General features: G+C 39.1%; 1 protein-coding gene and 1 long non-coding RNA gene across 6 annotated transcripts; one reads left to right on the top strand and one right to left on the bottom strand.

Moving 5' to 3' along the window:
* Positions 1-96: 96 nt before the first annotated feature.
* On the bottom strand, positions 97-2176 carry LOC140496695 (uncharacterized). The gene is made up of 2 exons (XR_011964371.1): positions 2028-2176; positions 97-573 (listed from the first exon to the last, which is right to left on the bottom strand). It is a non-coding gene; the product is annotated as an uncharacterized lncRNA (long non-coding RNA).
* Positions 2177-17780: 15604 nt separating this feature from the next.
* On the top strand, positions 17781-115600 carry MELK (maternal embryonic leucine zipper kinase). Of its 5 annotated transcripts, XM_072596785.1 has the most exons (17): positions 17791-18027; positions 22281-22366; positions 25987-26072; positions 34601-34717; positions 41072-41215; positions 43418-43486; positions 51767-51859; positions 53510-53608; positions 86327-86395; positions 88749-88847; positions 90709-90795; positions 96546-96677; positions 102450-102687; positions 109126-109219; positions 110651-110819; positions 113294-113397; positions 115077-115600. In XM_072596785.1, exons 2-17 carry the CDS (start codon positions 22303-22305, stop codon positions 115252-115254), a joined length of 1842 nt encoding a protein of 613 aa, XP_072452886.1. In that variant the 5' UTR covers positions 17791-18027; positions 22281-22302; the 3' UTR covers positions 115255-115600. The 5 variants fall into 5 exon arrangements, with proteins under 5 accessions (XP_072452889.1, XP_072452886.1, XP_072452887.1 ...); XM_072596786.1 differs by lacking the exon at positions 88749-88847 and having other exon boundaries at positions 17875-18027; XM_072596787.1 differs by lacking the exon at positions 41072-41215 and having other exon boundaries at positions 17884-18027.
* Positions 115601-137638: the final 22038 nt, after the last annotated feature.

Below are 137638 nucleotides of genomic sequence, written 5' to 3'. Positions count from 1 at the left end.
CACAGGTCTGACATGTTTGTAAGATTCTGAGCTGCTGGCTGAGTACCTCTGTGAGACTTTTTCATGAAAAATTGTTTTAATTCATGACATGGAACCTATTTTTTCAAGACCTTTTATTCTTTCCAGCATAGTTAAGGCATGGACAACAGGATTGCTTTTTCTTTGATCTGAAGCTACACAACTTTACTGTTATATTGTAGTCATTATAGTTCTGGATATAGCAGCCTATTGGTCTTTTAAGATGTGGAAAGATTGAGTGTGGGTTGGAGAATAGTCCATCAAAATAAGATGGCACACGTGGAAGTACCGTCAGCAAAAAAACAAAAAACCTTGCCTTTGCCCATCATATTTTGGTTCAGGTTGCCTCCCTGTTGGATTTTGAAATGGGCACCTTTGGCTCCAACTTTGCTTTTCACTTTTGACCTTCTTGTTCAATGCTGTTTACCTCAACATAACCATCTTCCAGTCTTTCGATCCGTAGACGATCTTGCATTTGAACTTCGGCATGAGATGCCCTGCTCCAATCTCTTAATTCCACAGGTCAAGTTGGTGACTTCAACCTTCTGCTTTCCCCTGGATGAATGAATGAATGAATGAATGAATGAATGAGCGAATGAGAGTTTCTTAAATGCTGACTATGCACTGTGCTAAGCACTAAAGATAGAAATAGAAAAATAAAACAATCCCTTTCCTCAAGGAGTTTACATTCTAAATAAAGGAAAGCAACACTTATAGTGAGTTTCAACTTCCAGTCATATGGAAAGACCCCATGGTACTTAGGGTCCAACAGCAACACGGAAGATAATGTGCCTTCCTTAGTGTCATTTCCATTAATAAAACCCTATCCGCTTTTGATAGCTATTTGACAATGAACGTTCTCTAATCTTAAACTTCTCCCTATCTACTTGTTCCTCTCCTGTTGCGTTCAGATGTAACCAAGTCACCTTCTTTCTTTTAAAAAACCTTCTCTGTGCCCTAACAACCTCTCAAAGAATTGGCCCATTATCTTTCCTCTCTCAGCAAAACTACTCGAAAAAGCTATCTACAACCATTGTTTTCGCTTCCTCTCCTCTCGTTCCTCAACCTTTCTTGTAGTTCTGGCTGCATCACTCCACAGAAATTGCTTTTTCCAAAGTGACTAAATAATCTCTGATTCCCAAATGTGACCTGTCTTTTCTCAGTTCTTAACCTATTTGTTGCACTTGCACTGTCCTCACCTGTCTAATCTTCTCTGAGGTTTTGTGACCCTAGTTTCCCTTTATTCTCTTATGTTTGCTAAGTTCGTCTTATCTATTTGCTGTTTGCATCATCCACATCACACCCTTTAATTGTGAGTTCTCTCTAAGACTTGGGCTGTTCTCTACCTACTTAATCAGTTTTCATGGGTTTAATTATCACCTCTATGACAATGATTCACTTGTCTATCTGTCCAGCCTCAGTCTCTCTCCTGCATTTCAGTCTCACATCACCAGTTGTCTATAAGACATTTAAAATGGGCAAATCTCAAATTCATCATGTACAAAACAGAACATTATCTTTAATCCCAAATCTACTCTTTCAGATTTCCCTGTTTCCACCATTCTTCCAGTCTCCCACATTTGTAACCTTACTGTTATCTTGCGTTGCTCTCTCTCAGCCACCCCACATATCCAGTCAGATGCCAGATTTTGCCATTTCTTCCATCACAAATCTCATATTTGAACCCTTCTCTCCATTCCCACAGCTAGTTCAGACCCTCACCACCTCTAACCTGGATTATTACAACAACCTACAACAATTAGAACCATTCTAAATTTGTCTCTCCTCCTCAAGTCTCTCCCCATTCCAGGTTCATCTTACACAATGTTGCCAGTTATTTTCCTTCCACAGAGATTCCACTGTGTCCCTCCCCTACTCAATCAACTCTAGTGACTTCCTTTTGTCTCCAACTATAAACTCCTCAGTTTCATTTTTAAAGTCTCATACACCCTTATTCCAGCCTATCTCTCTTGCCTCATAGTGCATTACTCCCCCTCCCCAAAGCTGACCTCTTGGTTCCTTACAAGGGAAACACCATCTTCTGACTCTGTGCCGTTTCACCGGCCATTCCTCCATGCCTGAAATGGACTTCCTCCTCACTTCCACCTCATAGAATCCAACTCTCCCTTTAAGATATTATCTGCATGCTTCCCCCAACTTGCTAGTGCCCTGCTTTGTGTATACTTGTATTCATTAACTTGGCATTTGTGCTGTGTATCTTTTTATCTGGACTTATAGTCTCCTGCATTAATATGTAAGTTCCTTGAAAGTACGAATTGTTTTATACTTTGTGTTTGTACTTTGTATGTGTCCAGTGCCTGGCCCATAGTATGTATTTAATAAATGTTTGTTGATTGATTGACTGGAGGCTTCCAGTGTTTGTATATCCACAGTTGACTACAACAAAGAACTCGATTTTTAAGCCTGCAGTAAAAGTGTCTTCATACAGGCAGCTAGGTGACACATTGGATAGAGTGCCAGGTCTGGAGTCAGGAGTACAGACGTCTTCCTGAGTTCAAATCTGGTCTCAGATACTTGCAAGTTCTGTGACACTGGGCAAGTCACTTAACTTTTTTGGTCTTAGTTTCCTCATCTGTAAAATGAGTTGGAGAAGGAAATGGCAAGCCATTCTGGTATGTTTGCCAAGAAAACTCCAGAGAGGGTCATGAAGAGTCAGACATGACTGACTCATGGAAAATAAATACTGAACAACACAATGGTCCCTTAGTCCATGCAAACCTCTTTCTCTATTACTTTAGGAAACTTTAAAATATAAGTTGTTAATTTTAAAATCACATATAACTCTCCCCCCATCAAAATTCAAGTCTTATCAGTAGGACAGTAGTCCCCTGACCAATGTTTTAGTTCTGTATATTTCTCATGCACCAGTCCCACTTCCAAGGCATGTAATAATAATACAGACTTTCAACACAAGCGTTCATCATCAATTATGGATTTTTATAGAGAGCAAAAATCAGAATAAATAACTTAAATAAAGAGCAAGAAAAATAACATGCTCACAAAGAGACATGTTTGGGAAGTGTGAAAACTTTTCAGAGCAGTCCTAGTTCTTCAAATGGTGGTGAAAACTGGCAGCCTTAATCTGAGTTTTTTGTTCTGTATATCAGAACAAATATACCTTCCTAGGCTATCCATGAAGGCAAGCTCCCTGCCTGGGAGTTGTGTTGTCTGTACTCCTATCACAGATTGCATGTCCCTTTTTCAAAACTTCCAGTCTGACCCCAGCTCAAAGATTACACTAGTCCAAAGTCTCAGAGCTAAAAGGATGTGCTTGTCCCTCTGAAATACAAATCTTACACAAGACTTAATTAGCCCTCAAAAGGTATAGCAAATAAGCTCCATTTTTGTTTGCTGATAATCTAATTCACTAGCCTCATAACTAGGGAAATCCAGCTGAGCCACAGAAGTAAAGAGAGCAAGTGAAGGTTGTTGTGAGTAATTGCACTGCCAGGCTGGTATACAAAGGTGGTATTTGGCTGGGGTATATAGAGAAAAAGAAGGGTATTTACTCTTGCTGATGAACGTAAGACTGGTTGTAACTGTTGCTTTGGAACAAAATTGGTAGCACATAGTAGACAATAAATGTTGATTGATTCATTCACTGAAATGGGCTGGCCTCTGGGAATACAAAGGAAAAAAATGAAATAGTTCTTGTCCTCATGGAGTTTTCATTCTGATGGGAATTGGGGGAGATACAACACCTGTATAGGAAGATAAACACAAAATAATTGGGGGGGAGCAGCACTAACACCTGGGAAAATTAGGAATGACTTGGTGTAGGAGTTGGTCTCTGAGCTGAGCCTGGAAAAGTGGAGAATTCTAAGACATCTAAGAAAGCAAGGTAAGTTTTCTGGGCAAGTGGGACAGTGGTATATGTAAAAGGAAAGGAAGTAGGAGATGAAATGTCATGTTTAAGAAATAGCAAGTAATATTCTAAAATAATAGGATAGGTAAAATGGGGGGGTGGGGTATAAAAAGACAATAACATTGCATGGTAAGAAATACTTGTATTAGGAAAAAGGAGGGGAGAAGAATGGTGGAAGGTATTGGGATATACATTAATTAGAGAAGGAAGAAGGTATATTATCATCAGCATATATTTTAGAACACATGGAAAGAGAAAATAAATGTGGATTTCAAGAATGGATAAAAAAGTCTAGCATAGATTATTTCAGTTATCTAGACATCAGCAGGAGTTCTTTCTGCTCCACCCTTTTCCCCCTAAAATAAAATAAAAAAACTCAGAATATTACTAATCTCTTGATTTACCTTAATGGTAATCTCATCCTTTAAAAGTTGGAGAAACCAATTGTGCACTTTGTTATCACCAAAAGGAGAAGCGAATTACTGAAGCAGAAACAATTAGAATTTTGAGGAGAATTGACTGTCACCTTAGAGAGAAATGACTACATCATCTTTGAATTTATGAGGAAGTAGAGACACAATATAACATTTGCCAAATATTTTGGGGAAATAGATTTCAAAGGATTTTGAAAAAAGGATGGTAAGAACTTTGATCAGTACAATGACCAACCATGACTTCAGAGGACCAGCTATAAAGAAGGATTCGCACCTCCTGACAGAAAGGTGATGAGCTAAATAAACAGAATAAAACACAATTTTGAACATGGACAATGTGAAAATTTGTTTTGCAATATAATCAAAAATGTATTTATTACAAGAAAAGAAACAGAAAGTAAAGAAGGGAGTTTGGCTGGAATGTGACATGTCTCAAGAGGAATAATACAGTTGGAAGTCATTTGGAACTGGAACATAAAAGACTTCCAAAAGAATTCCAAAGGATTTCAAATTTATCCTAGAAGTAGTAGGAACTCGTAGAACTTCTTGAACAGGGGTGGCTCTATTCCAACCAAAATGGACTATTTGGTGTTTCTTGAACATGACATTCCATCTCTTACCTTCCTGTCTTTATACACACACTGTCCTTTGTCGTAGGAATGTCCTTCTTCATCCTGTTCTAGAATTCCTGAAATCCTCAGAATTTACCTCTGATGCCACCTCTAACAAGAGGCCATTTCTTATCCCTTCAGTTATGAGTACTATCCCCCTGTAACTTTGTTTTTAGTTTGTATATTGCTTATATTTTCTCATCTGTGGGTAACAGGCAAGCTTTCATAATCAGGAGGTTTTTCATAATTTTCATAATTAGGAAGATTTCTAATAGAATACAAGTGTCCCATCCCAAAAGTTTTAAACTACTAAAGTTTAAATGTGTTAGGTTTAAACTTTAGTAGCTTAAAACTGCACTCAAATTTTTGGGAAACCCTGTATAAACTCTTTGAAGTTGTCTAGTTTTTGTCCTTTTATCCCAGTTGGCTGCTACTTAATAGGATCTTAATAGGTACTGAAAACCTTAATCGGCGCTTAAAAGGATCCTAGGATCATCTATTTAGAGGCAGAAGGGTTCTTAGAGATTGTAGAGTACAATACCCTCATTTTACAGAGGAAGAAACTGAGGCTAGAGAGGTTAAATAATTTGGACATGAGGTCACATGCAAGGACTTGAAAGTTGAACAACTGTTGAACTTAAAACTCCAGCTAGATCAGGAAGTGGTCTTTTGTGGTTTGACTTGTGAACCTGATCAGCAATTTAAACTTTGTTTCTATGAGAAAACGTATTAATCACAAGTTTTAAACTATTGATATACAAATGGACTTTTGGCACCACTTGCTCATAAGTGAGGGACTTCCGTTGATGGCTTTGTCTATTTTTTTTGTCAGGTGCTCACATTTGAAATAAGGGGATAGTCTCCTTTCAGTGTCTTATAACTGACTCTTTAGTGCCATCTTCAGTTTTTTTTTAAAAATTGTTTGTATTTACCTGCCCTTCATTTATATGTGCTCTGACATAAGTCAATACACGCCAAAATTGTCCTTATTTGATGTTCTGAATGAGAAGTTCATAGTATATACGATAAGTTAAAGCTAAAGTCTAAACTTTGATATACATTAACATTCTAGACCACATGAAATTTGAAAAAGATCTACCCAAGATTATTTTATTTTCTTGCCATAGTTGTCATTGCTTAATTAGTACTTTAAGACAAGCTTGCTTCCATATTGGAATAAGACACATGTCCTCAATGAAAGTGATGCTTTTATGAGCAATGGAAATAAGATATGTCATGATCATGGCAGAAGAGGAGCAAGCACATAGATGCTGTCCCCACCCTTATTGGAGGCAGTTAGTCTAAGACTCTATGAAATAAAGGTCAGAAATGCTTCTGACTTTAGTAATCGGATTTTAGGGCACCTTGTTCACCCTGACTTCACTAACCATTGTTAAAGCACCTACTATATGCAAGACTTATATGAGAGTCAGTGTGGCATCAGGGATAAAGAACCACCCTCAGATAGAGAGCAGTCTCAGAATCAGTAAGGATTCAAAGTATTTCCGCTCATGCATCCCGGCAATATGACCTGTCAGTGCCACCCAGGTAAATCTCTAAGGCTATAAATTTCAGATAAATTGCCAATCTGCATCAGGGAAGAGAATATCCAATTATGGTGTTCCCTTGTGTGTGCTGATCCTTCGTTGCTGAAGAAGACCATGTCATCAGAGGAATAATGACATGACTTGCACTTGACTTTGTTTTGAGTGAGGGAGATCTGTACAGGTCACCAGCCTCACTTCTCCTCCAGAGCCATCTGAATTCAGTGACCAGATATTCATCAGGATGACTGGAGATGACCCAGGATGAGGCAAATGGGGTTAAGTGACTTGCCCAAAGTGTTCCCTAAAGAAACCACTGATCTTGACTCTCCCCTATCAAAAAAATTTCTCTAGTCACCATGTTAGGTCCTGGAAAGAGAAAGACAAAAATGAAATAGTCCCTTCAAAGAACTAGAGATTAGTTCAAAGTGGAGGAATTCTGAGATTTCATAACCAAAACACTTAGAGTGAACATTCATCATCTCAGAACCTTGCCTCAGTTGGCTTCGTGTGTGAATCTACACGACTTCTTCTCGGTCAGAGCATTTGGGATCAAGAGAAGAGATATGTTTCTTATTCTGTATTTCCCCAAGAATAAGGACTGCTAGCCTCTGTCAATCTGTGGGTAATTGGAAATAATGAAGGAAGTGGTCTCAGCTAGTCAGTTCTAGAAATTATTACAAGTTCTAAACAACTGATTTACAAATAAATTCATATGCCAGCAATGTTATACTTAAAATTCTGCAAGCTATGCTTCAACAATATGTGAACCAGAAGGACTGGCTGGTTTTTAAAGAGGCAGTGGAACTACAGACCAAATTGCCAACATTCACTGAATTATGGAGAAAGCAAGGGAATTCCAGAAAAAAAACCCCAAAACATCTCCTTCTGCTTCATTGACTACACTAAAATCTTTGACTGTATGTATCACAACAAAACGCAGCAATTCTTCAAAGAAATGGGACTACTAGATTATTTTATTTGTCTCCTGAGGAACCTGTATGTAGGCCAAGAAGCAACAGTTAGAATCAAACATGAAAGAACTGATTGGTTTTACGATTGGAAAAGGAGTAGAACAAGGCTATATATTGTCACCTTATTTATCTTACCTGCAGGGTATATCATGTGAAATACCAGGCTAGATGAACCAAAAACTGGAATTAAGGTTACTAGGAGAAATATTACTAATTTTCGATATACAAACAATACCACTCTGATAGCAGAAAGTGAAGAATTCAAGAGCCTCTTGATGATTATGAAATTGAAATAGCAATACTGTATGATGATCAACTGTAAATGGCTTAGCTATTCTCAGTAAGACAGTGATCCAAGACAATCCCAAGGGCTCATGATGAAAAATCTGTAAGTATCCTTCCTTCCTTCCTTCCTTCCTTCCTTCCTTCCTTCCTTCCTTCCTTCCTTCCTTCCTTCCTTCCTCCCTCCTTCCCTTTCTTTCTTTCCTTCCTTCCTTCTTTCATCTCCTCATACAAAATGATTAATATGGAAATATTTTACATGATTGCACATGTATAACCTATATGGGATTGTTTACCATCTCAGGGAGAGGAAAGGGAGGAGGGAATAGAATTTGGAACACAAAACTTAAAAAGAAAAAAAGAATAATATATATGTATTTTAAGTACTAAACATTTCTGGTTTAGAGTGGTACTAATTTAATGCTACCAGTATTACAAGTGTGTGTTTGCTAATCTGAGATACAACCTTAGTCAGACCTTGGTACTAGCTGGAATTTGGATTCTAGCCATAACATATGGCCTATGTTCACCTAAACTTGCAAAAGAACAATCTCTGATTTTGTACTGGGGACAGTGCCCTGCCCTTTGTATTCACACACTCTGCCAATGGGAAAGTAGCATTACACACAAGGTTATTCCCCATTTGGGAGTATGGTTCACTTGGGGTTGCCAACACAAGCTAGTATTCCGTTTCTTCTACTCTACTGTCCAGCATTTTCTAAGTGCCTGTGAAAATCATGTGGAATTATGTTATGCACAAGCTGCCAGCCACAGAATAAAGGTTCTTTTGTTTAGTCATGCATAACACTGATTTAGAGAGAGAAGCCAGGAGGATGGTAGGAGAGATTTCCTTTCTACTGTACAAGCAAGAAATGTTTGTCGTCCACAGTGCAAAGAGGAGAATTAAATCTTAGTATCTTAGAATCTGAGCTTGAAGGAAACTTAGAGGTTATCAGGTTCAATCTCTTTGTTTTACATATGAGGAAATTCAGGTGCTATATTTCTCAAGGTCATACAAGGAGTACTTGCTACAAATGGCAAAGGTGGGGTTTGAGCTCAGGGCCCTGGACTCCAGATCCTTGCTCTTTCCACTTTACGTACCATCCTCTATTGACACAACTTAAAGCACAAACTATTTTAGAAGTCTGATAAAGTCTTTGGACCCCTTCTCAAATTAGTATTTTTAAATGTATGAAATAAAATACATAAGACTAAAAACAAGTTAATAGACCAGAGGTTAAGAATCCCTAATTAAGGTAGGAGTATGCTTGGTCTAAGTTTATTGTAGTATTGTTATATTTTCCAGTCTTATGTTCAAACCGCTTAGCAGAAACAGTTGGTCAACCAATAGTATCTGTTTGTTTTCTGAGTGTCCCTCCCCCCATCCAGGACAGTGATAATAATAATAATAGCTAACATTTATATGTAAGTCCGTATATGTATTTTACACAGCCAGGCACTGTGCTAAGCACTTTATCTCATTAGATTGTCATACCAACCCTGTGAGATAAATGCTTTCTCCATTTTACAGATAAAGAAACTGAGACAGAGGCTAAGTGACTTGCCCAAGGTCACACAGCTAGTTCAGATTTGAACTCTAGTCTTTCTAACCCTATCCCTGACCTTGATCCTTGGTACTTGATTATAAAGCTTTTGGATGTTTCTAATTCAGAGAACACAAATTATGGTAAACTCTCCTTTATACTGTTCAGAATCATCTGCCCTGACGAAGTGGATCTGGGATGAACATTACCTCTGCATATAAGGAGCTGGAAATCATAATCTTAGTGCTAAGATTAAGAGAGAAAAAATATTGAAAGGAATAATGTTACTTGAAGCATAAATGATCAAAGAATCACAAAATTTTAGAGATGGAAGGAATTTTAGCAGCCATCTGGTATAAACCCCAAAGGAATCCTGACTTATCAGTTAAGAGACTTGTAATTATAATGACCAGGTTTGACCTTTGCTAAGAGACGAGAAAAAGCAGCTCCTTCCTTTCATTGGAGATGTAGGGTACTATGATCATTGCATATGCTACTAGACTTGGTCAATGGATCAGTTAATTTTGTTGAACAATTTCTTCTTTTTAAAATTTTTGTTGTAAAGAAAAACATGCTGGGTAGAGGACAGTGAATATTTGGACATTAATGTGATATAAAAACAAAAGACATCAAAAAGTTACTGAACTCCATCTCTCAGGTCAGGACATTTTCTCTGGCTGTCCTCCTTATCTGGAATGCTCTCCCTTCTCAACTCTGCTTATTGACTTTCCCGGCTTCCTTTAAGTTGCAGCTAAAATCCTGTATTTTCCAGGAAGACTTTCCCAAACGCTCTTAATTCTAATGCCTTCTCCCATTTAATTATTTCCTATTTATCCTGTATATAGCTCGCTTTGTATACACTTATACATTTTCTCCCCTATTAGATTGTAAATTCCTTGAGGGCAGAGACTGTCTTTTGCCCCTTTTTGTATCCCTAGCACCTAGCTAGCACCTTGTAGGTACTTAATAAATGCTTATTACTTGATTGATTAAATGGCACATAGTCACTGATTTAATAATATTATTAATAAACATAGACACCTAGATATCAAAGAAAAAAGAAAAGGACCTATATACAAAAATATTTACAGCAATTCTTTATGTAGCGGCAATTGGAAACTAAGGAGTTTCCCATCACCTGGTGAGCTGGAGACAAATTAAGGTATATTAATGCAACATAATACTATTGTGCCTTAAGCAATGATGGGACTAATGGTTTCCGTGAAACCTGGGAAGACTTGCATGAGTTGATGCAGGGTGAAATACGCAGAACCAGGAGAGCAATTTGTAGTGTAATATTATAAAGACAAACACTTTTGAAAGACTTCAGAGCATTGCTCAATGCAATAACCACCCAAGATTCCAGGGGACCAAGGATCAAACATGCTACCCCAGTCCTGACAGAATGGTTGTCGTCTCAAGATGCATGCAGAATGAGACATACAACTTTGGATGTGGTGGATGTGGAAATTTAGTTGTTTTATTATGAATATATTGGTTAATAAGGATCTTTTTTTAAAAAATGATTAATTTATTTGTTTTCATTTTTCTACAGTCACTTCCATAGTGACTATAGATTTTCTCCTCCTCTCTCCCTGAGATGGTGTGCAACGTTAAATGGGTTCTACACATGCGTTCTTATTAAATACATTTTCACCTTAGTCATGTTGCATAGAAGAATTAAAATGCAGGGGAGAAACCATGAAAAAAAAACAAAACAAAACATAACACAAGAGAAAATAGTCTGTTTCATTCTGTGATCCAATTCCATAGTTCTTTCTCTGGATGTGGAAGGCATTTTGCCTCAGGAGTCCACTGGGAATGGTTTAGGTCCTTGCATTGCTGTGAAGGTCTAAGTCTACCAAAAAAAATTCCTTACACACTGTGGGTGAAGGTTTTGTTTTTGTTTCCTTAAATGATGGGAATGAGGGAGGAGAGAGAGAAATGCTTATTAAGTGAAAACAAATAATAAAATTAAAAAATTAAAACAGAAAGCATCAATGAAACTAAAGTAAACCAAATAAAAGTCTTGATAAACTCTCTACTACCATTTCCTTGATCTTCTAGGTGAGTAGCCCTGTAAAAAGAATGGAAATATGCTTAGTCTGGCATTTTCTCTCTGTTCCTGATAAAGAAGTGCTGGCTGTTTATAATCATTGTTTCATTATGTAGATATGCATTAATAATCTCTTTAATGATCGATTCACGATTTTCCAAGTGTATCCCAAACCCCATTCTAGACAGGTTTTCCAAGCCGCAGTGGGTATCCTGAAGGACAACACTGTGGTATTGAGGGAAGGGGGAGATATGTGTTATGATTGGTTGAGAAACCTATAAGTCCTTGAAATAGTGTGGGGAGACTCTGGAGGCTGGGGCGGGGAAGAAGACAGAGAGAGAGAGAGAGAGAGAGAGAGAGAGAGAGAGAGAGAGAGAGAGAGAGAGAGTTGTAGTATGAGATAGATAAGGTGTGATTTTTGGATGGCAGATAGAAAATCTTCCTGGATCACAGACATGTGGGAAAGCTGGCAGCCACCATGTCTTTTGATTCCCAGTGCCTACACTACCTTCTATCCCATGACTAAGAACAGACTTCTCCAGTCATTCTGTAGTTGACTGAATTGATTTTTATGTTGTTCCCATGATAAGAGGTTATCTACTCTAGTATATTCTTTCATATATTCTAATTTGTATAACTTTCCCTATTTCTGTTGACTGTTCCTTTAGATAAATGGATTGGTGTGTGCTAAGCCTTGGTGGGAGGGAGATGCTTGTGGGTCTGCCTGCCACAAGTCTTTCCCCCTCCAATGCATGCTCCACTCTGCCACAAAAGTGGTTTTCCTAAAGTGCAAGTCTGATCATCTAACTTCCTCCCTTTCCCACTCAATAAACTCCAGTGCCTCCCTGTCACCTCAAAATTCTGTTTGTCATTCAAAGCCACGCATAACCCAGCCACCTTCTACCTTTCCAGTCTTCTTACCCTTACTCCCCACCACATGTTCTAGCCTCTTGGTTGTTTCATGAACAAAAACGCTGCATCTCTCAGCTTTGGGCATTTTCTCTGGCTGTCTCTAATGCCTGGAAGACTCTCCCTCCTCATCTCTGCCCCCTGGCTTTTCTAACTTCCTCCAAAATTTCATCTTCTATAGGAAACCTCAAACCCATCTCTGATTTTAGTGCTTTCCTTTTGTTCATTATTTCCTAATTATCCTGTACGTAGCCTGTTTGTACATATTTGTTTGCTTGTTGTTACCTCCATGGGATTGTGAGCTTCTTGAGGGTAGGGACTGTCTTCTCCCTCTTTTTGTATCCCCAATACCTAGCAGGCTGCCTGACATTGTAGGGTGCTTAATAAATGCTTATTGGCTAATTGGTTATTATCCTCTTTGGAGTGACCAGGGAAAGGTGTTTGTTTTTTCCTAATGCCTAAAAAGGCATTAAACTCCTTGACTTCAAATATTTATTGTATGATAAACAGATATAACTCTAGCCAAATACCCTTCTTGGAGACAGAGTGGAAGAGTGGTAGCCCAGTCACAGCTGGACTTGATCTTGCTGGCTTCCCCTTCTCTGCTAGTCTACTGGTGGTACAGCCATGGCTCTCCTTTTCTCAGCTTAGATATCTATCTGATATCTTGCTACATTCAGGCCATCTGTTCTGTGTATTAGATGGCTCTCCATCTATGTTACACTATCACAAATTCTAGGAGGGAGTGATCATTTCCCTCCAGGATTTTCATAATTTCTCATCAATAGCTAGACACAAAGGGAAATACTGTCTAAAAACCCTGGAAAGGTATGTTGGAGCCAGGTTGTGAAGAATTTTAAATGTTAAACAGAGGAGTTAGTTTTTTATTCTAGAAGTAATAGGGACCCATTGGAACTTTTTGAGCATGGATGTGACATGCTCCGACCTGTGATTTAGGAATATCACTTTGGCAACTGTGTGGAAGAGGTATTGGTGAGTGAGAGACAAGTTAAGGAGACCAATTAGGAGGCTATTATAATAGACAAAGCAAGAAGTGATGAGAGTCTGATCTGGGGTGGAGGCCATAAGTAGTGGAGATAAGGAGAGAGATACAAAGATTTTGTAGAATAGATTATCAAGACTTGTAACTGATAGCAGATGAGGAAGAGTGAAGAGTTGCGTTTGACACTAAGGTTTTAAACCTGAGTATCTGGGAAAATGGCAGTGCCCTTGTTCTGGGTTGGGCCTGATTCAGGCCTAGTAAGGTAGGTTTAATATTAGGATAGAATGAAACTCCTGTGGGTCTTTCAACACAACAAAAGGAGATTTACTTAACAGGAAAAGGATATTCAATAAGGATAGGCATTGAGGACACCTCAAATCATTTAGCAGAGCAAAGCTTCCTTGCCTAAATCACCTATGGTTTTCTACCAAACAATTATCAGAGAGCTCCTAGAGCTCCTTGTGGCTGTTCTGTACTCAGGTGACCAAGATGTGATATTAACAGTCTTAACCTTTGGTCTCCTGAATCAATCAAGTCTTAAAGTGGGTCTCAATACCTTTTAAAAACCAGCCGGACTTGTTTGGGAGTGGAGCAGGCATTAGGATTAAGATATTGTAGCCCTCTCTAGTGAAGAGGAATGCATTTGGAGTTCTATTTTGGACATGTTGAGCTTGAGATGCCAACAGGCCATATATAGTGGGAAATAGCTAATAGGGAGTAAGTGATGCAAGGTTGGAGGTCAGGAGAGAGAGCAGAACTTGATATGTTGATCTCAATTCGTCATAGTGATTGTATTTAAATCCATGGGAACTGATGAAAAGAAATGTGTGTGTGTATACACTCATATGCACATATATACATGTATATATTTTTCTATATACAGAGACATATGTGCATGTATATGTATATACACACATATTTTTTTTTCTTTTTAGAGCAAGAGAGTATAGAAAGATATATAGTTATTTCTTTCACATCAAGACTTTTCCCATCGAGGTTTTGATATCTCTTGGGTCAGCATAAGAAATATATAGTATTATATAATATCAGCCCAGATTTTACAATAAGGTACTGTAAACACTCCATAAAGGAAAAAGAAAAAAATTCAGACTTCTTCTCTGGTATGAAAGAGGGGCCCCAAAATTTTACACAGATTTTTCAGATTGGAGAGGCGCTGGGTCCCTAAACCTCATAACGTGGAAGGAATAACTGTACATAGAGCATTTCTTAAGCACTTTTATGTGTCAGGCACTGAACTAAACAGTGGGAATATAAATTCAAGCAAAAAGAATGACAATCCACAAAGATAGAAACAGTTCCAGAAGGACAATGAAGGCAGGATGACCTGGGCCTTCTACAAAATGAAGTCTCCAGGATGAAGTCACCAGTGCAAGAAGGGAAGCCCACCTGGTGAAGATCTATTCCAGAGTGGGCAGGCAGCAGAGGTGGTAGGCTGTTTCATGTTGAGGAGACCTCAGGCTCTAAGGGATCTACTTGTATAAAGACAACTAAATATAGAATTGGTCCAGATCTTGTTGATTCCCTCAAATTATTATAGTGAAATATTCATTGAATTTAATTCAAGAAATATTTTAATATAATATACAATTATATATTTTATATAAACATAAATATTTTAAGATTGATATATAATAGAATAATAAAACAAATATTTACATGTATTTTTATGTATTATATATAATTTACATTATATGCAATTATATTATAGCCACTATCTCCTATCTCTGCAAGGAGACATTGAGGAACATGTAAGGTAAGACTTGTTTATATATCAGTTAGTTTTGAGAGCCCTTTCTTCTTTTTTTTTTTATTCTTTCTATGTGATGGCTCTCTAGAAGGTAGTGGAAAATTCATGTGCTCTTCAAAGATTATCAATAAAATTTGTTAAAAAGAGGGAAACATTTCATCTGTGTTGTTGTTCAGTCATTCAGTCCTGAACTTCTGTTTGTGACTCAGGGCAGCTAGGTGGTGCAGTGGATAGAGCACCAGTGCAGGAGTCAGGAGGACCTGAGTTCAAATCTCACCTCAGACACTTGATACTCACTAGCTGTGTGACCTTGGGCAAGTCACTTAACCCCAATTGCCTCATCCTGGGTCATCTCCAGTCATCCTGATGAATATCTGGTCACTGCATTCAGATGGCTCTGGAGGAGAAGTGAGGCTGGTGACCTGCACAGTCTTCCCTCACTCAAAACAAAGTCGAGAGCAAGTCATGTCATTATTTCTCTGATGGCATTTCTCTCATGTCATTATTTCTCTTCAGCAACGAAGGACGAACACCCTCTATGTGATTCCACTGACTTTTTTCTCCAGTGTGTCCCTTTTTTAGAGTTGAGAACCCCAGGAAAATAGAGATTGAGTGACTTACCACTTAGGTCACACAGCTAGTAAGTGTCTGAGGTCAAATTTGAACTTAGATCTTCCTGACTCAGGCACTATGATCTATCCTCTGCACCCTTCTTTGTGCTAAAAGTTTTAAAGAGAACTAAAATATACAGTTGCTATATGGGTAGAAGATTTTTCTTTTCCCCTGCAAATTTATTAATTTATTTGTTTTCAGTTTTCAACAGTTACTTCCATTAAGTACCAAATTTATTCCCCCTCTCTCCCCTTCCCTCCCCAAGATGGCATGCAATCTTATATATGGGCTCTACACACACATTCCTATTAAACACATTTTCACATTAGTCATGTTTCACAGAAGAAATAAAATGAATGAGAGAAACCATGAGAAAAACAAAACAAAAGAAGACATAAAAGAGAAACTAGTCTGAGAAGAATTTATCTTTAATCCTTTTAACAAATTTATCACATAAATATGCACATTGTCAATGATCAATGGGCTAAAAATCTCTTTTCCATGTTCAGCTCATGTCTATCATTACAAATAACCAAGAATCTGCCTAGAAATATTATTGAAAGTATTGTGGTTTTTACCAAATATTTTTCCTAGGCTAGTGTCCCTGGATAAGTACAATGAAAAACTTATAAATATTAACTTTCATATTAATGTGATTATTAATTATTTAATTATATATACACATATATAGGCATATGTACGTACATGTGTATATGTATATACGTATATTACATATGCATACGTTTGTTTTAATCAGGCAAGATCCGCCTTCTCATCTACCCCTCCCACCCCTCCCACCCCCACTTGAGAACATGAACAAAACAAAACCCATTGCAAACATATGTACTCAGTCAAAACAAATTTATACATTGATGATGTCCAAAAAATATTTTGTCTTATTCTGCACTTTGAATCCCTCACCTCCCTATCCAGAGATAGATATATTTCATCATTAGTCCTTTGGAATCACGGTTGGTCATGAGGCTAATAAGAGTTTAGCACAAACTATTCCAAAAACTTGTTCAGGCATTCCCCAATTTATGGACCCTCTTTCAGATTCCTCTCCTAGCCCTTTATCCACTGTGCCATCTAGCTGCATCAAAATTAGATAACGCTCTAAGGTTTGCCAAGCGCTCTACAAATTATGCCATTTTGTTTCCATCTAGCTGATTTTTCAAATGCACCCCTGCTTAGAGTCAGGGAGAAATGTTTTGAGCTTGACTGTGGTTTTCTGGGGTGTTGTCCTAGAGGGAAGGTGGCTTTCTTCTCACCCTGGGGTTGAGGCTGTGGTCATCTCTGAGCCTGATATGGCTGGCTGCAGGGGTAGAAGGAGTGACTTTCTACACTATGGAAGGTTGTTTTTTGTTGTTGTTTGTTGGTTTTTCTTGACTGAGCACTGCAGCAGAAGGATGAAAGAGCAGTTGAATAGAGTCATACAAGAAAGGCTGTGGAGGGGACTTTCAGTTACTGAGTTCCAGGGCTACCTTCCCTTCCTCAGCCCCCCCAGAGTTCTAGCCTAGCCTTGGAGCTAGTCCTTGGACAAGCTCACCTAGCTCTATCTTTTGGATTTGTGGGGAGCTGGGAAGTCAGATGGAAGCTGCTCCATGGTTGTATTCAAGTGCTTGGAAGTGAAAGAGGGAACATGGCCATGAAGTCACCGGGAAACCTTGTGGGGCTGAGGTGTCCTGGAATGTAAGGTGATGAGTCCTTGGTCCCTTCTCCCCTTTCTCTCCTTCTCTTTAGAAAAGACCCGAGTCTGAATTTCCTCAGAGTCCAGGAAGGCTGATTCTCTTAAACTGGACAGGTATGGAGAAGTTCTTGACCACCCACATTCAAAGGCTGTCACTGCAGTCCTGTTGGTAAGGGAGTTAACTCCTAGGGGAGGGAGAGAGGGAGAACCCTGCAGACAGAGAGGATGACTTGTGCAAAGACCAGGTGGAAGGAACTGACCAGGACATCTTCAGCAGGATTTCAAGCTTCATCAGCCGCAGATTGAGGGGCTGATGGGCGGAGGGAACGCCTCCGGCTCCCGGCTCCCACCAGCTTGGGTCCAGTCTCAGGAAAAGCCCCGCCCCTCTGTCACGCCCCTTTCCGCAAACTCCGCCACTGACCACGCCCCTTGACGCGGCCCCGCCCCTTGGCCACGCCTCCTTTCCTCGACCCCCGCCCCACCCCTCCTCTTCCGGTCTTCGAGGTTTGATTCTATTGGTGGACGGAAGCGAGGCGGGGAGCCGGCAGGTTTGAACGCTGCCCCGGGGAGGCGCCGGCTGCGTGGGCCCCGCTCTCCGCTTCGCTTCCTTAAGGCCGCTTCAACGGCTTGACCGCTTCGTCTCGCCCTGCGCGCTGCCCGCTCCACGCTCTCTCCTCGTTCTTCTCTTCCACGCGGGTGAGCGGCCGCCCCGGCCCGGCGGGGATGGGGTCGGGAGGCTGGGCGCGGAGCCTCCGCGGGGACGCCCTGCTGTGGCTGCGGGGCCTCGGGCGGAGCGGGGCCTCGGGCGGAGCGGGGCCGCGGGCGGCCCGGCCGGCTCCCCCTGGGCCTCCCCCCCGCCTCTCGGGGCTCGGGTGGAAGGGGATCCTCGGGTGGGGAAATACAGCCGTAACCTCTTCGCCAGTTCCCCGAGTGAAAACTAGCGTGTTCTTCCGCTTGGACTGGAGGGGCGACGAGGCATTACTCTGAGGAGGGGGGAAGGGCTACGAAGGGGGGCACGAGCCCCGGGCCCCCAGGAGGCCTGGTCGGACTGCCCACGGGGCCCGCGGCGTGGGCGCGCTGCGAGGCTGGCGAAACGCTTTGTTGTCCGATCTGATAATAATAACCAACTTCAGAGAGTCCTTTAATGGCTGCAGAGCGCGCTAACATCGATTATCGGGTTTAATAATAATAAGCTTGGCAGAGCGCTTATTATAATAATAATATATATAATATCTGATTTAATAATAAATAATAATAATTCAATAATAGCTTATTATAATAACACTAGCAATAGCTGCATCCTGATTTAATAACATAATATATCTGATTTAATAATAAATAATAATAATTCAATAATAGCTTATTATAATAATACTAGCAATAGCTGCATCCTGATTTAGCAATAATAGCTAGCAAGGACAGAGCTCCTTAATTTTTTGTTTTAGGTTGTTGGAGTTAAGAGCCACACAGCTGTTAAGTGTCTGAGGTTAAATTTGAACTCAGGTCCTCCTGACTCCAGGGCTGGGGCCAGGAAGCTACCCCCAGTTCCTTCAGCTCTTTTACATGTTTAATTTAATAATAATACCTGGCATTTATGTTTTATGGCCTATCTGTTGATTTAAGTGCTTTCCAGACATCCCATTTTATCCTCACCGCTGGGCAGGTAGAGCGTGTGACATTCATCATCCCCACTTTACGTGTGATGAAATGGAGGCTTAGAGACACTCGGTGACTTGTGTCAGATGGAAGTGAGGCAGAATTTGAACTCATGCTCTGAACTGTTTAGCTAGTAGTAATAATAATTAATAGCAATATTTAACCTTGACGTGTAGTACTTGCTGTTAAGCACTTTACAATTCTTATTTCATCAGATTCTCACAGTCAGCCTCTGGAGGTAGACGCTGTTGGTATCCCCGTTTTAGGAGTCCTACCGAGGTTAAGTGACTTGCCCAGGGTCACGCAGCAAGGAAGTGTTTGAGGCTGAATTTTCACTCAAGTTTTCCTCATTCCAGGCCTAACCAAGAAGAAGGGCAAGAAGAATCCTCTCAGAGCCACCTCTAATATGAGAGCTGAAAGGGAAATAGCTCCTGTAAGAAAGGAGACTGGGTTCTAGACTCCCTTTCACTCCTCAGATTCAGGTATCCTTAGAAGTTGTCCGGTAGATAGTCAGCCTCACTTTGAACACATTCAGGGAAACACTTGTGAATAAGGGAATTTAACCAGGCGATCTCCTAAGACAGAAGTGTTTGTTGGGAAAGTCTTGTACAAATCTGTCTCATTTGTACTCACCACGCCTACTTCTGCCCACTGAAGCAAGTAGGAACAGATTTTTTTCTTTCCATGTGAGGATTTTACAGTTATTTGAAGTCAGTGATTGTGTTTCTCGTTAGTCTTATCCCAGCTGAATAGCCCTTGTTCCTCATGTTATCTGCGTTTTATGCCCCTCAGCCTTATTGTCATGGTCCTCTGGATCTGCTTTTAGCTTCTTACAATGTGACTGGAACACAACACTTGAGGTCTGACATGGTGTAGTGGAGTCCTTAACCTCTCTTGTACTGCATTTAAAGGAATTCTAAGATTGCATTGGCTTTTCTTGGTAGGCATATCACCTTGTTTCAGTATTTTTTTGAGCTTGTACTCCACTAAAATATTTCACATAAATTCCTTTTAAGCCAGGTATCCCCCATTCTGAAAATCTTTATAGGACTTTTTATTTGTCCCTATCAGATTTCAGTTTGTTAGTTTTGGCCTTGTTCCAGTCTATGGTGATCATTTAAAATACTGTCTCTGCCACTAAGTGAATTAGCTCTCTGCTGAAGAATTACCATCCCCTCGGCTGATAACCATTTCCTCGTCCAAGCCATGGATATCTCTTGTACACTGGTGGCTTTATCACTGGAGATTTTCTTTTACACTCTTTGAGTAGTACTCTTTTGATAGAGTAGCCAGTTGCAAATATGATTGAAGAGCTGTCATCCAGCTCAGACTTTTTTTCAGGTTTTACAGAAAGATGCCATAAGAGATTTGTTAAATATTTTGTACCTGCAGCCTGTAGCAATACAATTTTAAATTTTGTTTCTGCAGCAGCCTTGTCCCTCTGCGACGTTGTTATCTGTAAAATGGGAATAAATGGAAAACACTTTCGAGGTTCATCTACTCCAACTTTTCATTTTACAAGTGAGGAAACTGAGTCCCAGAGACATGAAGGTGACACTGGCAATAAGTGGCAATGCCAGGGTTTGACCCCAAGCCTTTTCATTGTAATCTCTGGAGGTGGGAGTCTGCATTAGCGCATTCTGATTGTATGACTTACAGCTGGGAGGCAGAGTTGGCTAGAACACTGCGCTTGGAATCAGGAAGACTCATCCTCATGGATTCAAATGTGGCCTCAGACACTTGCTAGCTGTATGATCCTGGCAAGTCACTTAACCTTGTTTGTCTCTGTTCCTCATCTGTAAAATGAGCTGGAGAAGGAAGTGGCAAACCACTCCAGTTAAAGAAGCCTCTTTGCCAAGAAAACTCCAAATGTGGGCAAGAAGAGTTTGAAACAACTCAGTAATGACGGTTTTTTGATTAACTCCCTGTTCTTCTGTCTGTAGCAGCTTAGGCGGGCACTTGGGCAGCTTTTAATGAATCAGATGGAGGCATTCGTCTTTTTCTAAACAAAGGGAGCCCAAGAAGCGCAGGGAAAAAAAGTTGGTGTCTTTGATTTCCTTAGACTTTTGAGCTCAGGCTGTATCCAGGGCCATGTGAATCATGGAGGAAATGAAGAGTGAGATGTTCAGTCTTGTACGTAGGCTTATTTCTGTAGGCAAGGGACCATTTTAGAGCATCGCATCTACTCCCTAGCTTCTTCTCCCTCTCCTGCCCCTCACTCACCCACCTTCTCGTCTGCTTTGTTAATTCTAGCTCTCAAAGCAGCTTCATGTCTTTATCTCCAATCTCATGACCTGCTTCAAGCCTTCTGTTTTGTATGAACTTATTGTGCTCCTTTGCTTTCTCCTTGTATCATTCTTCCCTTTTGCTGCCAAGAAAGGCTCATGCACGCGTGCGCACGTGCGGCATATTGGAAACAATTTTTTAATAAGATTTTGAAGCTAGAAAGTTAACTTGGTGATCGTGAGAAAACGGAGACCCAGAGAGGCTAAGTAAATTATTTGGCCATGCACATATGACTAATAAGTTGACAGAGCCAGGATTAGAATCTACTTTAAACTATTACAAAATACTTCCAGGAATCCAGGAATGCAATTTGGAGTTCTGCCAAGCATCTTGTGTTATGTTGGCTTATTGTGCATGGTAGCTATTTGTCTAGAGGCAGTGTTAGCGAGATTTATCTTGTTAAAGAAGCAGGTTGCTATAAATAACTTTTGTTTCTCTCTGATTTCTTAGAGGGGAAATGTGGTTAAATTTTATAGATGATCAAACAGTTGCATCTTAACCCAGAATCTTAACTTAGGTTTCATTTCAGCTGTCCCTTTGTCCATTGTGAGCTAAGCGAACAAGAAACAAAACCACTCTTTCACCTCCTTTTATTTTCTCAACTCACCTGTTGGTGGAGAGGCTGAGTAGAAATGATCAAAAAGCAGGTTCAGTAGGAAGAAGAGAAGCTCTGGGCCAGAATGTTCTAGTTTCATGATCACCTCCACAACTGGCCATTTACTTGTATGTGTTTGGACTAACCAGGTATATGTATTGTTGGTGCTAGTAAGATGACTGATTTCATCATAGGTAACTGTAATCAGTTCATCTTCAGATGTTTGTTGAATATCTGATATGTGTAAAGGATTGTTGGAGGCATTGAGAAAACAGGATATTTTTGATCTCTAAGAACCTTCAGTTAAAAGTTCCTATCAAACATTTAGATATCCTTAATTTTTAATACTAGGCTGTAATGTTTTTGTGTTATTTCTATCCAACAGATTGTGTGCTTGTTTTATATTTTTTAGTGTCTTGAAATAAGTTTTCACCATGGCTGTGGGAGACTATGATGAACTTCTCAAATATTATGAATTATATGAAACTATTGGGACAGGTAAGCCTTGCTCTTTTTTTTTTTTTTTTGTGACAAGAAGACTTTTATGACTTTGAGTTTTCAGCTCATGAGTTCTTGCTGACTCCTAACCTATGTCACACTGTCAAATAAGCTGTCTTGTTTAGCAGTCAGCGCTATTACATGTGCCTCATGAGGTCGGGAGAAGGAGACACCAGGATAAATGCTGCCAGATGGAGTTCTGATTTTTTGAAGACTTTAATCAATCACAAATTTTCAACTATGTGGCCATACCTGTGCATATGGGTATACACCTGTTAATTGGAATGGCCAATCCCTAATGAAGTGGAGATAGTCATTTGATAGCCATATTTTAGTCTTAGTTTTGATGGAACACTTCAAAAATTTAATTTGGTTCATATGTATTTTAATTTCTAGACAGCAAGAGTTAGGTATGTTTGTACGTTTGCCCAATCATCATATTAACTTAAGCTTGTTCACTGTCCAGCATGGTCATAGTGAATCCTGGAGTACCTGAACCGTGACACTTTGATAGATGCTCTGATTATTTCTCAGACAAGCCCCATGTTGTACAGTATTTTCTTTAATTGACCTTTAATTCTTCATATTTTGCCTTTTTTTTATGCTGTTGCTCTTGGTGGCATCTATGCATCCTTGTCACCTTTTATACTGTTTTGTAACTTAAATCCTTCTGTTTGGGCACAGTGAGTTTCTATTCAGTAGAGTTAATTTAATTTTATTTAATTTAGTTCTGTTCCATATTATCCATCTTATAAATATGAGTAACCACTTTTTGATACTATAAATATTGTCACATTCACTTCACTGCTTATATATGACACATTTTAATTTTAATCCATAATTTCTCATATTTCTCAATTTCCATACTTTAAGTGGAATAGCAATCTTAATTCCAGTTTAATGAATATAATGAATTGGTAGAGCTAAATTTTGTGTTGGGGTGGGGGCAGTGTCTGTTTTTACATTATTTTGGGGTATCTTCACTGAACAAGTTTTTTTAGCAAGTTTAAGTCTATAACTTATTTCCCAAATGGAAATTATTTGTAGAAAGATAGGACTATTTTCAGTAAGGTGAATATTCACATATTACTTTATTTTTTTTTATTTTTTTATTTTTTTTAGGCTGATTTCAAAATATTTAATATCCAAAGAAATTGCTTAGATTCCATAGTATGTGACTTAGAATGAATCCTTGGAAATAGCAGTGGATTGCCCATTTATACTTGAACAGTATCCTATCTTTACCTCCAGAAAAAAAAAATCAATCAGATAAAATTAAACAAGGAAGGATGAACATACCTTTGCATGAAAATTGTTTGTTTGCTACAAAACTGCTCTGGACTAAACCCACCTAGGTAGAGTAGTGGATTGAGTGCCCAAATTAGAGTTGAGAAGATTCAAGTTTCAATCTTTTTTTTTTTTTTTTTACATTATTATTATTATTTTTTTTTTATTAATTTTTTTATTTTTTTAATGTTTAACAATCACTGCCATACAATTGCGATTTTATCCCTCCCCACCCACCCCCCACTACCTCCCTCCCTCCCCACGACTGCATACAATTCTGTATAGATTCTACATATACTTTCCTATTGAGTATATTTTCACTATAGTCATGCTATGTAGTCAGACTAAGATAAATGAAAGAATCCGTATAACAAATCAGAACATGATACACAAACAGATACACATACACAAACATGATCTGCTACATTATGTGAGTGACTTCCATATTTCTCTCTCTGAGTGTGGAAGGCTTTTTGCCTTGAGGTCCACCATTGGGATTTTTTTTTTTTTCAGAAGTTCTTGTGTTATTACAAAAATCTAAGTCTACCAGAAAAAACTCTCACACACTGTGGTTGTTGCTGTGCATAAAGTTCTCCTGGTTCTGCTCCTTTCACTCAGCATCAGGTCATATAAGTCCTTCCAGGCCTCTCTGAAGTCTTCTTGTTCATCATTTCTTATGGCACAATAGTACTCCATTACATTCATATACCATAATTTATTCAGCCATTCCCCAATTGATGGACATCCCCTTGACTTCCAGTTTTTGGCAACTACATAGAGTGCTGCTATAAATATTTTTGTACATGTGGGACCCTTTCCCATTTTTATGATCTCTTGGGGATATAGTCCTAGTAGCGATATTGCTGGGTCAAAGGGTATGCACATTTTTGTAGCCCTTTGGGCATAGTTCCAAATTGCTCTCCAGAATGGTTGGATGCGCTCACAGCTCCACCAACAATGAATTAGTGTTCCAACTCTCCCACATCCTCTCCAGCATTTATCATTTTCTTGTTCTGTCATCACATATTACTTTAATGACATCTCTGGTAGCAATAGTAGTCAGCTGCAAGTGTTTGAATATGTCCTTCAAAATCTTGTAGTTGATAAGGAATTGCATGCTGTGAGATTCCAGTAGATAGAAGGAAAGTGCTACATAGATATTAACTGTTTTGACTTGGCTTGAGTCTTTGTTAGAAAAATTGCTGATGAGGATGTATACACACACACAGACACACACACACACAGACACACACACACACAAAATCTTTTTCCTCTAGGTTCCTATTTTAGGTAAAATCCCAGTGAGAGTAAACAGCCACTATTTCATTACTAAATGGTTGGACTAATATCAGTAATTTTTAACTAGTGAAATAATGTAGGACCAAGGTATGCTGCTTGGTATAGTGTGGCGTAATAGGAAACCTCATTTAACCAGTTTTGGTATATTCGGAACTTGAACTCTGCTTTAGCGATAGCGTTTGTAGGACTATTTATAAATAGTAAGGAAATAGGAAAATTCATGGTTCTCCTCCTCTTCCTGATTTAGATAATTGTCTTATTTGTTAAACTGTCCTGCGCAAGATATTGATAAGACTTTTGGTGTGTTTTGAAAGATTGTTGCTCATATTTACAGCTTTATTAAAAGGTGAATTGATGTTGAAAGTATTATTAATCTTTTGTCATTGGCAGGTTATTCAGAAACTCCTCCCTCTTTTAATAAAATTTTATTGATTTCTTTTGTGTTTATATAATTTTTATTTTCAATTGTATCTTTTCACTATCTTTTGTAATAAAGAATGAAACAGAGAGAAAAAAGCAGTTCAGAAAAACTAACTAATGTATTAATGAAGTCTGAAAGCACGTGCAGTCTTTTCCATATTCTTCTAAAATAGGGAATGAGATCCATATTCATATCTCTTACCTGGGACCAAGCTTGGTCATTATAAATACACAATGTTTAGTTTTGTTTATTTCTGCAGTTGGTTTAACAAAACATATGTATGTTTATATACACACAAGTTTCCTTTTCTATATGTAAAAAACATACTCCTATAGTGTTAACTATAGAACAGTTTTCTCTAAAGTGAATTCTATATACTACCTTGAAAAACACAGTCCACGTATTTTTTTTTAAATGAAGAATGTTTTCAGATAGTACCCAGTATGCAACCAAATATGAAAAAAATCAGGATATAGTGGAGGAAAGGCAGAAAAACCCAAATCATTGGAAAATGACTTGGCTTGTTGCTTAAGCCTTTAATTCTGGAAATTATATTTACCTAGTCTCTGTCTGAATATGTTTATTTTGAAATGTTGCTCTTTCTTAAACTCAGGTGGCTTTGCAAAGGTTAAACTTGCCCGCCATATTCTCACTGGAGAAAAGGTAGCAATAAAAATCATGGACAAGAATACTCTAGGGGTAAGTGTTTTTGTTTTTGTTTTCAAATTTAATATTAAATCAACCTCATAAATCAAAATCTGATTTCTAGAGCTCATTGTGTAGGGATTTATGATATTCATTATTACTTTAGAGGAGGCAAGGGTCACTTTTGTCCATTAATTTGACAACAGGTTAAATAAGGATGCCTGTATGAGCTAAATATAATCTGTTTGTTCAGCCACTTAACCAAGTCTAGTTTCTAGATTTTCTGAGCATGTATTTGACAGTTTCTTTGACTGCCTTAATTGTTGCCAAATTATTTACGTGTTTCATAGGACAGGTTCATGAATTCTTTAGAATTTAGTTTTTTGTGGGAAATAAAACATTTCATTTTGGCCTGGTAAAATGAGAGTAAAAGCATTGTTGCAACCCACCACTGCAATCAGTCAATCCAGAAACATTTATTAAGTGCCTATGAATGGGTATTGGGCAAGATTTTAAGGATACAGATACAAAGAAGGAAACAGTGAACCAGTCCCCACTCTTGAATAGCTTGTATTCTAATGAGGAAGATTAAAAATACATATGTGACTACATGTAGAAAAAATACAAATATTACAAAGTATTTTTGTAAGCTGGTTTGGGAGGGAGGGTACTAGCAGTTGAGGCAATCAGGAAAGGCCATGTGAAAGGCAGCACTTACGTTGCACTTGAGTTGTGGCTTGAAGGAAGACAGGGATTTTTTGAGGAAGAGGTGAGGAGAGAATTCATCATGTAGGTGTGGGGAACAGTCAGTGGAAGAGCATGGGGGTGGGAGATGGGAGTAATGTGTTTGATGAGCAGAGGCTTTTAGTTTGGCTGGATTGCATAGTGTCAGAGGAGGAGAAATACATATTGAAGCTGTAATGTGTTAGGGCCAGGGTGTGAAGGGCTGTATAAGCTCAACAAAAAAATTTACATTTTTATCCTAGAGGCAATAGGGAGCTGTGGGAATTTTTTGAGGAGGTAATTGATGCAGTTAGATCTGCATTTAAGGAAGATCATTGTGGCATCAGCGTGTGGGATGGCCTGGAGTGAAAAGAGGCAGGAAGATGAATTAGGAGGATGTTGCAGTGATTAGGTGAGAGGCTTTGAGGACCTGAACTAAGGTGGCAGCTTTGGGAGTAGAAAAAAGTCAGATTGAGAGATGTTGTGGAGATAGAAACAGCAAGTGCACTTGTATGTATAATAGTGTTTTCCAGGCTTGAAGGAGACTGTTAAAAGAAGGTCTTGACACCAAAAAGAATACTTCTTTAAACCACAGGTTTTTTTCACTCTGAATCTTGCAAGGGTATAAAAGTGCTACAACACTATTATTGCAGTGTAGACAGCAGGGTGATGTTGATGTGGTGGGTTTTTTTAAGCAAAAAAAAAAAGATATGATTTTTTATTCAGCTGCAACAAAAAGTAATCAATCTAGAATGCTGAGGGTCTATGGCATACAACTTTGGCAGAGAGCAAATGATGATAAGAATGCTATATCAGATGGTAGAAGTAAGAATTCTGAATAAGGTGGGAGAGCTGGGACAGTCTTCCATAGGGTGATATCTACTGAGAATTTCAGCCAATTGTGATCAGGGATCTGGCATTCCATAGCCCTCCTCTTGTGGCTAGTTGGACCTCTGTCTCATCTCTCTTCGCTTGCCTTTCAGCTTGTCCATTTGCTTCTTCTGAACTTGGCTCTTGGTGGAGTGGCAAGGACAAGATGGTGCTGAGACCATGATATATCGATGTGTTTTCCCATTTCATCTAAAATGGAACATTTTACTCTCTTAATGTGTATTTTGTGAAATTACAATTTAATGGAAATAGATTTAATCAGCTGCCAAGATGAACCATAGGTGTCTGAGCTTTAGAACAGAAGTCCAGAGTTTGGCTTTATGATTTTTTTTTCTTTTATTTAGCTTTTAACATTCATTTTCACAAAATTTTGGGTTACAAATTTTCTCCCCTTTTCTCCCCTCCCCCCCCCAAACACCAAGCATTCTAATTGCCCCTATGACCAATCTGCTCTCTCTTCTATCATCCCTCTCTGCCCTTGTCTCTGTCTTCTCTTTTGTCCTGTAGGGCCAGATAGCTTTCTATACCCCTTTACCTGTATTTCTTATTTCCTAGTGGTAAGAACATTACAGTTGATCCTAACACTTTGAGTTCCAACTTCTTTAGCTCCCTCCCTCTCCACCCCTTCCCTTTGGAAGGCAAGCAATTCAATATAGGCCAAATCTGTGTAGTTTTGCAAATGACTTCCATAATAGTTGTGTTGTATAGGACTAACTATATTTCCCTCCATCCTATCCTGTCCCCCATTACTTCTATTCTCTTTTGATCCTATCCCTCCCCATGAGTGTTGACCTCAAATTGCACTCTCCTCCCCATGCCCTCCCTTCTATCATCCCCCCCCACTCTGCTTATCCCCTTATCCTCCACTTTCCTATATTGTAAGATAGGTTTTCATACCAAAATGAGTAGGCATTTTATTCTTTCCTTTAGTGGAATGTGGTGAGAGTAGACTTCATGTTTTTCTCTCACCTCCCCTCTTTATCCCTCCACTAATGAGTCTTTTGCTTGCCTCTTTTATGAGAGATAATTTGCCCCATTCAATTCTCCCTTTCTCCTCCCAATATCTTTCTCTCTCACTGCTTGATTTCATTTTTTTTTAAGATATGATCCCATCCTCTTCAATTCACTCTGTGCACTCTGTCTCTATGTATGTGTGCGTGTATGCATGTGTGTGTGTGTACTCCCACCCAGTACCCAGATACTGAAATGTTTCAAGAGTTACAAATATTGTCTTTCCATGTAGGAATGTAAACAGTTCAACTTTAGTAAGTCCCTTATGACTTCTCTTTGCTGTTCACCTTTTCATGGTTCTCTTCATTCTTGTGTTTGGAAGTCAAATTTTCTTTTCAGCTCTGGTCTTTTCATCAAGAATGCTTGAAAATCCTCTATTTCATTGAAAGACCAATTTTTCCCCTGAAGTATTATACTCAGTTTTGCTGGGTAGGTGATTCTTGGTTTTAGTCCTAGTTCCTTTGACTTCTGGAATATCCTATTCCATGCCCTTCGATCCCTTAATGTAGAAGCTGCTAGATCTTGTGTTATCCTGATTGTATTTCCACAATACTTGAATTGTTTCTTTCTAGCTGCTTGCAATATTTTCTCTTTCACCTGGGAGTTCTGGAATTTGGCCACAATGTTCCTAGGAGTTTCTCTTTTTGGATCTCTTTCAGGCGGTGTTCTGTGGATTCCTTGAATATTTATTTTGCCCTCTGGTTCTAGAATCTCAGGGCAGTTTTCCTTGATAATTTCATGGAAGATGATGTCTAGGCTCTTCTTTTGATCATGGCTTTCAGGTAGTCCCATAATTTTTAAATTGTCTCTCCTGGATCTATTTTCCAGGTCAGTTGTTTTTCCAATGAGATATTTCACATTATCTTCCATTTTTCCATTCCTCTGGCTTTGTTCTGTGATTTCTTGCTTTCTCATAAAGTCCTTAGCCTCCATCTGTGCCATTCTAATTTTGAAAGAACTATTTTCTTCAGTGAGCTTTTGAATCTCCTTTTCCATTTGGCTAATTCTGCTTTTGAAAGCATTCTTCTCCTCATTGGCTTTTTGAACCTCTTTTGCCAATTGAGTTAGGCTAGTTTTCAAGGTGTTATTTTCTTCAACATTTTTTTGGGTCTCCTTTAGCAGGGAGCTGATTTGCTGTTCATGCTTTGACTTCATGTCTCTCATTTCTCTTCCCAGCTTTTCCTCCACCTCTCTAACTTGATTTTCAAAATTCTTTTTGAGCTCTTCCATGGCCTGAGCCCATTGAGTGGGCTGGGACACAGAAGCCTTGATTTCTGTGTCTTTGCCTGATGGTAAGCATTGTTCTTCCTCATCAGAAAGGAAGGGAGGAAATGCCTGTTCACCAAGAAAGTAACCTTCTATAGTCTTATTTCTTTTCCCTTTTCTGGGCATTTTCCCAGCCAGTGACTTGACCTCTGAATATTTTGCTCACACCCACCTCACCTCCTGATCCTCCCAGCCAGAGTTTGGGGTCTGAGATTCAAATGCTGCTTCCAGCCTCAGGGCTTTGGGCGGGGGCAGGGCTGCTATTCAGTGTGAGATTAAATTCAGATGCTCAGGTGAGAGCAGGGCTGCCTCTCAGGCTCAGTTCCCTCAGGGAGTTTATGCACAGACCTTCAACAATGGATCCAGGCTCCTGCCTGCTTGGGGAGCCCTGGTCTGCCGCTGCCCCTCAGCTTCTGTCTCCCGAGGGGGCCCGAGCCATGGGGGCACCCCACTCCCTCCTCGACCCGCCAAGGGGACTCTCTCACCGACCCCCGTCACCTGTGGGTGGAGGTACTTGTGCGGCCGCTGGAGATCCCGTCCCTGAAGCCCGCTCGGATCTGTTCCTCTCGGTGCCGCGGCCACGGCAGGGCTGTACTCAGCTCCCAGTCCCGGCGCCCAGTCCGCAGCACGAAGGACCTTTTACGAGAGGTTTGCAGGTCTCTCCAGAACAGAAATCTCCCTCGCTCCAATGTTCTGTGGCCTCTGGGTGCAGAATTCGCCGTGAGTTACTTCTTTGTAGTTGTTCTATGGGTTGTGGGTTCGGAGCTATGTGTATGTGCGTCTTTCTAATACGCCATCTTGGCTCCGCCCCCCTGGCTTTATGATTTTGCCATGAACTTGGACAGGATCCCATTTACACATTGGCCATAGTGCATTCTGGGTCATTTTATAATACTTAATGCATATAACTATAGAACATTATTTCAGGACAGTGTTTCAGATCAATTCTTTCATGATAGAGCACAGGACTCTATTCTTTGGCTGAAGCTCCTTGAGATGTACTTAGTTTAATAAGGTTGTATTTTGGAACAAGTTATGATTTCTCCCCTAAATTGTTATTCTGGATTACAAGAAGCTACAGAGAGAATTAGTTAAATATAAGGTACATTGGGGCAGTGGGGATGCTTTTGTAAGTCAGCTAATTCTTTCAGATACAGTTTTATAGAACACCACTCCAAGCATAATGACCTTGCTTTGAAATCAGTATCTCTTGCTTCACTGCTCTTCTAAATTGATGTTCTAGTTCCATTTAGTCTTTCTTTGCTACTATACTACTATAGTTCTATTTGCTAACATGTTTTAATTCCTTATAATTTTAAGAAGTCTCCCAGATCGTCCTATATTTTCTACAGGTTCATTCAGTGCCCTTGAATTAGTTCTCTAACAACTGGCCTTCTTTCTAGGAAATATTTCCATATTACACTGAGTGCACATTGAGTTGGTTAGAGAGAAATTCCAGCTGGTAGCCCCATTTTCCGAAGGCCTGTTACACACTTTGCTAGCGTAAGAGAGTTTGGAAGCTGAATTGGAGTAGAGAATGATGGTTGGAAATACTGAGAATATCCAGCTGGAGTAGTATTCTTGGGCTTAGTTGATATGGATAGAAGTTCTTTTCCTTTTTAAAATAAAAAACAAAGGCTTTTTTTGGTAGGATGGAAGAAAGGGGTATTAGTAGGATGGATCTTATAAATGCTTTCTTTAAGGGAGAATCCCTTCCCAGTGGTCCCTGTGAGTAGTGAAAGATCATGAGATTCAAGGAGCCTTGTTTGTGTCCTGATTCCTTAGGCTCCAACTTCCTGTCTAATATTGGTCTTTAAATCTTTGCATCTTGGCTTCCATATTTGTAAAATGAAGGGTTTAGATTAGATAATCTCTAAGGCCCCTTTCCGCTCTGTGACGTTTAAGTTTATCTGTACTGACGACATGGGCCTGCCTCAGCGTGATGGAAACAACAGCTATTGCTTCTACTGCCCCCTGTCAGCTAAGAAGTATTTATAAAGGATTTGCTCTGTGCCAGGCATTGTGCTAAGCACTGAGAATACAAAGAAAGCCAGTCTCTGCTGTTGAGGGGTTCACAATCTAATAGGGGAACCAAGTGTACAGACATATACAAACATGCTGTATGCACACAGGATAGATAGGAAACAATCAACAGGGAGAAGCCACAAGAACTAAGAGGGACAGGGGAAGGAAGGGAATAAGCATTTATATAACAACTACCCTGTGCCAGGCACTGTGCGAAGTGCTTTTTACAAATTTCTCATTTGATGCTCATGACAGCCCTGCAAGAGAGAGATGGCTGTTATTATCTCTATACAGTTGAGGGGACGAACAAATAGAGCTTAAGTGTCTTGCCCAGGACCACACAGCTAGTTAAATGTCTGAGGCTCAATTTGAACTCAGGTCTTCCTTACTCCAGTCCCAGCCCGCTATCTACTGTGCCACCCACCTGGGATTTTATCTGGGATTTGAAGGAAGCCAGGGAAGTCAGGAGGCAGAGATGAGGAAGGATAGCATTCTAGGCTGGAAGGATATAGAGCAAATCCCTGGAGCTGAGATGGAGTGTCTTGTTTGAGGACCAGCAAGGAAGATAGTGTCACTAGACTGACGAGTATGTGGTGGAGTGGCTGGTGTAAGAAGACTGGAATACTGAAGAGGGTGGACGGGAGGTGGACCTGGGTTCTGAAAAACTTTGAATTGAAAAAATAAGGTTTTGTATGTGATCTTGTAGGTGATAGGGAGACACTGGAGTTTATTGAGTAGAGGGTATCATGGTCAGACTTGTGCTTTGGAAAATTCATTTTGGTGGCTAAATGGAGCATAGGCTAGAGTAAGGGAGAGATTGGTGATTGGTGATTGGTGACCCAGCAGGCTGTTGTAGTAACTTTTATATGAGGAGTTGGGGACTGCATGAGGATGACGGCATTATCAGAAGAGTGGAGGGGTCATATTGGAGAGAAGTTACAAAGGTGAAATCAGCAGGCTTTGGCGACAGACTGAATGTGGGGAAAGAGAGACAGAGGAGTTGAGGATCATACCCAGGCTGTAAACCTGGGGGACTAGGAGAATGGCAGTATAGAGAAACTTGGAAGGGGAGAGGATGCAAGGGAATATGAGTTCAGTATAATGAGTTTAAGGTGTCTACAGGACATCCAGTTAGAGATATCTAATAGGTACTGAGAAATTAGAGACTGGAAATCAGCGGGGAGGTTAAATCTGGATAAGTAGATTTGAGAATTATCGGCATAAAGATAATTAAATCCATGTGACGGAATATAGAGGGAGAAAAGAGAGAGTCTAGTTTAGAGCCCTATGGTCTAACCCATAGTGAGCAGGCTTGACTTGCATGAAGCTCCAGCAAAGGAGAGTGAGAAGGAACAGTCATATAGGTCAGAGGAGAACCAGAAGAGTGTAGTTTCCTAAAAAACTAAAGAGAAGAGACGATCAAGGAGAAAAGGGTGGTCTACAGTGTCAGAGGCTGCAGAGAGCTCACTTCTGAAGGAGTTTGACCTCAAAGGGCAGAAGACATTTGAGATGATAGCAGGGATGGAAGGATCAAGACAAGGCTTATACTCTTGGTTCTGAGGGGGTCTAGACATCTCTTTGACTCTTTCCAAAATGGGAGTTTTTATTGGGGGAGGTTTGGAAGACTCTTTTTGGAACCCTGTTAGAGAATTTCTTATTCCAGTGGTTGGAGACAAGATTGTCTTGTGAATTTAGCTGTTAATGTTGGGCTTTTACTCTCTCTAGTTATATTTTATGTGCATAGAGTATTTGAATACATCTATCTATCTGTGTTTATAAGCTCTGTTTTCATTAAGTTTTAATAATGGAAAGTTTGATTTCACTTAGAAGCTTGACAATTGTTCAGCCATTTCTATTCAAATTGTTGGATTTAAAAATGTGAAAACTATGATGTCTTATACTTCAGTTGAAATCTTTTTTTGCTTGCTTTAAGTCTAAGTATGAATACTTTGCTTAAGAATTTTCATCTGTAGGGGAAACACAAATGGGCTTTCCGCACAAGTCCTGAAGGATACATGACCTTTCATCCATCTGACTCCCAGTTTCTTAGTCTGAAATGGAATAAGAACATGTAAATAGGTTTCCTACAGACAAGAACTGTGTTTGAAGAAGATACTTATAAAGCAAAAATAATAAATTTGTTAGGGATTGTGTAGGACTGTGTTATGTACTTTGTGTACATAATGCTGTTGTTTATGACCTACACAAGGAGGGGAGGAGCAGATAGAATCCCTTTTCTTCTTCACCTTCACCAATCAAATAAGCTCTTTACTGATTTTCTTTTGAAGTTTTATATAAACCTACATATTCTTTAGACTAGAGGTGCCAACTTCACAAGCCTGCAAAACTCCAGAGTGCCGAGAATCAGGTTAAAGTGAAATTGGGAAATGTTGAACAATGTAATTAAAAATGCACTGCAACATAGATGATATTAATTTGTGGTTGTCTTGGTCACTATGCAGCCTGAAGGGATCTCTTTCTGTTTGAGTCTGGCACTACTGCTCTTACCTGTAGATTAGAAAATAAGACTCTTTAGAAACATTTACTATTCAAAGATGGCTAAATATTCTCTGTCCCTCCTAGAAAGCCTGGAAACTACCATCATTATGATACAGATGTTTTATAACATGCTTCACGTTGCTCTAGCATTGTAATTTTTGTTGCAGAATGATTTGCCTCGTGTGAAAACAGAGATTGATGCTATGAAGAACCTAAGTCATCAACATATTTGTCGTCTTTACCATGTCCTTGAGACTGACAACAAAATATTTATGGTTATGGAGGTTAGTATGTTCTCAAAACTTAAACATATTTCCTAAGTACATACATCTCATTTGCAAAATTTAAAATACTACATGTTGAAAGTGAATATTCATTATGAAATATACATCATGTGTGGAGTTTCAGCGATGTGTCTCTGTTATCAAGGTATTGAAGTCCTATTGTGGTCCTGTGCTTAGAGCTGTCCCAAGACTGTCCCCCTGTCCCTGTATGGTATGGGTTTGTGTTCCTTAACTTGGAACATAATGACAAAGAATAAAGGCCTTGAAGACAATATGAAAACAAATGAAAACACAGATACCCACATGGACATGAGGGATACAAGTTGGAGTTGAGTGGGGGTGTGTAGGATAGAGGACAGAGAGGTTAGCTGGGGAAGTTCTCTGTTTATACTTCATATTGCTAGAGGAAGATATCTTCTTGATGAATTTGGAAGCCTTAAGGGATAATGGGTAGCTTCAGAAGATCCTTGAATAATGAAATAGGTAAGCAGATTGCTGGGCTGGGGTATTACAACCATGTAACATGGCCCAGTGCACATTACCTGACTAATTGAAGAGGATTTGAAGCAGGTGGGTCTGAGATGGGCCTCCAGAAACCAAATGGGACTGTTGGAGATAATCCTGGTGTGCCTTGTTCTGGAAACTTGTTCCTGTTTCCTGTTGTTTGTCCTTCATTCTCGAAGAGGACCATGACATCAGGAAGGAGATGCCATGACTTGCAGATGAATTGGATTTAAGTGAGAGAGGGCTGTGCAAAGTCACCAGCCTCACCTTCTCCCCTGGAGCCATCTGGGTCCAGTAGCCAGATATAGATCAGGATGACTGGAGATGGCCCTGCTGTGGGGACTTGAAATCCAGGACAAGACAATTGAGCTTATTTATAGAGTGATGCTAAGACATTTGCAGGATGTTAAGGAGGATGGTGATGTATAACAATGGATGGGTGAAAAAAATATCTTGACAGCAGCAGTGAGAGTAAATGAGTTGGATAAGATTAAGAGGACTCATGCTACAGGTGGGGAGTTGGACTAGATGACTTTTTGGATTCTTTTCCAGTTCAAAGATTGTGTGAGCCTGTGGAGAAGGGAAGTAAGGTGAGAAAAGGGTTATAATAATCCAGGTGAAAAATAAACAAGGGTCTGGATTAAGACTGTTAATAAAGATAGGAAGGAGTACAAATAGGGATATATTATGAAGGTGCAGCAGTTCTAGCAGTCGATTGAGGATGTGGGCAGCAAGGAATGTGTGTGTTTGTCCTTCGTTGCTGAAGAAGACCATGCCATCAGAGAAGTAATGACATGACTTGCTCTCGACTTTGTTTTGAGTGAGGGAGGGCTGTGCAGGTCACCAGCCTCACTTCTCCTCCAGAGCCATCTGAATCCAGTGGCCAGATATTCATCAGGATGACTGGAGATGACCCAGGATGAGGCAATTGGGGTTAAGTGACTTGCCCAAGGTCACACAGCTAGTGAGTATGAAGTGTCTGAGGTGAGATTTGAACTCAGGTCCTCCTGACTCCTGCAGGGTACTCTATCTGTTGTACCACCTAGCTGCCCCGAGCAGCAAGGAATAATGATGCGTCAAAGATACCTCTTATGATTACTTGATTGCTATTTTGTCAAAATAGAATTGCCCGTTATGAAAGCAGAAGCTGCTTTATATTTTCATGTTTATTTTGATTCAACAGCAGGACAGCCAGTCTGAGATGTCATGGACACAGTGTTACGTAGGAGTGATTTTCACGTTTTCGCATTTTATCCTAGGTTCTCTTTTCTTTGATTGTATTTTTCCCTCATTGTTAATCTTATTTCCTCTCCTGACTTTACTGTCTGATCTCTCTTCTGACCTGTAAGTTTGTGTAGCATTATAGATTGCGAGTGGGTAGAGGCCTTACAGTAATCTAGACTAACTCCCTTATTTTGTAGATATTGGCCCAGAGACGTAAAGGGAAATGACTATAGTCATGGAGAGTGAGGATGTGAATTTAGCTCGTCTGACCCCAAGTCCATCATTCTCTGTACTGCCCTGTATCACTTCACCCCACCCTCCCCCCCCAGCTTCTTGTTCCTAACTGTCCTCTTGGCATCTCAGACTCAACCCGTCCAAAACCAAGCTTATTGTCTTTTCCTTGCAATTTCTTTATCTTCCTAATTTAACTGTGTCACTGGTACCATAATTCATGTACTTGCCTTTTTGCTTTTCCATCATCTGTCATATTTATTTCCTTATCAAGCCTCTGTGTTCCTGGCATTTCTTACTTCTGTGGCCTCCTCTTTTTGCACTGCTGCCACATTCCTGCCTCATTAGCCTTTCCTGTTTTGTCATACTAGTAACCTTTTAACAACAGATTCTCTTATCTCTGTGCTCTGCCACCCCTAACTTTCTTTTCCTACAGATTTATCTCCTGTATATATAGATCTAGTTGGGGCCCTTGTTACCTGTATGACTTCGATTATTAACTTCCCTTTTCAGTCTTTGGTTTCCTCCTTGGTGAACTGAAGGGATTAAATTGGGTAATATCTTAGTTCTAAATTCAAGACCTTTTGGTTAAAAAAAATATTCAGTAGACCTGTTGCTCCACCAAGTAAAGTTGAAGCTCTTTTGATTGACTTCAAAGCCTTCCCTTGTTGGAGCAGGTTGTGTGCTGCTTTGCATGTACTCCATGCTCTAGCTGCCTGCTGGACAGCGTACATGTACAGCATGCTCCAGCCACGCTGACACTGTGAATGCTGAACGCAACAAGGGCTCTGTTCTCTGTTTTGCTTCTATTACTTCCGTCCTCTCTCCTCCCTTTACTACCTGCCATATTCCCATCTGTCCTTTGGGCACAATCACTGTCTCCTCAGTGAAGCCTTCAATGTACCATGGCTCCTTGGGCCTTAGTTTTGCTCAACTTTCCTGTATGTGTTCACTTAACAAATGTTTACTAAGTGTCTGTCAATGCACAAAGCACTTTGCAACCTCTAGGCGTATAAAGGTGAAAAAAATCACAGTGCCAGCACTGGACACTGTTAGTGTAAGTATAACAGTGGTAGAAGATTAGGAGTGAAAGAGATCAAGACAAAATGCTCTATGGAAGTTTGAGGACAGAGAATTCTTCCAGCTGGAGATTGTTTTTGGGGGAGATGAAGGGTCATCAGGGAAAAGGTTCACAGGCTGTTGTGCCTACGCCAAGCCTTGGATGAAGGTAAAGATTCTTAAATGTAGCAAGGAGGAGTTATGAGTTCCAGGCATTGATGTACATTTATACAAGTGGAATACATCATGTGTTTGGAGAAGGACTGGAAATCAGAACGTGAAAAGGGGAACATAGTGAAATTGAGTCTGCCAGGGTTGCTTGGAGCAAATTGTGAGGGCCATAAATGTCAAGCTGAAGAGTTTGTATCTTATTTCAGAGATAGTAGGGAACCAAAAACCGTGGAAGGTTTTTGAGCCGAAGAGGGATATGGTCAAGACCTTCTGTGCTTGATGAGATTATTTTGACAAATCAGAAGGATGCAGGCAAGAAACTAGAGGCACTAGGACTAGTGAGGAACGGTGGTGATAGTTCAAGGCAGAGACAATGAAAATCTAGACTCTGGTGGTGGCAGTGCAAGTGGAGAGGAGACAGATGGGGGAGATAGTGTCTTGGAAGAATTGATAGGATTTGGCAACTGTCAGATCTGGGGATTGAGGGAGAATGCAGAGGTTTTGAGCCAGGGTGTAATATAGTCTCCAGTGTTGTGAGAAGAGTGTTGTAAATTCTAAAGAGCTATATTAATGTAAGTTATTAAATATTAACAAAAATATATAGAGAACTATAATATATAGTTTTTTCTGTATATTTTTGTCCCCCTACTTATAAACTTTGTGAAGGCAGGGACTATGACCTACCTGAACTTTGTATCTCCCCTAGCACACTGCCCTGTACACAGAAGGTACTTGTGGTTTTTGAGTGAGTGAGTGAGTGAATGAATGAATGAGTGAGCGACAAGGTGAGGCCAATAGGAGGTGCAATGGATTAAGCACTGGCCCTGAAGTCAGGAAGACCTGAGTTCAAATCCAGCCTCAGGCACTAAAAATTCTATGTGTTCCCTCATAGAAAAGGGGAATTCTACAGTGGATGACAGTCTGAGTAACAGTGCTATCCCCAGCTTAGGGAAATAGCCATCTGTAGGTGCTAAGGTGGGTAGGAAAAATCATTGGTCTCATTTTAGTCCTAGTAAATGATAGTGTTATAGCATCGTATTGAGTGCAAAGCCCTCTCCTCACAATAACCCTAGGAGGTGAGAGAGATCTGGTTTCCAGATACCCATTTTAGGTGGTTTCCTTTCCCAGCACCCAGGCAGTGTTACAACTTCAGATGGGTAGTAGCAACAGCCAGGGATGTGGGGGATCACATTATTCATTTCAGAAACAAGCCCCTTCTTCTCCCCTTTACACTGTTAAGGGAATAGAGCAGCTTTCTTCCAAACAGATGCTCCTTGAGGGACTAAGGAGTTGAACTGCTAGATTCTGTACCAGGGACAAGACACAGGTGAATTCTGTGCAGTGGAGACCAGGCAGTTTTGTTGGGTGCATGCAGAAGTCCTTCTCATCCAGACTAAGAAAGAAAAAAAGACTTCTAGGTACTGGGTCCTGAAATCCCTACCCCACATCATGATGAGGCAAACAGCCTAGTTAATGTACAGCCATCCTTAGAATCATGAAGATTTGATAGCTTAACAATCCAAAGTTTGGGCAGTATAGATTCTGGGAAAGTTGAGATGTCTTAGGGCCCTGCACCTCCTGTTGGCAGCTTTGTGAGAGAGAAGTCTGGAGTTTGGGGGAGAGAGAGGAAAATCTGGGAGAAGAGAACCTCCTCCCTTCCCCCCAACAGGTTCAGCCACCTGCCAGAACTCCATCTGGGCTCATCATTACCTTTTTCTGGGTGTAGCTGCCTTCTATGAGGTCAAAATGGGGACAGACCTCAGTGTGGCAGGGTTCCCTTTCTGAAGGATTGCAGCTGCCCTCTAGCAGTGTGACTGGACAAGTCATTCAGTCTCTGTTTGTCTCAGTGTCATTAACTATAAAATGGAGGTGATGATAGCACCTAGCTTGCTGAGTGAAGATCAAAGGAGACAATGTTTGTAAAGTGCTTAGCACAGTGCTTGACACATGGTGGGTGCCGTATAAGGGTGGACTCCCTTCCCCCGATAATAGATAGAGAGGACTTTGTGAATACTTATAATGCGCAAAATTTGGGGACTTTACTGTGGGGCCTGCTACCAGCTAACCTTGTCACCTTAGGCATGTTATTTCACCTGTCTTGTTTTTAGTTTCTTCACCTGTAAAATAGTGGAGTTGAATTAGATTATCTTCAGTTTCTCTTAGCACCTGTGTTCTGTTATTCTGGATGATTAGATTCCTAGGGGAGGGACTATTGATTTTGCTTGTATAGCTATATTTATTTAAAATGCTTAATCATGGTTAAACAGTTCAGATCCAAGATCTTGGGTAGGAACATCCCTCAATTCCACTTCTGTAAATTTGAGGTGATAATTTTTTTTTATAAACCAACACAACCAATGAGAATATAAAATCATGTCTTTAAAAGACTGATGTCAAAGCATATCTTTAATTGTTCAGTAGAGAAGGGATGGAGCAGAGCAAGGGTTCTTTTTCTGGGGTCTGTGAACTTATTTTTTAAAAATATTTCAGTTATTATTTCAGCATAGTTGGTTTCCTTTGTAATCTGGTGATTTTATTTTATGCATTTAAGAATATTCTGAGAAGGCTTCGCTAGACTGCCAAAGGGTTCAATGACCTACATGGAGTTAAGAGCCCTGGGCCCAGAGGCACAGAAAGAGACATGCGTTGTCATGCGTCGCCAGGACCTTGATTTGTTTTGCTTGTCTATACAGATTTGTTACCAAGAAGGGCTTCTGTTGTCAAGAGAGGAAGAAGGTGACTTGGTTGGAAATGGCAGATGTGGGGAAAAAAATCAATAAAGTATTTTAAAAGTTGCACAGAGGGATGGGAGTGGAGGCACAGTTTGCTACTACCTACGTAAACTCTCATATACATATACACACATTGTGTGCCTATCTATATATGTTTTCATACACATGTCTGTATGTACAACATACAGACCAGTGTATGTGTATATATACATACATGTACATACAAGTGTAAACTCTGTATGTGGTAGAAAGTTTCTTTAAACTGTCCTCTTCCTTTTTCTTCCTATGTTGAAATGTATTTAATTGTTGATTAAAGACAAAACATTTAAAAATACTCATAAAGGGGGGAAAAGGAGAACGTCTTTAAATTGTTCTGTGTTCTTCAGACAGAAAGCACTGACTATAAATACACATTGTTGTGTGCTTGTTGCAGTATTGCCCTGGAGGAGAGCTGTTTGATTATATAATTGCTAAGGATCGTCTCTCAGAAGAGGAAACACGCGTCTTCTTCCGTCAGATTGTGTCCGCTGTTGCTTATGTGCATAGTCAGGGTTACGCTCATAGGGATCTTAAACCAGTAAGTGGCTGTTTTACAGTTAGTTTGACACTGAGCTTCAAAATTTCATTTGCTTACGATTTTCAAATATTCCCTTGCTCCTTCCAGTCAAGCCATTGTGTTTTCCCAGAGACAATAACTTTATTTTGTTAGTTTATTCCACTCCTCAGCTTCTTGTATTGGCGTTACACTGAAGAATGCAGGACATATTCAGGTTTTTAGTGAGTGCACATGTGTTGGGATTGGAAGTTCAAATCCGTGTGGACGGTCTCGGGCGGGTAAAAGTGGGACTTCTAAATCTTAGAGTCTTACGAGGCCCTCCATGAACAAGAGGAAAGAAGAAAGCGGAGCCTACTGTCCTCTTGGCTCCTCACGTGCTAAGAGCGCTTTCAGGCTTCCTCAATCCTACTTAACCTTCAGCCACACAGTTTGCATCTGAATACCGTGCTGTTAGATAACAATAGTGTGCCCAGATCCGGGACGACCTCGAGGGCAGGGAGACTCCACCCATCACGTATCTCCTGGGGAGAGGCGGAAATACCCGAGCTAGCCGAGCTAGCTCAGTCTGACCTTCTCGAATCCCCGCTGTTCATGGAGGGCCTCGTAAGACTCTAAGATTTAGAAGTCCCACTTGTACCCGCCCGAGACCGTCCACACAGATTTGAACTTCCAATCCCAACACACATGGACAGGTAGAATTCATTTCATTTAACCTTAATTACCTACCATGCAAAGTACTGGGTGTGAGGCCCTGGGTACACAAAGACCAAATGGAAACTAGTCTCTGCCTTCAAGGAGCTCCTGTTCTATAGGGGGGAGGGGGGAATATAGCATGTAAAGAGATTGGGAGATATAAGCAGGAGGAAGGGCACAATTGAGGAGAAGAGGGAAGATTTCACAGAGTAGGTGGCACCTGAGCCTCAGAGCAAGAGGTAAAGAGGGCAGGGGGCAGAGATGAACATTAACAATAGACACCCAAGGAACCTAGTGAAAGATCCAAGAGGGAAGGGAGTAGAACTGTGTAATACATAGGGTGAAACAAGCAGCAGAAAGAAGGCACTTGAATGGGAGGTACAGAGTCTGTTGACAACTTAGTAAGAGAAGTAATCTTGTCCTTAGTTTCAATTCCCTTCATCTCAGCTGCATTCTTTATTGACTAACTTTAGACTTTTTATTTTTGGAGGGGGGAGGCGAGGCAGTTGGAGGGTTAAGTGACTTGCTCAAGGTCAAGGTCACTTGCTTAATTAAGTGTCAAGTGTCAGAGGCTGGATTTGAACTTAGGTCCTTCTGACTTCAGGGCTGGTGCTTTATTCACTGTTCCACCTAGCTGCTCCAAGACTACTTTTTTAAATCCACATTTCACCTAATTCACTTGGTTCCCAAAGACCCCCTTCCAAGGACCTTATTTTCCATTCACTGGAACCCCTGTCTCAGAACTCAGCCCCTGTTTCTGCCTAATCTTATGCAGCTAGATCCATTTCAAGTGAGGTCTGTTGTTACTCAGGATGTGATAAAAACACACATTAGAAACACAATTTAGGTTGGTGAGATAGGAGGCATATCTAGGCCCTCTCCTAAAATAGGAGATCTTAACAAAACCCTTTGGAAGTTTAATGTAGCCCATGGACTCTTTCTCAGAATGTTAAGTGCATAAAATAAAATACATAGGGTTACAAAGGAAACCAATTACATTGAAATTCACAGTTCACAGATCCCCTATGAAGAATTCCTGCTAGGTTGGAGTCTATGTGAGGTAGATTTTAATCTTCAGTGAAGGTGGCAGTGTTCTCATTGACTCAAAAGCAGCACTGTTTGGATTGTAGCAGCACTCATACTCTCTGGGTGAATTTGAGGCTTAGGTACAAGTCCTTAGTGTTTTGGATGTAACTTGATTTCTTTCTCTTTAATTAGCCTATTTCCCTTGGTATGTAGCCTCCCCCACTTGGGGCTAGGATGGAGATAGGGGCAATCCAAGAAGCCCAGTCCTTGACCAGCCCTTGATGTGATTCTTTTATCTGGTACAAATTCTCATGTTCTCTCCCCCACTTTGTTTATAAGTCTCATCTCCTTAGTAATTAATACCAGTAAGGTCACCCCTGCCCCAGAATTAACTTCTGCAGAATTTGTCACTCTTAATCATAACTAATAAAGAGGAAAATTATAGTGTTAATGTACTTTGATTAAGGAAACTTGGTTACTAGAAATCCTTTTTTTTTCCTTCAGGAAAACTTGCTGATTGATGAATACCATAAATTGAAGTTGATTGACTTCGGTCTTTGTGCAAAGCCCAAAGTATGTATGTAAGCACTGCTCTTTTGTTTTTCAATATTAAAATGTTTAATAGATAGCATCCCACATAATCCCTGAATTTTGGAATTAGAGGAGATAAGATTGAAAGAGACTATTAAAAAAATTGTGCTTTTCTTTGTACTTAGGATTGATATGCTACTTTGAATTTACTCCTACCTGGTTTTCAGTGACCACTCTTTGGCCCATTAAGAGGAGTCTAAATTTAGTCATTGTCTCAGTTGGAGAGAGGAACATTTTTAACAGCTCTGATTGTAGTAGAATCAGCTTTCCAAGAAATTAAATGTCCTTGGATGGATCGATGACGTGTTCATGAATGAGGTTCTTCCACAAGTTCAGATGATAGTTTTGCCCTGTTTTCTGATTTTTTAAAATTTTATTTATTTTTAGTTTTCAACATTCATTTCCACAAGATTCTGAGTTCCAGATTTTCTTTCTCTCTTTCCCCTGCCCCCCACCCTGAGATAGCATACGTCCTGATTACGCCTTCCTCCAGTCTGTCCTCCCTTTTATCACCCCCCTTCCCTTTTACTTTCTGAAGGGCGAGGTAGATTTCCATACAGCATTGCCTGTGTATCTTTTTTCCTAGTTGCATGTAAAAACAGTTTTTTAACATTTGTTTTTAAAACTTTGAGATCCAAAATCTCTTCCTTTTGCCCAACCCTCCCACCCCCATTGAGATGGCAAGCAGTTCAATATAGGTTATACATGTGTAGTTAGGCGAGACATCTCCGTAATAGGCATGTTGTGAAAGACTAACTATATTTCCCTCCATCCTAGCCTACCCTCCATTATTCTGTTTTCTCCTTTGACCCTGTTCCTTTCCTAAAGTGTTTGCTTCTGACTGCCCCCTCCCCCAATCTACCCTCCCTTCTGTCATCCCCCGCCCCATTCCCTTCCCCCCTGCTTACCTATAGGGTAAGAAACCCAGTTGAGTTTATGTGTTATTCCTTTCTTGGGTCAAATCCGATGACAAGAAAATTCCTGCCTCTGCCACCACCCCCACTTCCCTGGACCCTATGCTCCTGTTTCATTTAGGCCCCACAAAATTTTCCCACTGACCTTTTTGCCAGTTGTGGATTGAGAAGTTTGGAATCTGCCACAGCTGCCAGTGATTCAGTCCCCTGAGGCCTACTTCAGCCAGTCTGTGCTGGTGTGGCCCATGCTGGACTGTGCTCTGTTCTCTGCCCAGTGTGAAAGACCCTTCCTGTCGACTTTCCAGGTTGTCTTGGGCTGGGGATTTGTTTTGTTTTTGTGGGTTGTGTAGCTCTAGAATTTGTTTAGAGTCATTTTTTACAGGTATTTGGAGGGCTTTGGGGGAGAGTTCAGGGAAGTCCCTGCTTTTACTCTGCCATCTTGGCTCTTGTCTCTCTCCTCCCCACCTCCCCACCTCCCCAGTTTTCTTGTCGTGTGAATTCTAGACTGTGTCTTTCTTGTAATCCTGCACATAAGACCCTTTCATTATAGTCTTCCAGCTAGAGACCTTCTTCTAAATCCTTTAATGTATCATGAATACTAAAGTTTAGGCTCTCTGTTTGTTTGTTATCCTTTTCTCCTGACGTGGGCCCACTAGAACCTGAATGTGGTCTTTTGTACCATTTCCCATGTGTGTATTATTGTGTGTAGTGTGTATATAGGCTTACACACTCCATTTGTTTTTTTTTATTGCTTTTTGGATCACCTATAATTCTGATTGTTTTGATGTTGAGCTGTGCTGTGATTCAGTTATTTATCAGGATAAAATTGGTATTAAAAAGATGAGTTTTTGTTTCAGGGAACAGTTTGGCATTATTGAAAGTAGTACATAATTTCTCCATAGCAAAACTGCTTGTTCTTTTCCTATTTAGATATGTTCATCTAGACACTGACCTTTTTCTTGCCTCTTGTATGTGAGATAATTTACCCCATTCTCTCTCTCTCTTTCTCCTCCCAATATATTCCTCTCTCACCCCTTAATTTCGTTTTTAGATATCATCCCTTCATATTTACCTTACCCTGTGCCGTCTGTCTGTCTTTTCCTCCAGCTACCCTAATACATTGGTATTAAAAAGATGAGTTTTTGTTTCAGGGAGCAGTTTGGCATTTTTGAAAGCCGTACATTATTTCTCCAAAACAAAACTGCTTGTTCGTTTCCTATTTAAATATGGCTCAGCGCACTGTCCAGATGAACATATCTAATGGGTATATCTGAGGTATACTACTAATGAACTTGGTTGATGTACTGCCTATTTGACATAGCGTAATCTGTGCAATTTTCATTCTTTATCTGGGTGATTTTTTTCCATGTGGATTGTTAGGCTATTTCATTTGAATTGTTATGGATCTCACTGAGGAGATGTAGCATTCTACTACTTACTTTATTGATTAGGTTTTATGACTTTTTGTACTGATAACCAAAAGATAGTTGGAAAATTTCTGTGGCTGCATCTATAAAAGAATCTTTGTGATCTATGCCTGGGAGATACTTTGTTGGAGCAGAACCTTCTGCCTTTTTGAGTCAAATGCTTTTTTTATAATCAGTAGCGACATTTGGATCTCATGTTCTGTCTGCATCTCATGTGACTGTGAAAATGAAGCTACTGTAAAAATTGTCTTTAAAATCCTGTCCTTTTGGAGTCTTCCCATGTTTTCATCAAGGATGCCCTTCATGATTACATAGACTAGTTCTCATAAATGTTTATAAAGATGAGAAATATTACTCTGAGAAAGGGTTGGTAGTTGCTGATTTTTCAAAATTTCCTTTTTCATTTTTTTATTGTGAGTTTTGATTTTTCTCCCTCCAGCTTTTCCTCCATCCATTGAGAAGGCAAGCAGTATGATACCCATTATATGTGTGAAGTCATATAAAACGTTTCTCTATTAGCCATGTTGCCAAAAAAAAGGCCAGGAAAATAAAGTAGAAGCTTTAACCAGCACTCAAGAGTCCATAAGTTCTCTGTCTAGAGCTGGATAACGTTTTTGATCGTGAGTCCTTCCCAATTGTTGTGGATCATTATATTGATCATCATATTGATATTTTCTTGGTTGAATGAATGAAAAAACCACTTAAATGCGTATTACATGCTGATAATAGAAATACAAAAGTGAGGTGGTTGTCAGGGAGCTTATGTTTCTAATAAGATTGAATCATGGCCAGAGATGAATGAAGTCAGTGATGTTGAGTGGGGCTATAAAGCAATTGAAAGAGGAGCCTCTTCCACAAGCACTGGTAGTATTGACTAATACTGTTCCCAGGGCAGGAAGTGGGAAGGGATGGTGCCGTGGGCAAGGGAGGGAGGGAAGAAAGTGGTATGCTTGGTTGTCTGCAGCTGCATAGATGTTGGGAGCCCTCCCTAGTTAGTGTGATTTTAGGGCAGGAGCAAGAGGTTTTGCTTGGAGGCAGTGCTGCAGCATCCCTCAGCAGAAAGATGGGCATGGTCAGGTGGCTGGGACCAGCTTACTCTGGTGCCAGGGCATAGCAGTGGGCAGGGTGGATGACAGGGAGAGAATATGATGGGTGACTAGGGCTGTCTAGATGAGCCAGTCATTGCCAATCAGCATGGCCTTCAGGCTGCAGGAGGACAATGGGGCAGAAAGATTAGGAGGCTTTTTCATTTCCCATTTAAAACATAGGATCACATATGTAGAGCTGAAAGAATTTTGGAGGTCATCAATGAGGAACTGAGGTCCAGAGTTAAGTGCCTTGTTCAAAGTCACATAGTAAGTTAGAGAAGCAAGATTCAAACGTAGGTATTGTGACTCCAAATCCAGCACCCTTCTTCCTCTGCCACATGGCCTCCCATAAGTTTTTTTAAAAATTCTTTTGGAATCTTCTTTTTGAGAACCTGAAAAAGTGAAGTCAGGATCTGAGTATCTAAACTTGCAGCAGTTCAAGTATGGCTTTCCTTTGCAGTCAGACTCAGGTGTTCTTCACTTTGTCCTCCTTAAGTGCTGTTGCTACCTTCTCATATAGCGTGCTGGGTTCTGAGTTGTTCAAGTCCAGATAACGTGGCTATGCTGTCATTGACGAGGAAGATCAATTGCCGTAGAAACAATGGCTAGTCTAGTCTGTTTCGCTACTGGTTTTGTCTGTAAATATTTGTAGGACAAATCTAGCTCAGACAGAACACACTGTAGAAGCTTTCTGTAGGATGGTTTTCTCCTGTTAGATCTTATTTATGAAGTAATACCGACCATCTTCTGCCATTTTCTGTTGTTTTACAAATCATCTTGTATTTTAAACAGTATGGCCTTTGACCCTGGTAAAGGGATTAGTGTTTGCTGGCTGAGGGAGTCTTCAGGTTATGGTGCTTGTTTCCAGTTAGTAATAATGGTGATAATCATGGTCAGTCTTTAGTTTTAGTTATTTAGTTACAATTTTCCAGAGGTAACTGCTTGTTTAAATGGATCAATTTAGAACTGTTGTTATAGTAATGTTTTCTTGCCTTTATTTTCCTAATTTGGTTGTGGCAATTTTGACCTTCAATAACTAATCAGTTGATGACGTGATTGCATGCAAATAGCTGAGAACGACCCATTTCCCACTAAGTAGCTAGTTTCCTGTCAGTATTTAGTCCATTTTCTTTTTCATGATGTTTAGCGTTTGTCATGGTGAATGCTTTCCAACTCTCTTCTTAAAGAAAAGATTGATAGTATTTAGGTATGAAGTTTCTGGGTAAGGTGCAAGATTTTATTCTGTTTTCTTTTTTTAGTTCTCAAATTTTTTTCCAACTTCTTTTTTCAGTTTCTTACCCTGTGTCTATCAAATACCAAAACTATGTTTATGTTGAATGGTCTCACAAGATCACAGATCTTGAGATAGGCATCAGAGACCATCCCCTCATTTTACAGATGAGATAACTGAGGCACAGGGAGGGTAAGTGGCCTGCCTAAGGTCACACTGGTAAAAAGCATCTGATGTAAAATTTGAACCTAGGTGCTCTAATTCTAAAGCTGATGCTGCCCCCTGCCCCCAGCTCCCTTTCCACCTCCTTACCTCCTTCCCCCCCACCCCCCCAGGTTCTTTAGTAGAATTTTGCCACTTTATACCTTACAAGACACGCTGACCTGTGGTAGTCTTTTTGCTTTTTGTTAATCACAGATAATGTAAGATAAGAAGACCTCGGGTCCCATAAAACAATGTTTTGTATTGCCTTTGGGCATGTAATGAAGTGAGCTCCTTTATTTTCATTTTCAAAAAGAACCAACCTGTGAGCTTTTCTTACATTTAGCCGCAACTTCATTGTCTGTTTTATTTGAATGAATGAAACATTTATCAAGCACTTCTCTGTGCAGAGCACTGTGTTAAGCACGAGAGACACAAAGAGAATAGTACAACAGTCCCTGTTCTCAAGGAGCTTACATCCTGATGGGGCCATAACACAAATGGAGGCTTTCATTACAAGTCACATGAAAAGGTCACATGGTGATCAATGGGCAGCAGCACAACAGATGGTAGTAACTCTGTTTTCATGTCCCTTTCACTGTTAGAATCATGATTGTCTGATGTTGTGCCATTTGTGAGTGCAAGGGCTTTGGTGATAGCTTTTCTTTCTGGCTCTTCATTAGCTGTAGACCACAGGAACAGTGGCTGGGTTGCTGGCCACTTCCCAGGATGGGGACTGGGCTGCCCCGGGCTGGAGGTCTGGTCATTCCTAAGGCTCTTGGGTTCAGGGTCTTGGGCTACTCCCTGAGAGTCTGAGGGGAGGTGGTGGTAGCTGGACCTGTCTAGCATTTGTAGAATCCTGTCTTCTCAGGATGCCTTGCTGCTTCAGTGAGGCTGGCTTGTCCACACTATGAGTGAGAGTTCAGCAGATATGTCAGTATAAATGTAGGCTGTGGATTTGTTTTATGCTATGGGTTAAGATAATGGGTACATTAGTGTTTCTAAGTATTTCATGAGTTGGTGTGGCCAACTTGCTGATAATGATGATTGAAGCATGTCTTCTTATTTATCTATTTTTAGCACATCTTCTTAAAACATATAGTGTTAAAATGCAATGATCACTGAAAGTGACCTCTTCTAAGTTACTTAAGTCTAGTCTTGCTGTCAGATAAGACTGAAGTTCTTAGTAATCAAAAACATTTAAAGTTTATCTTCTTTCACCTTGTCAGTGACTTATGTGTAGCAAACCTATCAAGTAGCTGAGCTGTGGAAGACTTTGGTGCATTCTGTATATACTCACCTAAGACTATTTGTAGCTCGATGTGTGTTCACTTTAAAAATTGTTATACTTAAGTTTGATTTTAAATAATGAACTACAATTATCCCTTGCATGGTTTAATGCTAATTCTCCAGCATGCCTGGGTTATCTGAATCTTAAGGATGACTAAGTACATCTCTGGGGTCATCATAAACTCCCAGATGTTTGTGTTTCATAGCCTTCCTTCCTTTCTTCCTTGCTAGCAACCCTCCCAGTTTAATTTTTTTTTTTCATTTCATTAAAGGAACCATCCCTTGACTCACTTCATAAAGAGGCCTATTCGTTGAATGGGCAAAAATGAGAACCTGAAAAGACCTTAGCCTAAAAAGGCCAGGATCTCCCATTGCATCCTGGGCTGTCTTCAGTCATCCTGATGAATATATGGCCACTGGACCCAAATGACTGTGGAGGAGGAAATGAGGCTGGTGACCTTGCACAGCCCTCCCTCGCTCAAATCAAAGTCAACTGCAAGTCATGTCACCATCTCCCTGATGTCATGGTCCTCTTCAAAAACGAAGGACAAATACAACAACCCACCTTCTTAATATAGATAACTTGGTTATTGCTACTGTGGAAGTGGCCTGGATGTGAAATGACCAAAGCACTTATTAGCATTATTTTTTTCTTCTTTGTTGATGGTCTTGACTGGTTGTCTTATCACTTCTCACTGCCTATATTTTAGGGGTTGAAGCAAAGTGAATTATCACTGTGACCTGGCAAATGCATATAGGAAATGCACTTGAATGGAAATATTGATCTGAATTTGGTTCAGATTCCCCCCCCTCATCCAAAACACTGAGTTGGAAATAAAGAAGAAATCTTATGAACAAAAAGAGTTCCCTCAATTTAAATAGAAGAGTATTTTGGGTCTTATCAGCACAGGACTATATGAGGTTGCTTTTATTTGGAATGGACAAAAAAGTCTAACATATAAATGAAAGCCAAATGATTTAGAATTGTGGGCAGAAAACTGTTTAGGCCTGGGCACCCTGAGTGGGGGTAAGCATTGCCTCTTGGTGTCATAGGTAGATATCAGAAACAAGGAGAAAAGAGAAGAAGGGGAGGAAAGGAGAATGGGGGAAATGATTAGGGGAAAAGAGAAGCTCACATATTTAGTAGTCTGTCATAACAAATGTTTCATATCCTGTAGACTTATTTTTGTTTTATCTTACTTCCCTCCACCACCCCCATCCCCAAGATCATGTCTTGGTCTCCTACTTCCAGCTCCTTTCCAAGTGTCCCTGTATATGTGTTAGTTCCACAACAGGAGGAATTGTTTAATGAAAGTGTGAAGTTACTTGGTGATAATCTCCACTGTGACTCCTTCTAGGCCTCAGGACTTTTGTGCCTTTGCTCCCTGCCAGCCCTCTTGCTCATTTTGGTAGCACTCCATCAAAATTTTAGACCTGGAATGAACTCAGATATTAGGTAGTGCAATGGTGTCAAACTCAGATATGAACGGGCATCACTGAAGTGTACATAAGGATCCCTGTAGGCCACATACTGACTTAGTTTTAAAATGTAAGACAATCTATGTTTTATCATTATTATTTGTTTTTTTAAATATTTTCCAATTGCATTTTAATCCAGCTCAGGAGGCACTCAGGACTGCTGCTGGTCTTGTGTTTGATACCTCTGATATTGTGCAGCCTTCTCATTTTGCAGATTAAGGAACTGAGGCTGAGAGAGATGCCCTGTCTCAGTATACACAGGTAGTGGCAGAGGAGAGGTCAGATCTTGGGTTTCCTGGTTGCTAGTCTAGTACTAACCTGAAATTGTAGAACTTTTGGAAGCAGTGAGGTTTCTGTTTATTGAAATCCTGGAAAGTTGCTTTAACTCTGTGCCCTTCTCTTTGCATACCAGGAAGAATCACTTTAACTCTGAGTGTGTCAAAGTGGCATAATTTCTGTGATTCTGTATTCTTAGTCATGAGACTGAGAGGAATCTGTCTAGTTAGGATGCACTTGTCATGAAGGAGAAGCCTGACTTTTTTTCTTTCTTTTCATGCCCCCTAGTTTACAGTATGTTCTAATTTCTGCTGTCTGTTGCATCCTTTATATTCAATATTCCATCTTTTCTGCAGGGTAACAAGGATTACCATCTACAGACATGTTGTGGGAGTCCGGCTTATGCAGCCCCTGAACTAATTCAAGGCAAATCCTATATTGGATCAGAGGTATATGTGTGTTCTTGTAGTTTTTGTATTAATGCACTATCCTGTGTTGAGTTAGCTAAGCTTATTGTTACAGCAGGATGCCAAGGGGATACAGACCCTCTGTGAACTACTTAACTTAGAGCAGAGAAAAGGACTGCTCTTTGGCCACAGCCTTGCCATGTATTTTATAAATGGCTGCCATTAAGCTTTTTCAAAGGAAGGTTGGCCAAGAATAAGTAAACAGATCATTAGTACCACAGGAGGTGAAAGTTCAAATTGTGTGTTGTAATGACACTTGGTTATTGTCCTTCCTGTATATGAGGAAACCAGTTTTATTATTTTTTCTTAAACATGGAAGGAAGATGTGGAGAGAAAACTTTGAAAGTTCAGTGACAAAGATGATATTGTAGATGTTTTACAAGTTGGCCTGTTGTAGAGGAGAGGAGCTAATAATAATGTAAGCTCTTCCAGTCAACCGTAAAGGCCAAGGACTGGTTTGTTTTTTGTGTTCTTAGTGTCTAAGGGCACATTGACTTTATAAGTGGATGTTGAGCTGTCATTCACAGATCTGATAGGTAATCAGTTACTTTTTTCTCTAATTTATTTGGATGTGACCTTTTACATCTAGGTCCCATGTCCTTTTGGAGCTTGCCTTGGTATAACGTATGAGGTATTGGTCTAAACATTTCTGCCAGATTGTCGTCCAGGTTTCCTAACAGTTTTTATCAATGGTGAATCCTTATCCCAGTGGTAGTGGTCTTTGTGTTTATCCAACACTACGCTGCTAGGTTTAATTTTATGTGTTTTACTTTTTTGTGTTTCTAGATTATACTTAGAGCTAAATTGTTTTTTAAAGACCCATATGTGAACCTGTATAGACATTCTTTTAAATTATTAGTTTTCAGTTTTCTGTATAGACATTTTTACACTAGATTGATTTAAAGACCATCCTTTGGCTGGGTCAATCAATTTTCCTATGTCTGCAGTTATCTTTCCCTATGATATCTTTGTTCAAAACACTCCTCTTGGAAACCACCCTACTATATATATGTTGTTTCCCTGTATTAGACAGTGATTAGTTTGCTTGCTTGTATTTGTATCCCTATTGTATAGTAAATGTGATTAATAGATTTTTTATATATTCTTTTGCTCTTAGATACTATTTTCTGAATTTAACATTGTTTAAAAATCTGACTCCTTGAGTCTTAAGGCCTCAGTTTCCTCATTTGAAAAATGAGAGATTTGATATAATAGTCTCCTAGTTCCCTTCCAGCTCTAAGTCTAGACTGCCTAATGGCTGCTTTTGCTGAAAAAGAAAATGACTGATAGCTTTATATTATGATTTTCTAAGATAATTGCTAATGATTTGTATAGTATCTCCCCATGTATTAATTTGAAACTGGTCCTTTAATTATTAGGATCATCTCATATTAACAGTGGTACATATATAAACCTTGTTTGATTTTTTAACATGCTTTTGACAGAGTAGAGACTTTATGTTGTCTGAAGCTTAGAAGACATAGGAATTTGCTTGAACTTCATAGTCCTAACTCCTTTATTCTTCCCATTATCCAAATAGTCTAGTGAATAAGAATTTATAGTACGTAAGGAGATTTTTTATTATTAGTCTGAAATTTGTCTTTAATGCAGTTTGGGTGTTTTCTCCCTTAGGCAGATGTTTGGAGCATGGGAATTCTTTTATATGCACTATTATGTGGATTTCTACCATTTGATGATGATAATGTCATGGCTTTATACAAGAAGATCACCGTAAGTATTATATGGTGAAATTTAAATGAATATTTTGCATTTTAGGCAATTGTTTAACATTGAACACAAGTAGAAAATGGTTTATCTGGTAGATTATGAACATTTTGAGGGATCTGTGATCACATCTGTGTGGATACACTTCTGTGGAACAGATGTAATCCATGCATGCCTTCTCATCTTCTATAACTTTTGTCTATGTCCTTCCATTAATTTTCAGTAGACATTCTGCCAGCACGCTAGGGACCTTCCTCAAGCTCTCCTATTGCTGAACATCTGCCAGTGGGCTATACAAACTTTCCATGACTTATCCCTTCCTTTCCATGCATACGGACTTTTTCAGTCATATGTCGCTTTGATAGTAGCCTTTATGCTACTTGTCTTGTGCTTCTCCATTTCCCCTTTTTCATTAGTTTAAAAAATATATTTATATTAATGTCTTATTTTTACATCACTTAGATTTCCCCCATATCCCTCTTCCTTTTTCCTTCTAGAGTACCATTCCTTAGAATGAAGGATTTTTTTTAAAAAAGAGAAAGAAGAGGAAAAAAATTCAACAGTTAATCAGTACAAAAAAATTTGACAATATCTGCAGTGTTCCACACCTGTGGGCCCTCCCTTTTTCCACCTTTGCAGAGGAGTTGGGAGAGATCTCTTCTTATGCCTCTCCTTGGGGTTATGCTTATCTGTTGTGATTTTGCACTATTTGTTTTCTGTTGTTTTGTGACTTCAGTTTATGTTGTAGTTATCGTGGTTATGGTTTTCCTTGCTCTGCTTCACTTTAGATCAGTTCATTTAAGTGTTTCCGGGCTTCTCTGTGTCATGTTCATTGTGTTTTTATAAAACATAAGTAATATTTTCTTCCATGAATGTATCACATTTTATTTAGTTGATGAGCATCTGCTTTGTTTGCAGTTCTTTGTTACCACAAAAAGTGATGTCAATATTTTGGTGTATGCTCCCCATTGCCTTTTGAGTCATTTTTAATTCTTCAGAGATTATGGCATTCTTTTACTTTAGTGAATCCATAAATTCCACAAGTCAAGGATGTTGATATTGACAAGGTGGAGCCATTTAAAAAATAGGACATGTTTCCTAAATGTAATCCATCTTACTCTCTTTTTCCTATTCAATTCTGAGATTAATTCGTTGTCCAAGACACACACACACACACACACACACACACAGACACATGCAAATATACACACACACAAACTAATATGTCAGCTCTATATATTGTTGATCCAAGTGCATTTCTTAGTTTGGACAGTTGACATTCATTACCTATTTTCTTTTTTCTTTTAGTTTTATTTATTTTTAGATTTCAACATTCATTTCCACAAAATTTTGAGTTCCAATTTTTCTCCCCATCTCTCCCCTCCTCTCACCCCATAATACCTTGCGTTCTGATTACCCCTTCCCTCAGTGTACCCTCCCTTCTATTATACCCCACCCTTTTCTTATCCTCCTCTTCTGTCTTTTTTTGTAGGGCAAGATAAATTTCTATACTCCATTACCTGTATTTGTTATTTCCCAGTTCTGTGCAATAGTAATTCTCAACATTTGTTTTTAATACTTTGAACTCCAACTTCTCTCCCTCCCTCCCCACTCTTCCCCACTGAGAAGGCAGGCAATTCAATACAGGCAACATATGTCTTGTTTTGCAAAAGACTTCCATAAAAGTCATGTTGTGTAAGACTAACTATATTGCCCTTCATCCTACCCTGTTCCTATTCTCTCATTTGACCTTATCCCTTCCCAAAAGTGTTTACTTCTAGTTACTCCCTTCTCTCATTTGTCCTCCCTTCTATCATCCCCCTCACTGCACTTGTCCCCTTCTCCCCTACTTTACTGTAGTGTAAGATAGATTTTCATACCAAATTGAGTGAGCTTGTTATTCCCTCCTTAAGCCATATGTGAAGAGAGTAAATTTCACTTTTCCCCTCTCACCTCCTCTTTTCTCCTCTGTTGAACAAGATTTTTCTTATCTCTTTTATGAGTGATAGCCTGCCCCATTCCATTTCTCCCTTTCTCCTCCCAGTATTTTCCTCTCTCACCCCTTAATTTAATTTAATTTTTTTATGGGTATCATCTCTTCTGATTCAACTCAGCCTGGACTCTCTGTCTATATGTGTGTGTGTGTGTGTGTGTGTGTATGTGTGTATGTGTGTGCATATGCAAAATATCCCTCTACCTACCCAAATACTGAGAAAAGTCTCGAGTTACAAATATTATTTTTCCATGTAGGAATGTAAACAGTTCAGCTTTAGAAAGTCCTTTATGACTTCTCTTTCTTGTCCACCTTTTCATTCTTCTCTTGATTCTTGTGTTTGAAAGTCAAATTTTCTATTCATTTCTGTTCTTTTCATCATGAATGCTTGAAAGTCCTCTATATCACTGAATGATCATTTTTTTCTCTTGAAGTATTATACTCAGTTTTGCTGGGTAGGTGATTTTTGGTTTTAGTCCTAGTTCCTTTGACTTTTGGAATATCCTATTCCAAGCCCTTCAGTCCTTTAATGTAGAAGCTGCTAGATCCTGTGTTATTCTGACTGTATTTCCATAATACTCGAATTGTTTCTTTCTAGCTGCTTGCAGTATTTTCTTCTTGACCTGGGAACTCTGAAATTTGGCCACAATATTCCTAGGAGTTTCTCTCTTTGGGTCTCTTTCAGGAGGTGATTGGTGGATTCTTTCAATATTGATTTTGCCCTCTGGTTCTAGAATGTCAGGGCAGTTTTCCTTGATAATTTTATGAAAGATAATGAATAGGCTCTTTTTTTGATCATGGCTTTCAGGTAGTCCCATAATTTTTAAACTGTCTCTCCTGGATCTATTTTCCAGGTCAGTTGTTTTTCCAATGAGATGTTTCACATTATCTTCTATTTTTTCAATCTTTTGGTTTTGTTTTGTAACTTCTTAGTTTATCATCTTAGTCATTAGTTTCCCTGAACTCCACTCTCTTTTTTAAAGAACTATTTTGTTCAGTGAGCTTTTGAACCTCCTTTTCCATTTGGCTAATTCTGTTTTTTAAAAACCTCCTTCTCTGTATTGGCTTTTTGGACCTCTTTTTCCAATTGAGTTAGCCTCTTTTTAAAGGGGTTATTTTCCTCAGCATTTTTTTGGTTCTCCTTTAGCAAGCTGCTGACTCACTTTTCAAGGTCTTCTATGGCCTGAGCCTATTTCATATTCATTTTGGAGGTACTGGAAGCAGAAGCCTTGACTTCCTCTGACAGTATGCCTTGTTCTTCCTCTTCTGAGAAAGTAACCTTCTATGGTCTTATTTTTTTCCCCTTTTTTAGTCATTTTCCCAGCCAGTTACTTGACTTCTGAATCCTTTGTCAAGAGGAAGGTGCTAGTGCTCCTCCCCTCAGTACTGTGCTCAGGGCTGAGGTTCAGATCAGCTGCTCAATTCCCCCAGAGACTTTAAGCTGAGCCATTAGGACAGTGGGCCCAGGCTGCTTCCATGGCCACCATAGCTGCACTCTGCTGCTGTTGCCGCTGCCTCTGCTGCCGCCTGGAGCCAGTGCTGGGAGGAGCAGCTCCCCTCTCACCCAGATGGGAAATCCCTCGCACACTGACCTTTGGAGCTTTCTGTGTCACTTGTGGGTTGAGGGATCTGGAACCCTCCCTGCTGGGAATTTTGCCCTGGAGGTCTGTTCAGGTCCTGTTCCTCTCTGTGCTTCAAGACCAGGGCTGGGCTCTGCTCTGCTCAGTGTCCCTTGGGACCGACCTTTCCTGTCGGCCTTCCAGGTTACCTTACGCTGGAAATCTCTTTCACTCTGTTGTTCTGTGACTTCTGCTCCTCTAGGATTTGTTGAGAGTCATTTTTCACAGGTATTTTGTGGGCTGCGGGGGAAGCGCTAGAGTACATGCATTTTTCTATTCTGCCGTCTTGACTCCACCCCCTGTTTGTTGTTTTCTTGTGTGGATAGTTAGATCCAGCTCTAACTGTCTTAGATAGGAAATGGATCTTGTTTAGGGAGTTCCTGCTTTTAATGCTGTCAGCACAGTTCTGTCTGCAAGCAGGAGCAAAGGAGTGTCTAGAGGATCCTACCATCTAGAGAATCTTGGTTCAGCTCGGACTTTACACTGACCTCCATAATGGTGGCAGATACCATTGTCTAACATGTCTGCTTGCTTTATGGCTATTAACTAGATGATTGCTGAAAACAGTGCTCTCTTTTACAGCTTTAATGGGATCTTACGTGATTCATACATGTGTGTGTATATATAATACTTTAAAAAAAATCAACACGCAATGAATACAGTGGAATCTTGTACATTCTTCACTTTTCAGTCAGATGGGTCACTACAGAGATGTGATATGCTCATCTTTGGTAGTAAGCAACTCGAAACAAAATGGGTGTCCACCAAGTGGTGAATGATTGAGTAAAGCATATGAATATGTGAAATAAGAAGTGGTGACTATAAAGAGTTCAGAGAAACATGGGAAGACTTATATGAACTGATGTAAAATGAAATAAGTGGAACCAGGAAAATCACATACACATTGACCCCAGTAACATAAAGGAAAAGAACAACTAAAAAAAGCCAAATTCTGAGTAATTGATTTGACCAGTTTTGGTCTTGGAGAACAAATGATGTATCATGCCCTTTTTTGTGCTAAAGAGATGAGAGAATACCTATATATGCACAAAATTTTGTTTATATGGTCATATGTCCTTTTAGCTGCTTCCTTTTATCATTATCAACTTGACAGACCAACTAAAGCATTTCTCCACACAAAGAACAGAAAAGGAGGATTCCATATGACATCCTGCATTTCTTATCATGCACAACATGATTTATTTTTTGTGTTTCAAATGTAACGTGGCAGTTCCAATACTTCCCTGCTTGTATACATTCCCCTCTTAAACATCTCTCGGCTTTGCTCTGTGTAATTTTGCTGATTCATTGGCACACTTTTCTGTTTTATAATATCACTCTTAAGCTTCTTCCCAAAGCATCCACCTCCAAGAAAAAAAGCATAAAAACCTTCCATTTGAAAAAGACCTCTACATTAGCCATGTCTGAAAGTGTGTGTCTCATTCTGCGCCTCTAATCTGACTGTTGGAGTCATAATTGGTAATTACATTGATCTGAGTTATTAAGACTTTGCTTGTTTTCCTTTACAATGCTGTAGTCATTGTGTATGTCATTTTTCTGGTTCTGCTCCTTTCATTCTGAATCAGTTCATACAAATACTCCTAGGATTATCATTTCTTACAGAACACTGATATTCCACATGTATATGTATCATAATTTGTTTTTCTGTTTCCCAATGGTGTTTACTTGCTTTATTTCCAGAACTTTGCTACAAAAAATGTGCTGCTCTAAATGTTTTATATGAATATGAAATCTTTTCATTTTTCTTTGATCTCTATGGAGTGGTATTGCTTGGCCAAAGCATAGGCACAGTTTACTGATATTTTGGTTATTGATCCAAATTGCTTTCAAGAGGGATTGAATCAATTCACAGTTCACCAATGGTGCATTAGTGTCTCCTCTGCCTCTCTAACAATTTTCATTTTTTTCCCTCAACTTTACTAATTTGGTGGGTATTTGGGGAACCTCAAATGAAACCTCTCTTACCAACTTAGCTTGCTACTTTCACTTTTTTGAATCTTTTCATCCTGCCTCAAACCTTCCTTGGCTCCCCCTGCCCTCAGCTGAGAACCTTGCCTTATGTTTCACAGTAACAGTTGAGGCCGTTCATTCACCATGAGCTCCCTCTTTTCCCCTTTTCTCCCCTCTTCTTCATCCCCTATCATTCAGGTGCTTTCAGGTGCCTGTCTCACAGGACCTTTTTCCTAATCGAAGCTAACCTTTCTACTTGTTCAAGTGATCCTATTCCATCCCATCTTCTCCAGCAGATTGCTTCCGCTGTCATCCCACTCTCACTTATATTCAGTCTCTTCCTCTGTACTGGCTCATTGCTTATTGCCTACAAACCCACTCATGTCTTCCCCCTCCTGAAAAAATCCTCACTTGAGCTTTTTATCCCCACTCTTGTCCTATATTTCTTCCACCCTTTGTAGCTAACCTCCTTAAAAAGGCCATCTATAATAGGCATCTCCACTTTCTGTCCTTTCACTGTCTTCTTAACCTCTTACAATCTGGCTTCTGACCTTATCATTCCAAAGAAACTGCTCTCTCCAAAGTTACCAGTGATCTCTTAGTTGCTAACTCCATTGTCCTTTTCCCGTTCCTCATTTTCCGTTACCTCTCTGCAGCCTTGGATGCTGTTGACTCCCTCTCTTCCTTGACATTCTCTTCTCTCTAGGTTATTGAGACATTCCTTTCTTTTAGTTCTCTTATCTAACTTCTTCTCTGTCTCCTTTGCTGGATCCTCTTTCAGATTATGCCTTCTAACCATAGGTGTCCTGGGCCCTTTCCTTTCTCCCTTTATACCACTTCACTTGGTGATCATTAGCTCCCATGGATTCAATTACCATCTCTGTGCTAATAATTCTCAAATCTGATTACCTTGTCCCAAACTCTGCTGGCCTCACATTTTGCTTCTCTGACTGCCATTCTGATACTTCAGACTGAATGTCTGGTAGACATCTTACACTGCGCATGTCCAAAACAGATCCAAAACAGAACTCATTATCTTTTCCCCTAAACTTTAACCTGCCTCCCTCAACATACACACACACCCTCACCCTTATCCCTACCTTCTTCCCTTTCCCTGTTATGTTTTAGAAGGCAACACCATCCTCGCATTCTCTCATGCTCACAGCCTAGGAGTCACTCTGAATTCCTCTCTCACTCTCCACTTTATAAGCTTTTGACAAGGCCTTTGGATTTCATTTTCTCTGCATCTCTCTAATATGCCCCCATTTCTCCTCTGAAACTGCCACATATCCTGGTGCAGGCCCTCATCACCTCACACCTGCACTACTGCAGTAGCCTGCTGGTGGATTGGCCTGCGTCAAGTCTCCTCCCCATTTCGTTCCATCCTCCATTCAGCCACCAAAGTGATTTTCCTAAAGCACACGTCCTACCATGTTACTCCTCTATTCAGCAAACTCCAGTGGCTCTCCATTGCCTCCAGGATCAAATATACAAGCTACATTTGACATTCAGAGTCTTTAATAGCTTAGTCACTCCTTCCTTTACAGTCTTCTTACACTTTGCTCCCTGCCATGTCCTCTTTGATCCAGTGACACTGGTCTTCTGTCTTTTCCACAACCAAGACATCTCATCCCTCAGCTCTGGGCAAATTCTCTAGCTGTCCCCCATGCCTAGATGCTCTCTCCTCAACTCCACCTACTGACTTCCGTGACTTCCTTTAATTCCTGACTAAAATCCCATCTTAATTCTACTGCCTTTCCTTTGTTAATTATTTCCTATTTTTCCTGTGTATGACTTGCTATGTATAAATTTGTGTTGTCTCCTCCTTTATGTTGTAAGCACCTTGAGGGCAAGTATGGTCTTTTGCCTTTTTGTATCCCTAGTCCTTAGCACAGGACTTCGCATATAGTAGGTGTTTAATAAATGTTTATCGATTCATTGAATTTTCATTTCTTTTATTGTTAGTGCCTAGAGTGTTTTTTCACATGATTGTTGATAGTTTGCCTTTTTTTGAAAGTTACATGTTCATATCTTTTGACTGTTTTATTGAGAACTGACTCCCTATATATGTTTAACAATTCCATATTTGTGTTGATTATCAGACATATGTCAGAGAAATTTGTTTAAAAGATTTTTTCCAAGTCAACTCTTTCCCTTCTACTGCTATCTGCACTGCTTCTGTTGGCACATTTTTCAAAATGCTGTCATCTCAGATTCCTATCTTGACTCCTGTGGTATAGGAGAGGATAGAGATCTTTTATTGGTTCAAGAACTCTTTCCCTATCCATTGTTGTTCAGGATTCTTCCTTTCCTTCTGTATTTGATGTATGGTAGTACCTTTTATATATATAGGTCATGTTTCCATTTGGAGCTCGTTGTTTGCATGAGCTGTTGGACTCACTGATTTCTTCTAGACTACTTTCCAGTTTTCTAGGAGTTTTTGTTGAATAGTGAATTCTTACCCCAGTGATTATTTTTGTAACTGTTGTTGTCATAATTCCTGTTGATAACTTGGTAGCTCCAGACATTTTGTACATTCTTTCAATGAAATTTCCTTTTCCATTTCTTTCTTCTGAGTTTTGATCAGGCTGATAATTTTGTGTATTTTTTTGATCTACTACTTTACTGACGTTATTAATTGTTTCAGTTAATTTTCAGTTGTCCCTCTAGGGTTTTTTAAATTCTTCATCTGCAATAATAGATACTTTTTTCCCTCTTTACCAATATTTCTCAGTTTCTTTTTCTTTTTTTGGTTGCTATAGTTAACAGTTTTAGAACTGCCAAATAATGAGGACAATAAACATCCTTTTTTTACCCTTGGTTTCATTAGAAAGATCTCTAGTGTTCCCACCTCTTTTTTAAAAAAATATATTATTTATTGTATTAAAAATGGACCACTTAGTTATTTTTAACATGAAGCTGCATTGTATCTTGTCCAAAGACTTTTATACATCTCTTATTTTTTATTATTTGGGGATTAATATGTATTATATTCGTAGTTTTCCCAATATTAACCAACCTTGTAGCCAAGGTACGAATCAAACCTGGTCATAGTATATACTCTTCTTTAATACATACCTTCTTTGCTAACATTTTATTCAGTATTTCTGACATTTATTAAGGATTAATTGCTCTATAGTTTTATTTCTGTACTTTATCTCTTCCTGTTTTAGGTATTAGGACCATATATGTCTCATAGGAGCAATCTGCCAGCTTTGCATTTTGGCTGTGACATTCCTCAGTGTTTTCACTTTGGAGTGTTTTTCAAGAGGTTGTTTATTTCTCTTTTTTCACTTAGGTCTCTGATTCTAAATCTGGTCAGTTTTCTTTTGTTACTTTTTTGTTGTCTAGGTTTTTTGTTTGGTCATGTCTTTGTGAGAGTTAGGTGATTCTTAGATTCTCTTTCCTTGACTTTTTTTGTGTTGTTTTTATAGGGGATACTTCATAAAAGAAAATTTTTCAATCTTTTGATTTTGTTCTGATATTTCTTGTCTCATGGAGTTTTTGCTTTCTGTTTACTCTTTTGTTGTCTAGAGAATCCACTTGTATAAGATTTTCCTACCTTCTGTTCTAAGCCATTTGTTCTTTCAGTTTTTCACCTACAGCTCTCATTTCGTTTGCCATTTTATTTTTTGTATCTTGATGCACGTTATCAAGCAACCATTGTTCTTATGTCCAACCTTTTGTTCCCCCCACTGAGGCCTTTATAGTTGTTGTGAGTTTAATCTTCTCTGAGTTTGTCTCTTAGACTTCTCTTGACTCATTTTTTCATCGTTTGTTGTCTTATTCTATTTATTCAAATTTTCAGCTTCAGTTCTTGGATTGTGATTTTTTTGCTTGGGCCACTTTCCTGGATGCTTTTGGAATGAACTTAACTAATAATCTTTTTTTTCTTTTCTTTTCTTTTTTAGAGAGAAGGTAGTAGCTTTATTTTTTCATTTGAGTTATTTTATTTGTTTTCAGTGTTCGACAATCACTTCCATATGTCTTAGATTTTTTCCAGTCCCTCCCTGAGATGGCATACAATCTTATATATAATCTGTACGTGTTAAATACATGTTGCATAGAAGAATTAAAATGAATGGGGGAAACCATAAAGCAAAACAAAACATAGCATAATACAAAAGTGGAACGTGTTTTACCTCAACAGTCCATGGGAAATTTTTTAAGTCCATGCATTTCAATGAAGTGCTAAGTCTACCAGAAAAAATTCCTTGCACACTATGGTTGTTGCTGTGTACAAAGTTCTCCTGATTTTGCTCTTTTACTCAGCATCAGTTCGTATAAGTCTTTCCAGGCTTCTCTGAAGTCTTCCTGTTCATCTTAACTAATAATCTTGCAAACTTTCTGGAAACTTGTCTTTACCTATAGTGCATCTTGTGAGGTGATATTGCTTATAGTCTTCCACAATCCTTTATAAGAAATTAAAATAATTTTATATTTTAACTGGATGTTTCCCTTGGCTCCTAGATTTTTCTTAATCAGGGGATTCAAAGTGTTTTAAGGGTTAAACTGTTTTTTAAGTTCTTTTGGCTTCTTTATTGTATAAAGTATGGGACAAATCCTCAACTAAAAGGGTGAGGGAGGAGTGTTTTGGGAGGTTTAAGGAGATAGAAGTTTCAAGTAATCTTTATGAGGAGTAAGAGTATTACTTAGGGAGGTACAAAAGGGTTGTCTTGTTTCAATGAGGGTCCCGTGTATGTTTAAAAAACATACATTTGTGGCGAATTTAGTTAGTTCATTTTAGTATGTGCAGAAGTACAGAAGTGGATAGTGTTTTTTTAAAAATCATAAGCAGCAATAAGATGGAGTTGGTGAGGGGGCAGTAAGGGATTTGAAAATTGAGGAAAATGTGGAATTGAATCAGGTGACTCTAGGGTAGATATTGGGAAAGGATGACAGGGAATTAGAAGCAGTGGTTACTGAGGAGTTGAAAACTTTTCATGAAGAGGAAGAATAGGAGAGGTGAGACATAGGTAAAGATAGAATGATAGGTTATTTTAAGAAAGTGGAGTGTCAAGTTTTTAGATCATGAAAGTGATTAAGTCAAAGTGATTGCCATTAAAATTATTATTATTTTTTTAGCTCCTAGGTGTGATTAAAAGCGTACATTTCCTTGGTGATCCCTTTATATCACTTCTTATTCAGATAATGTAACTTTTGTAAAGATTGTTGTATTCCTAGGTGTGATCAGAAACATAGTGTGGCTTATCGTGTAAGGAGAGGGAGGAATCACAGATGGACCACCTGATTGTTCCACAGATCCCCAGGAAATATAAAAGACGTAGGCAATCTAGAAGGCCTCTAGCATATTAGGTAGGTACTCTACAGAGCTTCTATTATGGGAGCATATGAACAGAATTCTTAGGATGTGAATTGCCTGAGGGAGCGCTGATGAGAAGACTGACCCATTGAAGTGTGGGCACACCTCCTTTTATTGTGCTTTTGCTTTATTGCACTGTATGGATATTGAGGTGGTTTTTTTTTTAACAACTGGAAGATTTGTGACAACTCTGAATTTAGCAAGTCTGCTGGCACCATTTTCCCAACAGTATGTGCTCACATTATGTTTGTGTCGTACTTTGTTGATTCTAGCCAAATTTCACATTTTTTCATTATTATTATTATATCTGTTATGGTGATCTGTGGTTAGTGATTTTTGATATTACTATTGTAATTATTTTGGGCACCATGAGTCTTATGTGTATTCTGACGGCTCCATCGACTTATCGTTCCCTAGTCTCTCTCCCTCTCCTTGGGTATCCCTGTTCTCTGAGACATAATAGTATTGAAGGATATTACTTAAACTTAGTTGATAAAACAGTGGCAGAATTTGAGAGGACTGACAACAATTTTGAAAGAAGTTTTACTGTGGGTAAAATGCTATTACAGAGCAACTCATGCTACAGTGAAAATCTCTGGTAGAAGGAAGAGTCAATCAACGTGGCAAACTTCGCTGTGGTCTTATTTTAACTTCGAGACCTTCCACTGGCAAAAAAAAAGACTACGAGTTGCTGAAAGTTTAGATGATGGCTAGCATTTTTTAGCATCAAAGTATTTTTTTAATTAAGGTATTTATATTCTTTTTTTTAGATACAATACTATTATATACTTAATAGGCTACAGTATAGTGTACACATCACTTTTATATGCACTGGGAAACAGCAACTTTGTGTGACTCACTTTATTGTGATATTCAATTTATTGCAGGGGTCTGGAACTGGATCCCTGGTATCTCTAAGGTATGCCCATAAGATAGTTAAAGGGAAAAAAGTGAAGTATGCCATGGGCACTTGGTGGGAGTAAAGAGTCCTGGTTCTACTACTAATTGGACTGACCTTGAACATCTACACTTCATTGCACTTCAGTTTCTTCATCTGTTAAATGAGAAAGTTTATCAGAACAACTGTGATTTTCTTCGTACTCAAGCCAGAAAATCAGCAAGATTTAGAAATGAGAAGGACCCTCTCTGGTAGCATTCAAGCCAGTAGGACAATTATCCTGGGCACAGGATTGAAACATGCAGCACAGTGCTTCATCTAGTAGTGGTGCAGTAATGCCTCCGGTATCAATATCTGTGTGAGTGTCTTCCTGGAAAAGATGGAGTTGTTTGAAGCAGAGAGTGAATTATTCCCATTGTTCTCTTTCTGTGTTTGCTCAGACTCTATATTCCTATTATTTTTGCTAGGCCAGGCCCTGATTTTCCATTTAGTTGTGACAGGTAAGATTTGATTTAGAAAAGTCCTGTTTGCAGGAAGCAGAAAGGTAGCCTGGGAGGTGGCAGACCCAGATGGTCAGATTTGCAACCTGCTAACCTCCTGCTCAGTTAACATGTGGTACTAAGATCCCAACCTTAGGTTTTCACTTGCCTGATTGGTTTCTCAGTCATTATGGTGAGGTTTGAAATTAATGCAGTTAATGCAAATGAAAGCTACAAAAGGTGGGAGGAGCCAGAGTTGGAATAATCAGTAAGGCTGGGGAGCTCAACACCCTCACAGCTGGGAAGCTATAAGGAAAGCAGCAGTAACATCTGCTACTGCTTCTTTGTTAAATCCCTCTGTGTCTGGCTTCTTGATTCTTGAAAAGGGGGTGGAGGTAGAGTGGGGGACAGGCTCTTGACATCTGGTAGTGTTCCAGAGGCAGCCAAGTCCCTTAATCCCTTCCAGTTCCTCTAGAGAAGCAGCAACAGGGACTGGAGACTTCCTCAAAGAATTGGTGGCCCCTGTAGTTCCTTCTCTAATGCCTGATTCCAGGCGGCACAAATTTTAAGCCTTGCAAAAAACCAGATGCTGCTGTGTGAATAGAATGGTATAGGAAGGAGAAGCATTATGATCGACTTCACTTTTATACTTCATGCTCAGTAAAGGGAGAAGGACCAAGTACTGTTTCTGAGCACCAGGTCAGTTTTCCCTTTCATATGGACACTGCTGCAGTTTCAAAAAGCATTAAGGAGTCATCTTTATCCCTCTCTATATTTTCTTATTGGCAAAGTGTTTCTTGGTCCCAGAAAGCTATTCCAATATTTTTAACCTTCTGCCACATTTTTTCTATTCTGCACTTTGGATAATAAGCATCAGCATTCCAAGGAAATGGACAGGCTTATAGATTTCTTCAGGCATTGTGCTTTAGTGAAGTAAACATTGGATTTGGAGTCAGAAGACTTGAGTTCAAATCCCAGCACTTGTGCTTATTTAACTTTAAATGTTTAGACTTGAAGATCCTCGTGGCCTAATCTGTAGCACGACCAGATTGGACTGTGACCTTCCATTTCTAAGTATCATAAACCTATGATTAAAATTATCTTAGTTGATACAGCTGGCATTTTATTGCATAGGTCTCTATAAGGTGTTATTAAGTCCTATTATGACTGTAGAAGCACCACATGGGAAAAGTTTATTTTTCTTCCTTTATTTTGTGAGTAGAGCCTTTCAGAACTGGGCAGAAAGTGTTCTTTGGGCAAGAAGGAGGGAGGCAGCCTTTTGGCTCCTGTCCAGTCTAAATTTTGTTCATTGTAGGAGGGAATATGCATGTGACCCTTATTCCTGGCCCTGCTGTTTTCCATCCTTAATACTCTCTCTTTCTTTAGTGTGTGGTGTCTTCAGTTGTCCTGTAAACATTGAAGTGGGCAGGGCTTTAGAACAGCAACGAGAGGAAAATGACTTGATAGTCCTTTCTACTTCAGTTTTCTTTTAGGAACTTCAAGGCTTTGGATTCACATCCAAATCTCTCTGGTTTTCTTTTCTCCTTTTTTCCAGAGTAGGGAAATTAAGATACCAAAGTGCTTTGAGATCATACCCTGTGAAGATTTGTTCAAGGAATGAGGCATATTTACCTAGGAGAAGAGAACACTTGGGGTGTTGGGTAAGAAATGATGGCTCATGTTCAAGTATTTGATGAACTGTTATTTGGAGAAGAGATTGGACTTGTCCTGCTTGGCCCAAGGAAGCAGAAGTCAGAGCAGTAAGCATTCATGAAGCATCTGCTCTGTGCCAGGCACTCTGCTGGGCGCTGGGATGTGCAGTGCCAGTGTCAGATAGTCTGGGTTCTCAAGATTGCATTTTACTGGGGACTGGGTAGAAACTGTAGAGAGGTATATTTAGGTTTGATCTAAGGAAATAACTTAACAATGAGAAACATCCAGTCATTCAGCAAGCATTTGTTAAAGACTTCCTCTGTGCCATGCTCTGGGTGAAGGAGCTTCCATTTGAATGGGAGAGATCATCATACATAACTGATTACTTCAGGATAATTACAAAATAGATAAATAGCAAGTAGTCTTAGAGGGAAAGACCCTACTAGCTTGGGGTTTGGAATTGAGACTGGGAAAAGCCTCCTTTAAGAGGTGATATTTTAGTTAAATCTTAAAGTAAGCCAGGGATTCTAAGAATCAGACATGAGGGATGGACAATGCAAAGCCCTGGAGATGTGAGATGAAGTGTCATGTATGAAAAACATCTCTTCTTCAAATTCCCTCACAAGCATCCTCCCATCTACTCTGTCTGTATTGGGTATGTACTTATTTGTTTAAATTCTGTCTTCCTTTTAGAGTTTCTCAGAAACTCCTTTAGAGCAAGGCACTGTTGCTGTCTTTACATTTCATTGTATCCCTTAGTGTAGTGCTTGGCACATCATAAGTACTTGATAAATGCTTGTTGATTGATTAAAAGTTGACTTTTCCAAGTGGATAGACCATAGGGTACATAGAAAGGAGTAAAGTGTCAAGATTCGAAAGATAGGAAGAGGCCAGGTTTTAAAGAACTTTAATTGCCAAATAAATTTATTTTTGATCCTAGAAGAAATAAAGAGTCATTGGGATTTATTGAGTACAGTTAAAGAAGTTAGAGGATTTAGCCACTGATTGGATATATAGGATGATCAAGAGAGAGGAGTTGAGGATAGCACAGGGTAACTGGAAGGTTGTTGTTGCTCCTGAGAGTCAAAAGGAAATTTGAAAGAGAGGGTGACTTTTTGGGGAAAGATGGTGACTTCTGTTTTGGATATGTAGAGTTTGAGAGGACTGTAGGACATCTCGTTTGAAATGTCCAATAGGCAGCTGGTGATGTGAGATTGGAGCTCAAGAGAGAGACCAGAGCTGGATAATTAATTCCATAGCTCATACTCTGTGCCAGGCATTATGCTAAATGCTTTGCAAATATTATCTCATTTGATCCTCATGACAACCCTGGGAGGTGGGAGCTATCATTATTTCCATTTCACAGATGAAGAAACTGAAGCAATTGGAGGTTAAGTGACTTAACCGAGGTCACACAGCTCCGAAGTTCGTGGGCATGATGTGGATCAAGATCCAGCCAGGTAGGAGGAGAACCAGGAGAAAGCAGAGTCACAGAAGCTGAGAGAAGAGAGCAGGTCCAGCAATAGAGATAAGAGGTCAAGAATCACTTAATCAAGTATTTGTTAAGTGTTTACTATATTCCAGATATATCTGATACAGTGAATGAAGTGATCCTACCTACAAGCAGCTTACATCTAAGCGGGGAGAGGTCAGAATGAGAACTGAAAAAAGACTTTAGGTTTGGTAATTAGGCTATCTTGGTAAGTTTAGAGAGAGCGGTTTGCATTATGACCTTGGAAGCAATGCATATTTCCATTGGACTAGAAACAGTGACCATATTTTACATAAATATATACATATATAAGTATAACTTCAAATATTGTGATTTTGAATACTTGTCACCACTTCGTAAGATTTGTTATTTTTATTAATTGGGACCTAACTGTATAGATAGGTTAGATAGGAGCTGAGTAGATTGAGAAATTTCCAAGTTAAGATATTTGATGAAACATTTAACATATATGTTATATTTGCTTAGAATGAGGGCAGATACCGTGAGCCAAGAACTGAACTCATTGAGAAAGGAAGGAGAATGTCCTTTGGATTGACGGTAACAATTAGCATCTAGATTGGGTGCTAAAAGTGGATTTCATAAGAAGGGAGATTGCTGAGTGATGGAGGTAGAGGGAGAATCTGAAAGTAGCAGTGGGAAGCAAGAGGTATTGCAACTCTGCCACTGTAGCCAAATGTGGAATGGGCTGCTTCATATTTGAGGCCCACTCTTGATACTCCTTTGGCTTACAGATAGTAGGGATTATGAGAACATTATCTTTATTTGCAGGGATAATAAGGGACAGTAAAATGTTAGAATAAGCTCATATAAAATAAGAATTGAGGAACTGATAAAAAACTATTCTTTTTTAAGCTTAGGGGATAGTGAAGATAAATAGTTGATATTACTTAAAATTCAACATAGTTTGACAGTATCTAATACATATGATATGTAGTTACATAAATTTTTTTGTGCTAAATGGTTTCTTGCTGCTGAGCTAATGCACCTTGTGCCACTCCACCTTACCAAGAAAACAGAAGTGATAGTTGTGAGTGCTTTCTTAGAACCCCTTGACATTATCCTCACTTTTCTTTTCCTCCTTTGCTCCAATCTTTGGCAAAAAGGTGGTCCTTGTCAAGGACATCCCTTTACTTGTGCCTTTGATCCCATTTTCTTCTGTCACCTTCGGGAGCTTACCCCTTCAGTCTTTTTCTTTTGTCTCCATTCTTCCTCCACTGGCTCCTTCCCTGTTGCCAACAAACTTTCCCAGATATCACCACTCATTTGACTCTCCTTTTCTTCAGTGTCCCATGTCTCACCTTCCTTTCATGGTCAAACTTTTAGAAAAAAATTTGCTTCCATTTCCTTTCGTTCCATCTAGTTTTCACATTTTTGCAATTAGGCACCTGACTTTACAATTCAACTGAAACTTGTCTTTCTAGAGGTTACCAATGATCCCCTAACTGCTGACTCGGATACCTTTTTCTTATTCTTCATCCTTTTTGAACTTGCAGCATTTTGACTGTTGATGGCCTCCTCTTGAATATTCTTACTTCCCTGAATTTTGGGATCACTGTTCTATCCTTTCTTCTGCCTGTCTGGACACTTCTTCTCCTCTCCCTACCCCTTGCCCCCCTCCCCCCCAAATTAAGTCCCATTCCCAAACAGTGGTGTTTTTTTATTCTCTCTCTGTAATCTCATCAGATCATATCTGCAGGTGTCATTTCACTCTTTAGTTCTGCATCTCCAATTCAGTATGTCCAAATTAACTCATTCTCTTTTCCCCTAAACCTGTTGTCCTTCACGTTTCTCCTTTTCTTTGGAGGATACCACCATTTAGCTACCAGAGCTTGCAACCTTGTTTTTTCAGTCTTTCTCAAACCCATGGCTAATCTGCTAAATCTCCTCCACCTCCATGAAATGTCTTGGCTTTGTCTCCTCTTTAACCACTCACCTGTACTATTGCAATAGCCTCCTAATTAGCGTTCAGTCTTTCCAACCCATTCTTCACGGCATTCAGAACCCCTTACTGTTTGGCTCCAGTCTACCTTTTCAGGCTTATTTGTTCTTACTGCCTTTTTTCATTCAAGCTGGCTTACTTGTTGCGTCTCAGTCTTGACATTCCATCTCCTCCTTCCGCCATGATTTTGCACAGATCTCACTTGCCTAAAATGCCCTCTGTCTTCACCTCCCCATCTCAGCATCCCTGGCTCCCTTTAAGGCTCATGTCAGTTGCCACCTTCTGTGGAGAGCCATTCTTTAGTGAGAGCTAATTAATGACCGAGGGATTCTTTTTTATACTGAATCTGGTACTCTGCATTACAGTGCTGTTTTTATCATAAACTTAATAACCATTAACAAAGACAGATACATCAATTAACAATTGAAGTTTTCTGTAAAATCCTTAACATATAGCAAAGAAAGACCAAATGTATTCATACGTATCAGAAAAATATTTGCTCTGTGCCCCTTTCCAACTTTATCTAAAGTTACTATATTTGGCTCTCTTTGACTTTATGTATATATAGTTATGGTTAATGTGTATTTCATGGTGCTGCTCCTGCTGATCTTACGTTGCATATAAGCTTCTTGTGAGTAGGGGTTCTTTCATTCTTTGTATACCAAACACTTAGCACAGTAGGTGCTTAATAGATGCTTGTCACTTGACTGATTTTGTGTCATTGTGTAGGTCCTTTCTGATTTCCTTGCATAGGCTTCATATCTATAATTTTTTTGTAGCACTATAATGTTGTATTAAGTTAATAAGCTGTACTTGACTTACCTACTTTCTAGTCATTATAAACACATAGGTTGTTTCCATTTTTTGGTATTTATTATAAGTAAGACAGTTATGAATATTTTATACAAATGTCACTTTTTTGGAGGATACATTTTAGGATGTAGTCCCAGGATTTTGATGTTTAAGATATAGCTCTTGCAATGAATTTCCATATTTTCCTCCAAAATTTGTTTACCCTTTCACATTTCTTCCTATGGCATAAGTGCCTGTTCCTGTACCCTTACCAACATTTTTTCTATTTTCTCTCAGAGTTTGGAAAGGTAATAGCTATAAAAATTGCTTTATTTGTATGTTCTATATATAATATGCATGATTTGGGGTTATGTAGAAACGCCAAGTTGTTTTTCCAATGGTGGGGGAAATAACTATTGGATTTAGGGATTCACTAATTATTGACGGAGATTTGACAAAGTGAAGAAATTATGATAACAAGTATAGATTATTCTTTCTAGAACTTCGGAAGTGAAGAGGAGGAGAAAAGGAGGATGGTAGGTTGAAGGTGAGAATAGCAGGCCTGAGGGACAATTTGGTTTTTGTCGTTTTTTGGGTTAATGGATGTTTATGTTAATAGTATGTTTCTAGTTAGGGAAAGAGTGGAAAATGAGGAAGGACATAGAGCAACTAATGGAATATATTGTTTATTCATATCTAATTTTTGAACTTGAACTTAGAGGCCAATGTGACTAGTCAAGGGAAGCTGAACATTTTTGAATCTTGTTTCATAGCGTGTTCATGGACTTGAAGCATATTGTCTTAGTAGTAGCTCACAGCTTTCCAGGTGGTAGCAGCATTGATCATTCTAGCTATGGGTCTCAGCACTGTGAAGAGAGAAAGCTCTTTAAGACATGCCTTTGTAGACACTCCTCCCCAACCTCTGTGACGCCCCACCCAGTATATTTTGCTTTAAAAAGCTGCTATTATGAGTGTTTTATTATCATTTCAAAGCAGAAAAAGTAGCATTTTGATGAAACATTTTCTTGATTCTTTTTTTTTATTTAACTTTTAACATTTATTTTCACAAAATTTTGAGTTACAAATTTTCTCCCCTTTTATCCCCTCCCCCCCCCCAAACCCAAGCATTCTTATTGCCCCTGTGACCAATCTGCTCTCTCCTCTATCCTCCCTCTCTGCCCTTGTCTCCGTCTTCTCTTTTGTCCTGTAGGGCCAGATAGCTTTCTTGACCCCTTAACCTGTATTTCTTATTTCCCAGTGGTAAGAACATTACATTTGATCCTAACACTTTGAATTCCAACTTCTTTAGCTCCCTCCCTCTCCACCCCTTCCCCTTGGAAGACAAGCAATTCAATATAGGCCAAATCTGTGTAGTTTTGCAAATGATTTCCATACTAGTTGTGTTGTATAGGACTAACTATATTTCCCTCCATCCTATCCTGTCCCCCATTACTTCTATTCTCTTATGATCCTTTCCCTCCCCATGAGTGTCGACCTCGGATTGCATTCTCCTCCCCATGCCCTCCCCTCCATCCTCCCCCCCACCCTGCTTGTGCCCCTGTCCCCCACTCTCCTGTATTATGAGATAGGTTTTCCTATCAAAATGAGTGTGCATTTTATTCTTTCCTTTAGTGGAATGTGATGAGATAGACCTCATGTTTTTCTCTTGCCTCCCCTCTTTATCTCTCCACTAATAAGTCTTTTGCTTGCCTCTTTTATGAGAGATAATTTGCCCCATTCAACTTCTCCCTTTCTCCTCCCAATATTTCTCTCTCACTGCTTGATTTCATTTTTTTTTATAAGATATGATCCCATCCTCTTCAATTCACTCTGTGCACTCTGTCTCTATGTATGTGTGCGTTTGTGCATGTGTGTGTGTGTGTACTCCCACCCAGTACCCAGATACTGAAATGTTTCAAGAGTTACAAATATTGTCTTTCCATGTAGGAATGTAAACAGTTCAACTTTAGTAAGTCCCTTATGACTTCTCTTTGCTGTTCACCTTTTCATGGTTCTCTTCATTCTTGTGTTAGAAAGTCAGATTTTCTTTCCAGCTCTGGTCTTTTCATCAAGAAAATTTGAAAATCCTCTATTTCATTGAAAGACCATTTTTTCTCCTGAAGTATTATACTCAGTTTTGCTGGGTAGGTGATTCTTGGTTTTAGTCCTAGTTCCTTTGACTTCTGGAATATCCTATTCCATTCCCTTCTATCCCTTAATGTAGAGGGTGCTAGATCTTGTGTTATCCTGATTGTATTTCCACAATACTTGAATTGTTTCTTTCTAGCTGCTTGTAATATTTCTCTTTGACCTGGGAATTCTGGAATTTGGCCACAATGTTCCTAGGAGTTTCTCTTTTTGGATCTCTTTCAGGCGGTGTTCTGTGGATTCCTTGAATATTTATTTTGCCTTCTGGTTCTAGAATCTCAGGGCAGTTTTCCTTGATAATTTCATGGAAGATGATGTCTAGGCTCTTCTTTTGATCATGGTTTTCAGGTAGTCCCAGAATTTTTACATTGTCTCTCCTGATTCTATTTTCCAGGTCAGTTGTTTTTCCAATGAGATATTTCACATTATCTTCCATTTTTCGAATCTTCTCGCTATGTTCTGTGATATCTGTCTTTTTCATAAAGTCCTTAGTGTCCATCTGTGCCATTCCAGTTTTGAAAGATCTATTTTCTTCAGTGAGCTTTTGAATCTCCTTTTCCATTTGGCTAATTCTGCTTTTGAAAGCATTCTTCTCCTCATTGGCCTTTTGAACCTCTTTTGCCAATTGAGTTAGGCTAGTTTTCAAGGTGTTAATTTCTTCAACATTTTTTTGGTTCTCCTTTAGCAGGGAGCTGATCTGCTTTTCATGCTTCTCTTTCATCCCTCTCATTTCTCTTCCCAGTTTTTCCTCCACCTCTCTAACTTGATTTTCAAAAATCTTTGTGAGCTCTTCCATGGCCTGAGCCCATTGGGTGGGCTGGGACACAGAATCCTTGATTTCTGTGTCTTTGCCTGATGGTAAGCATTGTTCTTCCGCATCAGAAAGGAAGGGAGGAAGTGTCTTTTCTCCGAGAAAGTACCCTTCAATAGTTTTATTTCTTTTCCCTTTTCTGGGCATTCTCCCCAGCCAGTGGCTTGACCTCTGAATGTTCTCCTCACACCCACCTGGCCTCCTGGTCCTCCCAGCCAGCGTTTGGGGACTGAGATTCAAATGCTGCTTCCCGCCTTAGGGCTTTTGGCGGGGGCAGGGCTGCTATTCAGTGTGAGAATTAAGTTCAGATGGTCAGATTGGGGCAGGGCCACCTCTCAGGCACAGTTCCCTCTGGGGGTTTATGCACAGACCTTCCACAATGGATGCAGGCTCCCGCCCGCTTGGGGAGCCCCTGTCTGCAGCCGCCTCTCAGCTTCTATCTCCCGGGGGCGGGGGGGCCGAGCCATGGGGGCACCCCACTCCCCTTTCGACCCGCCAAAGAGACTCTCTCACCGACCCTCGTCACCTGTGGGTCGGGGGGCTTGTGCCGCCATTGGAGATCCCGTCTCTGAAGCCTGCTCGGATCTGTACCTCTCGGAGCAGCGATTCTTTTTGTCAAATACTGGTGAAGAGGTTAGGGGAGGAAGGAAGAGATATCAGGAATATTTAGATAGGAAACTGAATGAAGAGAGGAGAGAGTATCATTTAGAGAAGAGGAACGTTCCCAGTGGCATATTAGAAAGAATCAAAAGGACCTGGTTGCCCTCCAGTATGTGTTCCTTAAAAGGTCATTTTTGCTTAAGACAAAATTGAAGGACATTCTTTTGATTAAAGATGAAATCAATAAATCTAGAGGATTTGCTTTCGTCAGTTGTGAGATTAGATGGGCGCTACAGAAGACATGAATAGAAAGTGGAAAGGCAGTTAAAATAGGACACGCCTACCAACATGATTTAAAAGTAGTCGTTGAGAGTCATGTACTATCCCATTCCTGCTCTGAAGAGGCGGGATGAGAGGTTGGGAGGGAGAGAGAAACTGAAGGGTCCTTCTAGAGGTTTTGCCTAAGATCCCATGGATGGTCACATTTGTTATACTAAAATCTTGGCTTCTTGACTTCTAGGCCACTGTCTTTAATATTATATCATCAAGGGATCGTTCTCAGTAAAAAGGAGTATGATCTTTGAAGTGAATAGAGGGGAGGTGGTCCTGTACCTAAGAGGAAAAATTAATTGGGTTCCTATGATAGCTTCAGGTTCTATGCCATATCAGTAAATATTGTGGACTAGGCATTCCACGTGCTAATGTGAGAATAGCTCAGTTATAGAACATCATGATTTGAATAGTTGTGGTTTTAGCTATGGTAGCTTGTTCAGGTCATTTCCTAGATTATAATCATCATGAGGGCAGGAATCATGTCTTTAATCTCCCAAGGACCTAATTCAGTGCTTTGCATTGTGGTAGTTACCTGGATGACTGTGACATGAAGGCTTCAGTACTCTGCCCATGAAGGCTTTGTGGACCTGACAAAGTGCTCTCCATTTTTGGAGGAAACTGCTGTAATAACATAGCAAAAAGCAAAACAACCAGGGATAATTTCAAAGGCTAAATCAAAACCCCCCTACTCCTGCCCCGCCTCCCCCCCCCCCCCCCCCTTGCCCCAGCTGCTGGTACCTTCCCCACACCCTTACCTCATACCTGTTTTGTATATACACATAGGTGTATACTCCCTGCTAGAACGTGTGTATGTTCCTTGAGGCTGGGGCTGTGCCACTTTTGTGCTGTGTATCTCTTGCACCTAGCACAATGCATGGAATGTACATACGTAATAAATACTTCATCAATTCTTCATTGGGTTTGTTTCCTTAACTGTGAAATGAGGGGTTTGAGTTAGATAATCTCTAAGGTGCCTCTCAGCTCTAAATCCTAGGAATCTGTGTCTCCAGATATACCCCAAGTTACCAACTCAGTGGTTACCACCTGATAGTGGCAAGTAATAGCTTTTCTAGCAATCTAGATTAAAAAAAAATATTCTTATACCTCTATTTTGCCAACAAAATGTATTTTGTGCATTAATTCTTGACTTCTAACACAACCATTTATGTATATTGTCTTTGAAAACGGCAGCTATTTTGTAATGTCTATTCATGGTAAATTATCCATATGCAAATTTCAAATTCTTTGCCTTAAAAGTACAAACAAAATCCCTTAAAACATTTGGTACATCCTGGTCATCTGGTCCTTTTTGGGATAGTATGTTAATGAGTTACAAAGCTAACTTTAAAAATTTAAGTTAATTTGATTTTGACCTTTCATTTTTAACTCTCTGCAGTAAGATGAATGTGTTGAGAAGAAATATAACCTTTCTAATCAATATTATTTGCCAATACTACATATTCTTTGTTTCTACTATCTTGAATTTTGTTTTTTAGGTTTTCATGTTTTTGCAAGTTGAAAATTGATTCAAATTAGGACTTTTATGCATTATTGTGGAATTTAATTTCACACATTATAGATTTTGAAATTTATTGTAATCTCAGCTGAGAACTATTGTTCCGAGTCGCAATGTAATACAGTCTGCTGGTTGAATCTAATTAAGGTGTCGTATCACTTGCATGCAGTATGTTTCCTTGCCTAGAATGTGCTAAAATTCCTCACTTGGGAATAACACTTCACTCAATGCTTCCTGGTTTGATTGAAAACCCACCAAAACTTGACATCCTGTGTGTAAGTCTGGTTTGAGGCAGACTTATTTTGTTTATCTTCTGCATTTTTAACCTAAAATCTCAACTGCATTTTGTAGCATGACTACTAATAAATTGGATTGAGTAGTAATCTTATTAACTTCACCTATATTCATGTACCATAACTGTTCAGACACGAGCATTGATATACTGCAGTTCTTGGCACTCAAATATTAGCAAAGTCTTTAAATGACTCGTTTAATGAAAGTAAAGTAAGATAGCTTAGGAGTGTGGTTGCTTTCTAACAACTCTGAATTATAATTTAAAATAAAATGGACATGTTGGTTTTTGTAAGATATTTAAAAATTATAAAATACTTACAGTAACACTAATGAAATGGGGAAGATTACATACCCCCAGGGAGTTCCGCACCTATTACATTCCTAACGTGGACTTCCCTGTATTTAGTGGGTTTGCTGCGCCTGTTCAGTTTAAACTGGAAGTTACGGCCACAGCTTTAGCATGTCTTTAGTTTTTGTCTATGTCTTGTGTTTCTATAGAGCTGGGTTCGATTAGTGAAGACCCTTGTGTCTAAGCTGCCTGTAACCAAGAGTGCCGGGGCAGCTGGAGGGGTGGTGGCAGTTCAGAGAAATACCTGGTGTTTGAGGTTTTCCATGTAATAGCCATGGCTTTACTTCATGTTATGGGTTGAATTTTCTGTATGCCATCTATCAGGTCTCCAAACATTTTTATTGCTTATTAACTAGCCTGGAAGCTAGGAAGACCTGAGTTCTAGTCTTGCCTTTGCTGCATACTGGGCATGTGACTGTGGCTAAGTGTTCTAACTTCTTCCTGCTCTAGGCAGCTCTTAGGTCTCAGAGGGCTGCTGTTGTACCATGTACTTATCCTCGGGCCATCTACACTAAGTCTAGTACCATTATGATGAGCGCTCTGGACATTCAAAGAAGGTCAGAGTTTCTGTGATGGTCAACAATGGGATTCTACTAGCTTGGGAGATAGAGGGGGTGACCTGTTCTCTCCCTCCCCCTAAAAAAAATTGCAGAAAAGGAGCAGCCCTGCATTGGTAGAAAGTTTCCTCACTTAGGAGCTCCCTGTAGCAATGAAATCACAGGTAAAATCTGCCCCTCCCCTACTGCTGTGTACTAGTGATTATGTCCATTACAAAACTTACCCAAAATAGAAATGAAGAAGGTTATGGCAAGTGAAGAGAACACCACTTGACTCAAGGAGTGAGACTGTTGTGTTGGGTCCAGTTTACTTTGGATGTGAATGGGGAGAGACTAGAGGCAGGAACTCAAGTAAGGTGCTATTACAGAAATCTGTGGAAGAGGTGATGGAGGCCTAAACTAAGCGAGTGGCCCTGTGAGCAGAAGAAAAGGCTTGTACTGGAGAGATGTGGCAGTGGGAACAACAAGACTTGGACACGTGAGGTGAGAGAGTGTGAGGAATTAAAGATGGCACTGGCATTGTGACCATGAAGGAAATGGGAAGATGGTAGTGTTCTTGAGAGAAATAGGGAAATTTGGAAGTGGAGGAAAAATAATGTACTAAGATTTGTCCTCTTGTTACAACCTATCCCTGCTCATCCTGTGTGACTCATTCTGTCCAACCCCAAACAAAAAGGGGTGGGGATCTTACAGGTCACTGCCCTCACAGCCTAGAGCCTATCTTCATAGTCAAGTCAGCAAACATTTACTATGACTTGACTTCTGAGGGCCACCTGTCATAGTCATGAAGTGACCTGATGGTCTGGGTGGGGATGACATGGGGAGGTGTTCAGAATTTTCTGTTGTCACAAGCACAGCTGGTGCCTGGATAGTAGTTAGGTTCTGAGGGGTCAATGTCTAGTTCAGAAAGGGGGAAACTAAAGAATAGGGGGAGGCATTGGGTCATAAGAGCAGTTATGGTTGCACTGGAGATAAACCACTTGACTGACTGTGGGAAAGTGAGATGTACCCTATCTTCTCACCCCTAGGGGTAAGGCCTTTGGATGCTATTTCTCTCCATTACTACCTTTTTGGGGAACTTTGATAATTTCACAGATGGCAGATCAGCCATCAGTGCTAAAAATCAATAGGCTTTTATTTCAAGGGCATTTTAACTTAGAAAAGGTGTCTAACTTGAGACACCCAGGTGCGTCATAGGCACTTGAGATGAGTACAGCTAGATGTGTGCCCTGTATGTTCTTAGGAACTGGGGACCCTATTGCTCCCATTTGGGAAACACTCCAGAGGGGGGCAGTAGTGTAAGAGAAAAGCAGACCCTCTTGGAGTCAAGTCTTCAATCTGACCTGGTTTGTGAACCCAGTCTCAGTGGTACTTAGCCAGCTCAGGGCCTCTGCGTGTCAGGAAGAAGAGATAAAAGAAGGTGTGATAAATGAAGGTATGGCCCTTCTGACCTGGCCCAGCTCGTGTCAGCAACTTACCATCTCTGCCATCTGAAGGTCCAAGGGGGCTGCTCTGTTATGAGGAAGGCCAGATGTTTTATAGGGAAGGTCTTGATTAGGTGTGTCTGTTATTTTCTTACCTCTTGTCATGGTCAGAGAGATGCCAATTAATGAGGTTGCAGGAGGAAGTTTCCAGCATGCAAATTTCTGGGTATTGGGGCAGGGTGTGTAGATACAATGAAGGAGGAAGGGACATGTCTAGAGTAGAGACAGCTTGATGCAAGAAAGAATGGGACCAAAAAACCAACACAGAGCTAAACTAGACTATAATATTTGTTCCTAGAATGTTTTTCTACCTTAGCGCTTTGCTCACATTATTTCTTTTGCCTGGAATAATCACCACTCACACCAACTCTCTCATCAGTTTCGGTCTTTTACAATACTCCCCATCCTTTAAGGTCCATTTCAGATGTGACTGCTTTCATGAATCCTTTCTGATTTCTTTTCCATCCTGAAAATAGGTGGAATCTCTCTGAAATTTCAACTGTGCTTCATGGAATAGCTATTTATGGACTTGTCTTACTTGCCCTTCCCTGTGTCTAGATTTTAGGTCCTTTGTGGAACTCCATCTTATTGTTTCTCTCCCTCCCCATACAAGAGGTGGTATGTAAGTGCTCAGTGATTAATGATTGATTTTGATTGATTGGCAATATCCTATCATTACCAGGAAAGAAGGCTGGGGTTGATTACAGACAGGAATTGTGCAGTGCAGCAGATTTCCACTAGAGGGTCACGTGTAGTTGCTTGTTTATTTGTGCTCAAAACAGCTCTAGCCTCCTCACCATTCTGTGTTTGAGCTGTGCAGTTCAGAAAATAGGTTGGTACCCCTAATATACATATGTCATAGGAATGCTCTGGTCACGAGTGACTCCATCTTGGACATTTAATAAGCATGCTCATCATTGAAAGCCCCAAAGTTTGTAAACAGTTTGATTTTGTAGATCTGATAACCAGAAATGCTCCTTAGAAGCATGTGGTTCTCATGTCTACACAATCAAGTTGTTTACATACTTAGGGACTTGAAGTAAGCATGTTCATTACAAATTCAAGATGGACTCATAATATGCCATGCACTGGATCCTTATTTCTCTTATTGTTTTAGGCCCTACCCTCCTCTGTTTTTACCACCATATTCTTGAGCTTGGAATGATTTCTTTCATCCACCCTCCACCTTATCCTATAACATGATAGCCCTTCTCCTCCTCTCTCCTCTTCCCCCTTCCCCCTCTCCCCCGTTCGAGTTCCAGCTTTCCTATTTATTAGTAGTGTGCCTATGGGCACATCACTTACCCTCCATGAACCTCCCTTTCCTTATCTGTAGAGTAGCAGTTATAATATATTATCTACTCTATAAGAGTGTTGTGAGGAAAGTGCTTGGCAAAATGTAGAGTCCTGTGTACCTGCCAGCAGCTCTTGTTGCTGGTGTTGCGGTTTTGTGGTGTGTTGTAGTGGAACTGTCTCAGAATCCAGAATCAGGCCACCTCTAGTCCAAGTTTAGACACCTCTCATGGAGTGGGCTAAGTTCCAAGAGGAACCAGATGGATTTTTATAGGGTCAGGATGCTGATTACACAATCAAAACGTACATGGAATATAGGAATATGATTAATATTAAAAAGGCAGGAGGGGTTTGTTAGGGGATTAGGTAATGGAGGAGGGGCCCCATCTGTGGTTTGGTGGTTGAACATTCTGGCCATGCTGCCCTCCAATTGGCTAGCTGTTGTGGTCCTGTCTGGTCAAGATGGGTGATGTGATTGTAGCTGAGTACAAGAACACACCTGTTTCTGTGGGAATGGGTCTGGGGGCAGTAGCTAGGTAGAGACAGTGGCTGGGTTCCCATCATCATATGGACACCCCTGCTCTTTCTGTGGGAACTAAGAGTTCAGGGACACACCTGTTCTAGTGAGCAGTGAGGCATAAGTTAGGACATTGGTGGGGGCTGAGGGGGAAGCTAAGTAGGCACAGTGGAGCCTATGTTGAAGTTAGAATATTGGAACTGGGGGCTCCTTCTTTCCCCCCTCAGAGAACTGGGGCCCAAATTCATTTGAGAAAAGGGGTAAAGGTCTCTGCTTCAGTAGCTTCTTCAAGCTGCAAAGGGGCATAGAGCTGTCACTGTCTCTATGAGTCCTGGGGAGGAGGTTGACTGGAACCAAGGACAGGTCACATCCAGGGGCTGGTATCCACTGTTTTGCTGCCAGCTGTAGGTGAGTTGGCCTGTAGTCTGAGAGACACAAATATGACGGGCAAGTTCAATATGCAGGGCCCCAGATATAAGGAGAAAGATAGATGTCTCTAGTAACAGGCAGCTGTCTAGGGCAAGTGTACCCATTTACTAAATTATTTAGACTATAGAAAGGAATATAATTTTAGACTGAATAGTTCAGATCTGACACACGTTTTAGTAACTCCGATGTATCCCAGCCTTAGGATATGGGATGATGATTAACATCGTGTTTGTACTTTTGTTTTACAAACTTCTTTTCCCTTTGTCTAATTGTTTGTCTAATTGTTCCCAAATCATTCAGAAAGGATGTTCTGTTCCAGGGATTTAACCTTTCACTTCACCATGCAGGCAGGCAGATGACAAGCCTGTGTATTAATTTACCCAGTTGTTTGGAATACGGAATGACTGCACATTCTGATTGAAAACCAAGATTTCACATGCTTGCATTGTATTCATATCTTTTAACTTGCTCTAGAGAAATTTGAAAAGGAAAAAGCAGGGACATACCAGATATGACAGGATAAAACCTCCTTAGCTCTGTTTAAATTCAGACAAGAGTCTCTTGTATTCCATTTCATAGCCAGACTCAGGAATTGCCAGGTGGGAAACATTCCTTTTCGAAGGAAGATAGTGGGAAAACTGAGCCAGGAGGGTCCCACCATAGACTGAGGCTAAAATTGCCCTTTTGGCTTTTCCCAGACAAACCTCCACCTGTAGCAGGATCACATTCCCTCTGAGTAGTCTGTGGCCTTTCTCTCAGGTACAGATTTAATGCAGACAACTATATCTAAATTCAAACTCAAAACAAAATCAGTGCAGTCCCAAGGACTTTTACCTCAAATGATAAGTCTCACCAATTGCATTATAGGGCTTGATACAATTGTTTTTACTCTTATGGAGTTGCAATAAGCAATAAAAATTTATCATGACTTACATACATAAGAGATGTCATTTCTCAGTAAGCCAAGTTCATTGTTTCCTGGAGCTGATGACCTTGCCCGCTAGATGATTTCTGGGGATCTGACAAGTTTGCAAATAAGGAGGAATTGATAGGGACCCCCAAGAAGGGGCTGGTCTTCCTGTCTGCCCTGTTATTCTTCCCCTGGACTCATGAAAGCCACATACTTTCTATGGGGCAAGTCCCCTATTTTCAATCTTAATTTAATTAGTTTTGCTCTGACTGATTTTTCTTTCTCCTTGCCAGGATGTCTTTCAGGGTTCCTATATTTTATTTTTAGAATCCTAATATATGGTAGCTGGCACATGTGGCCTCTGGTCACTCCCTGTAGCCCTACAGTGAGGCAACCTTGGCCATCTTCCTAAGGGGTGGGAGTAGGGAATGTCTACCCATTCTACCCTTAGAGCTGTTGTGGGATCAATTTTAGGTTTTAACATAACAGTCTCAAATATCAATATTTAACCATATTATAATTTTCATAAGTGTGAGCCAAATTGTTTTAGCTCTAAGACAGTGTTATTAGCAGGGCTTAATAAAGTAGCATAACTGATTTTAAACAATTTTTTCCCACTGTCTTTTAGTTTCAAAAAATTCAGTTTAAAAGTTGCTTTGTCTAATACCATTTGTCACTCAAATTTTACAATGTAATTTTACTGAAGTTTAGAAATATAATAACAACACAAACAGTAAACTTCAGATGACATTAATTCCATTTCTAAATCACATATACATTTATTGATAGAAGATTTGATGTGCAAATGCAGGCTGTGGTAATGGGATGTAGCATTAAATCTGGAAATGTTCAGTGTCTCCTGTTTTAGTGCTTTTGAGGCTTGATGGTCTCATGCCTTTCTTTTTGATTTTGTTTCAGTTTAAATGACCATTTCTTTGGGAGTGCTTTCATCATATCAGCTAGCAGATACAGAATTGAAAGAGGCAAAAAAGAAAAGAGCTTATAGTGTACAGTAGAAGTCCTCTCTTTGGGATTCAAGAATAGATTTTTCTTAAATGAAATGAATGAAAAGATGTTTACTGAACATTTATTACTTGCTAAGTAGTAGGCATTAAAAAAGAAAATGCTTATTATATTAAGTTAGATAGGTGTGTGTAATATTCTATTAAATTAAAACATTCTGGCTACCAGTTAAAATCAGAATTAAAGAAAGGACAAAATATTAATTCATCATAGGACAAGAAATTTTTTCATTACCTCTTCAAAAGTTGGGAGGGGAATAGGATAGATAATATTTCCTATTCTTTATTTGTCCACAATGTGATGTGGCGTTATAATGAAATGAGAGAGGCAGCATGGCACAGTGGATAGAGAGCTGACTTCAGAATCTGGGAGACCTAGGGTCAGGTTCCATCTGCCAGAGATCCATACTGGTCATGTTACCCTAGAAAAATCACTTAACATCTCAGTGCACTGGGCAACTCCCTGTGACTGGAAGTTGCCCCATAAGGTGCTCACCTGCCTTTGTTCCAGAAAATTACTCACAGGGAACTCCCTGCACTTCTGAAATCAGATTAATATTTTGTCCTGTCTTTAATTTTGCTTTTAACTGGTAGTCAGAATGTTTTAGTTTAATAGAATATCTGTGTGTACACACACACACACACACACACACACACACACACACACACACACACACATATCTCACCTCACACCTATCTATCTATCTTAATATAAGTCTTATCCATTCTCGGAAGGGAGAGATGAATTCTAAGAAGTAAGAGTTTTTTTTGTGTTGCGTGCCCCTGTAGTCAACATGTGTGCAGAAAATTATGCTCTGTGTTGTGGATTAGACACTATTATTTTAAAATCTGGCTTATTTTTCTCTGCTGTCAACTTTACTTCTAGGCCATTCTTTCTTACTATTAATTGATGTGTTACAGGTTTACAAGTTTTTTTTTAAAAAGTAATACTAAAATTTATCATTTATAACCAAAAAAATCAGTGATACATTACAAAGCTAAATGGACTGCTTTTTTCTTCTAGTATAATTGAAGGTTGACCCTGAAATGTTCATATTCCCTAAAGTAAAAAATTGCTTCCCAATTAGAAAAAGTGTGGCAGAAACTAGGTATAGACCAACATTTCAACCATATACCAAGATAAGGTCAAAATTGGCATATGATTTATACTTAAAGGGTGATATTATAAGCAAATTAGGAGAGCATGGATTAGTTTGCCTTTCAAATCTATTGGATAAGGGAAGGACTTAGAACCAAAGCAGATACAGAGAGCATTATGAAATATACAATAGAGAATTTTAGTTATATAAAATTAGGGAAAGACAACTTAAAGCAACTCTGATGTACCACTTCACACCTATCAGACTGGCTAATATGACAAAAAAAGAAAATAATAAATCTTGGAGGGGATGTGGGAAAACTGGGACACTAATGTTGGTGAAATTGTGAATGAATCCAACTATTCTGCAGAGCATTTTGGAACTCTGCCCAAAGCGCTATAAAACTGCATATCCTTTGATCCAGCAATACCACTGAGAGGTCTATTTTCCAAAGAGATAAAAAAAGGGGGGGAGGGAAGAACCTGTTTGTACCAAAAATACTTATAGCAGTTTTGTTTGTGGTGACTGAGAATTGGGAATTGAGGGTATGCCCAACAATGGGAAATGGCTGAACAGGTTATGGTATATGATTGTGATGGAATGTTATTGTCTGTAAGAAATGGCAAGCAGGATGATTTCAGAAAAACCTGGAAAGACTTATATCAACTCAGGCAAAGTGAAGTGAGCAGAACCTGGAGAATATTGTACACAGTAACAACAGTATTGTATGATGAACTATGAATAACAGCCGTTCTCAGCAGTGATCTATGGCAATCCCAAAAGATTCATGATGAAACACACTATTCACTTCCAGAGAAAGAACTGGTATTGTTTGAATACAAACTAAAGCGTACTATTTTTCACTTTCATTCCTTTGTTTGAGTCTTCTTGTACAAAGTGACTGACATGGAAATGTTTTATATGGTAGTACATGTATAACCTATATTGAATTGCTTATGGTCTCAGGGAGGAGAAAGGGAAGGAGGAAAGAATAAAACTTGGAACTCAAAACTTTAAGTGTTAAAAATTTTTTTAATGTGTAATTGGGGGAAAAATAAGATTTTTTTAAAAAAAAATTGCTTGCCTTATATTTTGTTAACTTTTGCCAAATCAGTATATTAACCAGGAAATCTGTCAAGAATAATTAAATCTAACCTACTTTAAACTCTTTTTTTGTTTAGCGAGGAAAATATGACATTCCAAAATGGTTGTCTCCTGGCAGTATTCTACTTCTTCAGCAAATGTTGCAGGTAAAATTTACTTTTAAATAACTTTTAGTCTAGTGAAATCATCTGAAAAATTTTCAGATTGGATTGTCTTTCCCTCGTTAAGAACTTTAAGAGGCCAATGTTGTTCTCCCTTTCCTCCAAATAATGATCCCTTCGTTTTTCCTATCATGTCATGCTTCTTAAAAAATGCATTGAGTTCCTTCATTGAATTAAATTACATATGCTAGGTTTTTAAGGCCTCTGTCATATATGCCTATATCTGTAGGTTTAAAATATCTTCTCTGATTCTTTTATCTACTTTCTAATTGACCCAACCCCTCTCTTCCCTTTCATAGCCCTATATGTGTCTGTTTGACATATGACATGAAATAGAGGAAGCAGTTTAGGGTAATAAAGAGAAATTTGGGTTGGAAGAAAGGAGACCTGGGTTCTCACCTCCATTGTGCCATTGACTACCTTGGGCAAGTGATTTACTGTCTTGTACAGTGGAGATGATAATGTCTTTAAGGGTTATTCTGAGAATTCAATTAAATATTTAGTAGATTGTGAATAAGATATTTCTCAGAATCTTTAATTTCTTTGTTGTCAACTAAAGTATAATCTATGACCCCAAACCAAAGCTCTGGGCTTACGCAAGACAGTTTTGGAAACCTCTCTCTAAATTCTCCTTGGCTTGTTTCAGGGTTTCCTCTGGGAAAGTAATATGCTTACTCTTGTCTAAAAGGTTATTGAGCTTCGACTCGACCCTCTCAGGCACTAAAGATTGCGTATGTTTTGTTCTACCTAACAAGAAACACAAAATACTTGTACTTGAGCCTATGACTAAAATGCACACACACTTCTCTCTCTGCTGGTCTTCTGTCTACTGGATACTTACAAGTAATCTTTCTGAAAAGCTGATGCTTAAAAGCTCTGTGGGCTCACATGGATTTTGTTTAGTCTTGAAAGCTCTTCAGTAATATTTCTTGGTCTTGTTTCGCCACTGTCTAGATTTGCCCCTAGGAATCAGTATTTGGCTTGTTTTATTAAAGGACCAGCAGTTCCCATTCAAGTACTTGGGATAACCGAATAAATTATAGGTTTTGTTTATCCCAAGAAAAATCATGAAAGTCTCACAGTTAAGCTTTAGGTCAGGAAGCTAGACTTGACAATCCTTCCATCATTAACATTGTAGGACTGGGAAAATCCAGTATTTGAAATACTGAAAATCCAGCATTACATCATGCTAATGTAATATAGTGTTACTTTTGCTATATATCTAGAACTCATTTTCATTTACCATTTCCTTTCTTTGTCAAAATCTACTTCTGTTTCATCTACCTTGGTTAAGTAGAGCTGATGCCATTAATTGTCCATGGCAAGACTAGCAATGTCTAATCCTTGACCATGCCACCTTTTTGCTGAAAAAGTTTCATTGGTTCCCTGTTGCCTATTGGATACAAACTCCTCTTGTCACTGAGAGCCCTTTGCAGTCTGATTCCAGCCTACCCTACCAGGCTTATTATGCCTGACTTTCCCTTCATACACTTTACGTTACAGCTAAAATGGCTTCCTTGGTGTTCCTCATACACAACATTTCATCTGTCTCCATCCCTTTGTACAAGCTGTCCATCCTGTTCCTCCTCCTCACCTCTGCCTCTGTGGAAGTCCTACTTCCTTCAAAGCTGAGCTCAAGTGTTGCCCTGATGGGAGGCCTTTCCAAACCATCTCTTTCCCCTTTGCTGTATAAGGGTACCTCACTTTTACTTTGTACTTTTCCACGTATCCAGTGTTCATTGCCTCGGATTGGAATATATATGTTCCTCGTGGACAAGGCGTGTTTGATTTTTGTCTTTATATCTAGCATAGTTTTTGGCATACAATAGATGCTTAATAAATGCCTGCTGATTGATTTTTTTCTTCCTGTTATCCTTACATCTGAAAACTGTATGAATTTAATGAAAAACTATCCTTTTTGAAGTTTTTTATTTGATTGTAAGTTTTTTGGAGAAGTGATCTTGTGTATTTAATACAGCACTCAGCATTGTGACTGCTTATGTATTAAATTAGTGAATATTTATATCCTAAGGATATATTTTTTGGCAAAAATGTGTGTTATAACAGACTTACTGGCTGAACTTTATGAATGTCTATATCACTAAAGTTAATTCTGCTAGGCACAGAACTTAAAAGCCAGTATTGATTGCTCTAGGATTTTGTGTTGTTTTTCACCTGGATTCACATTTCAGAAGATCTTAAACCAAGACCACTGCAACATGGCATTTTCGTGATTATAAAGTTTTTAACTATTCGAATGAAGTTTGAGCCCTTAGGAGAAAAAGTATTCTGTTCATTTGAAAAAGATAATCTCTGGCCGATTCTCAATGGCCACTAGGTGGACCCAAAGAAACGGATTTCTGTGAAACATCTGCTGAGCCACCCCTGGATCATGCAAGATAACTTGTGTCCTGTGGAGTGGCAGAGTAAATATCCAGTGAGTATAATGGAAATACTATTTATACTGTTTTGTGGTTTTTTAAAATCATTTCCTTGAATGTCTAATCCCCACAAAAATTGAGGATGCTTTAAAATGCTGGATGATGATTTTTATGATGATCCACTTGGTTCTCTACCTATGCATTCTTCTTATCCTTAGCTGATATGACTGTACCGTTGTTAGCCTCCAGAAATCCTTGGGAAGCCAGAGCAGAATATGCCACTATTCCTCTCTCACTTTCACTATTCCTTGACTATTTTTAATAATTGTGCAGCTGGATTCCAGATTGACCCTATTCCCTTCCCACTAGCTCAACTAACCTTAGTTCATTCTTCTTTTATCTTAGCAGTATATGAACTGTGAATAGCACAGTTATCATTTGATTTTAAGAGCTACTAATTTCAATTATGTAAACAATTTGTCTCTATTTTGGTTGCAATTTTCTGTAACAACTAGAATGTTTTCTTTTTTTCGGGACTTTAGTAATTGTAATTTTCTAAGTTCCCTTTCAGCCCTAAAATCCTGCGATTCTGTGATGATCTAATGACAGTAAGAGAGTAGACAATGTAAAATGCCTGTACGTGGCCATTGGGTGTCATCACTTCTCCATGGAAGGTTTTTTGTAGATTCTCAGTTTCTAGTCACACCCATGAACCTAGTGAAAAAATGTGCTATCCCAACACGAAATAAAATAAAGATGACATGTTAGATGAAAAAAGAACAAGTGTATATTTTCCTTATCTACTCTCAAAAAAATTTTCCCCTAATTTAGGACCGTAGAAGAAAGGATAAGTATCTTAGAAAATTTAGCTGTTGTGAGAAAGAATATAAACTTTGTCTTTTATTGGGACAGTAGCAGTTCTTACCTAAATGTATGCATTATTTGAAATATGGTGATCTCTGTGATATAAAATCTGCTTCTAATACTTGCAGTTCCCTTTTGTCACAGAGTTGGAGCTAACATGATGCTTCCAGGGCTTGGTCCCTCACCAGGGTCTCATAGTCATGTTCCCAGTGGAGCACATTGCTCTCAGAATGTCACCTTGCTTTGGGACCCACAGGCCTCTTGGAATCAGAGGAGAAATCAGTGAATACATCTCTGGTGCTCTCCAGTCCTTATCTTTTGTTTTCCCTTTCTACTATTTCCTCTGGAACTTAACTGTCTTGCTAGCAAACTTTCCTTTAACCTAAATTTCTTTTTATTTTCCTTTTATCATTTCATTGATAGCTAGTCTTTTCTTAAAGATGCCGCTTTTGACACTCTCTCCAAGACTGGCTGTTCCTGCTCTGATGTCTCTTGACTTATGAGGCTAGGACAGTTAGCAAAACATTTCTTGCTTCAAGCTGCTACTTTCAGATTTTCCTTCTACTACTATCGTTCAGCAACCACCTCTTTGCTGTAAAAATTCTCTCCATCCTGTCCAGATCCTTGTTGCTCTCACTTGTGGATGTACCAGAGTTACAGTCTTCTCTATCTCAAGTCTTGCCTCATTCATACGTCGTGCCTCTTTGTTCTGCAGCTCTCATGTCATCCTATATTAAATTCTTCTCTCTCTAGTCCTCCTCAGCCATTTCATCTGTAGACCTGGTTCTCTTTCTGTCTGCCTTCCCCCTTACCTAAGTACGCTGCAGGTGATGGAATAACTAGTTACGATGATTGACCTTAGCCTTATTTCTGTTTTCCCCTTCTTGTTTTCTAGAGTAGAGATACTGAGCAGTGGGAATCTGTGACTTCAACATAGCTGTGTCCCACATTGTTTTTATGTAGTGATGCTGAGTACTAATAAATAAAACTAGTGTTGTATTTTAATTTCCAACAGAATTTTTGTTAATGTAATTGTTCATGTTGCCATTGCAGTGTGGGCGCCTTGATGAAGACTGTGTTGTAGAACTTTCAGTGTATTACAAACACAACAGACAGATAATGGAAGACTTAATTTCATTGGTAAGAACAAGGTTTTGTTATTGTTGTTTGTTGTTTTTTTCTACTTCATTTAATATGTTATTCCTGTGTTTGTGAGCACAATATGAAACCTTACTGATTGTCTTTATTGCAAACTTATATTGAAAATGAAATCATTTCATATTTCAACATTATTCCTACTTATAATTCTTCTGATGTTTTCTGGCCTTCAGTAAAAGTAGAACACCATACCAAAAATGCTGATGTGAGGTAGAGTTGTAGTGACTGTGTTTTCCAGGCCATTATCCTTGTAGGTAATAAAATCATTCCATCTCTACTTTCCAGTCTTTCTCTACCTTGCCCCTCATCCCTTGTCAAATTCCAGATCCGGATTACTCCTGCCCCCTGATGCCTCCTCTGCTTCTACTTAACATGCCACTGAATAGAGTTAGAGAATGTATAGAATTGTGCTAATTGGATACCCCACAAATTGATTTTATTCATCTTCACCTGGGCTCTCGGTGCAGCTAGGCAGTCCTTTTATTCTTCCCCAACTGATTCCCCAGGTTGTTCCCAGAGAAGCTGTTCTAAACTGTATCTTTCCTCAAGCTTCTCGCGTTCCCTGCTATCTCATCTAAGGACCTTTATGTCTTATTTTACTGAGAAAATTAAGGCTGTTTGCCATAAGTTCCCTCTTCTCTTCATCTCAAAACCTCTTGACACCAGTTTCTACTCACCCCAGTTTCTGACAGTGATGCGACCCTTCTTGATCTTAGGCAAGATGTCCTTTCAGTCTCTCCCTATACTGGTTCCTTCAGACATTCCCAAGTATCTCCCATCCTTAAACACACCTTGAAGCTGTCGCTCTGTATCTTTCCCCCTTTTCTCAGACACACTTCTAGAAAAAACTATGTGTGTTTATTTTCTTTACTTTCTTTCCACTCACTTCTCAACCCTTGCCGTCTTTTATTTCACACTTGTCCAAAGTGTAACTTCTAGTTTAACTATTGTGGGACTGTTTTATTCTTATCCTGCGTGTAACACTGTAGTATAACATCTTGCCCATTTTTATAACTCATGTAATCATGAAATTTTTATGTTTTCTGATGTTTAGTTACCTTAAACTTTCTAACTTTATGCAGTGTGATTGTCCTCTCAGAGATCTTTTCTTGAAATAGGTAAGTTCATACTTGCATATTTGAATGAAAGGAAATTATGGTAGTAACAAAACTTTCTTATTCAGTGTTTTAAAAAAAATGTTTTTTAAAAAGTCTTTTTGTTTTTTATAGCTTGCAAGGTGGTAAGGAGTTTACCAAATAAATATTTTACTGGGCAGTGACTATGAGGAAGCAGTAAATTGCAGTGAAAAGAGTAACAGGCCCAAAGTTTGAATCTAGGCTCTGCTATGTACTACCAGTATGACCTGGACCAAGTATCTTAACCTCTTTGAGTCTGTTTTTTATTTGTAGAATGAAGAGGTTGGACCAAATGACCTCTGAAGTCCTTTCTACCTCGAGTCTGACCCTGTGATCCAATGACATTAGCACCTGCTGGGCTTGTCTTTTGGTCCTTCAGTATCCCTCTTGGTGTTCCTTTTTCCTCTTTGACCATATATTTCCTTAATCTGTACTGTTTCAATAACACCAGCTCCAGCCCATTTCAGGTACACAGTGGTCATATTTTAGCCCTCGTCACATGGAACCACTATATCAGTTTCAAAATCTTGACTTTGGAAATTCTGCTGTTACACCATTAATAGTAGCTGATATTTGTCATTATTTCATGCATTATTTCACTTGAGCTCCTTAATAAGTAATCCTGTAAGGTGTAGGTGCTATAGCAATTTCTCCCATTTTACAGATGAAGCCTGTAAATAATGGAATAAGTGACTTTCTTCTTGTCACACAGCTAGCTTTAAGTATCAGAATTGGGATTTGAGCTTCAACGTTCTTGACTTTAGGGCTCGTGGTTTATCCGCTATGTTATGTCATGTTCGTTTTCATTTTGATTTCTAGTCTTCAAACTCTCCCTTTTCTCTTTGTCTCCACTACTCAGACTTGACTCGAGTCAGATGCTTTAATAATTCACTAGCTACCATTCTAGAATCTTTTGCCTTGTCTTTTATTCCCAACCTGTTATTCTTGAGCAACTTCCTCCATTTGGTTCTTCTGTTCCTGACCAAAATTGCTGAACATCACTAGAGAAAGTCATTGGTATCCAGTTATGGGACAGTAACCTCTTCTGAGCTCTTACTGATAAGCACTTTTTATTTCATCCATACTGTTCCTTATTTCCTATAATGGCTGGAGGAAAATGGATGTAGAGAAGATGTAAATCTTTTCCTTATTCTTCAAGCTCTGAAACATCTCCACTACTCACCTCATCCCTCTATGTGTAAAGCAGATGATCCAATTTCCTACCTAACTGAAAAAACAAAACCTGACCTTAAATTCTTAGAGCTTGTTCAGCTCTGTTCCTCTGTATCTAAAAACTTCTTGATGTGTTTACCTGTTTTCCCTTTTTTAAAGGAAAAGCTATTAATAATCTTTTACCTGTGCCCTTAAGTATATGGAGCTGATTACCTGTGCCCTCTGACCCATTCCTTCTCCCCTCTCAGACCTGATTCCATCAAGTCCCCCTCTCTCAAACACTTTAAAAATTTGTTGATACTTTTTAAATGATATTGCCATTTTCCTATATCTTTCTTTCACCATCTCCTTTGTAATGAAGAATTCTTTCCTGATCTGTAATGTCTCCTTTTTTTGTTATTTCCCTACCTTCTGCCTATGAACATGTTGAGACCTTGATAATCCTAAAACCTGATTCCCTTGATTCTTCTGTCTTTCTTAAGCTATGCTGCGGGCTGTCCCTTCACTTCTCCATCACCTGCTCACTCCTTAACCCCTACATTCTGCAGCAGCATTTGCAGAAGTCAGATGTGACTTCACTGTAGACAATCCCCAGACTTCTCAGTCTTCTTTCTCTTTGATTTCTTTCAGTATTTGATACTGTCTGTTACCCTTCGGCCTTGGGTCGTCTTCTTTTCTCCCTCTGTATTCTCAGTAACATCATTAGCTCCCTTGGGTTAACGATCATCTCTATGCTGATAACTCCCAGACGCACATCTACAGACCCAGTCTCTCCCCTGAGCTTCAGTTCCATGTTGCCTGTTGGATATTAAAAACTGAGGGTGTCTAGAGCTTAATTTATCAGCCCCTCTTCTAAATTTCCCTATTTCTGTTGAAGGTCCCGCCATCTTTCCAGTGCCTCAGGTTTGAATTTTGGCATTATCCTCAGCTTTCCTGTTCTTCCTCACCACCCAAATAAGAGAAGGAGAGAAGGAAGTAAATAGGGACCTACTGTGTGCCACGTACCGTGCTAAATGTTTTTATAAAGATTAGCTCATTTGATCCTCACAGTGGATAGATGGCAGATGCTCTTTTTATCCCCATTTTACAGTTGAGGAAACTGAGGCAAACAGATTGACTTGCCCAGGGTCATACATCTTATAAGTATCTGAGGCTATATTTGAATTTGAATCTTCTTGACTCCTGGCTTAATAAGTGCATCCTAGATTGACAGATATTTTTTCTCTGGCTTCTGTTACCACAGGCCTGGTTTCTCTCACACCTCTGCTTTACTGGTTCTTCTTCATTATCCCTTGATTTTGGTTTTTGTTAAGCTTTTGTCCTCAGCCTTTTTTTTCTTCTGGCTCTCTACTTTCTCTTTGGGTAATTTCATTCGTTCTCTCAGCTTTAATTTTCACTTCTACTCAAATGACTCCCATTTCTACATCTCCTGCCTTGCTCAGGCCCCAGTGTTCTATCTCCAGTTGTCTGTAAGATTCAGCATGTCTAAAGCTTACCTTTCTCCCAAAACCTATTTCAACTTTAACTTCTCTATACTCCCTTCTATCCATCCTTCATACCATATTTATATGACATAATGAGGTAAGGAAAGAAGACCATATGCCAAATTAGACTTTATGAACTGAAATAACCTTAACTGTACAATTGAGAGCTGTCAAAATAATTCATCCAGCTTATAATAATAGGAAATTTAATTTGATGTCTAACTTACAAAAGAGTTTTAGGTATGTTTTGCCTAGGAAAAAGGAGAGTTTGCAGCTCTAACAAATAAGAAAGTAATTGTTTCTTGTTTAACCATTGTATCTGATCACCTTAATGTATCCATTACATATCAACATTCTGGGAGGTAAATATATTATGTAGTATAGAAGATAAGCAGTGACAGGTTTAAGATTAGAGGGAAATAGTTATCTCTGATACTTCCAATGCTCTTACGTAAGCTCTCATCCTTCTCACATCTAGACTGTTGCAGCAGCCAGCTGGAGCACTTGCCTGTTTCAAGTCTCTCCCCATTCCGGTTAGTCATCTATTCAGGCCCTCCCCCCCAAACCTTAAACCTACTGCACTCTGAAGCCCATAGATTGGACAACACTAGACCCCTGCCCAAACTCCACTTCAGGGCTCTTTTCTGGACCCTCCTTCCTGGCGTAAGAGTTATCAATAGTAACTGTTGCTGTTTCTCTCCCAGCCTGATATAGCTCATTAAAGGGGCCATCCCCGATTGCTTCTTAAACAGGCCTATTCACTGAATGGGGTTACCTCACTCTAAGTGAGTACCTGAATAGACCTTGGCCTAAAGACCAAGGTCTCTGACTGCATCCTGGGCTATCTCCAGTCATCTTGATGAAGATCTGGTCACTGGATTCAGATGGCTCTGGAGGAGAAGTAAGGCTGGTGACCTTGCACAGCTCTCCCTCATTCAAAACAGTCAAGTGCAAGTCAGGTCATCATTTCGCTGATGGCATGGTCTTCTTCGTCAATGAAGGGCGAACAGAACAACAATCTGTTGAGCCAGTGAAGTGACTTTCCCAAAGCATAGATGTCATAGACCATGTCACCCTCCTACTCTAGTAATCCCCCATCATCTACAGGATCATCTAGAAAGCCCTTCATAATCTAGCCCTACCTTTCCAGTCTTCTTACTCCTTACTCTCTGCCATGTGAACTGTTCTTTAATTCATTGACACTAACCTCTTTGCTGTTGCTTAGATAACACACTCTACCTATCAGTTTCCAACATTTTCTCTGGCTGTCTTCCATGCCTAGAATATTCTCCCCTCTCATCTCCCCTACTGACTTCTCTAGCTTCCTTCAAGTCCCAACTAAAATTTCCCCTTCTACAGGAATACTTTCTCAATCCTTCTGGTCCCTTCCCTCTGTTGATTACTCCCTATTTATCCTGCATACAGCTTGTTGGCACATGATTGCTTGCATGTTGTCTCCCCCGTTAGATTATGAGTTCCTCCACTGCAGGGACTGCCTTTTGCCTTTCTATCCCCAGCTCATAGTACAGTGTCTGGCACATAGGAAGTACTTTATAAAGGCTTATTTACTGTCTTTATTTTTTGTTTCCTCCGGATAACTGTCTAAGGTGATAAATTGCTTTGATAAAGGGAGTTTACTCTTGGGGCCATTTCCTACACAGATCAAGTCACAGGCCATGATGAAAAACTATAATGATATGAAACAGGGGTTGACATACTATGCCTGCAAGCCAAATTCCCTCTGGCCACCTGATTTTGTACACCTGTTGAGCTAAGGATGGCTTTTCCATATTTAAAATGGGTCAACATTTGATGAACCTTCATTATAGAGTGCAGATTTTATGGTAGGGTCAAGAGTTACAAAGTTCTGGTAATAACTTGTTTCAGAAACCAGTGTATTAGATTTCCAAACAGTTGTGCGTTTTGTTTTTTTCCCCAGTGGCAATATGATCAACTTACAGCTACCTATTACCTACTTCTTGCTAAGAAATGTCATGGAAAACCAGTTCGATTAAGGCTTCCATCTGTCAGTGGAGAACAGACAAGTGCTCCTTCATTCAAAGAACTACAGGTAAATTTCAGGTCTTTTTGTTGTATAGTGTGGTTCCTCATTCATGTGGTTGATTCTTAATTCTTATTGTTATGAGATAGTTGTACTGTTTGAAAAGCTAATTTTGCCGATGAGAAGAAACCAGAATAGAATATTTCAAAATAACATATTTTCAGAATAGAACTATTTCAAAACATATTGCTAAAAATTCTTAACGGGGAGCTTTGAGTAGAAAATGAACAATTAGTTAGGCTGGGAGATTAGTTCAGTATGAGATGCCATGAGCCTGGCCTGGGTGGTAACTGGGAAGAGTAAAGGGTCAGACATTAATGACATTACAAAGAAAGGGTTGGCCAGACATTAAGATGACAGAATGATAGAATTGAAGGAAATGTTAGAAGTCATCTAATTAAATACCCTACCTAATGGTTGAACTCTCTTGTATTGTACAAACAAGCAATCACACATCTCTACTTGAATACAGCCAGTAGTTAGGATTTCACTGTCTATTGAAGCACTATCTGTCTATTTCATTTTGCGGTAAGTCCACTTGTTAGGAAATTCTTTAGATTGACCTGAAATCTGAAATCATTGTGACTTTCACCCTTTAGTCTGAGGTCTCCCTTGGGAGCCAAGCAGTCAGTCAAGAAACACAGTTATTAAATGTTAACTATGTGCAGAGGCTGTGCTAAACAACTGTAGGTATAAAGAAAGGCAGAAAACCAGGTCCTACCTTCAGGGGGCTCACATTCATAATCAGGGAAACAACGTGCAAAAAACTGTACCTGCAAGCTATGGACAGGGGAAATGGAAGGCAGTGGAATTGGTGATTGGGTTTGGGTTGGAGGGGTGGCACAGCGACCAGGAAGGACTTCTAGAAGGTGGGATTTGAGCTGTGGAGGCAGAAGTGAAGAGGGAGAGCATTCTAGACATGGGAGATAGCTCATGAAAAGGTGGGAGGTCAGAGTATGGAGTGTGGCCTGTGAGGACCAACAAGGCCAGCATCTCTAGATTGTAGAATATGTCGAGTAAAGTGTAAGGAGATTGGAAGAGTAGAAAGGGCCTAGGTTGTGAAGAGTTTTAAATGACAGAGAATTTTTATATTTGATCCTGATAGCAAGAGAGCTTTGAGTGGGTGTGGGAGATGAGATTGGAGGCAGAGAGGCTGGTTAGAAGGCTGTAGCAGCAGTCCAAGCAAGAGGTGAGAGTGGTCTGTATTTCCTCTACGTTTCCTGCCATGGCCCTGCCCTCCAACCATCTTCCCTGTCTCCTCAGAAACTTGGACTCCATCCTTGACTGTCCCTGACTTTTGTAGTTGAGCCTTTTGACTGATTTTGCTGAGAATTGAGCCTCCATGCAGCTTCATGCAGCCTCCCTGCCTTGCCCTCCCTAGCCCCCTTTTTCCTACACCCTCCCTTATGTATGTTCTTCCTTTTTAGAGCATGCAGTCCTCATGGACAGACACTGTCCTGATTCCTTGTGCACGGCATACTGGTCAGTGATGAGTGAGGAGACCTCCCCTAAAGACAGGGTCAGGGGCAGGTCGCCTGGAATAAATTCTCAGACTGAAGCATTCTTGAAGTCAAGGTGGTAGATTTATTACTCTTTTCAGAGGGCAAGAGTTTTTAGGGATCCTGCGATTTGAATGAGGTACAGGTAAAGTTTATATCGGATATTCTGTAGTAAAACATGTGCCAAATATGTTAGCTAGGTGATTCAGGTTGGAGTAGGGAGCGGTTAAGGAGTGGTTAGTTCTTAAAGGAACATGCACTTTTAGTATTTACTGCACAGGTATTTCACCCAGAGTTTATCAGGAAATAGTCCAAGGTGGAGCTACATGGAGGGGTGGTTATAGGCCTGAAATGTCACTAAGTCTACTGTTAGGCTAGACTGAGAAAAACCCAGACTGTTCCCATCAGTGTCTTGTTAGACAAGATCAATGTGAGGGAGTACACACGTATGCAATTTCTAGGATGCCTGTGATTGATCAGTGAGTAGTAGATATCTATGACCACGAGGTCGGTTCAGCCCATACACAGCGGGTTCAAACTAATGAATTCTATAGGATATCAGCTGGCTACTGTATCAGGAAGTGTGGGAGGGAGGCTAGGGAGAAGTGTGATTTTAGAACTGGAGTTCAAGCATAGGCTGCCAAGCGCCCCATCAGTCAGCACATAATAAACTGTGAAAGTGCTTTCTGTCTAATTATTGACTTATATGAAAACATCGATGCTGTGTTTATCAGATTTTTATCTACAGAGAAGTCAAAGTTGGGAGGCGTTTAAATACATTAGGTGACAGAAATAGCATACAGAAGGATCTGAATCTAATAAGATGAAATTTAATAGGGCCACAAGACAATCACTGCCATAACTGACTTCTTCTATCACTTGGCAGTGTGCGAAGATCATTCTGTACGTTGCCACAGTTGAGCCCCCAACACCCTCGGGAGGAGATACTACTGACGTTGTTATGTTCAGTTTATAGATGAAGAAATTGAGGTTTGGAGACTTTGAGTGATCTGTCCATGGGCACGACTGGAACCCGGATCCTCCTGACCAACATCAGTATTCTGTTCCCTATATTATGCTACTTTTCACAGCTAGTTTCTTTCTTTGAAAAAAAAAAAAGCATTTATTTTTAACATTTCATTAAATTTTTTTCAAGTTCTAAATTTTCTTCTTCCTTCTAGCTGCTCCCCTACTCAGTGAGAAGGCAGGTAATATGATACTGATTATCCATGTGAGGTCATGCAAAGCATTTCATATTAGCCAGAAAAGCAAGGAAAATAAAGAAAATGAAATCTGAACTCAAACTCCAGTTCTCTCTGTAGGGAGATGACATTTTTCATCTTAAGTCCTTTGGAATTGTCTTGGATCGTTGTGTTGATCAGGGTTGCTAAGTCTTGTGTAATTAATTGATCATCATTATAATATTGCTGTTCCTGCGTTCACTGTGCTCCTGGTTCTGCTCACTGCACTTTGCTTGAGTTTATATAAATCTTCACAGGTTTTTTTGAAACCATCCTCCTTGTCATTTCTTATAGCACATGAGTATTTTATCATAATCACATACCACAACTTGTTTCAGACATTCACCAGTTGATAGCCTCAATTTCCAATTCTTTGTCACCACAAAAATAGCTGTTACAAATATTTTTGTACAAAAATATTTTCTTTTTTCTTTGATCTCCTTGGAGTACAGATCTAGTACTGATTAGTATTGCTGTATCAAAGGGAATGCACAGTTTTATAGCCCTTTGGGCATAGTTCCAAATTGTTCTTCAGAATAGTTGGACCAGTTCACAACTCCACAGTACTTTAGTGTCCCAGTTTTTCCATAATACCACTAGCATATGTCTTTTTCCTTTTTTTTGTCATGTTGATCAATCAGATTAGTTTCTAAAAATACCTTACAAAACTATAGGATGTGGAAGGTGTATCTAGATCAGGCCTGCACAACTTACAACTTTGCGCCTGTTTACGGCCGTTGTGTTGCTTGCAGCAAGCCGAAGGATTTTCTCCGCATAAAAATGATGTTTTCCACTACATTTTTTGTGAAATTCTTTGGTGTGTGCTGCAAGCAACTAGAGGGCTGTAAACATCCCACAAGTTGTGCAGGGCTGGTCTGGATGGTAGTTTGTGTGAAAGAGATCTGGTGGTGTTAGTGAATTCTTAAACTCAGTAGTATGAGGTCATAGAGTGATAATGACAACCAAAAAAACTAATAAAATGAAGTGAAAAAGGGAAAGGGGAAGGACACACACTTGCATATAGTGCCTACTGTGTGCCAGGCATGGTGACAAGCACTTTACAAACTTCATCTCATTCACAACAATCCTTCACATTGGATACTGTTATTATCCCCTTTTTATAGATGAGGAAACTTAGGCAAACATGTCTACATGATTTGGCCAAGGTCACCCAGCTAGTTAAGTGTCTGAGGGTGGATTTGAACTTAAGCCTTCTGACTCCAGGTCCTGCATTCTATCCACTCCACCACAGAGTGGTATCATAGAGACGTGATGTTCAGAACAAGGAAAGTGATAATTTTATTGTACTGAGTCCTTGTCAAACTGTGTCTGGAGTGTTGTGTGCACTTCCGTTAACCATATTTTGGGAAGGACATTGATATTCTGGAGCTCAGTGCATTCATAAGAAAACCCAGGATGGTGAGAATGTTTGCTCTGTCATCAGAATTGGGTGAAGGAACTGGGAATATTTAGCTTGGGAAAGAGAAGATTTGGGAGAGACATGATAGCTGTACTTAACTATTTGAAGGACTGTCATGTGGAAGACTGATTAGACTTGTTCTGCCTGGTTCTAGAGGGCATAACTAGAAGCAGGAAATAGGATTTGCAAGGAGGCAGATTTAGGCTTGATGCAGGGAAAGACTTCACATAAAGTTAATCAGATATAAAATGGGCTTCCTCATGAGGTAGAGGTTTCTCTGTTATGAGAACCCTTCAGGTAGAGGCTAGGTGACTGCTTGTCAGGGGAGATGTAGAAGAGATTTCTTTTCAGGTATGAATAGAGTTAGATAACCTTTGAGATGCTTCCCAGCTGTGAGATCCCATGGAATCACCTTAAATGTGGAAATATGTCTTAAGTTTGAAAAAGTGGTTGGTTCACAAAGATTGACTCCCTTCCCGCCCCGCCCAGGAATTTATCTAATTTTTAATAATTTTCAAACTAAAATTTTTCTAGATAATCCATTTAACCATTCTTTACCTCCCCTGCCCCAGCCACTGAATAGTTAAAAGAATCAGAGTTTGAACATGTGACTCACGATAATGATAATTATGTATTTGAAACCTTAAAATTCCTACTTATTTATGAACCATGTGAGGATATTTCATATGCAAAGGTGACTTTAAAGACTTCCCAAAATCATACACCAAATTTGTCTTAAATGCAAATTAATTTAAAATTATATGTAAATTTTCAATTTAAACACACTGATTAAGTAGGAAACTAATATCGAAAATATATTGTGTAGAAATTTGCAGTTTCACGTGCAGTCCTTTCCTCTTCTACAATGTATTTGGAAATACTCATTTTCGTTGGGTGTTTACTGAGTTCAGAATAACAAGAGAAGAAAAAAGAAGTATGTTATACATTTCAAACCAGAGATCATGCATGAAGGAAAATCTAGCAATTCCTTGGTTTCCTAAATGTAAGATTTAATTTTAGGTACTGTATACCTTTTGTCATAGGTTCTTTCCCCCCAGGGATTTCCTTTGAATTAATGATGGATTTTTTCTTATTTTTTAAAAAGCACAATATCTGTCCTCTATTTGTCATCTTCCCTAGCCCCTCTTAATTCCAGTGCTTTCCCTATTTCAATTATTTCCTACTTATCCTCGGTATAGCTTCCTTTTTGTAAGCTCCTTTAGGAAAGGGATTGTCTTACGCCTCTTTTGGTATCCCCATGTTTGCCGCAGACTTTGGCACATTGTAGGCGATGGGGTCTTTTCCTTTTGGGGTCCAGGTCCCATCACCCCATCAGTAGGTGCTTAATACATGTTTACTGACTGACTAATTAATCGACAAGTTTATTGATGTAGTGACAAACATAACAGAAAAGACTCTGAACCTTAACTTAAGATGATGGACGTTTATTAACATCAGCTGAATCTACATGTCTTTAAATACACAGATATTGTTAATTCCTTTTACTTCTGCTGAATTTTTAAAAATGTGTCATATGGTGCTTTTTAAATAATTAGAGTGTGATGTAAGACATTAACTTTTTCTCCACTGCAATGTGCTTCATCCAGTAACTTTTTTTTAGGTTGGAAAGCATTGGACAGAATCAAACGATGTGGAATCTAAGCCTTTAACTCCAATATTGTGCAGAGCAACCACAAAGAAATTGGAGAACAAAGAAAATGTGTGCATGCCGAAGTCTGCGAAGTCTGCTACGAAGGATGAAGAGCACTTTGTACTGCCTGTTCCAAAGACTCCTGGTAGCAAGAGCATGCATGAAAGAGGAATATTAACTGAACTAAATCCTCCTCCCCCTTGCAGAGGTATAGATTGTATGCATATTGGAAGTTTGGGTTAAGTTGTAGTCAAAAAAAATAGATGTTTCTTTGAGTACTGTCTTACATCAAGTAAGTCAGATGCCTTCATGGTAGTTGAGAGATGGGTGACCAAAAAGATCTTCAAGAAGAATTTAAACTTCTTTTAATCTTCTATGGTTTCTATTACTTAGAATGTGGACACAGTCAGCTCCCAATTATCCACAACTAATATTTGGGGCCATTGAGACAAATAGGTGCCTATTTTCTGTTTTCTGTAAGGTACTGCTTCTGGAGAATTGCAGCTGCTTCAGAGGCAGGCCTTTACCTGACACAGGCAAACTTATTGGTGGGAACAGGAAAAGCATCCCTGACATCTTTGGAAGGTGGGATTGTATCTTTTGGGAAGATCAGTGCCTCCTTTAAATGCAAATAACAGATGTCTGTTGATAGATACTTAACACTTTCAAAAAATCTTAGAGGCTGAAGTAAGTGACTCAGTTTATTTATGCTCCTATTCTGTTGCTTCTCACTTGCTAATGAAAGGTAGGTGAGTAGTTAGGGCATTGCATGTACCCAGCATTCATAGTCTGAGGACCTGGGTTTGAAGCTCAGCGCTACTACTTATTACTTACACTCTGATAGTGACCTATTTACCAGATCCTAAGAACAAAATTGGAAAGGTTCCTCCCTGCTCTGCCTCTGTTATCATGACCTTCCGAGGTTTAGAGGGGACTTGAATTTTTCTCAGTACTTTATTGGCCCAGGTGACTTTGACCAAAAGCTATAGGGAACAAGCTTGCAGCAGAAAATATAGCTAAAAATTTTACTCTTTTCTCTGAATTATAAGGCTTCACATTCAGTGAGGCATATTCCCTTCTCCTCCCATCTTTATGACTTTCAGAACTATAGCTCTTTTTTCTTTCCTTCTAAAATGTCATTCAATCATCAGTCTGGGATTACTTGCCTTCGTTGTTTATATGCCCGTTATACAGTCTTTAACCTGCATCATTACACGTCTCGGTGTCTGGGCAAACGTTAGTTGCTTTCAGTCATTTTTCTTCCTAAGTATCAACTTTCTGGACCTCTTCTTCCCCTACAACCCCCTCTGATATCTGTCACATTTTCCAGACAACTAGTCATCCATCCTAAGATAGATTGCTAAATTGACTTCCAAGCAAGGGGAAGAAGGGTGGCCCTCACAGCTGCCCTCAGCATTGTCAGACTTGGTAACTGATCTTGTTCAGGAGTTTACACAACAGTTCCAGCCCCTGGGGGAATGTAAAAGAGACTTTAAATGTCATCTAATCCATTTTACAGTTCAGGAAACTGAGACCCTTAGCAACTAAATTGCTACCAAGTGATCATATATGTAATAAGTAGTTGGGATTTCAACCAAATTCCTTTGACACTTTCTGCTACCCTGTGTTTATATGAACAGTTTAAATGTTTTTGTGGTGATGTTAGATGCTTTCCATGTGCAGTACCTTTCAACTCATTTCTTGAAGAAAATATTCATGTATAGGCATAAGGCATCTAAGTAATTTTTAAGCCTTATTTAATTTCTTCATCTTGAATCATGCCTTACAAACTCCCTTTGAAGTCTTTTCCATCCTGTCTCCAGCCTTCCTTCAGCCTTGTTCTCCCTCACACCCTTTCATGTACTCCACATTTCAGTTAGATTCATCTATGTGCGGTTCTTCATGTATATCATTCTCTTTGGTTTCTGTGCCTTTGCACTCATGTTTGTTTCTAGGGTCACTAATTTGAATTTAGCTCAAATACTGCCTCAGACATGAAGCCTTTCCTGATCTCCCAACTGCCAATTCCTTCAAATGAACTTGTATTTATTTTGTATATACTTATGTATACATTTTGTCTCCCCTTACAGAATATAAGCTTCTTGAGGGCAGATTGTTTTATCTTTGTCCCTCCAGTGCCCTGCATGGTGTCTGGCGCAGAGGTGCAATAAATGCTAAATTCTTATTTCCTGTGCCTTCTTCACTTTGAAGTCACCAAATAATCAAACTGTATGTTGATTTGACCTTTGAGGGTCTTGTGAAATTCTTTTCTTTTTTTCCCCCTTATGTATGGTTTAATGGCTCATTCTTTTTTTTATGTTTATTTATTTATTTTTAGTTTTCAACATTCATTTCCACAAAATTTTGAGTTCTAAATTTTGTCCCCATCTTTCCCCTTCCCCCACCCCAAATGCCTTGCATTCTGATTACCCCTTCCCCCAATCTGCTCTCCCTTCTAACACCCCTCCCTTCCCTCACCCCCATCTTCTCTCTTGTCCTGTGGGGCCAGATAAATTTCTATACCCCATTACCTGTATTTCTTATTTCCCAGTTGTACACAAAAACAATTCTCAACAATTCCTAAAGCTTTGAGTTCCAACCTCTCTTCCTTCCTCCCTCCCCACACATCCCCACTGAGAGGGCAAGAAATCCAATATAGGCTGTGTATGTGTAGTTTTGCAAACAACTTCTATAATAGTCATGTTGTGTAAGACTAACTGTATTTCTCTCAATCCTATCTTGCCCCCTTCTTCTGTTCTCTCTTTTGATCTTGTCCCTCCCCAAAAGTGTTTACTTCTAACTGCTCCCTCTTCCCATTTTCCCTCCCTTCCATGATCCCCCCACCCCACTTAACCCCTTCTCCCCTACATTCCTGTAGTGTAACATAGATTTTCATACCAAATTGAGTGAGCATGTTATTCCTTCCTTAAGCCAAATATGATGAGAGTAAGCTTCACTTTTTCCCTTTCACCTCCCCCCTTTTCCCCTCCATTGAAAAAGCTTTTTCTTGCCTCTTTTATGAGAGATGATTTGCTCCATTCCATTTCTCCTTTTCTCCTCTCAATAACTACTCTTTCACCCCTTAATTTTATTTTTTTAGGTATAATCCCTTCTTATTCAGCTCAGCCTGTGCTCTGTGTGTGTGTGTGTGTGTGTGCGTGCGTGTGCGTGCGTGCGATCCCACCTACTACCCAGATACTGAAAAAAGTTTCAAGAGTTACAAATATTATCTTTCCATGTAGGAATGTAAACAGTTCAACTTTAGTAAGTCCCTTATGATTTCTCTTTCTTGTTTACCTTTTCATGCTTCTCTTGATTCTTGTATTGGAAAGTCAGATTTTCTATTCAGCTCTAATCTTTTCATCAAGAATGCTTGAAAGTCCTCTATTTCATTGAATGACCGTGTTTTCCCTTGAAGTATTATACTCAGTTTTGCTGGGTAGGTGATTCTTGGTTTTAGTCCTAGTTCCTGTGACTTCTGGAATATCATGTTCCAAGCCCTTTGAACCCTTAATGTAGAAGCTGCTAGATCTTGTGTTATCCTGATTGTATTTCCACAATACTTGAATTGTTTCTTTCTAATTACTTGCAATATTTTCTCTAGTGAGTGTTTGAACCTGCTTTTCCATTTGGCTAATTCTGCTTTTTAAAGCATTCTTCTCCTCATTGGCTTTTTGGACTTCTTTTGCCAATTGAGTTAGCCTATTTTTAAAGGTATTGTTTTCTTCAGCCTTTTTGGAGTCTCCTTTAGCAAGTTGTTGACCCGCTTTTCATGATTTTCTTGCATCTCTCCCATTTCTCTTCCCAATTTTTCCTCCACCTCTCTTACTTGATTTTCAAAATTTTTTTTGAGCTCTTCTATGGCCTCAGACCATTGCATATTTATTTTGGAGGCCTCTGATGGTAAGCATTGTTCTTCCTTATCCAAAATGATGGAAGAAAATACCTGTTCACCAAGAAAGTAACCTTCTATAGTCTTATTTTTTTTTTTTTTCCATTTCTTGGACATTTTCCAAGCCAGTTATTTGACTTGTCATTCCTTTGTCAAGAGGGGGGCATATTCTGGGGGCCTGTAAGTTCTTAGTTCCTCCAAGGTGGTTCAATCAAGGGAGAGGAGTTTGCTCCTCTCCTGGCCTGTGCTCTGATCTGGGAGCTACCAAAACTTTTCTGCGTAGGGTCTGCAAGTAGAATTCCCTTTCCAGAGCTTCCACCAGCTCTACCATGCCAGCCAGTACTCTTCCTCACTTTCAGACCCCCACTCAGGACTGAGACCCAAATCATCCACTCAGTTTCCTTTAGGAATTTAGGCCTTTAGGGACTTTAGGCCAAGGGCTCCAAAAATGGATGCTGTTGCTGCTGCCACCTGCCATGACCACCACCTGGGCCCAGGGCCAGGGAGGACCCTGCTCCCTTCTCACCCAGGAGAAAAAGCTTTTTCACTGACCTTTGAAGTGTCTTTGGCATTTGTGGGTAGAGGGATCTGAGAATCACTGCTGCTGCTGAGGATTCTGCCCGAGAGGCCTGTTCCGGGCCTACCCCTGCTGTGCTGCGCAGCCAAGGCTGGGCTGGACTCCGTGGGCTGTACTCTGCTCCAAGCTCTGTGTGATAGACCATTCCTGTTGGCCTTCCAGGCTACTATGGACTGCAAATCTCTTTCACTCTGTTGTTTTGTGGCTTCTGCTGCTCTAGAATTTGTTTAGAGTCATTTTTTACAGGTATTTTATGGGCTGTGTGGGAAGAGCTAGAGTATGTGTGTCTTTCTACTCCGCTCCACCCCTCTTGTGAAATTCTTTATAAAATTTCTATATTTCTTTATCCCCTGCAACACATGAGTCTTTGAAAGTTGTTTTCTCTAAAATGTTATTGTATAAATTCTCATCCTACCCATATTGCTAGGGGTACAGGCTTCACCATGATCACAAAAGGAGGAGCATGGTAACTTTCTTCAAGAATCTAAAAACTTTTAATGTGGAAAAAGGTTAGACTTGTCCTGTTTGCCCCAGAGAACAGATCTAGAAGCAGTAAGTGGGAAATTTCAGAGAGGCAGGCTTAGAATCAATGTAAGGAAAACTTTCTGACCGTTACTGCTGTCCAGGAGTCAAATTGGCAGTTGCCTTGACAGTTGGTGGCTTCCCCTTTGTCTGAAGCCTTCAAGCATCTTCATCTACTTGTTAAGAATGTTGCAAATGGACTTCTTAGTACAAGCTGAGGCCCCTTCTAGCTCTGATCTTCTGTAAAGAATAGTTTAGCATCACACACTTATCGATTGAGGTAGAAGGGACCTTTAAGAGCATTGAGTACAACACCCCTTCCCCATTCCTCCCATTTGAAAGACAAGGAAGCTGCGGCCCAGAGCTATGGTGGTTGGTTTAAGATCACTCAGGAGGTGGCAGAACTGGGATCTGCACTCTGATTGCAAATTTAGGGTTTTTCCACTTTGCTTCTAGGTAGATGTGTGAAAATTGAAAGCAAGAAAAAGACTGTAGTGGTCTTTGAAATGTTGCAATATAAAAGAGAGCCATGTGGTCCAACTTAGAAAAGTGTATTAAGTAATATAATTTCTCCTGTCATCTCATTCAAGTTATAAGGGTTCTTAAAGATTGTATAAGCATACTTAAGATTTTTTTCTTATATCCATTCTCTTGTTAAGGTCAGTTAATTGTTAAGAACTGATGCCTTCTTCCTGTCTCCATCTGTGGTTGTTCCAGCCCAGCTCATGATGGTTCCATTTGGTTACTAACATGCACCTCCTTCCTTCTCACCTCTGTTGTACTTAGTCCAGCCTTGTGATCTGGGTGCAGAATTAGAATGAAATGAGATACCTTAGACCAGCCAACAGCTAACAAAAGAAAATTTTACTTAAGTGTACCTTGGAAAGGATATTCATTGTTGACGCAGTTTGATGTAGGGTCCTTGGCAGTGCTGGCACACTGCTTCTTGCTGGCTGTAGGACCATGGCAAGTTCTTTATCCTCTGGATACCTTAAGGGATTCTCTAGGACTTGTTTATCAATTCATATATGAGTTGTAATTAGTGTTGGTGGAGGGAGTTCTCACATGGGGAGTTTATGCTAATGAAATCATAGATCTTTCCTGTGTTTCTTTTCCACACCCCACTTTGTCATTACTATGAATCTTCTAAAAGTGGTTTCAACTTAAATGTGCTTTGCTTTGTAGAATGGGTACCTTTCTAAAGTTGCTTGTAAAGCTGATTTCACTTTCCCTTTGACTTCTATAAGTATGTAAGAGATATCTTCTCCATCCTGCCACCTGGCTTTGATGGCAGCATGGGGAAGGAAGAATGAGACATTTGAGCAGATTCTAACTACTTCTTCCCACTGTTCCCATCACTTAAAAGCCAGCAATCACTCTATTACTTGATTACCCCTAGTTTTACATATTCTCTGTTTTCCACCTGTGCTATCAACATGAAAGGAAAACAGTGACAATATATATTGATTATTAAATTTCAACTAATTCTGTTGAGTAACTATAATGGGAGAGATCTATATTTGGAGAAATAATATTATATGAAATTTCTAAAAAAAAAACCCTTCTAGATATTGGTAAAATTTTCCATTTTCAAAATAACTTTTGAATTTAAATTAAATTTTAAATTAATTTTATGAAGTTTTTTTGTCCATCAGAGAGAAATCAGTGCAAGGAAGAAATACTTATTAGAGATATGAACCCAGAAAGGACAAAGGAATTACCAGCAGCTATTATTAGTCCTGAGAGACGGTAAGTGTTTAATTACTCAAATGCTGAATTCACCTAAGATGTGACCAGATTTTTTCAGTCTATATACTCAGTGATATGTTATCAGATATTAACAAATCTTTAAATTATTCTCTAGGTTACGTAATTCTTCTAAGTGTTGATGGACTAAGTCTAGGACTGACGTTATGGAATCAGTATATGAAGGAACTGGGTGCATCATGCAGAGAACCCTGGAATAGGGCCAAGAGCCTTGGGTTCTAATCTAGGCTCTGGTTCTAAAGTCACTTTTCTGAACTACAAGGTGTTTTTCCCCTCCTTTCTGTAAAATTTGGGGATTAAGCTAAATTATTTCTAAAATTCACTCCAGATCTTTGATTCTGTGAAATAATGATTTAGTTCATTGTGCAGTTCCTGTGAGGTAGAGCTTAGAAGACAGGATTGAAATCTTGCCTTTGATGCTTACGTGACCTCTCTGAGTCTCTGTTTCTTCCTCATGTAAAATGAAGACGAGATAATCTGTAGAGGTTCCTTCCAGCTCCAGCTCTGTGTCCCTGTGAGCATATGAATTTCATAACCTCTCTGGGCCTCCGTTTACATATCTACAACATAAACCTTGGGGTTCCTTTCAGTTCTAGGTTCTATGATCTGCCACCCCAGTTTGCATGCCTTATCTGGATACTGAAGTGACACAAGTAACTTTCACCAGTTTGGACCCACTTCACTGGGTTTGTCTGCAGATAGTTTCATTGATTCTCTCAAGATTACAAATATTCAATAATAATGATGGCTGACATTTACATAGCACTTACTCTGTGCCTGGCACTGTGCTAAATGCTGTATAATTATTGTCTTATTTGATCCTCACAACAGCCCTGGGGTGCCGTTATTATTCTCATATTACAGGTGGAGAAACTGAGGCAGAGGTTAAGTGAATTGCCCAGTAAGTGTCAGAGGCTGGATTTGAACTCAGGTCTTCCTGATTCCAGGCAAAGTGGTCTATCTACTTTGCCAACTAATTTAACAAACAAAATTCAATTTTTAAGTAAACTAAAAGCCTCCCTAAATGCCAGTTTGTGTAAATAAAGAAAATGAAATTGTTGGGAAGCATCTTAAAAGGTGAATTTTTGCAGCTAATATTGTATAATTGAGAATACTTTACAATCATGTTCATCTTATTAGGCAAGTTTTTTGTATGTTAGATATAGGAATAAAATTAATGTAAAAATGTAAATGTTTTAAAAACCAGGTTTTTTTGGATACTCTTCATAGTATTGAAAATAATTTTAAAAAGGTCTTAGCATCAAGGTTTTGCTGAAACTTTATTTTGAGTGAGGGCATCTGCCATTACAGAGAATTTTGCAGAAAGCTGATATAAACATGTTGTGTAAAGGATAGTATGTTGAATAATGTTAGGCTAATAACTAATTTTCGGGCTAAATTTTTCTTTTAAAGATGCCGTTCAGTGGAATTAGATCTTAATCAAGCCCATAGAGATAGTCCTCAAAAGAGAAAAGGAACCAAGATGTTTGGAAGTCTTGAAAGGGGGTTGGATAAAATGATTACGATGCTAACTCCAAACAAAAAGAAAGGATCTACTAGAGATGGACCACGAAGACTAAGGGTAAATTTACTTTCAAAAGGGAAAAAAGTATATACATTAAGTTTAACTACTGTTGAGTTTAATGTATTTCTACTCTAAATTTCCATGGTGGGGAGGGGGAAGATCAACCCTTCTTTGGTTCTGATAAGAATGGAATTCATGGGGTGCTTTTTTCCCCAAACCCTTCCTCCATGCTTTCATATCCCAGTTATGCAAACATAGTAAGTTCTTCCTCTTCTTTTCTTATGTCTTCTCTTTCTATTACACCTTTCTTCCTCTCTTTTCTTTCCTTATATGTAATGGAGTTAATCTGTTTCCTTCTTGGTCACCTGTTAACCCACAGTATTTTTTTGTTGTGTTTTCTTCTGTTTAATTCTATTTCCAGCCTCAGTTTCTAGACTGAGGCATTGTGCCAGGGCCAGTTTCTGTTCTCTCCTACACTCTCAGATGTTAGGCCTGTGGTCTGAACGCTCTTGCCATTGTGATTGTGGATCAGGTGACTGGGATGAGGCCCCATCTTCTCCTGGAATCCCTGGCTTCTGGGTCTATCTCCTCGTCGTCCAGTGTAGGTTTTGGCTTAGATCTTTTTCTGTCTACTCCTTGCATAATCTCTTCCCTGGAATCAGTTGTATCCCCTCCTGTGGTCCTGACATAGCCCCGGCAGATGTCATCTAATGTACTAGTTACAAGACTCCTTGCAAAACCTTTTGCTAGTGCATACAGGGTGCCCTGCTGGCCCATTTTCTGCTGTAGCACTGGGGTTTCCTGAGTGCTGTATGGGTTTTGTCTCTTATGATTCAGGCTACCAGGATCCTGATTTAAGGCCATTTGGAGGACCTTAGACTTACGCCCAGTCCTATCTCCCTGGGCAGTAACCCAGATGGACCTGGCTCTGTGTTCTGCTTTTGCAGTACAGGGCAAGAAGCATCCTGCTGACTTGATGGCCCATGTCCCACTTCTACCTTCTATCCCAAATGCTAGCAGATTTCTGACAATCTTAGACAGTTCTGGACTGGAGAGAGGAACTTACTGTTTTTCTTTGGTTCTCTTTGTCATTGCATTTTTAAAATTGTACAATGCTTGGAATTTTTGTTGGGGAACTGGGTTCCTCTAGGACTTTTCATGTCTCTGCCTTAATCTGAAGTATGTAAATCTTGTGATCTTATAATTAGTCACTGAAACCTTCAGGGATTTACTTATGAATACCTCTCTTTATCTTCACCAATGTGCTATGAAATAACTTTTTATTTTAAGTAGAAATTATTTAAATTCCAGCCTTATCTAAGAAGGAATTAAGGTAACTTGATTATAGATGGTGTCAGCCTGGCTTGGTATATAGGAGAGACCCCTGGCCTGGGAGTCAATAGAGCTGATTTTCTAGTTCTGTCTGTGACACCAATTACCAGGGTTACCTTAGGCAAATCACTTCCATTCTTAGGATCTCTGTTTTCTCATTTGTAAAATAAGAGAGTTGGACTAGATGACTTATTGGATCATTTATAGTTCTAACATTCTTTGAAAGGAACCACAAAAATAGAAGTTGAAATTTGTAATTTCTTGCTTGTGATTGTTAGATTTCGATTTCTCTTCATTTATGTTCATGACACTTATATACTTTAAAAAAGTAGTTATAAAAGTGGTACAAGGATGATCTGTTGTACCTATTATGACTGTATATGGAATTCGTTGCCATTTAATCATACTGACAAAAACTCACTGATTCAGTTTTGAATATTTAATGTAGTTAATACTCTCCCCTCTTTTTTTTTTTTGTGGACCTAAGGTATTTTCTTTAAATTCTTCATTTTGTAAAAGATTCCTTAACATAGTGAACCTTTTTATATGTCTTATTTTCAGATTATTAACTGTAATAGAAGGTGAGGAGCACAGAAGCTTAAAAACTAAAGAGTTAGGAACTACCGCTTATTCAATATTGATTAGAAATGAAATGAATGATTAGAAATTTATGATCAAGTCTGTGGAGAAATAATTTGATTTATTATATGTCACTGAAATACCTGTTACTCTACATGGCTCTTGTAGTATCACCATAGATTCTTTTGCCGTATTTTTGAATCTGGCACACCATCAGTTGTCCAGAAGAGGAATATGTCATTATGAATTGTCCAGATCATTTGCTTTGGTTTTGTTCTGTTTACATTTCAGTACTTGTTAGAATTACCACTAGAGTGTGGGAAGGAAGGAAGAAGAGAAGGAAGGTTAGATCTGGTAACTTGGCTATGGGGAAGCATTTCTGATTAAAAATAAAAACAAAACGATGCATTTGGTAGGAGAGAGTGTCAAAACTGAAAACTACATTTTTGTGATTTCACCAAGCTAACTTTGTCTACATTTTATCTTGGAATTTCTTTGTTAGTATTTGGTATTTGAAAATAGAGCTTCAGATCTCCAAGTCAGATGTTATGAGTGGATGTCAATTGTTGCTGGTTAGGTGTGGTGATAATGAGGCCTCTGTTTTCTGTTGATTCTTTTAGGCTCACTATAATGTGACCACAACTAGATTAGTGAATCCAGATCAACTCTTGGCTGAAATAATTGCAGTTCTTCCCACAAAGCATGTTGACTTTGTGCAGAAGGGGTGAGTACCAGACTCATGATGTCGTGTGATGGGGCTCTGTGCACTTGGGTTTGAGCCCAGCCCTGATGTTTTTTGTCTTGCTGATCATGGAAAGTCACTAATTTTTCTGAGTCTCAGTTTCCTTATCCAGAAAATTGGGATAATGTTCACTTAATAAGCCATATACATAAATTTAAAGTTTTTATATAAATATAAATGTTTTTATAAAACACATTTTATAAAGTATTTTACAAAAATGTTTTATAAAAAATGTTTTTATATAAATTTAAGTTACATTAGGTGATAGTCAAACCATCTTACAAAAAACTGCCATTTTTCATAGTTTATTCTGTGTTTTGCTGTTAATTTTAAATACTCTATCTCTACGACTCTTGCTCCAAAGAAGTACCTGCTCTGTTGCTTATGGCTCTTCTTAAGGAGCTTTCCTGGATCTCCCCATCTAGAAGTCATTTATCCTTCCTCTCAAGGGCTCTTTTACTTTTCACATAGACTTGGCAGAGGAAACACTGGTGTAAGATCTGGGGGAAATAATGAGTAGTTCATTTGGATGAAAGTGTAAGGTTATTGAAAGGGATAAGTTAAAACTGGAGAAGTAGGTGGAAACTACGCTTTACGTAGGGCTAAGGAATTTGGATTTTGTCCCAAAGATAATAGGGAACCATTGAAAATCTTTGAGCAATGAAGTGACCTGATGAGAGTTATGTATTGGGAAGGTTAAAGAATATGGGATAAATTGGGCTAGGAGAGAGGGAAGTAGAACTTTGGTTCTAATGGATGAAGATGTGCATTCACACACTTTTGGTGTAAATTGATTGCAAAACATGATTTGGTTTGCATAAATTCTAATTAGACCTTTTGCAGTGTAACTGTTGCTTAAAATAAGATATGTTAGTCTAAAGCGAACACTGTAATAGTGTTATAGTAATAAGATTTATTAGTCTAAAATGTAAGAGTAATAAGTAATAAGATATGTTAGTCTAAAATGAACACTGTAATAGCAAACACTGGGAGTATATGCAAGGTCAAGTAGGTCATAAATATTGCTTGAAATTCTTTTTAACCTGATCACAAAGCAAGTTCACCAGTTCTTCAGCAAATAATGGTGAGGCTTTGTTATATTTTTTTGTCTAAAGCTAAGTGGATCCTTAGAAACGGACCATTCTTGTATTGTGATAAACATAACCCTTTTGTGGGGAAAAGTAAAAAAAAAAAAAGTCCTACTAAGAGGTCAGTAATATCCTAATATACAAAGGACATCTGTTCACAAAGTAGCGAGATAAAATAACTTCTCATGAACATAGCATTTAAATTAAAATTAACCCCACTGAAAGATTTATTTGGTTAAACATACAGAAGAATGTATATTTAAAAAAAAAAAACCAGTACAGTGTAAAAGAAGCTATTTTATTTGGAGAAAGGCAGAATTCTAGTAAAGCTTTTCTTTTTTAAACATCCCTATTCCTCCTTAGTATCCTCATTCAGTTTCCAGAAGCCCCAGTCACACTTTGTGAATCATAATAACCATATTGGCTTGAAACTGTACACCTTAATACGTTGCTTGATATAAAATGATTGTCTGTTTTATCTATTACCCTCATAAAGGCTCAGAATAGTCTTCTATGTCATCCAGACTATTCATGGCTTCCCTACTAACAACTTTCTTATCTTGTTTTTCACAGCTATACGCTGAAGTGTCAAACACAGTCAGATTTTGGCAAAGTGACAATGCAGTTTGAGCTCGAAGTATGCCAACTTAGCAAACCTGAGGTGGTGGGTATCAGGAGGCAAAGGCTTAAGGGTGATGCTTGGGTTTACAAGAGATTAGTCGAAGACATCCTTTCTAGCTGCAAGGTGTAATTGATGCATGGTTTATATAGCCTGTGGGCTGAATGTGGCTGATAGACTACTCCACTGAGAACATGGCTTGATCAGTTTGAATTTTAGTCCATTGGAACCCAAAATGTATCCAAATAGGACTATTGTAAGCACCAATGCCTTTTTTCTTTTTAAACAGAAGACATTTTTTGTATGAATCTAAGGCAATCCCATCTGTTGTTATCCATTACTGTCTTTTTTAATCATGTACCTTTGCATATTAATAACTGTTGACTTTCTTATATTCACTTCCTTTTGTGAATATGAGCTTGTAACTCTGCCTTTGATGTGCAGTTTCTTTCTGGAATAAAATAACTTAATGAATAAAGCATATAGCTCTTTTTTTTGTACTTGAGATTATCATCTGAATAAAACATTGACTGTCTTTCTAACTCTTAAGTAAAGACCATTTTTGGTATGTTTTATCAGTTATCAAGGATGCCTTGGGCAGAAAAACAGATAAGAATTCATTTGCATAATTTTTTCCTATATCTGTTCTAAGTAGGATTTATGGAGGTCGTTAACTAAGTCACAGCTGTGGTTATCAGAGTTAGACAGCATGCTCAATGTGGTGAATAAAATAGAATTGTCATCAATAAATACGTTAAGTCTACAATTGTAACGTTTGAACTATGAATTTACGTATTATATGACAATACAATAATCTCCCTAAACCTCACCACAGGGCCTTACACGTAGTAGGTATATAATAATACTTGTAGGAGTGAGTAAATGTTTGACTACCTTTATATTTATGTTAGGTTTAATATTGACCTTGAAGGTTAGCTCTGAAATTACAATGGACTGAATTGTCTGAAGAATGAATAGCTCCTTTTCCTAAGCAATAGAGAACATTTCTTTATACCAGCTTTTCTTTTCAGCTGATTTCTTCGTTGTCAGTTCACTGCAGGATCATTATGAGTTTAGAATTGCCATCACTAGACTAGATTCTCTTCCCAATCATTTTGGATCTAACAGAATAAGTACTGTAACAGCATGATTGCATCACTGCTCCCCTGATGGCCATGGCGAAGTGGACCATTTGTGGGAGAAGATGAGCACGAGTCGCACAGGATGAGAATGCCTCATAGGCCAGAATCTGCACCATTGAGAGGAGTAGCTGTGTTGAGGAGATCATAGACCCTTGCAAACACTGAAGCGATTTGAAAAGCCTTGTGGCATGCCCCAGAGTAGAGTCAGGAGGGATTGGGCCAGATCTTCCTGGATCTCTTGCTGTTTCTCCATTATCATTGCGCTTTATAGTCTTCAACATCAACAAAAACCAAAACCTTTTTAAAGAAGAAAATGAATCTAGCCTGGTCCAGTCATTTTAGAGTCAGTAAATTCTATTTAGCTAAAACTTAATTCTTCAAGTAAAGGGAAGAAATGTCTGGGACTATTTATTTTAGGATAGGATTGTTTTTATTTATTTATTTATTTATTTTTTAATGTTTAACAATCACTGCCATACAATTGAGATTTTATCCCCCCCACCTACCCCCCACTACCCCCCTCCCTCCCCATGACTGCATACAATTCTGTATAGGTTCTACATATACTTTCCTATTGAGTATATTTTCACTATCGTCATGCTATGTAGTCAGACTAAAATAAATGAAAGAAATCGTATAACAAATCAGAACATGATACACAAAAACATACACATACACAAACATGATCTGCTACATTTTGTGAGTGACTTCCATATTTCTTTCTCTGAGTGTGGAAGGCATTTTGCCTTGAGAACCACCTTTGGGATTTTTTTTTTTATAAGAAGTTTTTGCGTTATTACAAAAATCCAAGTCTATCAGAAAAAACTCTCACACACTGTGGTCGTTGCTGTGCACAAAGTTCTCCTGGTTCTGCTCCTTTCACTCAGCATCAGGTCATATAAGTCCTTCCAGGCCTCTCTGAAGTCTTCTTGTTCATCATTTAGGATAGGATTGTTGCTAATCTATTTTTTGTTTCTTAGGTTGCTTCCCCCAGTGCTTTAACTTAAAAGAAGATTTAAGATTCATATTCCTTATCTGTTTTAAATACTGTTAGTGGCTTGGATTACTTTGTGAACTGTCTAATGTGGCTTATGTTAATATATACCTGATAAGTAGCTTTATATTGGACCCATCCTGTTGTGTCTGCAAAGTCCTTTCTTTGGGAGCCAAGAAGATAGTAGTAACCCTCAGGAAACCTAGCTTAAACTATAATCTGGGTTTTCATGTTTGGTTTTTGCCTTAATTGGGATCATTGGATTCAGCTGGGCTAGCTGTTGAGCTTTGCTCTTAACAGTGAGTATAGAAAATAGCTGAACCTGTGTCAGGCATTTACAGCACTACTTGAAAGTCACTGTTGCTTTTTCATCTTGGTGTAAATAGATGTGAGTCTGTCACATTTTCTGTATTCGCAATATTTCCAGAATGTAGAAAATTATTACATACCAGGAATACATGACCCCGACTTTTATTCAAGGGTGCAGTTAATACTGATGATCAATAGAAGCTTGTTTCCAGTGTGTTGGTAACTGGTTCATAATATAATTAGTATGTGTCCTTCCCCCTTAAAATATGTATCCAAGAATTCATTCAGCAGTCAGCTATTAGGCACCAGTTCTTTTGGGGTAGAGGCAAGGAAAAGGACTACGTAGAAGTGAGTTGTTAATAAGCCATTGAATTGAGAGAAAGCAGAGGTTTAATTGTAACACCATCATTTCCAGGAACTTGACAAATAGCAGTTGACAGAGGATTGGGGAGAATCTGGAAGGAGTGCCGCAGGCAGAGTGACCTATAGATACTTGAAAGTAGAAAAGGAAGGATACCATGAGAATAAGAGATTGGAAGAAATAATTGTGGAATGGAGATAGGAAGGAGTGGGGCCACAATATAAAGTTATTGTTGTTCTTCATTCTTGAAGAGGACTCATGATGTCAGGAAGGTGACGTCTTGATTTGTAAGTGAATTGGATTTAAGTGAGGCATTCCTGTGCCAAGTCATTGGCTTCACTCTGTCCTCCAGAGTCAGGGGAGTCCAGTGGCAAGACAATGAAGATGATTGGTGATGGGCCGGACAGTACAGCACAAAGAGCCAAGAAACCTTTGAGACCGAGAGAAAAAAAAGCACAATGTGGCTGAGATGATGAGTTTTGTGGGGAACTTAGTAGCATATTCTCAGTCTTCTTTTGTGGTCCCATAAAAGAGAAGGTGAGGCTATCCAGCAATATCCATTCAGTGCCTCTTGTCCTCTGTTCTCTGATTCTTACCCAGAACTTTTATCACCTTGTTCACCATGAAAAAAAGTGTCCAAGGAAAAAGAGTAGACCTTACCCTAATGACTGGAACAGTACAGTTGTCAGTCCCTGCTGTATTCTCTTTCAAGAAGCACCTTGCCAGATTTTGAATTAAGGGGCCTACAATTTTTAGGTGGGTTTATATTAGATTGTTTAAAAGGAAATTTAAATTATATTTTTTAAAATTAAAAATCCATTTTCTCTTCCAATGGAAAAAAAGAAAAAAAAACCTTTGTAGAAAATGCATATAGTTATACCTTAGTTTGGTAGATTTAAAAAATATATTTCAACATGTAAATAAAACATTTAAATATTATTAAATATATCTGGTGCTTTGGTAGGTTGAAGAGATAGGTGCTGGTGGGCTAGTATTGTTAGTGTCAGGAAGTGTCAGGCATTTTATACCTGGATGTAATTCAACAAACCTTCTATTGAAAATCTGCAGTGCGCCAGGCACTGGGCTAAGGGCTTTTTGTAAATACTTCGTGTGATCCTCCCAACAAGCGTGAAGTGGGTGCTAACATCTCTGTTTTACTGTTGAGGAGACTGAGGAGGACTGAGATCAGGTGACTTGCCGAGGGTCCCACAGCTAGTAAGTGTCTGAGACGGGTGTTGAGCTTCCTGACCCCAGGCCAGGCGCTTTCTCCACTGTGCCACCAGCTGCCTCAGTAGAAAGGAATTTAGGCACCGTTGGAGCTAATGCTTTCATTTTATGGATTGAGAGATCAAGACAGAGGCGTGACATATCCATATTTACACAAAGAGTGAGGAGCAGAGCTAGGGTTTGATTCTAGATCTTCGGACTTTAAAGGGTCATTTTTATTTTAAACAGAACCATTAGAAACTCTCCACTTTGCTCCTTCACTGATTGCTTTTTCTTCTTAAACATGACTCCCTAAACTATGCTGAAGTTAATGTGCGGTACACACTCTAAACGGGCTTATTATTTCAGCTGTTTATATTAAACGTTAAAGTTTAATCGTGAAGTTGTTAGCCATAAAAAATTATTAAACAAGTGAGTTTTAAATTGAGGATGGAACATTTGAAAAAATTAGTGAATATTTCTGAACACACTTGGATAATAAATTTATGCATAGAAAACAATGGAGAATTACAATTAAGAGCTCTGGGGATCTCAGACTGATTTGTCCAGCTATTACATAGTCATTTCAATTTAAATTAAAATTTTAACTATTTTCTAGTCTACTAAAAATATGTGGTGTCACATTAAGAGTTTTAATAGAGCCTTCTCTAGGGAATGGAAAACTGCTGATTTATTTCACGTAAATAGCTAGATACTAGTGATTGAATAAATTCTCTGCCAAAAGTGAATATGATAGAAACAAAAATGACAGTGGATTATTTTATATTCCCTAATGAAGCACAACCCTTACATTAAACCAAACAAATAGTTCACAATGTATCCAATTCCATATTACTTTATTAAAGCTGACAGAAACAGAAATAATCTGCCTAATTTTTAAACTTGAACTCTGGTATCAATTTAGCAGCATATTTTGTTCCTGGACTAAAGTGATTTCTACCATTAAAAGTAAATTGATACTAATATATGATAACCTTGATTCATGAAAAACTGGATTCATCAAGACTTCAACCAATGTAGAAAATGTTTACTAAAAAATAAAGTGTTTCTAATAGGTAAATTTATGAGCCATATTAAAAGTGGAGTATATACATTAAATTGGCAGATTATAAGGAATAGTCAAAGTTTGGGGGACTGTGGGAACATAGGCACACTAATATGCTGTTAGTGGAATTGTGAATTGATCCAACTATTCTGGAAACAATTTTGAAAATCATTTAAGTCATTACAAAACTTTAAGCCCTTTGCTAGAGTGATCTCACTAACATACCCCAAAGCAGAACAATTACTGACATGTACACATATAAGCATATTCATATATATATGTATATGTATATACACATACATATACACACATGTGCATTTATATGTTCTATATAAAAACCATGTTCATAGCAGCAAAAGAGATTTTTATAAAAACCACTTAGCACAGTGTGGTACATAGGTACTATGTAAATATCTATCTCTCCTTCCCCCACAAACTCAGAAATAATGGGTGTCCATTGGTTGGAGAATGGTTGAACAAAATGCAACATTAATTGCACTGTAAGAAATGAGAAATACAAGGAATTAAGAGCAACACGACCATACTTGAATGAAGTGACTTGGAGTGGAGAAAGCAGAACCACGACAACATACAGACTATAATGTAAATGCTGAAAAACTGTTAACTGTAATGAATCTTTATGGACGATTTCAGTCTTGGAAAACTGATAACATACCATTCTCATGTCAGCGGAAGGTGGAACTCAATATTCAGTGTAGTGTGAACTGTAAGAAATGGGTTTTTTGTTGACTTTCCATCAGTATTTTTGCTACAGTGAAATGCTCAATTGTGTGTTTGGGAAGGGGAGGGAGAGAGGAGGAAATAAACATTTCTATAGTGCCTACTATGTATCTGACACTGTGCCTTAAAAGCACTATTTTTCTCAAAATATCTCATTTGGTCTTCACAGTGACCCTGCGAGGTAGGAGCTATTATGATGCCCATTTTACAGTTGAGGAAACAGGAAAAAAGTTGTGACTTGACCAGGGTCACTCACCTGAAGCTGGATTTGAACTGAGGTCTTCCTGACCTAAGGCCCAGAATCGTATCCTCTCCACCACCTGCTGCCTCTGTATGGGGATATTTAAGGGAAAATAATGCATAAGAACAAAAGACTGCAGTAAAAAAAATTGAGTATGATTTGTTCTATACTTTGCCCTCTGACATGTTGAAGTCAGTCAGTAGTCAGCAAACATTACTTAAGTGCTAACTATGTTCTAGGCACTATGCTAAGCACCAAGAACACATGCAAGCAAGAAGATAAATCTTGCCGTCAAAGAGCTTAGATTGTAATGGGGAAGACAACATGTAAAAGGACATTGAAAAGAGGGTGAAGAGAGGCAGGGACATCCTGGAAAAGTCTAAAGGGGGTGCAGCCTGTTGAGAAATGGGTGTCTGGCTTGCGCGTCCTCTTTAAATGAAAGCCCTGGGGGAAGCCACCCAATCAGGAACCTCAAGGGCAGAGGGTACTTCTGAGATATGAATTCCATGGCTGCAGGATGAAGAGGTTTCTGGGGCAAGGGGCAGAGGTCTTGAGAATTTCAACCTGGTGAGAAAGAAAATCCCACAAAACATGGACTGGATGTATTGTGGTGAGGATGCAGTGGGTAACAGGGAGGATGAGTTACAGTAATAGAATTTAAAATGTAAAAACTTTGTAGGTCACTTAGTCTTAAAACTGAGAGGGAGAGAGAGACAGAAAGACTGAAACCACAAATTTCCTTCTTGCCAAGCTAAATGGTAATAAAATCCATTTCTGTTTCCTTGTCTTGGCTTCTATGAGTGACCTCCCCCCCCCCCCCCACCTTAGATCTTTAAAATAGTATTCAGCTAATAAAAATTCAGTCTGCATTCAGCTTTCAGAAGTCTACTGTATTTTGTACTGATTATGGGGGGCAGGGAGGCAATTAAAGATAGTTCTTTTAAATTTAGTCTGATTTACCTGTTTTTGTTGAGTATTCTGGTTTGTCTGAAGAATCATAGAAATTGGAAGGGACATCAGTTGCCATCTAGTGAAATATATACCCAAAAGAACTCCTCCCTATAGCATATCCCAGTGGTCATCCTTGAAGGCCTCTAAGGTTGGGGAACCCTTCCTCTTGAGATAGTCCATTCCACTTTTCAGAAACTTGAATTGTTAGGATGTTCTCCCCAGCATCAAGCCTACATTTTCATCTCATTCAACTCATTCTTTTGTTCCAAGATCTGCTCTCAAGAGCCAAAGAAAACAGGTCTATTATTTCTTCCTTATGACAGTCTTTCAAATATTTGAAGATACTGTACCTTCCCTGGTCATCATATCATCCCTAAGTCTTTTCCCCTAGGTTAAACATGCCACTTTCTTGAGCTGATTATTATCTGTCATGAGTCATCCAAGGCATGGCCAAGACAAGCAACTCAATGCCTTTTCTCTCTTTCTGATGCTAAAGAAATTGGTCATGAATTTCCAGCTTCTGAGGGATGTTTTTAAATCAGCGGAAGTGCTTTTAAATAAATATCTGCCCCAACCCCAAGGAGACATGAATCATATAGACAGGAAGTGGAGAGAGAGAGAGATTCTGCTGTGACTGTTGCCAATAATACACAAATGACAACCAGGTCAGGCACCCTAACAAAGGTGCCTTTGCAAAGGACCTTGGATGTAGCCATCAAACAAACATGACTATTCCACTGGGTCCTACCACCAAGATTCTCACTTTCAGAATAATATCTATCTATCTAGCTACATGACTATTCCACTGGGTCCTACCACCAAGATTCTCACTTTCAGAATAATATCTATCTATCTATCTATCTATCTATCTATCTATCTATCTATCTATCTATCTATCTATATCTATCTATCTATCTATATACATACATGTTTATACATATGTGTGTGCATATGCACTTACGTGTGTATATGAGTGTATGTATATACAGACTATTATTTTAAAATTTTAGAAGGAAAAGAGCTTATTTAGCTTCTCTTTCAGCATATAGGGACCACAAGTAGCAAAGTATAGTCTCACAAAGGCAGTGTGACTTAAAAGTGGTACAGAAACAAGGTTATCTATAGACCTGTACATTAGGCAGTCTGGGAAATTCTAAGTGAAGGATGTTTGTTTCTGTGAAACAGCAGTAATTTAAAAAGGGAAATGACTTTCTGAAACATTCAAGGTCTCCATTAAATCCAGCAAAACAAGGAGATTACGAGTAGAGGTTGAATCTCCAAGGGGACACTTTGGGTTGTAGCCACATCATTATCTGTGGGTTATTATCATTACTACAAATACTAAAACACTTTTATTAAGCACTGGCAATGACCCAGGGCAAGTGGGTTTAAGTTCATATTATATCTGTTCTCATTATAAAGTGAAACAGGAGAATGAACAAAGGACAGTGATGGCAGAATTAGAAGTTAAAAGCAAAAAGGATAATTTAAAATACAAAAAACCAACAACGCTGCAGAATCGAGAGAAAAGTTCCAACTACTTATTGTCAGAAGCCTTGATGGAGAGTGGATCTCTCTGACCTGTGTTCTGATCCTGTGATTTCTCTCCTTCACTTCACCAGAGTTTAAAAAAAAAGATATCAAGTTTCAAAATAGGAGGAAGAATCTTAACCCTGTGACCAGAAGACCTTCTGAGTCATAGGATCCTGCAAGTTTCCAAGTAGGAAAACCTGCCCGTCTTTTACGTAATAGTAAGCTGCTTCACCATAAAGAGCTACTTTTTAATCCTACTTCTAACACATATTGGTTTATGTTATCACAGTTTATTCAGTGCTTTATGTAAATCCCTCAGATTATAAATTGCAGAGAAGATGCCAACCTATATTGATAAAGGGACTTTCCTTATCTGGGGCTGTATCAGTGAAACTGAAGGTCCAGTTTGTATTTCTCTACCTTACCTGATCACCAGAGTCAGGCACTGATAATGCTGGTTCTTCTAGGCTAATTGCCTTTAAAAAGAGTGTGAGAAGTAGCTTAGAATAATGAGAACCCATTTTAGTTGTGTAACCGTAGCTGCTCCTTACTCATTCCAGTATGAGTAACTACCTTTGCTCGGGGCTATGACTTTTATCAAGCACATAGGATTCTATTTACTAGTTGCATGAGGGGCTCTTTGGGTTGTATGTTTTATGTTATAGAGTGGAGGAAAGCTGTAGATAATGTTTGCCTGGATTTTGGCAAAACATTTGACTAAGTCTCATTCTATCGTTGTGGACAAGGTGGAGAAATGTAGATAAGTGCACAGTTAAGTGCAACTGGCACTGATTGATTAGCCAAGTGCAAAGAGTAGTTATTAATGGTTTGAAATCAGTTTCAAAGGAGAACTTTAATGAGTTTGTATTATAACCCTGTGCTTAAAAAGCAACATTTTTGTTGATGACTTCAATTGAGGTATGGATCATATGCTTGTCAAATTTGCATATGACTCAAGTTAGCTGGAATGACAACCAAATTAAAAAAGGTCTTGTTATAATGTTGAATAGAATTGAATGAAATTGCACCATAAGAAATAATGAATATCGAGAATTCAGAGAAGTTTGGGAAGAGTTGGATGAACTGATGGCAAAATAAACCATACCAAAAAAGCTACAATGCCAATATTAATGTAAAAGAAAAATAGAAAGACCTTAGAATTCCGATCAGTGCAGTTATCACGAGATGACTTGAAGACCACATGATGTGATGAACCATGTCTTCTTCTTAGTAGAGCTGTGAGGGGCTACAGGTATGGTATGAGGCACATATTGTCAAACACAGCCAGTGTTGGTTTGTTGGCTTAATTATACTTCTTGGATAAAAGAGGTCTTGAGTGGGAGGGATGACATTGAGAAGTGACACATATTAGGAAGGTCACTGGGAAGCTGGAGAGTATCCAGAAGAGAATGGTGAAGGATAGTGAGACCATGCTATGGAAGGCAACTGAAGTAATTGGAGATGTTTATCCTGTAGAAGAAAATACTTTGGGGGAGATAGGAATTGAAGTTGGAGAGGAATGATAACAGTCTCTAATTATTTAAAAGGCTATTCTTTCACAGAACAGGAATGAGATTTGTATTTCTTGACCCTAAAAAACAGAAGCAAAAGCCTCTAAACTTACTGTCCCCATAATTTTTTCTCTGGGGAAAGATAAATTAATTTGTCTTCATTTAAAAACCCTTTTGCTAAGCCTGACTGGGGAGAGAAACTTAAGTTTTTGTTGCCGTTTTTTCCCTACTTGAAGGTTGAATGAAGGGACAATAAGCAGAGATGGTGTTTGTAATCATAGTTTCCATATTTCCTGGTTCCTAGGGGTGCAGGGAACAATTTCTGAAAGATACCAGGTGAAGTGTGGACCACACACCCCAGCTCCCTGTAAAAAGGAGACTGAATAAGAGATCCTGGCCTTCCTTGTGATTTCCCAAGTTTCAAACATTTGTAAGTATTTTCTAGTTTTTTGAGTGCTAATTTTTGTTCCTGATCTCCCATCACGTTTCACTTATATTTTGACCATTGTGTTAATCTCATTTTGACCTGACCTTTGGGGTCCCTTGCCCCAGGATCGCTTTCCCATGATAAGTTCCCACTCTGGACTCAATAGAATCTGGATTTTTCATGGGGGTTCCCTGACTCCCCAAAATTTCTCTGTCTCTGTCTCTTTTCTTCCCATCTCTCACGTTTTTCCTCTCTCTCTGTCTCTTTGTCTCTCTCATCCCCTCACCGTGGAATATAACTTAAGGGAAAACCTCTACAACAAATTTAGTTATGGCCGATGTCTAGGATTTCGCCAAAAGGTATATACCTGCAGCAGGTATATCATATATAGAACAGCTATTTTTTTTTATTAACCACAAAACAGATTTTTAAAATACAAAAGACTCATAACTATGCATTTACAAATAAATCATAAATTAATAACCTTTCGCCATCATTATAATCAACCCCCAAAAGTATAAAACATTGTCATTTTTTATAGCACAATAGTATTCCATCACAATTATCACAATCAATTTGTTCAGCCATTCCTCAGTTAATGGGCATCCCCTCAATTTCCAGATCTTTGCCATGAATATCCTTTAGCAGGGGGCTAGAGCAAAGGTCCCACAAAAGTTCATGTCCAGCTCCAGGAGTCACTTCTGTAGCACTTGTGTCATATTTTTTGTCCCTTCCTGTTCTCTCAACTTTCTACCCTGGCAATGACTCTTTTTCCACTGACTTTCCTCTTTTTTTAGGAGCAGTTTGACTCACCCCAGCTCCCAGACTTTTATGACTGACTCAATTTAACATCCCTCTGAATGCTGATGGGACAGGACAGAGACATGAAGGAATTTCTAGTTTCCCTCCAAATGTTCCACACTTTATACTTAACTATGTACAAATAAATTGTTCTTCTCTAATAGTAGTGACTTAAATAGAAGACAAAGAAAAGTGTTCTCTGGTCATGAGTAGTATATTTGGCCTCTGAAATCCGGTACTTCTGTAACTAGATGAAAATTTCTGGCTAGTCCATGCTCTTTTTAAGGACTATCATATACTGCCAACAGCCTTTCAGACACATTACCCTGGCAACTTATTTTGGACTAGGCCTAACTAAGGTTAGTTCAGTGATTCAGGCTTGGGGTTAGTATGCGATGAGACATTTATGGGCCATTAAATGCAATAAAAATGGCTTCACTAATAACAAGGCATAAAAGTATATAATTACCAAGGTTAAAAATATGGAAATTTTGATAAAATGATTATTCCCTTCTGCCTCTTTATTCACTGTGGTAAGAAGTCAAATTAGGTCAGAAAAACATATTTTCAGAGCAATGAGAATTATACTATGGCCTCTGACACTAACTCCCCATATGTTGGGTTGTTGATACCTCAAGAAGCAAAGTAACCTTTGTGATCTCAAGAAACCTTGTCTCCGCTTTAAAGGAAACCAGATGAGTCTATACAAAGCAGTTACTGCTTTTTATTACATCTCAATCTTTGGTGGCTAGGTACCCCAAATTTCCGGGGTGCTATATACCATGGAAATAATATTAATATAATAATATAATAATATTATTAAAATTAATAAATTTAATATAAAATTAATATAATAATATAATTAATATAATATAATAAAATAATATTAAAGCTATCCTAAAATAGAAAGCATGGGAGGAAAAGCTTAATCCAGATAATACTACCATCCTCTCAGTGTTCCCTGGCTCACCAAACAAAACCTCTACCTCTCTCCAAGTCTTATCATGGGAAGTGGTCCCAAATTTTGGTCCCTTTAGAGACTTCTACTGAGGAATTGTTTCTTTCTTCTGGGGAGGTTGGATAAAGACTTTCCTTCATCTTCATCTAGGAATTCAAGATTACCACCAAGTCAACTAAAAAATTCCCATTCTTCCAAATGAATTCTTGTTCACTGTTATTATAGACAATTTTGCCTCTGTAATACCATTTGAAAGGAAAGAATCTTCTAATTCTTTTACCCTTTGGTCCTCCAGCTGTCTTCTAGGAAAGAGTTATCTAGATCATCCTAGGGTAGAAGAAATTAAAGGGGACTTGAACTATTTCCCCAAGTAGTGTAGAACCTTCTGAGGAAGCAGAAACCTTTAGGCCTGGGAGATTTCATAAAGAGGATGGAATAAAGAAGTGCTGGAGAGGGTTAACTGGGAATGTTAAAAAATAGTCCTTATCAGGTAGGTCTTTCTGATGACTGAATATAGGAGACTATTGGACTGGAGAGTTTTCTCTCTTTTTGGGGTAGCTGTTATTAAGGACATTGTTTCTGGGATGTAGGATCCCCACTGCTAATAATTAGGAGTAGGCTGACAAAGCTGTTGTTTTAAAAGTCCATTCCAGCACTCAGCAATGCCAGTTATTTAAAGATAGTATGGAATACAGAAAATCTAGTGAATGTGATAGTGACTAGTTGAATTTCAGTAAAATGGGTGTCTTAATCAGACACAATGGCCCAGGGGAGCCTATGAAGAAGGAAGTGTTCTGTAAGAGCTGTGGGATGGTAGGGAATTTAATTGGCACTTCAGTCACATATTCTCATTAAGTATCATTTATAGAGAGGGAAAGCTTCTTGCTTTAGAATGAAGAGGATCAACATAGACCATAGGGATTATACCATACTGATCTTTCAAAAGTGGATCCATCAAATAGCATAAGCAGAAGTAACTACATTCATTCTTCTTAGTGAAGGGGATAATATGGTTGTGTATCCATCAGAAAATAGCATCGCCAATCTCACATTCAGAATGATGATGGGACCAGCCCCAATCTCTGCTATTCTCATGAGACCATCCATCTGTTTATTCAGTCTGTCCTAAGGGTGAACTCTTCCATTGGTCCTGACAACAAAGTAGAGATTATAGTCCAGTTCTGTTCTTTCTAGGCTCAAGTCAGTTCAGTCACGCCATCACCCAGATATGAGTATGTTGATAAATATCTTGTCTGCCCTGTCCCTTTTACTCTCTTACTTATCCTCTATACAGCTTGCAGATTAGCCTACTGAGAGGGCTTGTGAGGTATCGCAGTCCTCAGTGTGTCCCTTCTACTGTATTAATGAATGTCACGGTCTAGTTGTACAGATCTCTTATAATCAGTGGACAAGGCAAAATGGCATTTCTCAAAATGTCCCTCATTTTGATACCGGAGGAGGCAAAGTATTGGGGCTGGGTTTGTAGGTCTCAGCCTCTTACAAAGTCACAACCTGTTTGTGAATGGCACTCAGACTTGAGGAGCACAGGTGGACATGATCTTGGATGTTCCATTTCCATTTAACAATGGATTCCTCCTGTTCCCATCCTGCTAGAGGGACCATCTTGTGTCACCCAACTTATAATGGGGAACTCTGAATGAAGTCTGTGCAGTAACAACTGGCGTCTAATAACAAGCAACCTTTTCAAAGGTGAAATAGTGACCTGCCACTTTGGTTAGCTTTTGGCTCCAGAGTCTAATTGGCTATTTTATCTGGCCACACATTGATGTCTGCCAAAAGAGCCATTCAGCTTGGTTCTTATCGACAGAGACTCTCAAGAGTTTAGACTCTACAAGAGCAAAAGGACCTGAGTGAGAGACTGTTGGACATCCTACTTTAGGTTTTCCAAAGTTGTAGCTTATTCTAGATTCCACTCAAAGGAGGTAGACTTTCGACTGGCTCAGTAAATAAGGACAGTGAAAATATCTAGATGGGGAATATGGGTTCTCTAGAACCCAAAGAGTCCAAATGACTCTGAGCTTACTTTTTGGACTGTGGCAGGGTGAGCATCTATAGTTTATTGTAGACTATATCCGGAAACATCTGAGCTTCTCTATCCATTGTAGCCTCTGAAACTTAACAGCAGAGGTTAGACCATTAATTTTTTTCAGGGTTGATCTCCCACCTCTTCCCTCTCCTCCGGTCTGGGGCCTCTGTCTCCATGCTTGCTTCTCACTCAGTCAACATTATATCATTAATATGTGGGCATACGATTCCCTCATGTAATTGGGTTTCTTTTACGTTTCTGACCATCATGCTGTGGCAATATAAAAGAAAATTCATATCCTTTAGGGAAGGAAGGTAAAGGTATACTTAACTCCTTGCAAAGTGAAAATAAACTTCTCTTGAATAATCTTAGCTATGAAATGGAGAAAAAGGCATTGGCAAGTTCATTAACTCCAGACTGTGCCTGTTTCTGACCTCATTAAAATAGCCCAGAACTCACGTGAGTTTATTAGCTTCAGCAAATGTGTGAGAATGGGGGACACCTGGACCCCACATATCAGAACAATTTTCACTGATTCACACAGAACCTTTTGATGTGATCAAAGAAACGTAAAGAAAGTAGATGCTTATCAGTTAGGGAATGGCTAAATAAATTGTGGAATAGGAACGCAATGAGCTATTACCATATTGTAAGAAATGACATATGTTGAATGTAGAGAAACATGAAAAGACTTAAATGAACTGATACAAAATCAAGTAAGAAGAGCCAATAAAACAATATACACATAAATACAATAATAAAAATGCAAAGAATGACAACCAGAAGACAACGGAGAATTAACTACAAAATTACAAGGACTAAGCAGGGCCCTGAAGAAGAGATTTGAGAAGACACCTCCTTCCACTGCTCTGCAGAGGAGGTAGAGATGGGGCAGGTAGAGTCCATGGGTGGGAAACATTGCATATATTGTGAGATTTTTTTTTGATTTATTGTCTAGTTTTGTTGATTTTTTCCCCTCTTCTTTTTCTTTAAAAACAATTCTTTGTTGTATGGGATGGTTCTCTGGGAGGATGGGGAGAAATACAGGGGGAAAATTGGGATATATAAAAGCAAATATAAAAAAATTACAAAATAATGTAACTTTCCTAACTTTGGGGAACAAATTGTGTAAAAGTGTAATTTATTCTTTAAAAGTTTGATAAAATTCTATAGAAACCATCTGGATTAGGAGATTTTTCTTTAGTAGTTCCTTTTAATAGCTAATAATCCAATGAGACTGGATTATTTAAGATCTATTTGGTGTTCTGATAATTTCTACATTTTATATTTTTGTAGGAAGCTATTTCTTTTTAATTTTCAGATTTATTGGCAGATAAAAGTGCACAATAAGTCATTTCTTATAGCAAGATAGTATTCCAGTTATAATCATATACCACAACTTGTTCAGTTATTTCTCAGTTGATGGACATCCCGTCAGTTTCCAATTCTTTGCCACCACAAAAAGAGCTGCTATAAATATTTTGGTACAGATAGGTCCTTTTCCCTTTTTTTTGGAACTCTTTGGGATACAGACTTAGTAGTAATACTGCTAGATCAAAGGGTATGCACAGTTTGACAGTCCTTTGGGCATAGTTCCAGAGTGGTTCGATCAGTTCACAACTCCACCAACAAGTGCATTAGTGTCCCAATTTTCCCACATTCTGTGAGACATTTATAATTTTCATTTCTATCAATTAGCCAATCTGATACGTGGAGTGGTACCTTAGAATTGTATTTCTCTCAACAATAGTGATTTAGAGCATTTTTCACATAACTATATATAGCTATTATTTCTTCATCTGAAAGCTGCTTGTTCATATCTTTTGATCAATGATCAATTAGGGCATGATTTGTATTCTTATAAATTTGACTCAGTTCTTTAATATTTGAGAAATGAGATCTTTATCAGAAACACTTACTGTAAAAGTTGTTTTCTCACTTGGTTGCATTGGTTTTGCTTGTGAAAAAAATTTTTAGTTGAACATTATCAAATTATCCATTTTACATCTGGTAATGTTCTCCAGCTCTTGTTTGGTCATAAATTCTTGTCTTCTTCATAGATCTGACAGGTAAACTATTCCTTGCTCTCCTAATTTGCTTATGGTATCACCCTTCATAGGTAAATCATGTACTCATTTTGACCTTATCTTGATATATGGTATAAAATATTAGTTTATACTGTTTCTACCACACTATTTTCTAGTTTTCCCTAGCAGTTTTTGTCAGATGGTGAGATCTTGTCCCAAAAGTTGGGATCTTTGGTTTATCAAACACTAGATTACTATAGTCTTTTACTGCTATGTTTTGTTTACCTAATCTGTTGCACTGATTTGCCACTTTATTACTTAGCCAGTATCAGACAGTTTTGATGTCTGCCACTTTGTGAGACAGTTTGAGAGCTGGTAAGGTTAGGCAATCTTCTTTCATATTTTTTTCATTAATTCCCTATATATTCTTGAACTTTTGTTTTTCCAGATGAATTTTGTTATTGTTTTTTGTAGCACTATAAAATAATTTTTGGTAGTTTAATTAGTATAGCTCTAAATAAATAAGCATGCTCCATTTTAATATAAGCCTTTGCGTTGAGTGTTCAACTATTGAAGATAAATGCACTGATGAGGGCTAAAATGGATACCTTAAACCTGGGGTAGTTACCTTTATGGTGTCTAACCTACAAGCGAACCTCAGAGGAGATGCTCAACTTGAGAGATAACCATGGCCAAGGTTTTTCACACCTCTGGCACTAATGGCTTTAATATCCTCTGTCTTCCTGTGATGTTTCGATACTGCTCTTTCTGGGTGCAATGTTTCTTCAGGGCTGGACATTCATCTGGTTTCCTTAGTTTTCTCTCCGTCATTCAACACTTTAGTCATAGGGTTGACTCTCTGATCTCAGAGGAGAGGGTCTCCCAAAACACCCTTGATTAATTCTTTGGATCTCGCTAGTAGTACATTTTAAAGGTTGTTGGGCAGACCACCAAACGTATGGCTGATCCTCAGATAGCCAACTGGCAATTGATAACTCTGTCAAGTTGATTAAGGAGCTTCTTTGCACTTACTAAAGGAGTAAAATAAAAAAACTGGAAAGTAAAGAAATAAAGACTTGGAAACTCTCTGTATTTTATATTGGCTCATCAAAATCTGAAAGGGATAGAGGGAGTGAATAAGCTACTCTCAGTTTTATACAGTTTACAGTCTGGAAATAAGTCACTCAAGGTGGGATCCACTCAAGGTTCACTCTCTGAAAGGGAACAATGAATGCAACCATTCAAAGTCGAAAAGGGGTAAAACCATAACTCCTCATTGTCTCTGTTACTTATCTCTTACATCTTCCTCTTCTTAAAAGTGAGTTAGAAGAAGGGCTCAGTTAATCAAGGATTAAGCCCAAAGGAATGTGCTGGAGCTAACTCCAAACTGACTCGAGAGAGCTGACAGTCAAATTTTCATGGTGGGTTTTTATGTTTTGGAAGTCAGAAACCAGCAATTGCTTCAAATCAGGGCTTGGTTTATTGTTTTGTTGGTTGTCTAGATAAGAAAATGATGGAAAAATATTAATAATACAATGTTAAAAGCTTGTCGTGTATGGTTGTTCAGTCGTTTTTCATTCATGTTTGACTCTCTGACCCCACTTGGAGTTTTCTTGGCAAAGATATTGAATTGGTTTGCCATTTCTTTCTCCAGCTCATTTTACAGTTGAAGAAACAGAGGCAAACAGGGTGAAGTGACTTGCCCAGGATTACACAGCTAGTAAGTATCTGAGGTAGATGAGTCTTCCTACTGAGGTAGATGAGTCTTCCTAACTCCAGACTGGACACTCTATCCACTGTGCCACCTAGCTGCCCCATTGTTGTGTGTACAATGTTTTTTTTTTTCTTCTTCTTCTTCTGGAGAACTGATTCTTAGCATTTATCAGCACATTCTGAACTCTTTCCCCACTTCACAATCCAATCTGAGAATTTAGGTAATAAAGGTAAATAGGTTCTGGTTCTACGTCTTTATCAAGGGTGGAAGTATTGCAGAATAGTGAGAGAAAGTGGATGAAAGCACAATAGTTCTCTAAAGATAAATTGAATCTTACATTGAAACATTATAAATCAACCTAAATGTTGTAGGAAATGGACAATTTTAAAACTATACCCTCTTTCTCTTATCTTTTTTTCTCACACACATGCATACAAACATACATGCATGTACAGAATTACACGCATATACACTCTACATATACAGAGAGAACAAAACAGATGGCTGAAAAATTTCATCTCTCAAAAAGCATTAAAATAGGAATTTTCCTTATGGAATGAGGCCTCCCTAGTCACTGAAAATGTACAGAACAGCTCTGTCATTTATCCTTTTCTATAACCTCTCCCTTGCTTTTTCCCATGTACTTTTGAGATGGCATTCATTTTATGCCACACTCCTCAGGTACACACACCATTTATTACTACTTACAGAGCATGATCACAGTGCACAAAGAGAGTGTGTGTTTCTGACTTATGGTAGTGAAAAGTTAGATGAATAGTTAAAAAGTGTGGTATTAAAGAGACGCCTGGCAGGAAGTGATTGATGTTCTCCATTATACTCCATTAGATATTTTATTCTTGTTAAATGAAGAGCAGCCAACTTTGTCAAGTATTTTTAGTACCCTCTGGTCTTATTGGTCCAATCTATTCTCCAGGAAGACCTGTAAATGGCCACATATGGCTTTGTGTCTGTAGGAGTGATGGCCATACAGCTGGCTTTCATTGTCCACCAATTTACTGGAACCCCCTTTATTGTGAGCCTGACAGTACTGGGGAGCCTTGTAGATACAACCAAATATATCTATTTTCTAATTGTCTATTTATCACCTTCCAGGGATTTGTGGGCCTCCTATCTGAAGGCAAAGGGGGGAAGGTCTTGAACAATGATTCTTGTCAAGGCGCTTGCTCACTTTAAATTAGGGTCTAGTTGCTAAATAACTAATTTAGTCCTGCTATCAAGCTGAAAAAGTGGGTATTCAGTGTAAAGTGCCAACTGGGGAATTGATTATGTCTTCCCTCAGTGTGTATGATAAAACTGCCAGGCCTGACAATGGCTGAAGGCTGGAGGCTGTTCCCATGAGGCAGGCGGCATTTCATCATGGAGAATTAGCACAAACTCCACCAAATAGCTTGCAGCTCAGCACGGCAGCTGAATCCCAGGGAACCACAGCACAGCAGAAGAGGCCCTGACACTCTCCCTCCTCCCTCCCACCCCCACCTCCTTCTCCTCCTCCCCTGTGGAGCTGGCTCAGGCTTAGAATGTTTATTGTTTGTAGGATTTCTTTCCTTTTTAGACAGATTCTGTCCTGAAGGGGGTACTGGGACCACTTGCCCATGTCACAGGGAAGGAGAGGGAAGGAAATCAGACTGCAGTTGCAATTCCCAGTTAAATTAAGATTATTGAAGGTGGGTCAGAATGGAGAATATGAGTGAGAAAGGACAGAGCACACTGAGAAGAAGGCCAACCTCAGAAAAAGAGCTTGTTCTTTACTTGCCTTTCCTCTCATCAAGATCTCATCCACCTAGAAAAGGCTTAGAGTGAGTACCAGCATTACTGGGAGGTCCAACCCCCCAGTAAGTAGATTTACAGCTTTGCAATTAGTCATGAAAAGCCAATTTGTCCATCTCTGACATACTTGGATGAGGTGTTCTTTTTAAAAAAAATCTGTATATTCGAGTTCTAACCCATGAGATTTCTGATATTCCTGCCAGCTTTAAATTTCTCTTGTTCCATGAACTTTCATTAAGAGAATAAGGAGTTAAAATACAGGGTAAGGGGGAAGTCACTGTATGGGCAAAGACCCATAAAGCAACTATTTATCAGTTTACTTCTGTCGGGTGAAACAATTTATTTAGTGTTTGCTGTTCCATTTTTCTTTGTAATAATATACATGTTCAACTATCTGGTGATTCTTGCCTCATATGGTATGTTATTGTTGGAGGCAATTTCTCAAACTTGAAAAATTGCATTCGGGGCAAACATTGACCTGTGATGAACACTTATATTAAATGCCCAAGTAGCTCCTTTGACTTACTCGCTGGACAATCTATGGCTGAATCCCAGCTGTTCATCCACAGGCAACCATCCCTCATCTTTCTCTATATTACTAAATGCCTGTTGGAAATCTCCACCAAAGAGTTGTATCATTATCTCAAACTCAGTATGTCCAAAACAATTCATTATCTTTCCCCTTCAACCTCCTAATTTCACTATTTCTGCTGAGGTGTACCACCACCCTTTCAGTCATCTGGGTTTGCAACCAGAGTTATACTCTAGGTTTTCTTCTCCTTCACACCCCATATCCACTTCGTTACTGGGGGTTTGTTAATTAGGCCTCCATGATAGCTCTCCCACATCTCTGCACTCATACCACTAGCACCCTCATTCAGGCCCTCATCTCTTCTCACCTATCACAATAGCCTCTTAACTGGTCTCCTTGCTTCCAATTTCTCCCTTCTCTCTAATCCATTTTCCACTCAACTGCCAAAATAATCCTCCTAAATCAGAGGTCCAACCAGGCCATTCCCTTTTAGTAGTGGCATATTGCTTCTCAAATAAAATAGACTCCTCTGTTTGACATTTAAAACCCTGCACAATCTGGTTTGGCTCTTCCTTGCCTTTTTGGACATTTCATACTGCTCCTCATCTGTTCTCAGCTCTGGCAGTGCTCCACATACAAAATATACCATTTCCCACCTCAGTGCCTTTGCTGAGGCTGTGTTCTTTGGCTAGAATTACTCTCTCTTCACATGAACCTCTTGGAGTCATTGGCTTCTTTAAGACTCAGTTCAAATGACAACTCCCACATGGAAGCTTTCATGATTCCCCCAAATTTTAGTATCTTCACCCTCCTGAAATCACTTTATATTTACTTGGTGTGTACTTTGTATTTACAGTATTAGTATATTGATCGTCTCTCCCCTTCGGGAGAATGTAAACACTTTTAATCAACAGCAGGCATTTATTAAGCACCTACTATATGCCAGACTTTGTACTAGTTGCTGGGGATTCAAAGACAGAAATGAAACAGTATTATCATTAGGCGAGATGGCCCATACTGTGCACCAGTGGTGACCAACTTAAATAGAAATGGAGTTGCTAATCTGAATATCATGATCCCTTCGAGTTACATATTGACTTCATTTTAAAATGCAATTTTAAAATTATTGCTATATTAATTAATGTTAATATGTTCTAATTATGCTTTATTATATTTTTATTTATTTTGTTAACTATTTCCCAATTGCATTTTCATCTGGTTTGGGCCATACTGAGGCTGTGCGTTTGATGCTGACTGTAGACATATTAGCAGGGTATCTTTCCAGTCTCATTGTACATTATTCCATCAGCCGACCTGAATTTCTTTCTGTTACTCACACACAGACACTCCATCTCCCTTCCCTATGCCTAAAAATTCACTCTTTCTCACTTTCACCTCATCTCTTCCTTTAATCTGCAGCGTGAGCGCCAGCTTCTATGTGGAGATTTTTCTGATGCCCCTCAACTACTAGTGTTCTCTTTTCCTAATGACAGTACCTTGTACTTTTTCTCTCCTTGTATTTGAGATCTGGTACTGAAATGGACCCTCCCCATTCCATCCTTATCTATGTACTAACTCAAAAGAAATGTAAGATGTGCAAATTTAGAGACATCTCCTTGACAAATGTTCACAGGACTTATTTGTTCCCTAACTGTGGTAAAGCCTTCTGAGTTTGTGCTGGTGTGAACAGCCACAGTCAGACACATTGTGTATTGACCCCAACATCATGATGCCATTTTGATTCTCTTTGATTGTAAAAAACAACAAAGGATGTTCTTGCTGTATCCCCATTAGAACATAAGCTTCATGAGAACAGGGAGTTTCATTCTTGGCATTTGTATTTCCTGTACCTAGCACAGGGCCCAGTACACAGTAGGTACCCAGGAGATACGCATATATCTGTATCTATATCTACTTACCAAATAAGCACAATGCAATTAGGAGGAAGGGGGAGCAATAAGTTGGGGGGCATCGTGAAGAGTTCCGAAGAGGCTGTTTTATTTGAGCTTAGCTTTGGCAGAAATTAGGGATTCCAAGAGGCAGATGTGAAAATGGGAGCACATTCTAGGCATGGGAAATAGCCTACATAAAGGCAAGGAGATAGGAGATGGAATGTCATGTAAGGAGCAGAAATAAAGCTGGTAGGACTGGACCATAAAGGGTGTGG

Source organism: Notamacropus eugenii, chromosome 3 (genome assembly GCF_028372415.1).
Source record: "Notamacropus eugenii isolate mMacEug1 chromosome 3, mMacEug1.pri_v2, whole genome shotgun sequence".
Lineage (NCBI taxonomy): Eukaryota > Metazoa > Chordata > Mammalia > Diprotodontia > Macropodidae > Notamacropus > Notamacropus eugenii.
Note: the sequence above shows the minus strand (reverse complement) of the source record. Positions and strands in the feature narration are given on the sequence as shown.

What these genes read in the sequence shown, in the direction of transcription:
- MELK (XM_072596785.1), top strand. Translation starts at nt 22,303, where the DNA reads ATGGCTGTGGGAGACTATGATGAACTTCTCAAATATTATGAATTATAT. An exon ending in CTCATAGGGATCTTAAACCA is followed by an intron (nt 41,216 to 43,417) that starts GTAAGTGGCTGT and finishes TTTTTCCTTCAG; the next exon opens with GAAAACTTGCTGATTGATGA. An exon ending in TTCTTCAGCAAATGTTGCAG is followed by an intron (nt 86,396 to 88,748) that starts GTAAAATTTACT and finishes AATGGCCACTAG; the next exon opens with GTGGACCCAAAGAAACGGAT.